Source organism: Triturus cristatus, chromosome 12, assembly GCF_964204655.1.
Source record: "Triturus cristatus chromosome 12, aTriCri1.1, whole genome shotgun sequence".
NCBI lineage: Eukaryota > Metazoa > Chordata > Amphibia > Caudata > Salamandridae > Triturus > Triturus cristatus.
The window spans coordinates 767,421,392-767,565,570 of record NC_140595.1 but is presented as its reverse complement, the minus strand read 5'-3'; the positions used below and the strand labels follow the sequence as shown (position 1 = coordinate 767,565,570).

General features: G+C 42.2%; 2 protein-coding genes across 2 annotated transcripts; both read left to right on the top strand.

Moving 5' to 3' along the window:
- Positions 1-71,144: 71,144 nt before the first annotated feature.
- LOC146782772 (extracellular calcium-sensing receptor-like) lies at positions 71,145-125,691 on the top strand. Its single transcript, XM_085637244.1, has 5 exons — positions 71,145-71,383; positions 77,681-77,972; positions 108,382-109,203; positions 115,999-116,223; positions 125,359-125,691. The coding sequence occupies exons 1-5, from the start codon at positions 71,145-71,147 to the stop codon at positions 125,689-125,691; spliced, it is 1,911 nt and encodes a 636-aa protein (XP_085493370.1).
- Positions 125,692-138,958: 13,267 nt separating this feature from the next.
- Positions 138,959-143,909, top strand: LOC146782771 (vomeronasal type-2 receptor 26-like). The gene is made up of 3 exons (XM_085637243.1): positions 138,959-139,162; positions 142,495-142,618; positions 142,966-143,909. Exons 1-3 carry the CDS (start codon positions 138,959-138,961, stop codon positions 143,907-143,909), a joined length of 1,272 nt encoding a protein of 423 aa, XP_085493369.1.
- The last annotated feature ends 270 nt before the right edge of the window (positions 143,910-144,179 follow it).

The following is a 144,179-nucleotide window of genomic DNA, read 5'->3' as shown; positions in this document are numbered from 1 at the left end:
GCTAGGTTTCCCTAGGTGCCGGCAGAGCTATGGTTACAAAACTACAGCTAGACACTTTGCAAAAAAAGGGTAATTTTTCATTGTGTGAAAATGTGGTGTGGTCACATTGCGTTTTGAGCTGTTTCCTGTTGTGGCACTACCCACACAAGTGAGGTACCATTTTTATCGGGAGGCTTAGGGTAATTCAGGTTTGTAAAGCAACTGTTATTACCTATTGACTTTTGATGCATTTCTGCCTTCCAAATGAAAGACAATGTGTAAAAAAGAAGTAATGTTGAAAAATGATCGATAATTCTCATGCTAATATTAGTATTCCCAATTTTCGAAATGTGCAAATATCTACTGTTTCTAAACTCTATATTTTGTTCCCATTTCAGAAATACATAGGTGTATTTCATTCCGATTTTTCCATGTACACATTTTTCCAAAATAACTGCTATATACCCGGTACATAATAAAAAACCATTGCAAGTCGCTGCTCAGTTGTTGGCTCTGGGTTCGTCGGGTTCTTGGTGAACCTACAAGTCCTATATATCCCCACAACCAGTAAAGTCTAGTGGATGTAACGGTAAATTGCTTTTAAAGAGCTGTCATAATTAGAAGAAGTTACAGGTGAAAATGCTGACACAAAATGCTGTTTTTTTTCAACTAATGTTCAATTTTTCCTATATTTAACTGTTAGTTTCTATAAAGAAACCTTGAAGGATCTACACAAATGACCCCTTGCTAAATTCAGAATTTTGTCTACTTTTTAAAAATGTATAGCATTCCGGGATCCATTATTACTTTCATATCCATGTCTACCATTAACTGGAAGGAGGTTGAAAGCACAAAAAATAGCAAAAATAGGCTATGTCCCAGAAAAATGCCAAAACTGTGCAAAAAAAATTGGTTTTCTGACAAGAGTCTGTCATTCCCTAAAAGATAGGAAAATGGTGATTCCAGCCCCACACACCCTTTTTTTTATACCATTTGTAGGGAAAAACCCAGACGCTTTCATATTCAGCACTTTTTTCCCCATTTGTTTCCAAAGAACACAAAATGTAGCTGTATTTTGGCTAATTCCTGAGTCCCTTCCAGGGGAATCCACAAATCCTAGGTACCTTTAGAATCCCCAGGATGTTGGAAGAAAAGGATGCAAATTTGGCGTGGATACCTTATGTGGTCAAAACGTTACATGGAGCCTAAGCGCGAACTCCCCAAATAGCCAAAAAAAGGCTTAGCACAAGGGGAGGAAAAGGCCTAGGAGCGAAGGGTTTAATTTTCAGTGAAGTTAGGCACACAGCTACACTGGAAAGTTATATGTGGAAAATTATATAAATAAGAGAAATGCAAGTGAAATAAATTTAAGTCTATAAATAAATAAGATTATGACAAATACCTCCTAATATTTTATATTTCATTCTTTAATCTATGTCTTCTTCTTTGACTTGCTGTTGGTTTGTGCAGTAATTCAAAGCTCCCTTTTCTTGAAGTGGGGATTTGATGTTTCAGACATTAAGTTTTATACTTGAAATATAAAAATACGAGTATGCATTTTAGTAGTTTTCATTAGAATTATTTTTTATTTTGGAGATTAATGATGTTTTGGTTATGGCGAGAGTTACTCAACTTTCATTTTTCCTACTTCATCCAGTTTTTGTCCCTATGTAGAATGCTTTAGTAGGTTGTTGGAGGGCTCCTGTTCGTTTAGAGTGATGGTCTCCTTTGCTTTAGGCTAGCTGTGCAGCAATTTGTTTATTTCTTATGCATTGTATTCATGCTCTTTTTAAAATAGTTGTTTTCTATTTGTTAACTGTATTGCCTTTAAATGTGATTTGCTAAATTTCTAGTTAGGAGGTATTTTTGTAGGTATTACCATATAAGGAAAACACAAATTGAAGTGTTCTTGTTTTACCAGATTTATTTGTTATATCATCTTGACAAATACACTGTTATTGATATGTTAATAATCTATATTTTTGTCATGCTGTTGCTGATTGTCTAAAGTTTTGAATGACAGTATTTTTCAAGTTGATATTTTTGGTATTTACATACAATACTTTTGTACTCTATATTGTGTCATACACTTTTCTGAATTAGCTGGAGGCTGTTGATTGACCAAACTGCGGGCCTAATTAGCATGCATTTGCATAATGGCACATAGACAGAATGCTAGCGGCACCCACATAATTAAAGCTGCTGTGGAAGAAAATAGCCTAATTAGTTTCTAGTGTTCCCAGCTTAATCCAGTTACCAACCACACCACTTTGTGATATGCAAATATGTATTATCTATCATATTAAATACTTAACCTCATTTCATAGCACATGTACAGACTCTCTAACCAACCATCCAGAAAACAATAATTTATATCTCTTCATAGAGCCAGCCAGCCAACATAATGTTGGCCATCCAACATAAAGATCACACCTAATGTGGTAAACATCACTCTGTCTCAGTTTTAGCATCTTACCTCTATGTGCTATTGGTGTACTTGATAGTTCCAGAAATTGATCTAAGCTCGCATGCAGCCATAGATGTAGCACAGGTGGGCAGTGCATGTTTACCACCACTTTTCCATGTTGATGCCTAAACTCTGCTTTGGAGTAGCCCCGCTAGCAAGTAAGGGTGATGTGTATACCCCATACTTACACAATCCCTAATAATGCCATGGAGAACCAAATCCATGGTGCTTGTGTTGAAGATGACAACATGCATCTGAAAATGACCTAATATCACGAGTGTACTATACACAGGACAACAATCAAACAGTAGATTGGAAGAGGTTTGATAATCCTCTTACCTATGCATGGTTTATGAAAGGAGGAAGAAAATATCGCAAACTCTTGGCTAAACTGATGAATGACCAACTTCCATCTTCTTGCTTGACGTACCAAGATGGCAGGAATGCATCATTACATATATGATTATTTGTGTTCAGAGCATTACTGTGCACAATTGCATTTCACATTTACATTTATAGTTTGTAATCTTACGTCTGACATCCAATCGGTGAGGGCTCCACTCTGAAGCTGATCTCGGGATATGACTCAGCATGGAGTGGAAATAGACCACCAATCAGGATATCTCCGTGTCTTGAGTACCCATTTGCCTGTGGTCTAGAGAGGTGGCATCCATCTGCTCTCTTCTGCTCAAAAGAAGCTGGCACCAGGCAGCTGATCAACAGACAGAAAACTGCTCTCTGGAAGAGCTGAGCTTGGTTCCACCTTCTTAGAATCATGTGTCTGGCAGGTTTATATACATCACAACTTTTACTGTTGTTCAGAAGTACTGATATTTCACTAAATCTCTGGTCTTCTAGACACATCATTGTCTGGTGCTCATAGCAATATTCTGTAATAAGATGATCATAAGATGAACATAGTTAGCAGTTAATGTTCATTTTTTGTACATCTATCCTCTGCTTTGCATGATATCTACGAATATCATTAGAGAATCTCATCATGACACAACATAGCACAATACCAACAGGTAGAAACACCATTCAGTGGCATGGAGATTGTGTACTTTTTTAGAGTTCACATATGATATATTAACAACAACTCGATAGCGCAATGACAGCATAATCCTAGCTTTTAGACATCTCCATGTTTGGAATCCAGCAGCCCAAAGACCTTTGTGAATACAAAACTCGATCTTTGTTAGAAAGGCTGAATCAGATGTATTGGGCACAGCGCAACAAGCATCACACAATGTTCTCGTGTGCACATACATGCCTTGGTGCCGCAGTCAGCCCATGGAGGTACTGGAATATTTCATAAATTACTTTTCAAAACAGTCTGTAAAACACATATTTTCCCCCAATATGTTTATAATATTGTGCTTTAAAATTAATAGTTTGGCCCCATTTAAATAATTAAGGGGCATATTTAACATACTTTCATGAAGTGCGACTCTGCAAGCCACCTTGCTGAGCTGCGTGAAAGGGCTGGAATGCTCCATATTTAACATTATACAGCGCATTCCTGTCATTTCCTTGTGCTTTTGCACTTCAGGCAGCCTGGCGCCAATGCTGGTAACCTTGCAGCATGGTGCAAGGTTGCCTGCATTACAAGAAAAATTGTTTTTGTGCAGGAAGGGCTACCTTTTTGCACAAAAACAATCTTACAAGGCATTTTCCTCTTTGTATGACTGCTTCAGATTGCAGGACAAGTAAAAAGAGGAAATAAAAGAGGAAATAATGAAAAGATTTCTCGTTGTCAACACCATACTCTGGGCGATGTAGATATTTCACACAATCCCAGGGTTACAAACCTTTGTAAATCTTGCATTGTGTTAAATCAAAGGGTGGATGTATCAGCACGCCCATGTTCCACCCGTGCAACGCCTCCCAGAATGAAATGCATTGCAGCTCAAGCCGCTACAATGCATTGCAATTGTTTTTTCACAAAGCCACGCAAGTAAGCACAAATTACACCTTGCATGGCTTTATAAATATCTACTGGTATTTTACATCATGGATGCGCCACAAAATTGGTGCAAGCATGACACAAAAGGATAGTAAATCTGGCTCTAAATTCTTGGAATTCAACCCTGCACCTGTAACTCTCCGACAGGATCAGTCACTCAGTACAATATTATGCAGGTACCTATCATTCGCAGACTGCTACTGGCTTCAGGCATGTATGTTTGGTACAGAGACCCACTAATCAGCCACAGTTTTCACCATAGGCCGTAAAATATGCTGCATTCTGTTGTCCCTGTACAATTACACAACAACTTTTACTTGCCTGGCTTGTAAAGTTGTTTGAGATGCCCATTGTTCTCTGATTTTACTTTAGATAGCAAGCATTCATGTCAAGAAATATGTAATGAGACATTGAATGTATTGCATCCAACCAGTAATCAGGCTGCCCAGCTCTACTCACTATACATTTAATGATTCAGGGCATTTTACAAAACAGTAGAGTTCCTCCTATTTTGCTATTGAAGAATTGTACTTTGGGTGTGGGTGATGTTCAAGGATTTGGACTATGAATGTAGGACCACAAATGGAAATGGTGAAGGTGAGGGCATTTCTTAAGTATTCCTTTTTATTTATTTAGTGTTGAAAAATGATTTAAAAATATTTTCAGTAGGAATGAGATGACAGACCTCTTCGATTAGCTCCATATAAAACCTTTTGTGATAAAGATGAATTCTCCCCCATTTTATACATATACATGTGAACTATTAGGCTAGAGTAAGCTCTTTGGCATAAGTGCCTGAACGAAACACAAGTTGGCTGTCTGTCTTAATGTATGGTATGTCAAAAATATCAAGAAAAAAATCAAATGAAAGTTTTTCTACAGCTCATAAAAATATTGCATCAAGAAACAATCAAGGAGTGTGCTTAATTTGCATTCCATTGAAGTCTATGCAGACCCTATGTGGGACAAAAAAAAGCCTGAGGAAACTATCATGGCACCTGTATAATAAAAACATAACAAGGTCCAGCAATAAGTGGACAAATTCATAAAGATTCTAGTAGCACAGTGAAGATTAGTCATCTTTTTTAGGATGTGGGGAAAAGGTGGTCTTGGAGTTCTCAATTTGAAGAGAATTCCATTGAATGATCACAAGCTGCCCAAAGACCTTTGTGAATACAAAACTCGAGCTTTGTTAGAAAGGCTGAATCAGATGTATTGGGCACAGCGCAACAAGCATCACACAATGGTCTCGTGTGCACATACATGCCTTGGTGCCATAGTCAGCCCATGGAGGTACTAGAATATTTCATAAATTACTATTCAAAACAGTCTGTAAAACACATTTTTCCCCCAATATGTTTGTAATATCGTGCTTTAAAATTAACAGTTTGGCCCCATTTAAATAATTAAGGGGCATATTTAACATACTTTCATGAAGTGCAACTCAGCAAGCCACCTTGCTGAGCTGCGTGAAAGGGCTGGAATGCTCAATATTTAACATTATACAGCGCATTCCTGTCCTTTCCTTGTGCTTTTGCACTTCAGGCAGCCTGACGCCAATGCTGGTAACCTTGCAGCATGGTGCAACGTTGCCTGCATTACAAGGAACATTGTTTTTGTGCAAGAAGGGCTACCTATTTGCACAAAAACAATCTTACAAGGCATTTTCCTCTTTGTATGACTGCTTCAGATTGCAGGACAAGTAAAAAGAGGAAATAAAAGAGTAAATAATGAAAAGAGTTCTCGTTGTCAACACCATACTCTGGGCGATGTAGATATTTCACACAATCCCAGGGTTACAAACCTTTGTAAATCTTGGATTGTGTTAAATCAAAGGGTGGATGTATCAGCACGCCCATGTTCCACCCGTGCAACGCCTCCCAGAATGAAATGCATTGCAGCTCAAGCCGCTACAATGCATTACATTTGTTTTTTACAAAGCCATGCATGGCAGCACAAGTTACCCCTTGCATGGCTTTATAAATATCTACTGTCATTTTGCATCATGGATGCGCCACAAAATTGGTGCAAGCATGACACAAAACGATAGTAAATCTGGCCCTAAATTCTTGGAATTCAACCCTGCACCTTTAACTCTCCTGGACAGGATCAGTCACTCAGTACAATATTATGCAGGTACCTATCATTCCCAGACTGCTACTGGCTTCAGGCATGTATATTTGGTACAGAGACCCACTAATCAGCCACAGTTTTCACCACAGGCCGTAAAATATGCTGCATTCTTGTGCAAGTACAATTACACAACAACTTTCCCTTGCCTGGCTTGTAAAGTTGTTTGAGATGCCCATTGTACTCTGATTTAATTTAGATAGCAAGCATTCATGTCAAGAAATACGTTAGGAGACATTGGATGGATCGCTTCCAACTAGTAATCAGGCTGCCAAGCTCTACACACTATACATGTAATGATTCAGGGCATTTTACAAAACAGTAGATTTCCTCCAATTCTGCTATTGAAGAATTGTACTTTGGGTGTGGGTGGTGGAGGAGGATTTGGACTATGAAAGTAAGACCTCAAATGGAAATGGTGAAGGTGAGGGCATTTCTTAAGTATTCCTTTTTATTTATTTAGTGTTGAAAAATGATTAAAAAATATTTTCAGTAGGAATGAGATGACAGACCTCTTCGATTAGCTCCATATAAAGCCTTTTGTGATAAAGATGAATTCTCCCCCATTTTATACATATAAATGTGAACAATTAGGCTAGAGTAAGCTATTTGGCATAAGTGCGTGAACGAAACACAAGTTGGCTGACTGTCTTAATGTATGGTATGTCAAAATTATCAAGAAAAAAATCAAATGAAAGTTTTTCTACAGGTCATAAAAATATTGTATCAAGAAACAATCAAGGAGTGTGCTTTATTTGCATTCCATTGAAGACTATGCAGACCCTATGTGGGAGGAAAAAAAGCCTGAGGAAACTATCATGGCACCTGTATAACAAAAACATAACAAGGTCCAGCAATAAGTGGACAAATTCTAGATTCTAGTAGCACAGTGAAGATTAGTCATCTTTTTTAGGATGTGGGGAAAAGGTGGTCTTGGAGTTCTCAATTTGAAGAGAATTCCATTGAATGATCACAAGGAATGGTTCAGGGCAGTGGTCAGGACACGGATATGTAAGAGCTGAACAGATATAAAATACTGACAAACAATGATAGCAGTACTTTCAGTGCATTACTCACTGTTCTTTAGTATGTCCAGGAGGGTTGGCAGAAGGCATTCTGTAGATTTTGGATTGGCACACTCCCCTACTTCCAAGGTGTACTGCAGATGTTCTGTGACATGGAGGCTGTAATCATCAGCAGTTGGCTGCTCCCGGAATATCTCCTGTCTGAAGTGCAACTGGTTTTATTTACATATTTTAAAACTGCCTCCCCAGCCTCCCTACACACCTAAGGTGTTCACCTTCATCAGTATTTATGGAGCCTGACCTCAGTCTATGTCAGCTCAATGGGATAAGCCAAAGCTTAGTCCTACTGCCTTCCGAGGTCAGGTAAACACTCTCTCATTGCAACCTGCTTTTTTATATGAACTTGTGTCTCACTGAAGATAGGGAGCAATAAGCAACTGTGTTAATTGCTTCAAAAAACAGGTGAAAGATTTCAAACCAATCTGGTGCAAATTGCCTCCACAAGGACCACATCCTACACACTAAGCACACCGATGACAGAGACAGAGATTAGGGAGGTGTCACCAGCTCCATTAACAATCTTATATAATTTCTTCCCAGAGGCAAAATCCGCCCCACAGAATGGTAAAGAGGAAATGTATTATTGAAGAAGGAAATACGCTGCCATTTTTAGCACTGAAAACTAAATTAAACTACTAATTGTCAATCCCATTACTACATTTCTGATGTTTGCCTTGCCTCACTTTTATACCTTTTGGAGGTTTTTAAAACTTAACCAGAAACCCATACAATTTCTCAGGCTCGTGCTTTCTGATCACCATTTACAAAGCTTTTTCGAGACTCATCACAGGCCATTTGGTAACACGTTTCTACTCATTGTTAAATTGCCGAACTGGATCCTTGAATGGTGTGATCTAATCTTGAAACCACCTCCTATTCAGTTTCACTTATTCATTTGCTGTTGTGAAGAAGCAATTGCACAGTCTGCCCAACTATACACTGACAATTTTGGATTAGTGCCATCTGAATCAAGTGAAATCTAGAGCATTGTACAATTCTTCAGACCCAATAGAAAGCCTGTGGCAAAATAGCATTGGGTTTCTGACACTCTCACACCAGATAGAGCTTGTGTTGATCTCAGATTGTTTCAAATTCGCTGAGATGGAAATTGAATGGAACCTGCTAAAAAACTAGTCAGAATGTCCTACGATTGCCTCCTGGCCTGTATTGTACAAACTAGTCCAGTATTTCTACCTCAAGAGTAGAAAAAAGGGAAAGTCTGTAAAATTCTGTATTTTTTCTCACTTGAAATAAGAACTTAGAACATCATCACTTGAAGAAATTGATTAAAAAAATAAATGAGAGTTACCTAAAGTATTTCATAATGATTCATAAACTGAACACAGGGATGATTACCATGCTAAAGATGAATTCTCAAGATTTTATACAAATTCTTATCTACCGACCAAGTTTTGCCCATTCACATATAGCTCAACATAAACAAGTCACTGTTTTTTTTTTCTGAGAAAGATGGCAACCATAGTGCCAAAACAGAGGTGACCTGCAATCAGCAGCAAGGTGAAGAAAATTATAAAAGTTAAAAAATTAACATCCAGTCTTTCTGAAGATATACTGGAAAAAATGTAGCATAAAGAAGTATTTTGAGAATAACTGAGCTCACACATTGATATGATGCAAGAATAAAATGCAAAAAAAACAGCATAACTGCCATGGTCAATCTTACTAACAAGAAAAGTTTCAAAAAACAATGTATGAACCGTGGAAAAACTTTTTCAGGTAATCGATTTAAACGCAAGTTATTCACCTTTTCAGTATTTTCCCCACATAGCTGCTTGAAGTACGCTTTTGCCCTAAAATACCTATAACTCAAGACCCAGCCATGTACAGTGGTGTCGTAAATGATTTAGTTTTAGAAGTTGCAGTCATGTCATCAATGTTGTTATAGAACATGTCATGCATGATGTAATATGGGAGCCTTAGGACTCTGAGCAACTTACCACTGCTAGCCAGTGCGAAAGTGCATGTGCCCTCTCCCCTAAACCTGGCAAAATTGGTTTACAACTGATTGGCATATCAGATTGGCTTATATGTCCCTTTTAGAGTGTCATACCATAAACACAGGGCTTGTTAATTAAATGCTATTAGTTGGCCTGCACCACTTATTGTGCCACCAACTTAAGTAGCCCCTTAAAACATGCCTCAGGTCTGCTATTGTAGCCTATATGCAGTTGTATACTGCCAATCCGACCTGACAATATCACCCCCTTGAAACCAAAATTAGTATGCAGTTCCTATGATGTGGCAGGTAATGGTAAGAAGACAAGTGGTAACAGGGCGTGGGTTGTAGGGTGAGCAGGAGAAGGAAATCCTCCTTATGGAAAGGAGACCCTCACACACCCAACAAGCGGGTGTCTTACTTCATCATCGGGTCTAGCTCCTTATCGGGTCGGTGGTGCAATACCCGATGCGGCGCCTGGGAAGGGGCCTTCTTAGCAGAGATCTTTTTTTCCAATGCCGTTGGGTGTAATGTGTGTGAGGGCCCTAATGGGCCGGAAGCTAGTTTTGGTCCGTCTTAGCACATACCCTCACAAACCTTAGAGTGAGAATGTGCATTTCACTATGGTTTTAATCAGGGTAGTGACCACAATTGATTAAAATTGTTCTGAGTGGATCACTATCTCCTGTTTTATCTCTCACATACCCCACACATCACTGTCACCTACACTAGTTTCCATCCCATTAAGGCCCTCACACACATTACACCCAACGGAATTGGAAAAAAATCCGCTAAGAAGGCCCCTTCCCGGGCGCCTGATCGGGAATTGCACCGCCGACCCGATAAGGAGCTAGACCCGATGATGAAGCAAGACACCCGCTTGTTGGGTGTTTGAGGGTCTCCTTTCCAAAAAGAGGATTTCCTTCTCCTACTCACCCTACAACTCATGCCCTGTTACCACTTGTCTTCTTACCATTACCTGCCACATCATAGGAACTGCATTTGGTTTCAATGTCTTTTGGGCATGTATGCAGGACCTTAATAATTGTTATTTAAAAGCCCACCTTTCCCCTACTTGCAGACCAATATTACCCCCTTGTCAAGCCTTAAACTCCCCTTTTATTGCATATAAATCACCCCTATGGTAGGTCATAGGTAGCCCATTGGGCATGGTGTATTGCAATTAAAAGATTAGACATGGATTTTTAAGCTTGACACTTCTTGGTAGTAAAAAACTCCTGATTTAGTTTTCTCTACTGTGAGGGCTCCTTGTCCCTTAGGATAACCTTGAGTTGCCTCATTACATATATTAAGTGCTAGCATTTGATTGGGGGGCAGATAAGCATTTCATGTTTGGTATCTATGAAATTGTAATAAAAAATCTTCTTTAATGGAAAAGTCAAATTTTAAATTGAAATTTTGAAAAAAAACACTTTTGGAAAATTGTCATTTTCCTGCCCCCTGCCATTTGGTGCCTGCAGCATGTCCTAGGTCACATGACTAGGAGTAATTGGCAGTTATACTTTGTTTGTTCCTTCCAGACAGTCACACAATATAGGGGTTAGATGAGCCGGAATGGGCCATCTGCTGGCAGGAAAGAGGGGGCGGATCTAAGCACAGCTTCACTTGCATCTGAATAGGATGTGCTCTGCCTTCACGCAAAGTGCTTGTCACCACTGCATTGTCTCTGCAGTCAACTTGGAGCCATGGCAGGGAAGTCAGTAAATTCTAAGCATTTCAAAGGAACACTTCCTACTTCAAAGAATTCACCAGGTATGAATATAAGGCCCCAGACCCACTCTTTAGTTCCCTTTTTAGACCTGCAGAAGGACTCTGCGAAGTCTACCTGCTGCTGTGGCCTTGCTGTGTACTCCTCAAGACTGCTTTGCAGCACCGGGAAGGAGATTTGCTGCCTGGTGCCTGCCTTGCACCCTGAGAGGACTGCTTTGCTGCTGGAGCCCTGCTTCTTCACCTGCACCCAGGACTACTGGAGTGACTTCATGGGCTACGTTGCTGGCCTCCTGTTCAGAGTCACAGGGACATAACAGGCTTTTGAACATGCACCTGTACCCGGTCTGAGTGAGTCCTAACCCCCCAAGTTGTACCACTGTAGTTCCGGACCCTTCATGGTGGTGTTAAATGTGCCCAGATAGTCAAAATCCAAAACATGGGACTTAGAATAGACCAGAACCAACCTGCTCAACTGTCTGCCCAAGGTGCATCATCGGTCGGCCTGACTTTTTGGTAGCTCCTGCTATGTTCTTCTCCACAGCTGCAGTCTTTAGTGGTTATTCACTAAAGGGGTATGCAGCACCCTGGAACTCACATCGGCTACAGCCTCTTCCCAAGTCCCACTGAAGTTTTTTGACTTCCAAACATTTACAAATCTTTACTGGGACTTCGTCTAGTGGGTCCCCGGCAATGACGCTACTTTCTTGGACACTGCCTGCAGCCTTGTCCCGCTAACTTTACCTTTTCAGAACATTTTCTTCCAAATGTATTCTAAGTCTGAAGGTAAGTGCTGACCGGGCAAAACAACTTCTTATATTCGATCCACACTCCACCGCGGTCAGCTATATTTTTCAACTTTGACCTGACCTTGTGAGACAAGATGTCCATGGTTGCTGCTTTGATCTTTTAGTCACTAGGATTAGTTTTGATTTTTGTCATTTTGGTGTCAAATTTACATTATTTTTATGAATTGGTGTGAATTTTTCTTGTAATGTGTTTGTACATTATTACTGTTTATGTGCTACATAAATACCTTACACGTTGACTCTAAGTCATGCCTGCCTGCCCAGGGTTAAGTACAGGTTAATGTAGTGACTTTTTGTGGTTCTACCTGCCAGGGATCATTGCTGTTGCTTGAACAGGTGCTACCTCCCAATTAACTCAATTAACACATGTGGAAAAAATCATAAAAAATAACAACTCACGGCACACACTGACAAAACATATACCTCTGGAAGAACATACATCAAACTTTGAGTATGTATCTTAAGATACAAACTCAGAATTTGATGTATTTTCTCCCAGGGGTACATATTTTGTCCTCAATTTATTATTTATGCCTCATTTTTTGTTTGTTTATGTTAGTTATACCATGTTTTTTGCATGCTTTTGGATACTGACGGTGATTTGTATTTGCTTTTGTTTGTTTTTTCTTCAATCAAGTGTATGGGGTAGTCCAGAGAGTTGTTATTTAGCCATTTTGAGCCACAGGGTTATCACTGGCGGAAAGCTTTACATTTTTATCAGTAACTGAGTACACATTTTGCGGTGCTGCCATGTGTTTAAGATACATGTTATTAGCAATCACACTTACCTTTTCAGGTGGATGTCAGGCCACTTGGCCTCACATTTCTGTATCTGTATTTATATTAGTGCCATTTGGATTTGATATTGATTGTTTTATCGCATGCATTGCTTTGCGCACCCGGCTACCTGAACGTTCTTCTTGCTACAATGTTACAAACACTTATGCAAAACTCTGTTTCTAATGTTGGAAACTGAAAGATGTACCATAATCACTTAGCCTCTCTCCCCCCTCATATATATGTTTTTCCTGTGCTTTAATTCTTTTTCAGCAATGTTTTTATATATGCCATGGCTGAACAGAAAAACCTTCTTTCACTTGCGTAAAATAGTATCAAATTAAAAGTCTGTTTTCACTTATAAGGCAGTTTTATGACTTTATGATTTTTGTTGAAGAGCACAAACAGGTGCATAAGTTTTCTATGTTTAGGTTATCTGTTGTAAGCTGTAACACACAGTTATGTGTTAGTCCTATAAGGGCAGAACAACTTTCACTGTGGTGGTGCTGTACTCTGTGGCAGAACCACGCTGCTGATATGGTTCAAATACTCCTTTCCAAAAAGAGATGAGTCACACTCTGAATTGGTCATCACAAATGTAATTATTTTGAAACCAGTAATCGTTTGCACCCGACACGTTTCGGTCTTGAAATACTTTGTTCACAGATGATATAGCAGTTCATCAACACTGTTGGCAGCACTAGTGAAATTTGCTTTGTAAATGAATTTGGACCTTGGATGTGTCACCCAATTGAGTTTACACTTATGCTGCATTCTGGGACTAGTGGCTATATATAGTCACTAAAACAAATAAAAGGTTACAGGAACGTTATAATTCGGACATAGAATTAAAAAATCTTTAAAAATTCACTGAAATAAAAAAGGTTACAGGGACGTTATAGTTAGGCTGACATTTCAGTCATACAAAACCAGGGAAATTCAGCAGCTACAGATAGCTGAGCTAAGTAAAACTCATGCACCTGCAATACACTGCTTATGACCTCACATATTACACCACGCATGCCATCTAAAATAATATCATTGATAACATCACTGTAGACTTCTGAAATGAGATCACCACTCTGCAAATGCTCCTCATGGTGCACCTTTGGTTAGGAGATTAAGTCTGCTGAGGGTCCTTGGGGCGAAGAGACCTCCTGTTACCTCCAGTAAATCTACACAGTGGGATTGCTGAGAGGTCTTCAGAGGCCATACCCTCTTTAGACACCACTCTGCAAACCTCTAGGTGCACTTTTTGTTGGGGGATGGAGTCCCCTTGCCTCCCGAGGGTCCTTGGGGGTCAGAAACCCCTTCTGTTATCTCCAGTAAGCCTAACACAGCAGGTTTGCTGAGAGGTGGTTGGAGGCCATACCACCTTTTTCCACCACTCTGCAAATGCACCTTCTGGCACCCTACTAGTTGGGGAAAAAAGTCCCTTTGAATGCTAAGGGTCATTTGGGGCTAACAAGCCCTCCTGTTACCTCCTGTAAGTCCAGAACAGCGGGATTGCTGAGAGGACTTATGAGGCCACACCTCCTTTCTCCACCACTCTGCAAATGGACCTCCTGGTACACTACAGGTTGGGGAATGAAGTTCCCTTAGCTCCAGAGGGTTCCTGGTGGCCAACTTCCTCTCCTATTACCTCCACCAAGTCCCACAGTGCAGGATTGTTGAAAGATCTTTGAGGGTCATGCCCCCTTTCTCCACCACTCTACAAACATGCCTCCTGGTGCACTGCTATTTGGGGGATGAAGTCCCCTTGGATGCTAAGGATCCTTGGAGGCCATGGACCCCTTCTGTCACCTTCAGTCCCAGACAGCAGGATAACTGAGAGCTGGTCAGAGGCCTGCCCCTTTTCTCCACCACTGTGCAAACACAACTACTAATTAAAAAAAACATCGCAATTCACAAAAAAAAACAAAGGTTAGTGGGACATTATTGTTAGGAAATGGAATATAAAAAACCTTGGAAATTCACTAAAAAACAAAGTTTACATGGACATTATAGTTAGGCTCATGTTTCACTCATACAACACCAGTGAAATTCAGCAGTTATAGTTAGCTGGGCTAGCTATAACTAGCTCCCCAGCAATGCACTGCTTATGACATCACATACTATATCATTGATGACATGGTCAGTGACATCACTGATGACATCACTTCACACATCTTCTCACTGACCCATACAGCCACTCATACACCTGTCACTCTCTAATACAGCCACTGACATATCCACTCCTGCACCCATAATGTTACTCACACACTGAGTCTGTCACCCATAGAGCTACTCACACACCTTGTCACTGAACCATATAGTTAATCACACATCCACTTACACACCCACACAGATAAACATACACACCCACTCACTTTCTCATACAGATACTAACACATACTCGCTCACCTATACAGTCACTGACATAGTATACTCTCATCTATTCAGCTACTCACTCACTCTCCTGTACAATCACTCATATACCCTATTACTTAACTTTTCTGCTTTTCATATACCCAGTTACACATCCATATACCACTGACACTTCTACTCACTCAACCACACAACCATACACACACTCACTAACCCATACAGCCCCTCACACATGCACTCACTAAATTATACAGCCATTGACTCACCCACTCACTCATCCATACAGTCAGTCACATACTGCCTCACCCACCCACACAGACATACAGACACCCATACAGGTACGCAGACAACCAATCAATCCCCATACAGACACTCAAGTACCCACTCACACATCCATGCAGCCACTTAGATACCAACTGATAGACTGATACAAACATTCACGCAACCGGCCATTCACTATACATTCACTGAGACACTTAATCACTCACTTATACAGTAAGTCACGCACTCACTTAACCATCCATACAGGTACTCATACACCCACTGATTCACCAACATTGGTATATATATTTAACGCTCATAAACCTTTTGAAAGCACTCGCAGTAACTGGATGATGTCATTTGAGATATCATCAGTGATGTCACTGACCAGGTCATGAGAGATGTAACATGTGAAGTCATATCAGTATATTACGGGCATGAGTTATATTTAGCTCAGCTAACTATAACTGATGAATTTCACTGGTTTTGTACAAGTGATACATGAGCCTAACTCTAACGTCCCTGTAACCTTTGCTTTTTCTAGTGAATTTCTAACTTTGTTTTGTTCCATTTCCTAACTTTAACGTCCCTATAACCTTTGTTTTTTTCATTGAATATAAGATATATAAATAGATGTATAGATATATAGAAAGATAAATATCATAGATTATAATTTGGACCTGGTTTCCATAGGAAGAGCGTTTTTTGTTTTGCCAATAACTTTGGTGTAATTTGGCAAATCCTCACAAAATGTTATAAACTAATACGATGCTTACTTCAGCTGCTATCTTGAAAGTTTTGTGGTGATCCATCTAGGGGGGCTGAGAAAAAGGGGGGTCTCAAAATGCATTTTCCCAATGTTAATTCCAATAGGACATTAGACTCAGCTACAGCCTGGACTGTTAAACAGAATTACACCAAAGATCTCCGCCAAAGAGCCCCGCATTGGGTGCCCGTCGGGTATTGCAGCGCCGACCCGACGAGGAGCAGGCCCAATGATGAAGCATGACACCTAGCTGGCTGGGTGTGTGAGGGCCCTAGTTCCAAACAAGGGAATTCCCCTATCCCCTTGTAATATCAGTTGGACTACTTCCGTAGTAATAGTCACTTTGGCTCTCTTACCTGCTCACGACTCTCTTTAGGAACTACATACTCTTTCTTGTTTTGATTCGTATGGGCATGTATGTAGGACCTTTTAAAGCCCACTTGTCCCCCCCTTTTTGTTAAGTAATATGCACGGGTTACCCCCGTGGGACTTCTTCAGGTTACCAAAGATGCAAATTGCCTCTTCTGGCCCATTGTTTTTATCTAATATATATAAAATGTATATGTATTTTTTATTCCTCTTTGATGTAGCATTCACCTTGTCTGCACACACATTGAGGGGTACTCTTTCTGAGTCCTGGTTTTAGTGGCCTTTGGATTCTTTACTCCTGATACAGCCATCGTTGTGTCCCTTTTCCACCTGACGCATTTAACATCCTCAGCGAATAGCAGTACACACCTACTATAGTGTATTCACCTTACAACCTTTTTTAACAGACCGTTAATTGATATTATCTTTTTTTGACAACTACGCAATCGCTTATTCCTTTGGTTGCCTGTTTTCTATTTTATTTTTGGGTTGGAACCCCATTCCATTCTTAGCTCCCTACCTAGGACACTGCAACACAGGTAATTTACTTGCCCCTACTGGGTTTAAACCATTTCAAGATGGCCGACACGGTTACCCCCGCGTATGAGCCTATGGTGTCCCTAGTTCTAGGCGAGATCACGTGCAGTTACCATTCCGGGGCTGGCCCCGCCTGCATTTCAGCGCCGGTGGCTATAGAGACACACACTCAAGCTGACTGTAGCCATCTCACTTCACCGGCGGTGGGGTAGGTCTCATAGTAGGATCCATTGCTGATCAGGTGAGCTCGTATTCATCCACGAGCGGTTCCGGCCTCCGTTGTTATATAACTGAGGTGCTGGCTTTGGGTGAGAGGCGGCAGAATCTAGCGATAAGCGAGTGCTTTTAACCATTAATTAACCACCGCCAGTATGAGCCACGACACAGGGACAAGATGCTCCCACCCCACTGCCTGTTTTGCATCATAGGTATTTTCCTTATCCCAGGTGTGCTTTTAACTAATTGGTGATTTCTTCACTATTCTGCCCCGATAGGACACTACATGATAGGTGTCCTATGACCCGCCGGCAACCGCTGAGGTATGACTCCTACAATTGTAGGTGAGTTCATTTGCCACTATCCTCTTGACGAGTTTGAGTCCTGTTTTTAAGTCTTTCATTATGATCTCACTGTAAGCCTTTCAAGAAACATTGACACTTACATTTGTAACAATGTGAAGCATGTTTTCTCTTACCAAGAGTCATTATTATCAACGTATATTTGCAGTGTTGAGAGAGTCGTTACTATTACTATGTCTACAACGATATATACAAATATGTTATTGTTGTTTTTCTTTAGGTCGTCCTCCATCATTGTGGTCACTTCTCCCACAGTTTGATTAGTTGGGAGGTAGGTGCTTCCACCTCTCCTTGATGTGCAGATGTATGTCACTTGGTCCTGATGAATTGCCATTCGATCCTCCTGACGAGCAAGGCAAGAAACATTTTGACCTGTACAAATACGAGTAGAGCGTAAATGATTTTATTTATCACAGCCATATATACGCCACTCGACCTTCATTTTAATGAGGCAGGGAACCTATCTGAATAAAGGTCTCTTATTGGATTCCCTTACCTTTTTTAATCACTGCACTCACCACATTTACTCACTTTGGGCCCCTCACCCCCACTACACCATACGGCGTGGAACAAAAGATCTCCGCCAAAGAGCCCCGCATTGGGTGCCCGTCGGGTATTGCAGCGCCGACCCGACGAGGAGCAGGCCCAATGATGAAGCATGACACCTAGCTGGCTGGGTGTGTGAGGGCCCTAGTTCCAAACAAGGGAATTCCCCTATCCCCTTGTAATATCAGTTGGACTACTTCCGTAGTAATAGTCACTTTGGCTCTCTTACCTGCTCACGACTCTCTTTAGGAACTACATACTCTTTCTTGTTTTGATTCGTATGGGCATGTATGTAGGACCTTTTAAAGCCCACTTGTCCCCCCCTTTTTGTTAAGTAATATGCACGGGTTACCCCCGTGGGACTTCTTCAGGTTACCAAAGATGCAAATTGCCTCTTCTGGCCCATTGTTTTTATCTAATATATATAAAATGTATATGTATTTTTTATTCCTCTTTGATGTAGCATTCACCTTGTCTGCACACACATTGAGGGGTACTCTTTCTGAGTCCTGGTTTTAGTGGCCTTTGGATTCTTTACTCCTGATACAGCCATCGGTGTGTCCCTTTTCCACCTGACGCATTTAACATCCTCAGCGAATAGCAGTACACACCTACTATAGTGTATTCACCTTACAACCTTTTTTAACAGACCGTTAATTGATATTATCTTTTTTTGACAACTACGCAATCGCTTATTCCTTTGGTTGCCTGTTTTCTATTTTATTTTTGGGTTGGAACCCCGTTCCATTCTTAGCTCCCTACCTAGGACACTGCAACACAGGTAATTTACTTGCCCCTACTGGGTTTAAACCATTTCAAGATGGCCGACACGGTTACCCCCGCGTATGAGCCTATGGTGTCCCTAGTTCTAGGCGAGATCACGTGCAGTTACCCTTCCGGGGCTGGCCCCGCCTGCATTTCAGCGCCGGTGGCTATAGAGACACACACTCAAGCTGACTGTAGCCATCTCGCTCCACCGGCGGTGGGGTAGGTCTCATAGTAGGATCCATTGCTGATCAGGTGAGCTCGTATTCATCCACGAGCGGTTCCGGCCTCCGTTGTTATATAACTGAGGTGCTGGCTTTGGGTGAGAGGCGGCAGAATCTAGCGATAAGCGAGTGCTTTTAACCATTAATTAACCACCGCCAGTATGAGCCGCGACACAGGGACAAGATGCTCCCACCCCACTGCCTGTTTTGCATCATAGGTATTTTCCTTATCCCAGGTGTGCTTTTAACTAATTGGTGATTTCTTCACTATTCTGCCCCGATAGGACACTACATGATAGGTATCCTATGACCCGCCGGCAACCGCTGAGGGATGACTCCTACAATTGTAGGTGAGTTCATTTGCCACTATCCTCTTGACGAGTTTGAGTCCTGTTTTTAAGTCTTCCATTATGATCTCACTGTAAGCCTTTCAAGAAACATTGACACTTACATTTGTAACAATGTGAAGCATGTTTTCTCTTACCAAGAGTCATTATTATCAACGTATAATTGCAGTGTTGAGAGAGTCGTTACTATTACTATGTCTACAACGATATATACAAATATGTTATTGTTGTTTTTCTTTAGGTCGTCCTCCATCATTGTGGTCACTTCTCCCACAGTTTGATTAGTTGGGAGGTAGGTGCTTCCACCTCTCCTTGATGTGCAGATGTATGTCACTTGGTCCTGATGAATTGCCATTCGATCCTCCTGACGAGCAAGGCAAGAAACATGTTGACCTGTACAAATACGAGTAGAGCGTAAATGATTTTATTTATCACAGCCATATATACGCCACTCGACCTTCATTTTAATGAGGCAGGGAACCTATCTGAATAAAGGTCACTTATTGGATTCCCTTACCTTTTTTAATCACTGCACTCACCACATTTACTCACTTTGGGCCCCTCACCCCCACTACACCATACGGCGTGGAACAAAAGATCTCCGCCAAAGAGCCCCGCATTGTGTGCCCGTCGGGTATTGCAGCGCCGACCCGACGAGGAGCAGGCCCAATGATGAAGCATGACACCTAGCTGGCTGGGTGTGTGAGGGCCCTAGTTCCAAACAAGGGAATTCCCCTATCCCCTTGTAATATCAGTTGGACTACTTCCGTAGTAATAGTCACTTTGGCTCTCTTACCTGCTCACGACTCTCTTTAGGAACTACATACTCTTTCTTGTTTTGATTCGTATGGGCATGTATGTAGGACCTTTTAAAGCCCACTTGTCCCCCCCTTTTTGTTAAGTAAACAGAATTACACCAAATTTCACAGAAATGTAGATACTGGTCCAAAGAAGTGCCTTTTTCTGATTTGGTGTAAATCCATTTAGTAATTTTAGTAATATTAACTGAAATCCAAATTTATATAGGGACGAGGATCCTCCTCGTATTCACAAATCCATGCGACAACAGCAGTGCTGGCCGCACTATGAGAGGAAAGTTGCAGCTGCCTTTTTGCTCATTAGGACTCAGTCTCAGTGAGTAAAATTATGTTAAAAAGTAATAGAAGGGATCAGGGTAGAGGGTAAGAAATTTCACAAAAACCTTTTTATTTTCCATGCCAGGAGTTGTGGATTCTGCCTGAAATCTTGATGGATTTGGGTGGATTTGGGGAGGATCTGGGCAGGATACGGGGATCCAGACCCCAATTAAAAAACATTCACTCACTAACAAATCCATACACCTACTCATGCACTTAGTCATTTACCCACTTATACAGCTACATAACCACCCACACACCCACTCACACATCCATATAGCCACTTACACACCAACTCACATACCCACAAAACCCCTCACACACCTGCTCCCAGACACACAGCTTCTCGAACACCAACTCAGACACTCACACAATTATTTATACACTCACTTACACCCCCATACAGCTATTCACACACCAACTCACACATCCATTCATATACCATGCAGCCAATCACACACCCACTCACAGACCACACAGCTTTCACACACCCACTTACATACCCATTCAACCACTCACATACTCATACAGTGACTCACACACCCACTCACAGACCCTCAAAAACACTCACAGACTGACATAGCTTTCACACAGCCACTCCCAAACCTACTTACACACCCATACATCAACTCACACTACCACTCACACACCAATACAGTCACACCCACCCACTCACACACCCACAATGTCACTCACAGACCCACACAGCCAGTCACATATGCACTCACACACCCACACACCTTCATACAGCCACTTGCACACCCACACAACCACTCACACACCCACTCACACAACCCCTCACATATCCAGGTTGCAGGGATGTTATAGTTAGAAATAGCATTAAAACATAGAAATTGACAGAAAAAAACAAAGGTTACAGGGATGTTATAGTTAGAAAATACCATTAAAAATACCATAGAAAGGTTACAGGGATGTTATAGTTAGGAAGTAAAATGTAAAAAACCATAAAAAAATCACTGAGAAAAACAAAGCTTACAGAGGCTTTATAGTTAGGCTCAGATTTCACACATACAAAACAATTGAAATTCAGCAGGTACAATTATCTCAAGTAACTATAACTTGTGCCCTAAAGTAACTATATAACTTGTGCACACATCATGCACTGCTAATTACCCCACATATTTCATCAGTCATGACATCTTCTATGACATCCTTGATAATATCATTGCAGCATTTGCTGTAAAATTATTGATGCGATGACTGTGCATGGCGGGGGCAGGAGTTTTAGTTACCTTAGAGCACAAGTTATATTTACTGCCTGAGTGCTACAGAACTTTGACTGCTTTGTGAACTGTCCTTAGCTACCTCTGCAGTAAATGTTTCTTCTTGCGAAATCTCATCACTTAACATTTACATATAATTTTGGAAGGCTTAACACTCAATACTGTCTTTCAGAGCATTAAATGAATCTTTATAGGAGTAATAGCCTTGAAGTAATTCTGATTCAGCACACCAAGTCTTGAACAGCTGTAGAAGTGCCAAATAGTAAAATTCTCTTTTCTCTGAAGTTTGGCAACTACGTTTTCTGTGGTCTACTAAGTTTCCTTTTGTGTGTCTCACTAAACAACAATTTGAAAGTACATCAAATTTGACCTCTCTTCTGTGTTTTCCGTTATATTGCTTTTGTACCTGTAGTGTTGAAGAACGTCATATAACCACACAATTTCTAGATGTACACTTCTTCTTGAAAAGTGTGTATCCATATGTTGGATTTTACAATATCAGTATTTTCTGGTTGAACTCCGTTAGATACTGAATTTCTGGAAAGGACTTTAACACTCTTTTACGTACACTTGCAGGGCTTAGACTAAAGAAACAATTCACCTACACTTTGAGAATAAACTGCACGAGCTCAGCCTGTCATAACATTCATAAGAGCCCATCTATATATGGGACAGCATTTTTAAACTAAAGCTATACAACTTTTTTATTTAACTATTTTCTTCAGAAATTTTCTCCCACATCCCTTTCATTTTAGTCTTCTCCGATTTTGGATTGTAGGAAGTGACATAACGAGCAACAACAATGGAGCTGTGCGCAACAAATTGAATGTCCATATTTGCATTTCATATTTTGAGAATTTCAGCATTATAATAAGTAATGAACTTGGAAGGCTCTGTCTTCTTAGGTTGTACGTATTTTTCATTGATTTCCATGGTACTGTATGTCTCACTCCAGACAAAAAGCTGTTGACTCTTGCTTGTGAAATAATTGGTAGTGGAAAGCCAAAACGACATCTAACTTTGCTTTTGTATTTTCAATGACAGTACTTTCAACATCAATGTGTTTGGAAACACAGAACGTGCTTTCTCAGGCATTTGTCAGTAGTATCTTTTGGGATGGCGCATTTCACACACTCTGCTATGAAAGATGACACACAGTCATTACTGTCTGTCCAAATTTTGAAGCATATTTTATCTATGACAGCATGTGAATATGATGAGCATTTCTTGCTTGGTACATGAAATCAGTTACTTTGCCATGAGGAGGATTACTTTTGTTGCAGATAAATGATAGCATGGCTTGGAACAAGTGGTTAAAATATCTGCAACTATTAGCAGGATTTAAAGAGCAACGTTCTCCTGCTGTTTTTACGTTGATGTCCTCAAAATGTACCTATCTTAAAATTTCAAGCAGGTCATCCCATGCATATGCACCACACCTAAGTGTACTAAACCAAGTTGACCCACCCAGGTTTCTCAGCATGCATTTGAGTTCTCCATGACAATGTTGACAATACTTGTTGGTGCTACTTTGGAATGTCATCAATTTAATTCAGATGTGTTTTAAGTTTTCATCTTTTTCTCAAACTTTATCAACAAAGTCCCTTGCAGAGAAATTTTGAAGATTAACACCTGTCTTCAGTATGTAACTAACAGCATATGAAAGTCCAGACAAGTCCGTCTCAAACAGAAGATGGAATAGGTACAGAATGCACTAACAACATCTTGAATCCTCTCAATATAGTAGTGTGAAATGGTATACAGCTGCTAGCATCTGTAAAGGATGGTCATCATAGCAGCCTACTGCTCCAGTGGGAAACATTTGGGGAAAACACTTAACCTTTTTTCCTATTCACTCAAAGGAGCTCTTTTTGCTTGTTTCATTTGAAACAGCTCAATAGCATCACCAATTATTTCTTTGGAATGCAGAGGATGGATGCTGTAGTGTTCACAGTTTTCTGATCTGGATTGATCAACTTTTTCAATCTGTCCCCTTGATACTAATGTCTCATCCTCTATACAAGTTACATATTTAGCAACATCTACATTTATATAATAAACATTATTTTTTTCTAAGTACAATACAATATTTTGACTTTAATAACATCTACTAACTCTAATGAACACTGTTTAAAATCTAAAGATAAATACAGAACTCTTTCTTGTAGTCCTTTCTGGAGCTCAGTTGAAGGTAATTTTCCTGTATTTGCCTCCATACAAACTATGGCTTGGAATGGATGCATACACTATTTTAGAATGGATTCATAAATATTCAGGGGCAGACTTACAAGAAACTGAGGCATCTGTAGACATGCGTCAGTTTCCCTGCGCCAGCCTGCGATACCCTTCCGCCACTATGGATGCGCCTTATTTACAATATTGTGCACCATGGCGCAAGGATTGACAGATGCGTCAGACATTATGACATACCTGTTGACCCAAAAGTAACACATTGCTGGAGTTGAGACGCAGGCACAACGCAAGTCCAGCAATGCACAGGGAGACCTATTCCCAATACACTGAGGCACTCCTTACATCTGCTCCAAGCAGGCATAGGTTGTGGACGCAGTGGTGTCCTAGAAGTGGTGCAGTGAATCTTGTAGATTTCACTGCATCACTTCTATGAGGATTTTTGGCGTGAGAACGCCCACCCTGCATACATTATACTTGACACAGGTATAATGTGACCAGGGCTTTAGAACATGACGAATCTCCTTAGATTTGTGACGTTGCAAATGGGACGCAACATGGCGCATTGTTTACGCTGCCGGTGCGTAACAAAAAGTGATGCAACTGAGGCACAAAAGTGTCACAAGGGCTTGTAAATCTACCACTTAGGGCCTTATTACGAGAGCAGGGGTCCATAGCACTGTCATTCTCGCGGTGGCGGTCCAACCACTGCCACACTGTGGGCCTGCCCGCAGTATTAGGAGTGAGGCAGTCAGACCATTACAGGGCCACTACATGCACCAAGGATTCAGAATGCTGCGACGGTGGGGCAGCAGTCAGGAGCACTGATATATGCTGGCGGTGCTGCAGCAGCACTGCCGAACATATTAGGAGTTGGCTGACCACAGCCATTTTCATGGTGGTGGGTCCACCATGAAAAGGGTGGTGGAAAAGCAACTAACATAGCCCTCTGCCACTCCTAGGCCTGGGGGTGCCTGCAGGGGGATGTACCCCCCTGGAATTGCACAACGTTCCTGCATGATGTGGCATGCACGACATGGCACATGCCCCACCGTGCTGGAAAGTTCAGTTGGCGCACTCACTCAGGCAGTCTGCATGTTAGGCTCTCCTATGAGCGTAACAGACCATCGCAACATAGCCCACTCGCAATGGATTGCAATCCAGCAGGCAGGTGCACCACAAGCTTGTTGGACATCCTGTCAGCAAAGCAGTGGCGGGGCAACAGGAAGACCACAAAACTTGTAATAAGGCCCTTAATAATTTAAGGTCTTGTGAAACAAACATCAATTATAACTTATTATATATGGCTCATGCTAGCATTTTATTATTTTCTAATTTATCAAAGTCATGCTTACATATAATCTGCTGTGTGGACAAATCAAATCTTTCCCCAACAAATTAATATGCACCAAATTATTGCCACTTATCATTGTTCTATTTTTCAGCTTACAAGAACACAACTACATTGGGAGTTTGCATTTTGTAGTGAGTGTGTTGACAACAAATACAAACATACTTTGGTTTCTCTGAGAAAACTGTGTTAAAATTAGTAATCTGTTGGGCAAAGTTGTCAGTACTAATTTCTGTGTCCTTTTCTTATACACCTCCAGTTACCAACTCTACATTTTCCCTAGACTCCTCTTCTGGACAAAACAACTGAAGCTGAATATCTTCACAAACTTTTTCTACCTATGATAGTGTACCATACAATAAAAGTCTATTTATCTCCCCTAAACATAAGGCAGAAGTTTTCATATAGTAAACTTCGTATTTTGGAGTGGTGAACAGCTAACATCCTGAAATGATGAAAGGTGCTCTTGCAAACTTACCTTGAAAGAGATGCCAATGGATGTCCCTGTAAACCAGTATATTTTCATACTTTGCATGGATCTAATCCTTGCAAAATTAAAATTTTCCATTTGAGACTTCTGGCTGGAAAGCCAAGTATACATTTTTAAAAATAAATCATTGACTATTGAGTAATACTGCAAATAGTACTACAGCTCCATTTGTATAATGGGGCCTGTGTATGCCTATTTGCACCTCTTCAGCTACCGCGTTCTCTACATTCCAAAAACCATCTTCTCTATTGCAACAGGAGTACCATGTTTTACTTCATAACAATGAAAAATTAAATCAATTGCATGTACAAGTGTTTTCTCTTGCAAAGAGCTTTGTTCATTAAAATAAAGTTCTGTACTAGAGGTATGCTTCAATTTACCTTTAAAAATAATGCAATAATTAGTGCTATTAATAAGCTGTTTTCTAACGTATTTTTTTCATACACAACTCTATTGTCTAGTGTCCTCATTCTATTCAATATTTATATAAATACTTTCTTCTTCAAAGCTAAATATTTCTCAACAACACTCTCAATGTGTTTATTTTGCTTAAATACAGCACTTCTCCTCTTATACTTTCTTCATCCTTTTCAGCAAATTCTGTATTACTCTTATCCAAAACATTTTAGCTCTCCTTAAACTGTTTCTTTCTCCATGACGAATTCCCTTATTTTTAGAGCACTTCCTACTTTCAGAAACATGTACACCTTCCTTTTTTCCACTTGATGGGTAAATTCAATTTTTAGATAAAGCTGTAGACACAATTTGCATTTTAAGACATCGTTTTTTTAAGAAACTGCTTAGCACTCTCATCATCTTATCTTTTTATTTTACTTCTATTCTACTCCATATTTTGTTTGTCTCCCTCAGTTTGTGATACTGTTTTCTCTGGTTTCTTTTGCATTTGTCTCTCGTAAGTCATTGTAAACCTTATTTCAAAAATAAAATCAGATGTCTGTACAAAATAATTAAATTAACATCTACAACAAATACATGTATTACATATTTACTAACTAGCTGGTTATTCTTTTGTCTAGTATTTATTATCAGTTATACAAGACATACTTTCCTTTTATTTTTGCTCCTCTTTGTACAGTACACAGTAACTCTCTATCCACCTACCTCTTTTAAATGTATGAATTTTAAATGGGCTAAGTATAACTGAGTGTGGCTCAGTGACTGTAGTAATTTGTCCTTGGGTGTGCCACTGTATGTATTACTCTCTCCCAGAATATCTCACTGTATTTATCAGAGAATATGTGACTAAGTCGATGACTGCATCTGTGTATCCAAGGATGTCTTAGTGTGTGTATCAGTGTGTCACAGAGTATCTCACTGTCTGTATAACTGAGTGTGTGATTGTCTTACTATAGCTATCACTATGTTCTGAAATCTAAGTATGTATATAAGTGAGTGTGTCACTATATCACTCAAGGCAACTCTGTGTTTATGAGTGTATCAGTGTATGTATTAATGTCTACAATAGTGTCTGAGTGTATGTGTCAGTGAGAACATGAGTAACTCAGTGAGTGCATCATGGTATGCATGGGTGTCTTAGTGAATATATCAAAATACGGAACTGTGTGTGTAATTGACTGTGTTAGTGAATCAGTGAATGCCTCGCTATGTGCATGGCTATCAGTGTATGCATGAATATGTCTCAGAGTGTGTAATTGTATATAAGTTAGAGTATAAATGAGTCAGTGAGAGTCAGTGAGTACATTCTTGTGTACTTGGGTGCCTCAGTATATTTATTAATGTGTCCCAGGGTCATCAAGTGTCTATATAGTGTTTGTGTCAATCACTGAGTGTAGAAATGTGTTCATGAGTGTATAACTATATGCATCAATGTCTCCCAGGGTGTCTAACTGTATTCATGATTCAGTGAGATACTGTGTTAGTGATTGCATCACTGTGCCCATAGCTTCTGTGCAGTTGTACTGTACAGTTTCTAAATAATTATGCAAAACATGCTGCTCATTTATTGTTTCCTCTGCTTTGTACCGTACCCACATATAACTTTCTATCCATCTACCTCTCTTATAGATAGGTACTACAGATACACTGATTGTATTGCTCTAAAGATTCATGTGTGCACAAGTGTATAACTACATACATTACTGTTTCTCTTAGTCTATTATTGTGTGTCTGAATATATATCTGGTCCTGTAAGTGCCACTATTTTTGCTTTGCTGGCTATCTTTCTAGGAATGTTACTATCTACTTTGTAGTCTGTTTCCCTGCATTACAGTGTTTGCTTAGGGTCACTCAGTACTTATTTATATGTCATACCTCTATTATTGTCCCATAAATTTGTGCCTCTGTCTATATCCGTGTTACTATGTATAATAATTCTGTACTTTAATTTTTCTCTGGGTACCTCAGCTTACATTTGAATATTTAGCTATTTATCTAACTGTATACATCAATATCTCTCGGAGTGACTTACGGTTTGATTACGAGTTTGGCGGTGAAGCGCCAGGTCCGCAGCACCTTAGCACCGCCAATCCCATGGCCGGGCCGCCCACCAGATTAGGAGTGTTTTGCGCGTCTGCCGGGCTTTTTTTGATGTTCCCATGGTGGTGGCACTACAATGGGAACGCCAAAAAAAGTTGCTGCACGGCCCCCCTGCATCAATCCCATGTCCTGGAGGCAAAAGGGGGCCCTGTAGGGCCCCCTTTGTTTCCTCTCCACCACAGTTTTCATGGAGTAGGATATGCTTAGTCGGACCACAGCAGTCCCACCAAGCATACTGAATTCTCAAGATGGCCCTAATTTTATGTCTGGCAGTCCGTGGTCTGACAGACAGACTCATAATCAAGCCCTTAGTTGACACATCAGCTTCCTCAGATATCACTGTATCCTTTGCTCTGTTACTGTATGCATAGCTACGTCATACTGTATGAAAAGTAAATATATTTAACTATACCTTGCTCTCTTACTAAAAGCATTAATGTGAACCAGGTCATCTTAATCTATATTACTGTGTATATGTAATTGCATATTTGTATACATAGCTACCTCAATATCTCAGTGCATACATTAGCATTTCACTCCTTGTGTCACTCTCTAGATTTTATTATAGCTGTGTTTTGATTTTCTTCACAACATTTTACGAATACTTCCTGATCAGTAGTTTTTACATGTTTTTTATTTTCAGCTCTCTTTTAACATTTCTATTTAGTTTTCTTAAATAGCCTGCTCACTATCATCCACCTTACTCAACTCTCTCCTTCAATTATTTTTTATACCAGAGCTTAATTCACATACCTGTTAAATGTAATTGGTGTGTTTTTCTTTCTCAGTATCGGGATGACAAACTTGTCTCAAGAAAGAACAGAAAAACTGAGCAGACGAATGGTAGCCCACTCTCATACAAGGCAACCATTAATGACACCCAATTCAACTTTGCTTTCAAGGGTACAGAGGCTGCAAACACATACAAATCCTGTTTTCATTTTCTTACCAATCATATATAGCTCTTCTGAATGGTCACATTTGTTAACTCTTTGTTTGACTACTCCAAATCTTCCTGATTTCAGGAAAAAAATAAAAACGTGGCTGTTCTAACAAAAAGAGTAACACGATCATCTTTTTTGGCAGATGGCAAGTTTTCCCCTAGGGTCAGCACCGGGTCACTCCTTGGAGTATATGCACACTATATAAATGTCAATTAAATTAAATTCAAATAGAGCTCAATTTGGTAGTGGTTTTGGATGGGATCCGCAGCTCCACAATCGGATCCACGGTGCTCAGCGTGGCCCTGTGTAAGCTTGCGATGGATCAGTGGATCAATGTGGCAAACCAAAATCTTTATTAGAAACTCATCCTAAACACTACTACTTACACACCACTTGATGCAAATCCTTAAATTAGACCCAAACAATCTTTATTCATTATTTCTTTCATGAACAATGTCGCCTCACTTTGACATTCTAGGCTTTTTTAGTTCCCTCCCCATACACCTGTAGCTCTATTACCATGGTAATCTAAATTGTAACATTCTCTGCTAACAGTAGGTCAAAAGTTCACAACAATCTCTACAGCAGCATGCTAACTCCTAAACTCAAGAAAGCAGGTGTGGTTGATTGTATGCAATTAGAAACATATCACACATAGCCAATCACACATGTACTTACTTTAAAGTTATACCACAACCTTGTTTTAAAAAGGTGCCATGATTACAGCTTCCGATCAAATGTGATCTTTTACATTTTACTTGCTGGGGTCTCTTTTAAATGACTTCATTTTAAAAACTGCCTCATTTAGCTTCACAGTCTTCTCAAGCTGTCTCCTGTGTTCTACTGCTCGGGGGAGTGGGATGGACGATGGGAAAAAAGACACCTCAGCCAATCAGAATGCTCTATTTTTTTTAAAGTTCTGCTCCCAGGACTCTTGAGCGAGTCCAGCAAAATCAATTGTCCAGATATATCATATTTTTCAACAGTAAATCAAAAAAACATTATTTTTGGAAAGATCTAGCTTCTTGGCCAAAACTGGTGTAATTCCATTTAGCTGTTTTGTTGTAGCACATTCCAAAACTTCCTATGGAAATTTCAAGGGAATTTTGAGTTTTGGAACCTCTTCCTTATTCCTGCCCCCCACTTGATGGATCACCTAGAAACTTTCCAGGAAACATCTGAGCAAAAAAGACCACTTTTAGGAAGTTTCATGAAGATTCATCAAATGGCTTCAAAGGTGCTTGCAAATCAAAAAAGCCATTTTGTACGTAAACTCCCTCCTAACTAGGAGGTAATGGCAACATCTGTAGGGACATCATTGATGACAAGACTGCGTGGCTGGGGCACAAGTTATAGTTACTTTAATAAATAATTTATAATAGTGGGTTAGCTTTATGTACGGCAAAAATTTTTTACTTTACATTTAAAGAATCATAAAAATTTACAGAAAAAAGCAAAGGTTAAAGTGACAGTATAGTTAGGTTCAGGTTTCACTTGTACAAAACCAGTGAAATTCAGTAGTTACAGTTAGCTGAGCCAACTATAACTCATGACCCTGCAATGCACAACTTACGACCCCAGATATTACATCACTGATGATATGGTCAGTGACATCACCAATGACATCTCTAATGACGTCACCGATTACATCTCCAATGACATCACTGATTAAATCAGTCAGTGATTGAGTGATTTAAAAAAAAAAAGTTTATGGGCCAAATGTATAAACAAATGTGTACTGGTGAATCAGTGGGTGACCCATATATATGCGCAAATCGACAGCGTGAGCGCAATATATGAAGGAACATGCAACAAAATGTAATTAATTGTCATCAATAGCCGAAATATCATCTCAGTTCTTACTGGGGCTGTGAATGGTATCGCCTGAACCCATCAATTGTGTATTTTTCAATGAATTTATAATTGAATTTTATATCAAACTTACGAGTCCCACAATGCCTCATTATGGGTGGAGTGGAGACTGAGTTTAAATAGTAAAAAGTAAGAAGGGACATGTTTACTACCGTGATCAAGACCGTGATGGTCGAAACGCATAGGAGGAGGCGAGAGATGGTCTGAATAAAGATTTGAAACATCCAAGGAGAGTGCCACATATGTTTTCAAATTGTTGGAAATATTATTGAGAGAACTAGTCCTGTTCTCGTCGTGAGCACCAGCTGGGTAGTGCGCCCCCAGCTAAGGACTCTTTGGTGGACTGTATTTACACACGGGGGAGCGCCGGCGCATCAAATTTGCCTTTTTTGAACATAGGAGTACATTGATTATCGTGTAACTAACTGGGACCGCTGAAACAACGGGCAGCGTGAGGAGACTTTTGAAAAAGCCGGTTAGGACACGACAACCAAAAGGCAGAGCTGAATACAAGGACTGAACCTTCAAAGCAACGACAGGTTGAGCGTTGGCGTGTGGGGTCGGAGGACGCTATTACGGCCGGGAGACTCCCAGGTAAGAGCGCAAAAGTGATATTGACAATAAGGTTACTGTTCATGTGCTGCAGCGAGTGTAATCACTTCATGCAGAATGACTGCTTGAGGTTGAGCCAGACGGAATAAGTTGTACACTACCTTGGGAAACTAATTAAGAATTTCAGTTGAATTAGATATTTTTCCATCTTCAAATGTAACTCTCTGTCTCCTGAAAGTGTAAGCAAGTCCTATATGAATATTCTGAGCAGGAGTGTCTCTGAATGGACAAATTGTATACAAGAAGATACATTGTTTACTGATACTTGATTGACATCATAATGGAAGAATGAGCTGCTAAACGTTTGCAAAAAGCTGAAACAATGTTTCAAATAGGAAACTCTTAGTGCCACAAGTAAATCCACTGAGGGAAAATCTGTATATACAGGCATGAAAAAAACGAAACAACTGTTTATTCAGTTAGAGAGACTCTTACACAAAGAGATATCCAAGAGTTGGGAAATCATAACTTTTGAAAGTGTGGCAGAGTACCAAGAGGACAGCACATCTTTACATTACTGAACCCCCGAGATACCAGGCCAGAGATGCTAGAGGAGTGGGGCAAAAACAACATGGAATGCTTACGCACAATGATGCTAATAATTATTAAATATGCCAAACAGGATGTTGAAGAATTGCATCTCAACATTGCTGAACTTGAATCACAAATTCAAGCATTAAACCAAGAGGGGGAAACCATAAAAAAACTGAGAGCAGATATGGACCGTAATCTTGACAAATATGAAAATTAAGTTGAAGAACTGAAACAGCAAAAATTTAGGAGGGATGAGTGTGACTACGAGTATGGAACGATATTGACATTTGAAAAATGGTTTGATGCTTTAAAACAGCAATTACAGGGAGGAGGAGCCTAGCGCTTGACCAAGATGGCCGCGTGAGCTCTGAGCTCCCGAGACCCTCGCGCCCTCCGTCGACTATCCTGTCTCTAATCCTGTCGGTATGCATGGCATCGTGTGGATGACCTGTCAGGGAGGCGATTGATGCTATCCGCGGTCGGATCGCCCACCGGGAACCGGACTTATGCCTGGCGGAAGATTGCGGCCTACCTCCGAGGGATGCCAGGAGCTAGAGTTGGCAGGATGCCCGACTTCTAGTTGAACAACAACGGCCAGGCGAGGCGTGAACTGTCGGACGGAGGTCCCCGTCCTTTCACTTTCGCTTTCTCTCCCTTTGTCAGCCCTGCCCCTGGAGAGCTCTTGGTGGCTTTATTACCCTATGTACGCTCTGCAGGCTACTCTGGTGGCCCACTGCAGAACTGATCACCCCTGATTCCTTCCATTGAGAGGGACCCGTCTTATCTGAACCGACCTGCTTGGTACCAACCATGTCGGGCAAAGCAGAGGTGGATCGGCTGAAGCCTAAGTCTACCAGGCGGGGAGCCTATACCCAAGTCAATAGTATGGACCGCTATGCTCTGCAGAAGGGATCACCGAGTGGGTCGAGCCAGTCGCCGGATACCCAGAAGGAGGCCTCGCCTTTGGCCCCGGAGCTCTCACTACAGGATGTCATGGGCGCGCTCGAAGGGATGCAGACCTCGATTGGGAGACAGTTTGATGCCCTGGCGCATAAGGTGGATGCCATCTTGGTGGATGTTAACCTGATCCGTGCGGACTTGGGCAAAACGAATGAACGGGTTAGGACCCTGGACCTCAAGACCACGGGCCTCACCGATGATGTTACGGAACTGCAGATCGAGGTTCGTAAGCTGAGGACCGAGAGTGATCTCGCCGCCCGCCGGCTGGAGGATTTTGAGAGCCGGGCCAGGCGCAACAACGTGCGCGTCATCGGGGTCCCGGAGTCCTCGGATGAGGCTTCGGTTGACCTGCTTGTCGAGGACTTGGTGCTTAATCATCTGAAGCCCAAAGGTCTTGGAAAGTTCTTTGCGGTTGAAAGGGCCCATAGAGTGCCGGGTGGGAGGCCCAAGGTGGGTGCCCCACCGAGGCCGATCGTCGCTCGGCTCTTTCATTTTCGAGATCGGGACGCTATCCTGCAAGCATCGAGGGTGACGGGCCCGGTCCCCTTCCAGAACGCGTCGGTGAATTTCTACCCGGACTTCACCCAGCAGGTGCAGAGGCAGAGACAGGGCTTTCTGGGGGTGAAGAGGCGGCTTCGGGAGAGGGATCTGAGTATGCCATGCTCTTCCCTGCCAGACTACGTGTGGTGCACGAAGATCGGACATTTTTCTTTGACTCTCCTGTTATGGCCGATGAATGGCTGGACGCTTTGCCCCGACGACGGACGGGGGAGGACATTGCCGAGGATGGGGACAGTGGCCGGGATGGGCAGGGCTGATTTTTCGGAGCCGGTCTGATTCGATTTGGCTATATTTGAAGACTTGAATAGAGTGCAGTCAATGCGGAGGGCGGCGGGAGGACGAGGGGTGCTCTTTTCCTCCCTTAGGGTACTTTTTGTAGATTTTTGGGGTTTTTGTAGGGCGACAGGCACACTGCAAGTTGGGGGGGCTTTGTAAGCTGCCGCAGGGGTGCAGGGTGGGGGGGGTTTCTGGGATTTTGGGTTTGTTGTTGGGGGGTTTATTTCTGCAAGGCATGATGATTCTTTCCAGGACTGTTCCATGGTGGCTCTTCGGGAGTGGGGTGGGCCTCTTTACGTTTGAGGATGGGGGTAGGGGTTTAAGTGTTATAAGCTGGAATGTTAATGGTTTGGGGGATCGCATTAAGCGTGGGATTGTTTTGCAATTCTTGAAACGGTCAATGCCGGATGTTGCCTTGCTGCAGGAGACGCACCTTATTGGTACTACGTGCTATGCTCTGAACAGGAAGGGGTATAAATTCATAGCACATTCGGGATTCTCCTCTGGGTCCAGGGGTGTGGGCATCCTAGTCAGAGCCTCGCTACCATTTGAGGTGGACTCCACCATTGTTGATGATAGGGGGAGGTTTGTGGCGGTGGCGGGGCGGTGGGAAGGCAAGAACTTTGGTTTTAGTTTCGGTTTATGTCCCGCCGGCCCTGCAGGCCTCCACGTTCACAGATCTGGGTAGGGCCCTGCTGGATCTCCCGGGGGGTATGCTTGTGGTGGGAGGTGATTTCAACGCTGTTGGCTCCGGCCTGCTGGATAGATACCCGCCCAGAGACACAGGGGGGGCTCAGAGGTGGCTCCCAGACTTCCTAAACACGCTTGGCCTGATAGACTGCTGGAGGCTCCGGCACCCAACACAGAGCCAATACACGTTCCACTCCGGGGCACATGGTAGTCTCTCCAGGATTGATTACCTACTCACTCTGGCTGCGCATGCCTCATTGGTCTCCGAGGCGAGGCACATGGCGCGTGGTATATCTGACCACTCGCCAGTTTGGATCCGGCTGGATCTGGGTCGGGAGGGAGGAGGAAGGGTGGCCCCTATCAACCCGTGGTATTTCCGAGACCCCAAGATGCGCAGCGCGCTGGTAAAGAAAGTAGATAATTTTTTCAAGGATAATCAGGGATCCGTGGACTCGGCAGTGTCGCTGTGGGAAGCATTTAAGACCGTGCTCCGAGGGGAAGCCCTCTCCCTAGTAGTAGCTGCCAAGCGGCGGAGAGATGGCGAGGTTCTGCAGGTTGAGGAGGAGATCGCGGCTCTGGAGGGAGCGCTGGAGGAGGAGGTTACAGAGTCCTCACTGCATGAGCTTTGCTTGAAGCAAGCTGAGTATAAGGACCTGGTGACGAACGCCGCTAAGACCCTCAGTAGGGAGCAGCAGGGCCGATTGTATGATGTTGGTGACAAGGCAGGGAAACTCCTGGCTTGGCTGGACAAAAAAGAACGGGTCAATAGAGTTGTGCCAGAGTTGACGGGAGAGAGGGGAGAGGCGATTGTGGAACCTGAGAGGATTGTACAGTGTTTCTCGGAATATTTCTGTAGGGTTTATGCCTCAGTGTCGGATAGGCCGCCCGAGGACTCGTCTGACCTCCTCCGTGATATCGAGTTGCCCTGTCTCTCCGACATAGATAGGGAAGATCTAGATGGTGACATAACGGTTGACGAGGTGGCGGGGGCTATCCGCGCGTTAAACTCGGGTAAGGCCTCGGGACCGAACGGTTTGCCGGTCGATTTGTACAAGCTATTTCCGGATAGGGTCGCCCCTCACCTGGGCGCCATGTTTATGGAGGCGCGGGGGAGTGGGACCCTCCCGGTGGACCAGCGACTGGCGACGATCGTGGTTATACACAAAGAGGGCAAACCCCGAGATAAGTGCGCCTCATATAGGCCTATCTCACTTCTTAACGCAGAGCCGAAAATTCTGGCTAAAATCCTGGCGACCCGATTAATTAGGGTACTCGGTGACTTGGTCCACCCGGATCAATCCGGCTTCATCCCGCACCGAAACACAGCGTTAAATCTTCGGCGCCTTCATGGTGTTATCGCCAGGGCGGACACACTGCGTGAACCAGCTATTGTGGCGTCTCTTGACGCCACGATGGCATTTGACACGGTGGAATGGGCATATTTGTGGGCCGTGCTGACCAAGTTCGGCTTTGGCCACGGTTTTGTGAGTTGGGTGAGGTTGCTGTATGAGGGGCCACTTGCGAGTGTGGTGGTGAATGGTCGGGCGTCGACTCCGTTTCAGCTTGGGAGGGGTACCAGGCAGGGTTGTCCCCTGTCGCCTTTGTTGTTCGCCCTCGCCCTTGAGCCGCTGGCTGCGTGGATACGTTGGAACCCGGATATACGGGGCCTTAGATGGTCGCCTGAACACGAGGACCGTATTTCGCTCTATGCCGATGATATCCTGCTGTATCTTGCCTCACCCAAGAAATCACTTATAGTGGTCTGTGACGTACTCACATCTTTTGGTAGGAACTCGGGTCTTGTTATCAACTGGGGTAAATCATATTTGTATGTTCTTAGTGGCGAGGTTCCCCCGATCCCTAGAACATGTTCGATACAGGTCGCTCAGCAGGGCTTCGTGTATTTGGGGATCTTTATCTCCATGGACTCTGCGGTGCGATATGAGAAGAACCTGCTCCCCCCCCTGGCACGCCTGAAGCGGGATGTTGAAGGCTGGCGGAGGCTGCCGCTCTCCCTCGTCGGGCGTGCGGCCCTGTTCAAAATGATGTCGCTTCCCCGCTTCCTCTACGCACTGCAGAATACTTTGGACTGGGTTCCGGCCAAATACTTTCGGGAGGTCGAAGGCCTCCAACGAACGTTGCTTTGGGATGGGCAGCCGCGAATAGCTATTGCAAAGTTGACGCTTCCATGGTACGACGGGGGCATTGCGCTCCCAGACATCCGACGGTACTATTGGGCCACCCAGCTGAGTGCGATTAACCATGGGTTTTATGGCCCTGCCCTCAGCCCTGAGTATGCCATGGACAGGTGGTTGCTGCGTGGTGGTAACTATTACAGGGCGTTGTATTCGCGGTCCTTGGACTCGTCCCTCACGGGGCCCACTGCTGTGGCGGTGCGAGTGTGGAAGATGGCAACTGACTCGCTGGGCTGGAAGGATAGGCTCACCCTCGCTACCCCGCTATTTGAATCTGAGAGAATGGGTAGGCTTTGGCACACAAAAGGCTTTGACAAATGGGACTTGATCGGCATCTCCAGGGTCGGAGATGTCCTGATTAAGGGGAGGGTGAAGTCCTTTGAAGAGTTGCAGAAGGAGTACGAGCTGGGGCCATCTGAGTTTTTCCGCTATATTCAGGTGCGTCACGCCCTCCGATCAGTCCTCATAGAGGGTGAGAAGGTGCCTGAGTCCTCTCCTTTGGAGGACCGGGTCCTTGATGGCCATATGCCCGAGAGCACGATCTCGCTCATCTATAAGAAACTGATCAACGTCCGGGCGGATATGCTTCTGGGGTTGAGGGACCAGTGGGCTAGGGATGGCCTCGAGTTGGATGACGAGGATTGGCAGTCTGCTGTTTCATCTCCTAAGGAGGTTGCGATCCCGTCGCGTCTGAGGCTGGTGCAGCTTAAAATACTGCATCGAGTGTATGTGACGGGGCCAAGGCTGGTTCACATGGGATTCTCGGAGGACGGCCTATGCAGGAGGGGTTGTGGTATGGTGGGTACTTTCCTGCATATCATTTGGGAATGTGGTGTCATCACGGAATTTTGGAGGAGAGTCTATGCAGTGATGGGGGAGGTGACGGGCATTGCTATGCAGCCGGAAGCGCGGTGTTGTCTACTGAATGTCTGGGGGCCCACTGATCATAATGCGGCGCAGACCCAATGGGTGACTCTGGGCAACATGGTTGCTAAGAGAGATATCGCGCGGTTGTGGGGCTCTGCGGGGCCCCCCACATTGACCGCGTGGAAAGAAAATATGGACTGGAGTATGTTAAGGGAAAAGACGGTCTATTGCGCTAGAGGCCGCCCCCGGAAGTGGCACGCCATATGGGGGCGGTGGAATCAATACAGGGGGGGAATATGTCTTGCCCCGGATCTGGATCCTCCCGAGGAACAGCTTTCCTCCTAACCTTCTTTCCAGCCCAGTATGGTTTATGGACTTTTTGGCCTCTACAGTCCCTCTTCTTCCTCTTTACTTTGTACTGTAACTGTTAGATGAGTGGGGTCCGGCCTCCCCTGGGGGGCTCATCATGGGCTTTCAGTGTTCTTGCCTTGCTGGGGTTTGTTGTGCGTTTTTGTGTTTAAATAAAATTGAACCTTTGCACTTCTCCTTTCATGGTACTGGGGACGCATCTCTGTTTCTATATATCGATGCTGCCGAACCTCCAGGTTGTCGGCTGAATAGCTGTGTCCTGACTTTTGAAAATAAAGGTTTTTAAAAAAAAAAAAAAAAAAAACAGCAATTACATGCAAAGAAACAACCTGTACAGGAATCTCCATATACCACACAAAGCGAATCCGAGTCAAATTTTAGCGAAGGAGAATTGAGAACAACAGCAATAGGGCACACGTCTTTTTTAGATGAAATTAAGTTGCTCTACCAAGACCAACAAAATCTGAAAACAAGGGGCAGAGGACGCGGAACTGGACGCTCCAGGGCAAGAGGAAGAGGAACAATGGGAAACAGAGAAGACGGTGCAAGACAAGGAGAGATTCAAGAAAGAACATAGGGATACCAGCTGCGCAAATGCACAGTACTGAAGAAGTAACCAACATTGTTCAGAAAGAAGACAAACCGGACCTGATCATTAACCTGTCTAAACATGCACTTACTGATTTGGAACGAAGCCTACTAAATAAAGGACTGACATTTTGTCCAGAGAGACATTATGACCATGTGGAAACCAAAATAGACTTGTATAAATATATACAGAAGCTGAAATTAAAAAAGTTTTTCAGCAAATCAATGCCAATTGTGGGGGCGGAAAATTCTGCTGGAGAAACAACAAGTACAGAGCAAGAGAACCAATACACGAAGTGCAAAGTCTAAGAACTGCATATGGACTAGCGAAGGAGATCAATGAGGCAGAATTATTGGATCCCCAGATTTTGAAAGAAATGGGCATCAACACAGGCAAACATCCACAAACCGGATTAAAAAATCAGTAAAAATGTTGCCCACCACTACACCCAGGCAATCGTGATGACACTTTTCATGATATAATGGTGGAAGAACAAGACATGATAGAAAATGTTAAAATTGGCAACAAAAGGGAGAATTTGTCCGCAATGGAACGTAAAGCTCTGAAATCACTGAAGGACAACACCATGATTGAAATATAGCCAGCAGAAAAAGTAGAAACATCGTCATTCTGGACAAGCAAAATGATATTGAAGAGGCGATGCGCCAATTGAATAACACAAAACATTATCAAGTGCTAAAAAAGAATCCCATCATCGATCTGACAATTGAATTGAGTAACAAAATACAACACTGGTGTGAGATGGGACTACTTAGTGAAGAAGAAAGAAAGTTCCTCATGATCGATAATCCAGTGATACCAAGCAAATATTTCCTGCCCAAGGTGCAGAAGACTTTAAATAGGCCTCCAGGTCGTCCAATAACATCCAGCTGTGGAGCACTATACGAGAATGTGGCATCATATGTGGACCACTTCATAGCGCTGATAGTGCCAAATTTTAATTCCTACATAAAGGACACAGGAGACTTTCTGCGAATACTGATGGGAACTAACTGGCAGCAAGATTATTTACTCGTGACTATCGACGTTGTCTCCCTCTACACCTCAATCGGTCATGATATTGGAATGAGAGCCGTCACCTATTTCCTCAAACAAAGACCAATAGGAGAACTACAGCATACCACAATGTTAATCGAAATGATGGAACTATGCCTTAAGAATAACATCTTTTTGTTCAATAAAAAATTGTATCCCCAAAGCTGATACCACTGATGACATCATCCACGTGAAAATCTGATGCACCTCCTCATACCTTAATAAAACCTTTGATACACCCACTCTAAAATACAGACAACCATTTTTGAAACAATAGAGACACCAATACCAGTCACTACGTATGCACGCACTGATTCCTAGGTCTACACAAACATCCACTCATTGACCCATACAGTCCTTTATACATGCAGTTCATTAAACCTATGGTTTTTTCAGTGATTTAAAATTATCATTCCATTCTCAACCTGGTGAAAACAGCCGATATTGTCAGTTTTCCAGCAATAGCTTCTACAAAAAAATTGCCACAAATGAGAGCAACAACTAACGCTAATAATAATAATAAAACAGTCGATAAGCTGCGTTAGCAGTAGGAATGTAACATCTGCCTTTTACTGGTGTAAAGTAGGACAACTACCTACAGTGTGAAAGGTAGCCGAGCCCAGAATCACTTCTGAAGACCAACTCATGTCATAGAACTACTGATCATGCACCTCCCACACCCAAGAAGGCCACAAAACCCACTGCCACCACCCTCAGGACCTCCCCCGGACCACCCCCCCTACTACCACTGAGGTAGCGCACAACAGGACAGTGGACCTTCCAAAAACGGCATGGCCCCTCAGCCACACAATAGCTGAATGTTGCGAGATGTGGCAACCAAACATGTGTGAAGGACGCAAGTCACCCACCAATAATAATGCACACAATACCAAGTGTAGTGGTGATGTGCTGAACAGACCTCTCCATGTGTACATATACTGCTGGTGCTTGTAGTGTTGTGGACAGTGGATGCAACCATGTTACCTCAGGCAGTGGGGAAGATCTCGGTCATGTACCTGTGTCGTCATCCCCTGTAAGCGGAAGTGCAGTGGGCTGGTCCAAGGTACGCTACTCCAGCGTAGAAGTGTCAATAAATAGGCCGGGGCTCTGGGCGTGGTTCACTTGTGTGAAGGCCAACACGTCTGCCAGAGCAGCAGCCCTCACCCTGCCACATGGCTGCCGCCATGACCGTGGGCCTCCTCGACACAGGCCTCTTGCGAACACAGCGGCACAGCACAGCAGAGTTACGTCTGTATACACTACTGCCTTTGATCTACACTGCGGACAGCAGGGCTCACAATTCAGATGGAGTCACGAATTCCAGATGATGCAGTCCAGTAGGCAAGACACATTGCTCCCAGTGTGACCCGTATGGACCACACATCATCGCAGGCTGCGCACACGCTGAGCGTCAGAGGTACCACTAACTCAGTGCACCACAAGTCACCTCCACGTGGCATTCCTGAGGCAGAATTAATTAGACAAAAGACATTGCTACCAATGCGGCCCGCCCGGACCACGCATCAACGCAGGGTGCGCACACGCTGAGTGCTTCAGGTACCACTAACTCACTGCACCACAAGTCATCGCCACGTTGCCTTATTAAGGCAGAATTTAGTAGGCAAAAGACATTGCTACCTGTGCGGCCCCCCCAGACTACGCATTATCGCAGTGTGCGTATACGCTGAGTGCTTCAGGTGCCACTAACTCACTGCACCACAAGTCATCGCCACTTAACCTTATTAAGGCAGAATTCATTAGACAAAAGACATTGCTACAAGTGCGGCCCGCCCGGACCACACATCATCGCAGGCTCCGCACATGCTGATTGCTTCAGGTGCCACTAAGTGTGCAGCTCAACTCAATGCCACGTGGCTGTGGGCCCTTGCTGACCGCTCCCTCCGGCCTACACTGCGGTCAGCAGTGCTCACAATTAAAATTGAGTGTTGATTCATTAATTACAGAGTCCAGTAGGCAACTAACTATAACGTCTTCGAAACCTAAATAATATCCTTTTAGTATCCTTGCTTCAATAACGTTTATTACATCAATTATAGTTTTACTACAATGACCAAATTCATCTTGCAAGTCCAAAGGAACACTGAATGGCAGTCTACACTGTGGACAGCAGAGCTCACAGTTCAAATTCAGTTTTGATTTATTTATTGCAGAGTGAACTGTACTTTATGTCATTGGATTTTCTCAAGAGGAAGTCACAAAAAGCATTCCTCTATGTCTGTGCTGACTACTGCCTTCGATCTACACTGTGGACAGCAGGGCTCACAATTCAGATGGAGTTGCGATTGCAGATGACGCAGTCCAGTAGAGATATTGCTCCCAGTGCTGCCTGCCCACACCACACATCATCGCTGGCTGCGCACACCTACCACTAACCCTATACAGCTCAAGTCAATGCCACGTGGCTGTGGGCCATTCCTGTCCACTGCCTCCGGTCTACACTGCGGTCAGCAGGGCTCACAATTCAAGATTAGTACCGATGCAAATTGCGTAAGAGACTATATTTGGTTCACAAAACCAAATGCCCCCAATCTGTGCAGCTAAAGTCAACACCACATGGCTATGGGCCTTTGCTGACCGCTGCCTCCGGCCTACACTGTGGTCAGCAAGGCTCCTGATTCAAATTCGGTCTTGATTCATTAATTTCAGAGTCCAGTAGGCAACCAACTATAACGTCCCCGAAACCTACACATTTCGACAATGTATTCCATACATATTTCATCTTTTGTTACCTACACTGCGGTCAGCAGAGCTCACAATTTACATTGAGACATGATTTATTAATTCCAGACAGAATTGTACTCTATGTCCTCAGATTTTGTCAGGCGGAAGTGATAAAAAGCATTCCTCGATGTATATGCTGACTACTTCCATCTACATTGCGGACTCTAGAGCTCACAATTCAGATTGAGTTGCGATTGCAGATGACGCAGTCCAGTAGGCAACAGACATTGCTACCACTGCGGTTCTCCCGGACCACTTATCATCGCTAGCTGTGCACACGCGGAATGCTTTTGATGCCCCTACCTCAGTGTACCCCAAATAATGGACCCTTTATGATAGAATCTTTTGTGAATTATTTCAAATCTGCTGCCCCTACCTCAGTGTACCACAAGTCATGAACCCTTTACGATAGAATCTTTTGTGTATTCTTTCACATCTGGTGTCCCTAACTTAGTGCAGCACAAATCATTGACCCTTTATGATTAAACTCTGTGTGTGATCCGATGATTACTGTTGTACTTGTTGCCAGCACCAACCATTCCGGGAGGACTGTCTTACACTCACCCCACACACATCCAGCACAGACGTTACTGGACATGTGACCCTGGTAATAAAAAGGAGTCGAGCGCACATGCCCGTACCCGGTTCCACTATCTATCTGTGTCCGTGTGTTCGTTATGTATGCAACATGCTGCCCCTGGGCCCTACCACATTACATTGTGCTCTGAACAGCATATGCAACTTACTTTGCCTCGGTGATTGTACAAGTATGTACATAGAGACTGGATGATTAGAGTACTGCAAGGAGAGTGTACTGTGAATTTATAAGTATGTGGGGATTGGCGGAGTGATTGTATAAGTACATATGTTGGCGCAGCCTAACTCCGACAACGAGTTTGTCTCTAATTGGCTGCCCTCCATGTCCCAAAAACTGAAATTTGGACTTTGCATGGCCTTGATTGCTACAGCTGCAATACTCCATTGAATGTGCAATAAACATTTACATCCACACAGATGTGACATGTCCACCATCTTTCTTGTGTGAAACTATTGATCAATGTAGGGTCAGTGATTCCCCGTACCTTCCATGTTGGCCATGTTGTGGGACTTGGCTCACAGAGTGACATTGACGATTGCGACCCGGGTGACGGCAGCATACAACAAGAACACCCGCATGCCAGTGTTGCCAGATTTTTTAAGCATTCTCTAACCCAAAGCCAACCATTCTTTTAATCTCTCCCCCCAATAATTCCCAGGAAATAAAGGAATGGACTAAAATGATCACTGCTCTGAACTGCACGCCAACGTTGGTGGACTCCACAATATCACTTGGAATCACACTGGATAAGAACCTTAACATGCAAGCTCACATCAACGTGATGGCTAAAAATGCCCGCTTTCACCTCAGCTACCTCAGAAAAATTAAGCCATTCATCGAGAAGCCAGTTCAGTCCTTAGTTATATCGAGGCTGGAATACGGATGTTCTACCCTCTCAGGGCTTCCCAAAATCTTTACCCCCCTCTAAAAACCTGTCTTAATGCCGCAGCAAGACTCATAACTGGATCTAGGAAATTTGACCACATATCGCCACACCTAAAGGCACTCAACTGGCTACCCTATGAAGTTCATATTCACCTATAGATGGCTTGCATCAATCACAAGGTGTTACACCACAACATCCCCCAGTACCTAGCCCAAAAAATGTACACTATCTGGAAGAAACAGACATTCTAGAAGCGCAGATAATCTACTCCTGAAACCCTCACATTTCAACAAGACTAAAACCTCCAACAGAGCTTTTTCTGGAGCGGCGCCAAGAATTTGGAACTCTCTTCCGCCATCCATCAGAAAAATCACCTCAACACCCCTCTTCAAAAAGGAAGTAAAATCATTCTTGATGAGCAAACTCCTCCCTTAAAATCCGCACAAACACCATGCCAGCTTACAACCTCAAACTTGTCTATATTCTCCGTCCACTGATATTTCGAAGCCAAAACGTGCACAATCTCAAACTGACTCTCTTTGCTCAGAACAGTTCTATACTCAGCTTTTACCTTCTGAACTCTGCTATGCTATGTTGTTACTTTGTATGCGTTGTTTTATTTTTCTATATGCTATGTTTTTACTAAATGTGCTACTCATACTTTGTTCACTATGTAAAGTGCTCTGTTACCCTACCTTGGGTCTGGTTCGCGCTATAGAAAACTCTAAATAAAATAAAATAAACCAAAAAGTAGCCCAAAGCAGCCCAATATTGCTCTTTAAGGAAGGAGGGGCAGGGACATCGTGAAGCAGGCGGTGAATGCATTGGAATTGATGCTGCAGCAGGCTGCCAAGTAAATATTTGTCTAATAAAGTGATTTAACATAGTAGTTTGCTGGAGTGCTGTATATATATTTATAATCTGGCAACTAGCACAAACCAAAATTTTATCGCACAACCGGAAAAAATATAGCCCAATTGTGCATGATCTAACCCAATCTGACAACAGTGCCACATTAGTTGATTCCTCATACAGCTGAAGATGGAGCCACGCCCATAGCTCAGGAGTCATTCTTCACAGCCTCACGCAGGACTGGCATATGCCAGGCCAGCCCACTCTGCTTGCGCTTATAGGGAAGGACAACAACGCTACATGGCCCAGATTTTCATTGTAGTGATCTGCTGGTCACAGGTCTAGTTGTCAGTATGCCACAGCCACTCCCTCATGGCTGGTATATACCCACACCACACCCATCCAGCAGAGACATCACAGGACACGTGACCCTACCAATAAAAAAGACTGGGCACACGTGCTCTACGCCATTTTAGAGTTGCTCCCAACGAATTCACTGTGATGGCCCATCCCCGGTGGTCCAGACAACTCATGTAGGCCTGAGCCATCCAACAGGGGGGCCTTCCGCCACGTGCGTGGCCTCACTGGTCACTGAGTTAGTGGCACCGCAAGGACTGAGCGGGTGGTCAACATGCGATGATGATAGGTGCACTAGTATGTCCTCTGCCATGGAAAAATCAAGGCACTGCCCCAAATGTAAGACTTGTAGGCTTGCGGTGTGCGGCTGCCCTGTCCGCGAAAAGGTGAGCAGTGAGGCCTGGGTACGCAGCGGTGGGCAAATACGACTGGGCGGCAGGAGTGGATGGGGTGCAGCAGCCTGTATGTACAAGAGCGGCACAGCGATTTAGGTGTACTCTGCCATTTCTAATTCTGTACTATGTTTCAGATGTGGGAGCTTGAGGACTCCACTAGGTCCCAACACGTGGTTGGAGACACAGCGGTGGTGTAAACGTGAGCTGTGAGGGGTTTGTCCACAGTATGGGCACTCACTGACCCTCTTCATCTCTTCCTTTGTCTCCTTCACACTCTTTCTCTCTCTCTTCCTCTCACACCGTTTCTCTCTTTCTCTTGCTCTCTCTTCCTCTTTCTCACACTCTTTCTCTCTCTCTTTGTCTCTCTCACTCTTTCTCTCTGTCTTCCTCTCACTCACTCTTTCATTCTTTTTCTCTTTTTCTTCCTCTCACTCTCACTGTTTCTCTCTTTCTCTCTTTATTCCTCTCACTCTTTCTTTTTCTCTCTGTCTTCCTCTCACTCTTTCTTTCTCTCTCTATCTCACTTTCTCTCTCCTTTGATGGACGCATGACTCACAATCTTATCTTGCTTTTTTTCTAGCAGGCCTGCGATGATGCGTGGCCATCTGCAATGAACACTCAACCTGAATTGTGAGCTCGGCTTCGCCGTATGTGCACAATGGGCGAGGAGTTTGCTTCGGCAGGTGGTGGACCCTCTTCGACACACGACGGTGGCGGAAGGTGAGCAGAGAGGCTTGTTTGAGCAGCGGTGGGCAGTCACCTCCGGGCAGTGGGAGTAGATGAGGTGCAGCAGCCTGGGTGTGCAGCAGCAGGCAGTCACCTCCGGGCAGTGGGAGTGTATGGGGTACAGCAGCCTGGGTGCGCAGCGGCTGTCATACTCCTCTGGGCAGTGGGAGTGGATGGGGTACAGCAGCCTAGGTGCACAGCGGCGGGCAAACATCTCTGGCCAGTGGGAGTGGATGTGGTGCAGCAGCCTGGGTGTACAGAAGCGGGTAGACTCCTCTGGACAGTGGAAGTGGATGGGGTACACTAGCCTGGATACACAAAGGTGGGACAGCAATTTAGGCATGCGCAGTTGTATGTACTCATCCATTACTGATTCCATACTATGTTTCAGATGACTAAGCTTGAGGGCTGCCCTATATCCCTACATGTGGTTGGAGATACACCGGTGGCAGAAAGGTGAGCTGTGAGGATTTTCTCCACAGTGTCAACACTCACTCTCCCTCTCCATCTCTTCCTTTCTGTCACTCACACTCTTTCTCTCTCTCTCATTCTCTATCTCATCCTTTCTCTCTCTCACACTATTTCTCCCTTTCTCTGTCTCTTCCTCTCTCTCTCTCATTCTTTCTTTCTCTCCTTTCTCTCTCTCACTCTTTCTCTCTTTCTCTGTCTGCCTCTCTCTCACTCGTTCTCTCTCTCTCTTCCTCACTCTCACTCTTTCTCTCTCTCTCTCTTCCTCACTCTCACTGGTTCTCTCTCTCTTCGTCTCTCTCACTGTTTCTCTCTATCTTCCTCTCACTCTTTCTTTTTTTTTCTCTCTGTCTTTCTCTCAATCTTTCGTTCTCTCTCTCTCTCTCTCTTTCTCTCTCCTTTGATGGATGCATGACAAACAATCGTATCTTGCTTTTTATCTAACAGGCTGTGATTCATGAATCAACATTTCCCCTCCAACACCACCACAGCTGAACACATGTAGAACCTGCGATGATGAGTGGCCATCCTGACAACGGCTGAGAAAGCTGCTTCGGCATGTGGTGCACCCTCTTACACACACGTTGGTGATGGAAGGTGAGCAGAGAGGCTTCTTTCTGCAGCAGCGGGCAGTCACCTCTGGGCAGTGAGAGTGGATAGTGTGCAGCAGCCTGGGTGCACAAGAGCGCACAGGCACCTCCGAGCAGTGGGAGTGGATGGGTTGCAGCAGCCTGAGGGTGCATTGTTGAAACAGAAAATTAGGCGTGTGCAGTTGTATGTACTCTGCAATCACTAATTCTATAATATCTTTCAGATGACTAAACTTGAGGGTGCACTATGTCCCGGCACGTGGTTGGAGACACACCGGTGGCACAAAGGAGAGCTGCAAAGATTTTCTCCAGTGTCAACACTCCCTCTCCATCTCTTCCTTTCTCTCTCTCACACTTTCTCTCTTTCTCTGTCTCTTCCTCTCTCTCATTCTTTCTTTCTCTTTCTTCCTCTCTCTGGCTCTTTCTCTCTCTCTCTTCCTCTCTCTCACACTTTTTCACTCTCTCTTTTTCCCTTGTATCTTACTCTTACCCTTTCTCTCACTTACTCTCTTTCTCTGTCTTCTTCGCTCTCTCACTATTTGTCTGTCTTCCTCTCCCTCACTCTTTCTCTCCTCTCTCTCACTCTTTCTGTCATTTTTCCTCTCTCTCAGTTGTATTTTTCTCTCTTCTACTCTCTCTCTCTCTTTCTCTCTCTCTCGTCCTCTCTCTCACACTGTTTCTCTCTTTCTCTCTTCCTGGTATCTCACTCTTTCTTTCTTTCTCTCTCTCACTTTTTCTTTCTTTGTCTTCCTCTCTCTCTCACTCTTTCTTTGTTTCTCTTTCTCCTTTGCTGGACGCATGACGCACCATCTTATTCTATCTTTTTGTCTTGCAGGCTCTGATTCACAAATGGCCCAGCGATGACACGACATGGCTGTACATAGTTTTATTTGTTGTTGTTTTGTTTTAATAAAATGTTTTATATATAAATACATTCATGACTAAGATTCTTATATGTCCAAACTCACAAGCATCTTCCTATTAATTATTTTAGAACATTACCCAATTTTTTACTTTCCAGATTCTGTAATGTGACTGTCACATTTGTTTGTGGGGGGTGGGGTGAGGGGAGATGGTGGACAAGGAACTACTGCTGGGGATGTCGGAGCAGTGTTGGGTGTCCGACCTGCACGATCGTTGCCTCCATTGCATCTGTTCTCAGAGACTTACGAGCTGGCGGGCTGGCTTGTAGATGAAGAACTGTGAGCCAACTGGCAGGCTCATAGAGGGAGAACCGCAGCCTGTCAGTTTGCCGAGGGAGAGGTGCGGGCCATCGGCTTCCAAAGGGATATCTGTGGAACAGTGATGTGGGGAGAGGGAGCGTGAGGAGCGTATCTCGCAGAGAGAGACCTGCGGTATATTTCCAGTCTTGGCTTCACAGATACAACCTTAGTCACAAATAAAGACCTCCCTTGGATCTACACACTTCACCAACCAATAATTCACACAGACCTCACAATAATAGGGTGAGAATGGACATCAAGAATGTAATCAAAGAAACAATGTGAGAAAAGATTACAAAAATGTATTCAAAATTCATGAATAGTCACATATATCACAAAATGTAAAATGTTACACAGATATTTAATTAAAAACTGACAATATACAGAAATTCTACAAAATAGATAAAATATTAATTAACAGTTTTCAGGGCCCAATGGCAAGTAAAATCAAAAATACATAAATGATCATACAGCACAATGCATTTGCAAATTGGGAACAAAAAAAAGGACACATTAATCCTATTAAAACAAGGAAATCACCAAATCAAAGATTCATCAGTTGTAACCACAATGAATGATGATTCAAATATATATGTCACAAAACCATAGTCATCACAGATTTTGTATGATTTCCTCTCATTAAAGCATCGACACGTTTCGTTGGGCACTAATACACAGCCATCACCTCCTTCAGGAATTTTTGCATAAGATCCCAATTCACATATATATATATGAAAAAAATACTTGGTATGTGAAAAATGGTCTCCTTATAAGTCTCGCCAGGATTTCTCTTATATGAACCCGAGCCGCTGCTTCATGTAAAATCAATAAAAAGCCTAGTACACGTCTCTTACAGGCTTATATCAACTGCCCAAAAGGGTCAACCATCTATTCAAGTGCGGTCTTCATGGGTATTTGCCTCACAAGAATCAGATGCTTTGAGTACGTACTAAGTGCAGGTATCTCTTGTATGTTTGGGCCGTCACTGTATTTTATTAATAATCTCCACAGGTGGTCAAAAGATCGATCTCTCAAGTATTTGTATTAAAGTTCTTCAGCAAGGATAATGGAAATAAGAACGTCCCAAAACTGGGATCTGTTCGGTCACTGCACTGTATGCCGCCTGATATAGTCCGCGGGGTAAATTCTTCTGATACGGTTCTATCGAATTAATGTGTCCTTTTTTTTGTTCCCAATTTGCAAATGCATTGTGTTGTATGATCATTTATGTATTTTTGATTTTACTTGCCATTGGGCCCTGAAAACTTTTAATTAATATTTTATCTATTTTGTATAAATTCTGGATATTGTCAGTTTTTTATTAAATATCTGTGTAACATTTTACATTTTGTAATATATGTGACTATTCATGAATTTTGAATACATTTTTGTAATCTTTTCTCACATTGTTTCTTTGATTACATTCTTGATGTCCATTCTCACCCTATTATTGTGAGGTCTGTGTGGATTATTGGTTGGTGAAGTGTGTAGATCCAAGGGAGGTCTTTTTTTGTGACTAAGGTCTTTTTTGGTGCCCCTCTCCTTTGGTCTAGGGGTCCCTCTCTCTTTGTTATAAACTATTCACAAATACAACTGCGGGCCCGAGAAGTCGCACCCGAAGAGCTGTGAGCAGACAAGTGGTTCACAGAGGGAGATTTGAGTGCCCAAGAATGTTGTTGGAGGTTTGCTGTTGATGGGGGAAAAGGGTGCGTTACCTGCTGATGTAGGGAGACGCAGCGTGAAAGGGGTATCTCGTACAGACAGAGATCCGGTATATTAAAATGCCCTCGGGACCTTTCTTTTATATTTTCACTCGATGCGAGGCACAAGATGGCTGCTAACACTTCCTGGTTTGTAGTGTTAGCAGCCAATCAGAGGCAAGCTCATGCTCTGGAGTTAGGCACCGTCCAGATATATATATCTTTTTTCCTTTAATATCTCAAAAAATACTAAACGGATTTACACCATTTCAACAAAAGCACGGAGCAATCTCAGAACCGTGGAAACAATAGGTAACAGTTTCACTCAGTCAATCGTGCATGCTTCGTTTCTACAGAGTTGCACAGAAATAGAGAGATGGGCGTTTCAATAAAAAGGGTTTATTGAACAGCCTTATTTCTCATGCAAGAGAAATGAACTGGTACAATTGTAAAACAGGCTGTGAAGTACAATATGTACAGAGTTAGCAGTAAGATTAAATAATACTGCAATAGCATGGTTTGTAGCTATGACATATATTAATTAAAATACATACATAAATAACACAGGCTAAAATGTGGATACTCATCTGATGCTTCTAAATAGTTCTACCCCAGTGTACCTAACCTAAGTGTAGTACGAGGTAAGAAGTAGGTGCTGTTTTCTAAAGTATAGCTAGCTATAGCTATAGATTTAGTTTTGCCAAGAGTTGCCAAAGTTTCTCTAAGTTCTAGTCTGCTCCATACCTTAGAATGTGTGAGGCTGGTATCTCTTTCCGGGACTCGATATCTAACACCCCGCAAGGGGAGTCAGAAACACTTTAGCTGGATTCTCTGCGAGGAGGATGACAGCGTCTGGTCAGTGCGTCAGGCTGGAGCTTGTTTTCCTTCCGAACTTGCCGTGGCGAACAGCAAGTAGGTAGTCGAGCTGGATCGTTCAGGAACCGTGGTTTGCCAGAGCAAGTGCAGGTATATTTATACCTTGAAGGTGTTTAGGAATGCCTGTATTGACGTAAAAGGCGGGCATCGGAACGTCATGAATGAACCCCTAAGGAATAGATGTTCATGCATAATAAATGAGTTCCTGGAGAAATCAATATCCAAGCAAGGGAAATTCCTAAAGGCTTAAAAGTCTCGTTTTTGATGTGGATGGATGGATGTAGGAGACCATGCCTGTATTTGCTTAGCATGGACAATGCCTAAATAAGGGCTGGATTTTCTATGCCTAAATAAGGGCAGTATGAATTGTACCTATATAAGGGCATAAATCAGGAAACCTCTATACGGAATCTAAATCTACACACAGCACCCACTCCAGTTTCGTATGAACGACATTACTATCTCCTAAAAATACTAAACATGTCTAAAAGAGAATATCGCATGATAATCGAAAACATGCTGAAACATATCTAAAACATATGTCCTAAAAATGCATTACAAACCCATTGCTATGCATAAGGTGCTGTACATAATAAAAGCAATGTTTCATTCTAAGTATATGCGTGCATTGCAAATACCAACAAGAATGAACCAGAAATATATACATATCATGAAATGGCTCGTTAATACAGAAGAAAAAGGCCCAAAACCATTTCATGCCAGGTTAACACAAATCAATTGTTGATGTGACAAGGTGGCATAATGTCCCTGGAAGATTTTCAAATAATTCTGTTCTCTATGAAAAGTTCTACTATAAGCAGATTACTTTGGCCCAAAAATGAAAAAAATACAAATTTGAAAAAAAAAAATTCATCATAGGAAAAAAGTTCCAAAGTTAGTCCATTTTCTGAAAAGAACGAAGGTCAAATTCAGAACACTGTGTGCCTGAATCAAAAGTCAGTGAGTGGATCTGGAGAAAACATGAAATCTTCTAATCCTGTAGACAAAAAGTCATCTACCGTTGTAGGTCAAAGTTGGAATACCTCGTTTAGACTATTAACTGCACATAGATGTGAACTATCACCTTCAGCATTGGTTGCATCAGCAATGTTTGACTCGGATGTTACCTGCATGCCTGTTGTTTCCTCCCGTACCTCAGCAGTAGCAATTTGCGTCTGTGAGATCTCAATGAATGCCGTCATCAGGATTGGTAGCCGCTGGGGACAACACAGAGCATGGGCTGTTACAGGATCCAGCAGAGTATCGATATCCGTAGGCATGACTGTTGGGAGTGTAAGACAGATGTCTAGCACACATTCTTCACCGCAGAGCAGGCAGCGTAGAACAGGTAAGATGCAATCTTGCCAGATTGGTCTGAATGACAGAAACCATGTGGTGTTTAATTCTCGTAGACGAGGTAAACCCAAAATGTGGACGATGCGCTCACGACACTTCATCTCCAATAGAGCTCTCTCTATGGTGCCTGGAGTGACGATGGTGATGAGGCTTGCCATATCGTAGCAGAAGGAGCAAAAATAGAATCCCTGCAGCGAGTGCTAAAAGGAGCAGCAGTCTGCCAAAAACAGAGTGCACAAAGTTTGGAAAAATTCTCAGGACTGCTTGAAAAGGTGCTAACAGTCCGGCACACACAATCTTAAATACATGCTTAATTCCGCTCGCATCAGACATGTTTAAGATCAGGCCTGGGCGAAAATGTCATTCCGCTCTCAGAAATTGCGATAATTTGACATTTTCGCATTCCGCGTAGAGCGCAAAATGTCAAAATTTCCGCAATCTGCATCTTACCGGAATTTTTGTTCTTGCTCACGCTGTAAAAAAATACATTCTCACATGCGTGCGATCGCCTTACCTGAATCCGTCGTGTTCTCCACGAGATGTTGGATTGTTGGCAGCCATTTGCACTGTCTCGCGACAGTTCACGCCCGCATTAACGTCATTTGTCACGCGATCACGTCTTTCTTCTCGCGATCATGCACCGCGAGAATACGAGATGATTGAGATCTCGAACACGTCATTCTCCACCGCGAGCGAGGGCGTGAAAATGCGGGCACGTCATATCGAACGAGAGACAAGTGAAAACAAGATGGCGGCGCCTGTGAGCAACCGCATGGGTAAATTGGTGAGCCGCGATCAGGCAGAAAATCCCGTGAACGGGCGGGAAAAACACTTCCGCGTCTTCGCGACATTTCCGCTTGTTTGCGGAGATTTTTAACATTTTCGCGATAGTTTGCGAAAGTGAATTTTGCAAATTCCGCCCACCCCTATTTAAGATACGACCTAACATTTCCGAGAAATGTACAGGGCAGTTTGTATATAAAAGGGTATGTATCTCCGCAGAATTCCTTGCGACTTGGAGATCATAGGTTTCTCTGGCCGAGGTCACTGGCACTGTTTTTGTAAAAGAATGGCTTTCATTCTGCTTAGAGTATCAATTCGTATAGAAGAGATGTTCAGTGAAGGCCACAAAGGCGACTCCTTGACTGTGTCTATTTGTGGAAACAAGACTTGCATACAGCAAGTGACCCTGGATGTAACCATAACTTGATATGGAATACCTGGCAACATGCCACAGCAGCTGTGATCATTCAACATAATGTAACTCTCATTAGAAAGTTGGCCAAAAATTAGATTAATCTCTGCAGCCGGTGAACCTTACAGGTGAAAGGAAAAGTTTGTAGTGGAACCATCACAGACCCCGTGTAAGTTAATACCCTGTCAAAGGAGAGAACTGCTTAGTGTGTGTTCACAATTTTCACAGCTAAGAAACACTTCACGTTCCCCACTCCAACATCTATGTCTGTAAGGTAAATCCCAGGATGTCTTGATGTATCCTTTACCCAACCTTTCATATTTGCCAACTGGTATATGTTTTAGGCAATATTGAAAATGGAAAGTTGGAACAACAGAGTAATTTTACCATGTATGATCCACTCAGTAGCTGGTTTTTCTGCCACCGTGAATAGTAACATTTCAGGTTTTTCATTGCTCAGCATAATGTAGTTGGCTCCCCTTTGTGCCAGTCTGATCTGTTTATCAGTAAGATTGATTCTGAAAACAGTGAAGTAGTATTGATTAAACGCCAAGGCACATAGCCTGCACGCAAGTTTTGTAGCATCCTGCCCAATAGCATGATAGAACATAGCTGAGACTGACCATGTTGCAACATGACCAAGTCTTGTTCCATGATGTCTATGACAGAAGACGCAATGCTGTCCAATGAATATATTCTGGACGACAGAGTCGTTAACCCAATCTCTACTACAGAGAGAGTTTTCTTTAAATTAATATGATCAATTTCTCGTATTCGTTCTGCAGCCTCTGCTTGGGTAACCTTCCATGCTTCATTATAAGCAGAGTAGATACCGGCATGTTTGAAACATTTTTGACGCGGTTTTCTTGGTCCTGGCAAGAATTCCCTAAGGTCTGCGCCTTCTTGAAGTAAAGTTAAGTGCTGTTTAACATCCTTCAGTGTAGCTTTCTGTAACCAATCAAGGCATAGTTTCCCTACACTGTATGTTGTTACTACCCTTGGATACTTTCTTTGAACATAGCGTGGTTCTGGCCTAATGGTAGTGAAACCCTGTGTTTTGTTCAGGAATCGATTTTGACAGTTCTTTGTGTCTGTGGGCCAGAGCAACCATTTTTTCCATTCTGGATCTGGTGTGATGCAAAATATTATGTACGTCGACCTCCCCCTGTGTAGTGCAATTGCTTGCAGGTATAGGTATGGTCGGTGTGTTCATGTCTTTGATTCTGGCTAATCCTAGGCAAGACGTTTGCTGGACAGTGTCATTCAGAAAAATAATTTGCTCAGGGATGAAACAGGCTCTAAATAAAGCTTCTACCCCCGTACTTGCCAATCTTTTGAAACCCAGACAGATTTTGTCTTAATGTTGTCTTTCCAAAAGTTGAAACCCTGTCTAGACAATTGGGCAATAAAGGCTGCAGAATAAATCTGTTTCATATTGGATAACATATTTTTCGCTCCTGTCTCGTTCATATTTTTAAAGTAAAACGTTTCTAGATTAGACAAATTGAACCCTGAAAAATATGGAAATTTCATTGCAAAAGTTTTTGAGTTACCCTTTGGAGGTGTAGGACAATGTTCCCATTGGTTATATATAAATACATTTCTAGGTGTTGCAGATTTATGCAAGAAATGATGACCATAGTGGTTATAACAATACATTTGTTCATAGTCTGATGAACCCTTTAAATATTAATGATTTGTGAATACAGTAGACATATCTAGATCAGACATCATGTTATTAACAGTCTCGAAGTCCTAATAATCAGAAAAGGTACTAGAGGTAATAAAGTTACTTAATGAAATCTTAAATAAATGTGGAATCTTCAAAAGCTCAGACGGGCCAAAAATGTCACATTCGGTTTGGTCCCAAACTATACCATCATGTATAGGAACGGCTGTGATGTTCACTGCTGACAAGTCCTTTGCTTCATGATGGGATGATTTGTGTGGCTGGAGAAGTAAGTTCACTCTTTTACTTGCTGTGTTCATTTGAATATATCTTCCATTTATCAGCATACCCAGAGTTAATACCAGAGCTAACCAAAGTAACAAGAAGAATATTCCCAAAACAATCCATAGTTCAATCCATGGCGAAACCAGATAAGTCTTTTTCAGGTGATGAAAAAAATCTGTTGCTTGTTCTTTGTAAGTTTTTTCCGCTGGCGTCGTTTCAGGTTCGCCTGGATCCTCAGAAAACATATGAAAGTTCATGAAATAGCCAGAGGCAGTTCTGTCAATGGTTGGAATTGCATCAGGATCTGTTGAATTTTCTGGAACCAGTTGATCACTTGTTACTTCGTTGCAGACAGGTGTATCAGGACGAACTGTTATTTGGGTATCAAGAGGGACAAGTTCCATAGCTTTGTTGCTTAGTCCTTTACGTCTCACTGCAGAATCTTCAAAGGTGATGAGTCTCTCAGTTTGAACTTCTTGGATTGTAGCTAGAGGAGTGCGTTTGCTACATTGGCGGAGTCCCCTTGGCCTACTGCTTAGTATCGGCCACATAGTGTAGTTTGATCAGGTCGATGGACACAAATCTTTTCTACCTTTTACCAGCAAGGGGCAGCAAAAGTACTGTTCTTGATCCGTGGATTGCTAGTACACGTACTGGTTGTCTGTAAGAAGGCCCAAATTCCTTCTTGTCCGCGATGTATTCTCTGACTAGATCACCAAGCTTTGGAATCCAGACAGGCCTTTCTGGGACGGCTGGTTTTTCCGCAGTGATGGTTGGCTTCAGGAGCACGTTGCTGTGTTTCATTCTTAGCTCATTTAAGTCCTGTAAAGCAGCCAAACGATCTTTGATATCAAACTTTTTATTTTCCATCACTGTGCCTTGCATATCAAGGTCCGGTACCAACATTCTAGTTCCAAATAGAACTTCATATGGAGTGACACCCCCTAGAGAACTTCTTGGCAAGTTATTAAGTGCGCGCTGGACCCCATAAAGGTATTTGACCCATCCATCACCCAAACCTAATACACTAGCTGTTATAGACTGTTTTATGTCCTGTTGTTTTCTTTCCACAACAGAATTTCCCTCAGGATGGAATGGAGAAGAATACCGCAATGCTACGCCCAATCTGGCCATGGCTTCTGTAAGCTCGAGAGCTAAACGCAGGACCCTGGTCATAATGTCGTGTGCCAATTGCGTTTGTGCCGATAAAGACTCACAAATCTTTTATAACAGTTCAAGCGTCAGCCGAGCGCTGCGGCCACATTCATAGGAACCTAGAACACGAATCCACTGCGACCATGATATATTTATAGTTACCATCCCTTTGTAAGGGACCGCAGTGGTCCAGGTAAACACACGCTAATGGTTTATCAGAAATTCACAGGGGCGTCTGCGCAGCACCTTTCACAACAGAGACTTTCATCTTCTGGCATATTTCACATTCCAAAACATAATTCCTGGTCTGTTTCCTAATGCCTTGGCCACCAGTATGTCTGTTTTAATAACGATACTGTGGCGGAAACACCTGCATGGGCAGAGGAGATCCCTTCATGTGCTGCTATGATTAGTCCTAATCTGTGTTCCATGTTTGGTATTACCCTATCCCCCCCTCCAGGGGTTCGAGCAAATGGAAGATTGTTAGCATCAATTATATAGGAGTATTTGAGTGGAAACTTTGTAGGTAATGCTGCACCGCTGCCTTTCCTTGAAGCACTGACAGCCAGCATTATTTCACTGTCTATTTTCGTTTTTGAATGAGTGATTGCAGCTACGGAAGCCGTTGTACAGCCCCTTTCACGGCTTCATCAGCCAATAAATTCTCTTCAACGTGAATACCATCACGTTGATGACTCAGTGTGTGTATCACGTGATTGTTTTGTAGTCCGTTTCGGAACTGAACTACTTGCTCCCAAAGCATTTTATGCTTGATTGTCCCACCTTTTGCATCCTTTAAACCATTTTGAAGCCAATTCTGTCAATATTCATTGTAAGATTGACCACAGTAAAAAGAATTGCACACTATGAGTCTGGGGAATTCGCGATCCATGTTCCATGTTTGCAAGTGCCATCTCGCTGAGCTGTCCAGTCTCATAGAGATTGCGTTTTTGTGACCACTGGTCTGAATTTGCCATCGTGCATACAACCTTTAACGATCGCGCAAGCTGCACTGTAAGCTTGTTTGCTCCCCATAGCGGGTTGTGCAGATCTGTCATTATAAATTATAAATTCGTACTCAAGAGGGAGAATTTCAGTAGGCAGAGGACATTCGTGTTCGTATTGCAGGAATGCTTGTGTTTTCAAATAAGGATCAAAAACATATTCAACATCAGTTGCAGCAAGAGAATTAACCGATTGTATCCAACTCGGATGTAAAGCTTTTGCATTCGGAATGCTAGCTTTAGTAACTGCCTTTAAGGCTGGTAGAGGAGTCACAACCTCTAGATGTTTCCCCTGTGCTAGGGCTCTTTCTTTTGCTACAGTGGTTTGAACTGCTGTCAGAATCTTTTCTGTAGAAGTGAATTTCATTTCTGCTTGTGTATACAAGTGTGATTTGTATGCAATTGGCACTTTTTCACCTTCGTTAAAAGTTAAGTAGGGGAATCCGCATTGACTCGGAATTATTCGGATCACTAAGTTACATACGTTTACGCGTGTTTGCAAGTGTTTAGTTGCTAACATGTCTGTTTGAAGTGAATGCAGAATTTCTGTGTGTCCTTGTGTCCAAGTTGTGGCTTTGAAATCAGGTTTGATTAATTCGTAGAGAGGTTTAACCCTCTCTGCGTAGTTTAGAATGTATGTTCTTCCAAAATTCAGGAAACCTAGAATCGACTGTAAGTTCTTCAGCATTTTTTGATGTTGGAGCAGCGCACACTTTTCTTAAAAGTTGGCTGCCAGGCTTTTCCTTCACTTGAAAGTTCATATCCTAGGAAAAGGACATTGAGATGGGCAATTCTGGACTTTTTAAAGTTGAATTTGTAACCCTCAGATGCGAAGCCCAATATAATGGTGTTCACTCTATTCAAGTGTCTGTCCAAGTCATCGTCTGTCAGATATATATCATCGACATATGACAATACCTCGTCATCATAGATTTGTAGTAACTCTGTTACTCTTGCTGAGAATAACCCTGGGCTGTTCTTGAACCCCTGTGGGAGTCGACAAAATTGACCCTGAGTGCCCAGTATTGAGAAATATCTACTTTCAGGTGCAATATTTTGACAAAAGAAACCATTTGAAATGTCTAATGTGGTTTTGTAATTTTTACGCACAATGTTATTCATTAATGCTGTACTGTGTGCATTTTGCACTGCAAATGTTTTACAACATGAGTTTAGGTGTCTGTAATCCAAAACTAGATGATATGTATTGTCTGGTTTGGAGACAGGAAACAAAGGATTGATCATTGATGAGGCGCATGTTTCAATCACCTCCTGGTATTCAAGTTGATCTAAGATCTCCCTGACTTGTTTTTTAGCTTCTTGCTTAACTGGGTACTGCCTTTGTGCAGTTGGTTGATTTTTTAACTGGATTTTGTGGTGAGGTGAGTCCTCATCCCATCCTACACTATTCTTGTACAATGTTGGGGCTTGGGCCACTGCCCATTTCCTGGCATAAGTATATTTTAAATGTACTGGAACATCGTTGGAAAAGTCTGGCATAATGATGTCTTCGCCATTTGGGCACTCCCTGACAAATTCTGGTGGCCAGTCTCGTTCTGCTAGAAGTATATCATAACCCCTTGAAAGATGCTCCCAAAAGAGTGCTTTCACTTTTCTTGGTATGTCTCCCTCCATCCGGAGTGTTATTTCATATAACCTATGCTAAGAACTAACCCTGGTGTCTGCAGTTTCAACTTGAATGTCCTCATTCATGTCCACTGTCTCCAGAAGCCCGTTCAGGTTCTGGTGAGCTACTGTAACTTCTGCTGCACTGTCCAACATTGTCTGAGCCCATTCTCCATTCTTGAGTTGGGTTCTCAGAATCCTTGGCATGTCTGATCTTCAGACCTGCTACCTTCTTCTTGGAGAATTTAGGTTTTTGTTTGTTTTTCTGAACGTGTTGATCGCCTTTGGACTTCACACGTTCTTCTTTGTTCTCTGACCATCCTCTTCTTTCAGATGTCTGTGATGATGTCTGAAAGGTACGAGAGGAACGTGTATCAGTATCTTGATATCTGTCAGGTTTTCTCAAATTATCCCTATTCCTGAGGTTGTACCTCCTTTCAGAGGGCTCCTTTTGATGACACCTACCTTGGGATTGAGAGCGCTTCTCTTTGGAATGCTGTTTGCTATTTTCCCACTTCTTTTTAGAAGAGGTAGGAGTGATTTTAGGAAAGACCTTATCAGGACTTTCAGACAATTGTGGTTTAACTGGTTTCCCCTCCAAACTGTCTCTGTCTAATTCTTCATAGGATTTTTCAATTATTCTGGCTAGTTCTTGTGGTTGTTCTGTTACATCAAATTCCCTTAATTTCTGGCAGATTGCCACTGACGCTGCTTCTCCTTTAATATTAGATAATATTATTGTTGAGACCTGGTCGACATTTTTCAGTAACTTCATACCTAAATTCAGAGCAGGCTCTGCCCCATATTCGTTTTGAATTTGTTTCAGGACATCAGGTATTACCGCCATGGATGGAACACCATGTGTTTATGTGTAGATTGCAGCAAAGACTGTGCCCCAAGTGGTGCAGTCTTCCAGATGTGGTGTCATCCCCATTGGTAAACAGATTGTTAGAATTCTGTGTTTCTCACAAGGGGTAGTATTAGGAAATACTGCTTTGATTTGAGTAATTTTTGGAGCTATCCAGAATGGAATTTGTTCACGTTTTGTGAGCATTTTACCCATGACTGCGTGTAAAGTCTGTGGAGTAATTTTTAGTGTATTCCCCTGATGAGGGGCTGGATTTTGAATTGTTAATGGTGGTTGGACTGTGAAACTCCGCATGATATATTGAACCAATTGTCTATACATTTTGATTAGCTCATTGAGTTGAGCTAGTAATTCCACATCTGACATTTCTTCAATGTCAGGATGAGGTGTGTAGCCGGCTAAAATCGGCCATATTGCTCCTGGTCTACCTAGTGGACCGAGCCTGGTAATGTGATTGTAATGTTTTAGAGCGCCTTTAAACCAGAGCTCATGCTCCTGGTATGTGAGTGGAATTTCAGTATCCTCAAAAGGAATATAATCCTCAGGTGGATCATCTTCTTTGTAGAACTGAAACAAGTATGTTACTGGATTTGATTCTGGGAATACTATCCATGAATAGAATACCTCTGTCTGGTGAGATTCATGTGCCTCTATCACAAAAATTGCTCTACCACCTCTTAGTGTTAGGCCATGTTTTATAAGTTTTAGAGTGATGGCTCTCCTTAAATTTGGATGGATGATTATAGCATCTTCGTCGGTTTCTTGAAAACCTGTACGATTAACAGCTGCTGTGACTTGGTCAGCCGCAGCTCCACCAGTATCGGTGTTTGCGCCATTTTCGGTCATTATTTAATGAAAGTTTCAGAGCAAGTTTCAAGGGAACAAAGATAAAGTGCACAATATTTTAGAACACTGTATCCTTCAACGTTGAACAAACCAAACAGCTGATACATAGGATTTTTGTCCTACTCAGCTATGGCGGATATTATCCCTACCCACTCCAGACGTCTTATGGAATATTATGAGTAGGGGTCTCTGAGAAAAGCACAACTGAGTTACTTCAGTATCTAGCGTTAAATTAGTGCCTTACCAAACATTGGGCGCCATGTAGTGTAGTTCCTATATCTCTGATAGGCTCTGTGTATTGGAATAATACACACTATAGATTTGACATAGGACTGAGGTCAGTATGTCTCTATCGAGTACATTAAACTTAATTACTTGTGTGTGCCAGCTAACTCTGAGGTCACTAGAAACTTCTGGAATATACAAGAAGGGATTAGTTTCTGACAGCCGCATAAACATGACAACTTTGTTTTCCTTAGAGTCGGAACAATCTCAGAACCGTGGAAACAATAGATAACATGCAGAGTTGCACAGAAATAGAGAGACGGGCATTTCAATGAAAAGGGTTTATTGAACAGTCTTATTTCTCATGCAAGAGATATGAACTGCTACAATCGTAAGACTGGCTGTGAAGTACAATATGTACAGAGTTATCAGTAAGATAAAATAATACTGCAATAGCATGGTTTGTAGCTATGACATATATTAATTAAAATACATGCATAAATAACACAGGCTAAAATGTGGATACTCATCTGATGCTTCTGAATAGTTCTACCCCAGTGTACCTAACCTAAGTGTAGTACAAGGTAAGAAGTAGGTGCTGTTTTCTAAAGTATAGCTAGATATAGCTATAGTTTTAGTTTGGCCAAGAGTTGCCAAAAGTTTCTCTAATTTCTAGTCTGCTCCATACCTTAGAATGTGTGGGGTTGGAATCTCTTTCCGGGACTCGATATCTAACACCCCGCAAGGGGAGTCAGAAACACTGGAGCTGGATTCTCTGCAAGGAGGATGACAATGTTTGGTCAGTGCGTCAGGCTGGAACTCGATTTCCTTCCGAACTTGCCGCGGCGAACCACAAGTAGGCAGTTGAGCTGGACCGTACCGGAACTGTGGGTTGCCAGGGCAAGTGCAGGTATATTTATACCTTGAAGGTGTTTAGGAATGCCTTTATTGACGTAAACGTCAGGCATCGGAACATCATGAATGAACCCCTAAGGAATAGATGTTCATGCATAATAAATGAGTTCCTGGAGAAATCAATATCCAAGCAAGGGAAATTCCTAAAGGCTTGATTGTCTGGTTTTCCAAGAACTCGTTGTGACGTGTATGGACGGATGTAGGAGACTATGCCTGTATTTGGTTAGCATGGACAATGCCTAAATAAGGGCTGGATTTTCTATGCCTAAATACGGGCAATATGAATTGTACCTATATAAGGGCATAAATCAGGAAACCTATATACGGAATCTAAATCTACACACAACAATACCTCATTAATCAGTGAACTAAAGTTAAAGGCTTTTCCCCTTCCATCGCTTCATCACTGTTCTCTACTCCGATATCAGTAACATAGCCAAAGCTTCCAATCTGCACCTCCACTTTTTTTAAAAGGATCATTCATTTACTCATCCGTTACCGCCCCTAAACTATAGCATAGACACTTTTCATTTCTCACCTCGATTTTGGTACTGCCCTTTTGAACCAGTCATTTCTCATCCCATTGAAAACAGATATCGACCCCACAGATAGACCACGGCTGCCTACAAAAACAACTTTGCCATACCATCTCACTACTAGCAAGGGTACTCATAGAAGCAGGAATGAAATTCAGGAACTTAATGCATGCTTTACAATAGCTATTCATTTAAAGAATCCTCCCTTCTTAACAAACCCACTCATAATATCAGGAGACCTTAGGGGAACCAGAAGCAAAGACTCACTTTTTTTAGAAGTCCAAGAGCCCAAACTTCACCCATCACCTCCAGGAAAAAATTAAAAAATCCCCTCTTCAGATTATTCATGAAATATTCTGGACATCCAAGTGAGCAAGAGCAAATGTACTAGACTCTGCTCCATAAACGATAACTCTTATGACTTTTTTATCTGCACTATTTTCTTGTGTAACATAAGCCCATCTTCTATGCAGAGCACTTTAAAACTGTTCTAGAGAAGCTGTGCTATATAACTCTGTTAAATAATGATGTACAGACAGATTTAAAATGCACCGTACATATATTTTAAATATTTCCCAGTATTTTCTTGCTTCCCACTGATCACCCTTGCCCTGTTTGGTATGATGCTTCATTTAAAAGTCTTTGAATTCCTTTTGAGGTATTTTATCATATGTTTCTGGGACCAGAAAAAGCACAATATGTAGCGCTAGAATGGTGTTGGCATGTGATACCATGACACACATGTATTGTCATTAATATGGCGCCTAGTATTGTCACCCACTGCACAATGTAGTTAATCAGAATGAATCATCCTGTTCACAGTTGTGGCACATGTGGTGCCCACCTGCATTCTCTTCATATTCTGGAGTGTTTTTTATCAAGCTGTGTCTTCCCCCAAACACACGAACATGCACACGTACTCATATACACACGTTTTACACACCCTCACATACAAAGATACCTGTACACTGTAAATTAAGTATGGAGCCAAACACTGAATTCTTGCATAGAGGCAATGGACGGATTGATTCATACAAAAATATTTGGCTTACTTAGGCACAAACAGATCATAAAGACGTAGAATAGTTTGCCCATACAGAGCAATTTTAGAGCATGGGCAGCGTGGACTATAACCAAGGACCTGCACCTTCTAAGAAGCTCAGAATGCCTAGCGAGCCAGAATTTCCTTCACCATTACTGTCCACATAAAGTTTTATTTTGCAATTTGGGAGCTAATCATGCTTGGCCTGCCTAATCTTATCGACGCCTTGCACTCATACACAGTTGCCAATTAAATTAAAAACAATCTTCATGTCTCATTTGTTACTTTACCTGACCTCTTCTACATTACCCCTCTCTTTTTGCCTCTCTACCTTTATCCCGATCCCTTTCCACCTATTTCCTCATATTTATCTTGCCTCTTTCTACCCCACATCTCTCTAAATGCACTTCTCTCTCATGACTGCTCTCTCTCCACTGTCTGACTTTTGGCATCACTCTTCATTTTTTCCTCACCACTCTCTCTTTAGGTAGCATTTTTCTATACTTCCTCCACTACCTCACCACATAACATGCCTACCTTACTTTGCCTTTACGTGCCTCTAACTCATCTCTCATTTTATCTTACCTCTTCTACCTTTATGGGCTTCTAACTCAAGTCTTTTTCTATCTTACCCCTACCACTCTCCCTCTTTCTACCTTCTCATCTCCCTATCTCCAACTCTCTCTAATCACTCTAATTTTCTCAATTTTCTCACTTCTTCATCTCTCACAATATTATTTCTTTATCTCTCCGCTTTACTCCTTTCTCCAGCCCCCCTCATTTTGCTGGCTCAGTAGAGTCAAAGGTCAATGTCTAGCAAGAGACTTGTAGATATAGGAAGAAAAGATGAGAGACAAGGCGGGGGAAAGGAACTGAGGTGGCAATTACCAGATTTTACATTATGGAATGTTGAAAATCCTCAGAGCAGTGCTATGATTATAACTGTTGCAATCAGAATGTCAGTTGGAAAAGGGGATTTATTTGTGATAATGAATATTCAGCAATTAAAGCTACTAATTCAAGTCATATGTCAGTATGGCCCACATGTATCAAATAAGCATTTTGCGGTTACCAAGTAGCAATTTTTACAGAATTGCTATTTGGTAATTGCAAAATGCTATGTATGTATGGAATCGCCAAAGATTTTGTGATTCCTTCATATTACCTTATAGCGATTAGGTAAATAGTAGGGGTGGGCGGAATTTGCGGAATCGCGTTACGCAAATCTCCGCGAAACGGTAAAAAATCTCCGCGAACATGCAGAAATATCGCGAACACGCGGAATTCCTTGTTCGCGATACATTTTCCCTGTTCGCGATCGCTGCTTGCGTGCTCGGGGTGAAATATCTCGCGAACACGCATATTGAGAACGCGAACAAGCAAAAAATTTCGCGAAGTTGCGGAATGCAGATTTTTGGGCAATTTCGCGTTCTCCGCGGAACGCGAAATTACCCAAATTCCGCAAATTCCGCGAACGGAACGGAATTTACCGCCCAGGCCTAGTAAATAGCAAATCACTAGTAGGTTATGTTACTCCAGTCATCTCTATGGCAAAAGGCCCGTAGGTGCAAATAGTTTTGCATTAGCTAATTTGCGATTACCTATTTGGTAATCGCAAATTAGGTTATAAAAAGTAAAGGGCGTCCGGGAGGCTAAGGCCCCCCTGAAGCACCCTAAAAAACATAAATATGCACATGTAAAGAGCACACTTGCCCTTGTGGCATGTGTGTGTGCTACATGGCACTTTGAAAAATGCAGTTTTGTGCATATTTCAAAGTTTGCACATGGTTACCATTGATTAGAAGTCAATGGTAATTGCATTTTGCTAAATGCACTGCTTGCATTTGGAAATTGCTTCATGCATGTGCTAAGGAAATCGCAGTTTGCGATTCCCTATTTGTAGTTGCAATTTTAGGTAATCACAATTTTTGTAATTACCTAAAATTGCGGCTAAAATGCCTTTCATTTATAATGAAAGGCTATTTTGCATTCGCAAATGGCCAATATTACTGAATCGCACTGATTGCGCATGCAAATATATTTCATACATGTGGCCCTATATCTTACTTTAATATAATGCCTTATTCACATAATGTCCATCAATTCACCCTTACTGTGACTTTACTATAATCTGAGGGACAAGTTGATTAGACGCTGAATTTTGCTTATCTAGAGTTTGTAAGACAAAATATACAGGTCCAACACAAAAATAGTCTTTGCCTATGTTTGTTTATGCCTTCATTTAGTACAATTTCACAAGCATCAGGGCAGATTAATTATAGAGTTATTTTTATGTGCCTTTAGTTTCGAAAAATGTAACATATAATTCAATATTATTTGACCTTAATGAGGGCTTGAATCAGCTGAAAATGGACAAAAACTTTCAGGATCGTTTGAACAGGTGACCCCAAAATATATCAGGGCCAGTGCCCAAAACATCGTAAAGATGGCACTGCTACCACAGTTTTTAAACTTTTCGTACATGCTTCTTTTATCAGCCACTGATCATCCTCAACATGATGCTGCATCTCAGATTCTTTTAACAGCTCATGAGTATGGAATTGGAGGAGGTGTAGGGTGTCCTGTGCACACTGCACTGATGTAGTAGTCATGGATGAGATGTATCCTGACTAACTGCCCCTCCCCCATGCAGAGTGTTTACTATGTGAAAGTTACTTTACCGAAAATGTAAAATAAAAAATCTCACTTCATGCAGTTTATGACAAGTTTATGCAAGGAATATTGCTGTTAGCTTATTATTTAAGTTACTAGGACAAATCTATTCCTGAGGCATGTCTGTGCCACCAAACCCAAGAAGGGATAGTTACTTCCTGTCAGTTTATCTTTATATACCAATATCAGTAATAAACCACAGATCCCTTTTATTTAAAAACAGAGCACTGAGGAACACAGTAACATTTTTCCAAATAACCTGTTTACCCTTGGTGTATACAGGTAACACCTACAAATCCTGGTTGAATATGTAAAAGACATGCGTCCCCCCCTGCAGGCCCGGAGACCGCTACCTCCTTGGGGCTAAATAAGAAATTAATGCGGAAGCATTGTTTGCCCCTGGTGGTTCCAGGTAACGCCTACACATCCTGGAAGAATATGTAAAAGACAGGAGTCTGTTTGCCAAACTGCACGCAGCCCTGGGGACCTCTACCTCCTACCCCACCTACCTCTAATAAAGGACAGGGGCTGTGCAGCCGCAGCAGCCACAACCTTCCTGGGGCTGTGTCATGCAAGGGAGGCCAATTTTAACCCTGGGGACCGCCACCCCCCATGGCCAGCTCCAGCAATGTCCCAGGGCTCCCACCAAGCCATAGCAAACAGTGCCCCGCTTTGAGCAAGCAGGAGCATTTTACTCTCACTTCCTCAAAGCATAGCACAATTAGCTTTTACACACAGGGAACTGCATGTTAGCAGCTTCCTATGTGTAAAAGCAATGCTGGTTCATGTGGAATGTGGGTAATTGGTAAAGGCAGGTGGTGCCCTGGGTGGGAACAAAGCACCCACCACAGGCAGGGCCCAGGGCCAGAATCAGCTTGAGAGGGGGGCCACTTGGCTCCCTCTCTATAAATGATATATAAAAAAGGAAAAAAAAGAAAAGGCTGGGCCATGGGGGATTGGGGTCCTGGGGCTGTAATCAGCCTGGGTCGGAGGGCCGTGCAGCCCCCCTCACCGATTGAAAATAGGCCTGGCCCTGGGGATGAGGTCCCTGGGGCTGAAAATGGGCCATGCATCTCCCTCCCTTTAAAAATTAGAAACAAAACGGGCCTCCTTGCGCAGTGGTGGTTGAGGGATGAAGTCCCTTTGGATGGTGGGGGTCCTTGGGGTCTTGGAGCCCCTTCTGTAACCGCCAGCAAGTCCCAGACAGCGGGATTGCTGAGAGGACTTGGAGGCCACACCCACTTTCTCTACCACTCTGCAAACGCACATCCTGTCATGCTCCTGGTTGGGGAATGAATTCCACTTTACTCCTAAGGGCCAAAAAGACTAAAGTGGTCTTCTTCCCCAACCAGTAGTGCACCATGAAGCATGTTTGCAGAGTGGTGGAGAAAGGGGACATGGCCTTTGATGACCTCTCAGCAAACCCTCTGTGTGGGACTTATTGGAGGTAACATGAGGGGTAGTTGGCCCCCTAGGACCCTCAATAGCCAAGGGGACTTCATCCTCCTACTAGTAGTATGCCAGGAGGACGTCCTTGGGGGCTAACTACTCCTCCTGTTACCTCCAGCAAGTCCCACACAGTGGGATTGCTAAGAGATCTTCGGAGGCCATGCCCCCTTTCTCCACCAGTCTGCAAATGTGCCCCCTGGTGCTCTGGTTGAGGGATGAAGTCTACTTTATTCCTGAGTGATCCTGGGGGCTAACAGACCCTGCTGGTACCTCTTATAAGTCCTATACAGCAGGATTCCTGAGAGCGGTGGGAGAAATGGCCCCCCTTCTCCACCACTCTGCAAGCATGACTACTACTTAAAAAGCCATAGAAATTAACTGAGAAAAATAAAGGTTACCGGGACGTTGTGGTTAGGAATTAGCATTTAAAAAACCTTAGAAATTCTCTGAAAAAACAAATGTTACAGGGATGTTATAACTAGGAAATGGAATTTTTAAAAAGCTTTAAAATGTACTGAAAAAAACAAAGGTTACAGAGACATTATAGTACTGCTCAGGTTAAACTCATACAAAACCAGTGAAATTTAGCAGTTACAGTTAGCTGCTTATGACCTCTCATTATACATTACTCATGAAATGGTCAGTGATATCCCTAGTGACATCGCTGATGACAGCTTAAATGACATCACTGATGACATCATGCAGAAAATGCTCCCACTCATACCCGATAGAACCATTCTTATACCCACTTCCACACAACCATTCAAAAACCCATTCACAGACTTGCACACCCACTCACTGATTCATAGATACACCCATACATCCACTCATTTACCTATACAGCAATTATTTATACCCACCCACTCACTAATAGCGCCACTGACATTTCTACTCATCCACTAATACAGCCACTCACACTCTGAGTCAGTCACCCATAGAGCTACTCACATAACTACTCACATAACTACTCACTCACCAATAGCACAGCCACTTACTCACTAATACAGTTACACACACATCCACTTACTTACGCATACAGATACTAATACATACTCAATCTCCTATACAGTTACTGCCACAAGCACACACTCACCCATACAGCCACTCTCACATTCAATCATTTACCCATACAGTCACTTGTATACCCCATCACTCACCTATACTTATACTGCCTTTCACATATTCAGTTACTCACCCATATACCAGTGACACATCCAATCACTCATGCATGCAACCATACACACACTAACCTATTCAGCCCCTCACATAAGCAATACCTAATCCATACTGCCACTGACTCCCCCACTCACTCATCTACACAGGCAGTCACACACCCCCACTCACCCACACAGATACTCAGACACCCATACAGGTAGTCAGACAACCAACCACTCACCCATACAGCCACTCACATACCCACTCACATATCTGTTTCATGTTTATTATTTAGATATGAAATATTTTAATCTATTTTGAATTTAGAGAATTAATGTGATAATACATGTTCTTTAAAATGATTACATTAATTTTAATCAACTCTATATATCAAGTTTAATATTTAATAATCCATATTAAAAAATATTTTATTTTTTAGGTAGAAATTTATTTTTTGATTTTAAACTTCAAAAACATATTTTAATTTAATATATTTCCATTAATTAACATTTGCATTAAAAATTAATTTAATAGTGCTGTAGCATTTTTTCTTGTTCTATGTTTAAACTAAATATATGAATTGAATTTACAGTAACAAAAAGTAGGTTTATTATTTATGTTTGACTTAATAAATGTTTTAAATGTTCTCTTATCCTTTACTAAAGGGAGTTTCCGCAGTTGAAGAGGAGATCTCTGACAGAAACATGGCTGACTAGGAAAGCAATGCCTCATCCCCGTTAACCCTGGCATTTTTTTACATTCAGTCTCAAAATCGGTTAAATAAATAATCACAGGTTAAGGAAGGTATGTGTGTGCAATATTGATAGAACCTATTACAGACTCTGGGGAGCTAATGCTGATTATCTGCTTCTCGTCTCCTAAGCCACCAGTCAATGTCACGACTCCAGTTTGTTCTGTGAACACATCCTCACTTGAGCTTTAACAACCATCCAAGATCTTGTGCTATTAACCACAATTACGACAATCCTCTGTGGACCCTCCAGTCCTTCCCTTGGCAGCACTAAAGGGTATTAAAGAGCGTACGGAAATTTTTTAAAGAAACAAAGTTCCACTGTGAGGCAGAACAGCTACACAGGTTTAGGAAAAAGATTTTTTAGACTGTAGACTTTTTTTAGTGTGTCAGTTTTGAATTTATTTTTTGCAACTTCTATTTGACAGCCCCTCCCTGAAGAAAATATCCTTTTCTGCAATTATTTGATAAACTCACTTGAACTCTCATATAAAGACACTAATGCTAACACACACAAGCGCATGCGTGCCCCCACACACACATACTCCCACACACACACACACACCCAAGCACACACACACACATGCAAAGACATTCTCTATCATACTTCCTATAGTTACATATATTTCTGTTCATTTGTACAGTACATTGCCTCTCTTTTGGTAATACAATTACATGAGAATCATCATGACATAAATTTGATGATGCAATATAGTAAAATGAGCAGACACATGATCATAGCAAGATGCGTAACCAGTACACTCACCTTTAATACCAAAAACGCACTTCAATTTAGCAGTGTTTTTAGATCACAAATTCATCAACACAATGGGCAAGACATTTCTTCCCACAAGCAGAGATATGACATCGATGGCCTTCATCAACAATCTTCTGGGCATTCGTGCAGTCATGTACGTCCTCTTGAGCTGCTTGATGCCAGTGTCTGTTGCCCACGGCACGGTGCCCGGGTGCCAGTTCAATAGAGGCAATGTGAGTGGATTTTCAAGAAATGGAGACATTTTGATCGCTGGGATTTTCCGGGTTCACTTTTCTGTGGTACAGAAAGAGATCACCTTCCAAGAAGAACCTGAGGAAGCCAGGTGCCAGACGTAAGTCCATAACGTCTCAATAATGTTTGCATACTTGTTTCAACTGAACACCAGAAGCCCTAAAGCCGTCAGTGTTCTAATGAATAACAACAGTGACAGCAGCAATGTGAGATGTGAGATGGTGGTGCATAGACCTGGTACTGTGTATGGTCAGCTGTCCTTGAATGTAAAACAGCACTATTGACGACTGACACAGGTTCTCAGCCACAATAGTCCCTAGTTACAAAGTCTGCTAATGTGAAAGTCACCTAGAACAGTGCATATATTAAATCTGCAATTAAACATGCATATTGATTCCTTGGTATTTTTTCTCATGTAATAGTTACTTCTTTATGTCAAGGTGTGATCCTCTATCATGTTGTATGTTGTTGCTATTTAAATATTCCACATTCTAAAATGTAATATTTCTTTTTCTCTAAAGCAACTTAAATAAAGCAAAGAAAACACCCATGTCCCAAGATGGTTTACTCCATTTTGTATTGTAAGGGTGTATATTCCATTACTGGTCAGTGCCATTACAACTTATGGCACTACTTCTTTGTTCATAAAACCCAATATATAGACTAGGAAACTCAGTGTTTTCCAAACACTGTGCTTGTGCAAAAATACTCAATCTGCTTTGGTCAGTATGTTTACAATTATGTGAAAACATATTTTTCCTGCAGGCAGTTAGCACAAAACTATGAGAATATCTGTTAAAGTCAGTAGCAGTGTTTACTCCCACATTGGTGCCTTCCTTCACATTGTCTCTTGTATGCTGGGTCACTATGCATTCGGCTGGAAAGCTGTAGAGACATGTGAAATCCATAAACTCTGGGGAAACCAGAGGTTATGTAGGTCTCCGTATTCAGTGTGCTTATATTAGCACCTAATCAACTAAACTGATAATAATTTAACTAGACAACATTGCTATCACCAGTGCGTGTAGGAGGGCGCCACAGCAAGCACGGATCCAACAATATGTATGGTTTGATTTCAGGTTGTTACCTTAATAAGTGCACTATTGTGTAAGAAAAGCAACACCAAAGCAAGAATGGCCAGTCATAACTTTATCATGCAGTCACGTATGCAAAATAGCGGCTTGCTTGAAGTTTAGTGGCTTGTGTTTAAAATAAAACAATTCTCTCCAAATGCTGGTTTTAATAGCAAAATAGACCTACTCGAAGCTCACTGAATAGTAAAAAGTTGGATTCTGCTCCAGACTCTTAGAGGGAAGTCATCAGGATGCAACTCTACAGCCTTTCTCCAGATGCTGTCAAACGTGCTTCCCACCATCCCTGCTGCAGGTGTCATTATTCTGTGACTGGGGCTGAGTGTCTGAAAAGTTTCAGTGCTCCCTCCATCATTTCCTTGTGTTTGTCATTATTCTCTAGACATAGCTAAAGAATAATGTTAATTATGATAGCCACTGTGAATTGCTGGGGGCACATAAAATAGAGAAAGTATTTTTTAATACTATCTTATCACCCTCTCAGAACTTCCTCGTCGCCATGTTGTATAGCATGCAGTGATTAAACTGCGAGGCGACCAGGGCACAGTGGAGAAGGAGATTACCAGTGAATGCCTTTTTTTGAATTGTAGGCTAATGGGCTTTTGTCATCCATGCTCCTGGCAAAATAGAAATATTAAATGCCTGAAATTGGCACCAGAGGCAGGAGCCTAATATTCACTCATGTGGAACCTACCAAAGAGGGCCAAACCCTGGTACTTTCAGAGAAACTTTTGTTCTCAGCTAAGCACAAGGGGCTGTTGAGTAGAACAAGAGAAACCAGATCTAAATAGGTCCGCAATAAATTAGCAAATTGTGTTGAAACATCAGGTGCCCTAAGTGGAAAGACTCATGAGACTTAATGGCATGGGTGAAAAATCTTTAGGTTTGTTTTGAGTAAAATTTGTTTTGTACTAACTGTACCTTTAAAGTTAATTGATGATTCAAATGCTCATAACCGTCACGCTAGAATGGAGAGCATAGGCCCTCGAAGTAGGGATGGGGGGGGTGAAGCACCCCCAAAGTAACCATGCTGAATTTCAAAAGGGGAATGAGGCCTTCACATTTGGTTTTTATCTTGTCACATCTGTTGTGTGTCAAATGTCAGTTCATGTCTTCTGAGAAATTTCCTTAGATTCTTTTAACTTAGAGATTCATTTTTAATTTTTCTTTTCTTTTCTTTCGCTGACTACAAAGTGGGAGGATTTTGTAAAGTGAACAATGTGACAACCTTGCTGGAGTAGTGGGAGTGTAAAAGGAAAATGTTCATTTTACAACAATATTTAAATAATTGTAAATGAACTGCACAAATATTTCCAAATAAATCAGCCATTAGGAAAGCACACATAAGGCACATTTTGTATGACTCTGAACTTGTGATGGAATCAAAGATATTAATAGGATCAGAATAAATCAAGACACTTTTTGGGGTGATGCAGAAATGATAATTATTTGTTGAGAACTTTATTCCCACATATTGTTTGTGCACTGTATAGCTTTATCAGTAAAACTGCAAGTCTGTGACAATATAGGGATCATTGCTATGACAAATGTGGTTTCCGTAAACAACAGTGCACACTATGCTTTAGTAATATATTTGCGATTCTGTGCTCCTAAATGCACTGCGAGCTACCCACTATATTCATACTACGAGCTACACACTATATTCGTATCACTCTCCTGCAGAATGGATGTGGCTCATTTGCTGCACTTATTCTTTGTGTGACGTTTGGACTTTTCACAATGCCCTAATGCTGCTCCAATTTAGAAAAGAGTTGAAGACACTCCTCTCTAAAGACACTTGATCACAATGCATTCACCATCCACAACAGAGCTACCTCTTGTATCACTCGTGATCTTATGTTAGTCTTTGACTCTGTTCAGTGCTTCCATATCTTTTTTCTAGGTGTGCACTATGGAAATACCTATACATAGAAACATAAATGCACACTTTCAGACAATATAATGCAGTAATATGAAAGAGTAATAGGGTCACGTTCTATCTAGTGTTTGTCATATTGTACAAACAACAATAGCATGTTTAAAATAGCACATATCTGGAGGCATACTGAACAGTGAGCTAAAGCATAGAGCACAAGAGCATTCTGGTAATTTAAGGCCTATAAAATAAGAGTTACAATCCGGGGAGAGTTGAGCACCAAAGGGGTAAATCTGAGTTGTGTGTGAAAATGATATATGTAGATGGGGATGATAGGATCACACCTGAAAATCTAATGTGATAAGATGCAGTTAACAGGTTGGATGCATGGCAGTTATTCAGATATATAACAGTAATCCTCTATGGGATTTAGATCTAATTGCAGCCAATTGGTGTCTCAGTCACCAATAATTGTCAGTATGCGGATGTCTATTGAGGTCTCCGACTTCTGTCTAAAGGTCTAGACTTTCAGCTTTCAATCAGCATAGTAGGTGTTAGACCTGACAGCCTTTGGTGTGGACTTCCACCACATCTTTTTCCTACTCCCCTCCTGTTGGCTGAAATTAGGTTTTGTTGGCTTTATGACTCTGGGCACTTTACCACTACTAACCAGTGTAAAGTGATTGTCCTCACTCTTTAAAACATGGTAAAATTAGCCAACTCCTGATTGGCACATTTAATGTACTTGTACATCCCTAGTAAAGTGGTACAACATGTAACCATGGCCGGTATGTTTAGTGCTACTAGTGGGACTGTAGCACATATTGTGCCATCCATTTAAGTAGCCCTTTGAAACATGTCTAAGGCATGCCATTGCAGTCTTTGATCAGTTTTAAAATGCCATTTCAACCTGGAAAAATACACCTTTTGCCAAGTCTAAACCTTCCTTATTAATACATAAGGACCATTAAGGTATGCCCTAAAGAGCCGATAGGGCAGTGTGCAGTGTTTTTAAACAGTAGAAAATGTACTTTTAAGTTTAACATATCCTGGTAGTGGAAAACTCTTAAATTTGCTTTTCACTATTGCAAGGCCTACCTTTCCCATAAAATAAATTAGGGTAACCTTTTAACATTTGATAAGAGCTAGTCTTTTATTGGGAACAGATAGATTTGTCATGTTTGATCTCAGAAGAGTTGTAATTTAAAATCTCCTTTAGTACTAAAGATGAATTTTAAGTCGCAATTCTGAAAATGTCACTTTTAGAAAGTTGTCCCACCCAGATGGGCGGAGCTGAGCTGTTCTATGCTCCACTTACATTTCAATGGGCTTTGTCTAACACACACACACAAAGGAAATTCATACCAACCCTTTGTCACCCCAGTCTTCTAGGAGCTTTGAAACGGGAAGGAAGGAACTTTCCAAATTCAGGTGCAAGGGTGGCCTAGAAGTATTCCCCACTTCACTGGGTGGTGCCAGGTATAAATATTGGACCCTCAGACCAACTCTTTAGTATGCTTCTGGACCCGCATAGGACCCCAGAAGAACTGCCTTGTACTTCAGAGGACAGCTCTGCAGCTTGAGTCCTACTTTGTACCTCAGACTACTGCCCTGCTGCTACCAGAGGAATCCCCTGCTGCTTGAAGCCTGCCTTGTACTCTCAGAGTACTGCCCTTCTGTTTTAGGTCTGCCATGCTACTTGAACCCAGGAATATCAGAGTGACTTCAAGGGCGAGTCTGCTGTCCTCTTCTGTGAGCTACAGGAACATAACAAGCTCCAGATACCTTGAACCCTGATGCTAAATGTGCTTCTCCTGCCAAAACATGTGACTTAAAAATATGTCACCAAAAAGTGGCCTCAGAACCGACAGGAGACCTGGACCTACCTGCTTGCCGATCTACCCAAAGGTGCATCCAGTGGGTCTGACTTTGTGGTAGCTCCCTCTACTTTCTTCTCTGCAGCGTCAAATCCTGTTCAGCTGAACCTCTTCACAAAGGTATCCCGCCTTGTGGATCCCTCATCTGCTACAGCCTGCAGCTGAGTCGTGATGGAGATTTATGACTTCCAGTAAAATGTGACAAAGTCTGAGTGCAGAAATCATCAACACAACTTCACAGAGTGGCTCCCTGAAGACAATGTATCCTCTATTGACACCAACAGCTGCCTTGCCCTGCTGAGCTTTACCTTCTTAGGAACTTCTCTTCAAAATGTATTTTAAGTCTGTAGGTGAGCAGAGATCGAGCCCAATCCACCATGTGTATCCAAACCTGCCTCCATTACAGTCGGCCATGACTTTTGACTTTGGCCCAGGTTTGCGTGACTAAATGCCAATGATTGGTGCTTTGATCTTTCATGTGCTTGTTTTTACTAAAAGCTTTAAAAACTCATAACTCCTGTTGCCCTGGTGGATTACATTTTTTGGGTGTCATTTTATTTATCATTTCTTTTTATATTTTCCTGAATTGGTTTAGGATTTTTATTGTGCTTTGTTTTTACTTTATCACTGTTTATGTGCTCCATAAATACTTAACGCAATGTCTTTCAGTTAAGCATGACTGCTTTTGTGCCAATCTATCACAAGGTTAGTTTAGTGAGTTTTGTGGTTCACCTTAAAAAGGATTTTGGTTGTTCCTTGAGTAGAGTTTCACCCCCCCAACCAATGTTTCTTACACCGGCCCACTTACATGCAAAACAGGCAGAGCCTGCCATGCTGCATAATTGTGCTCCAGGCTGGTCCTCTACATGTCATCAACTCGGGTCAGCTCATGCCACATGGATTCCTCAGGGTGTGGCCTTGAGGGAAGGCACCTTGATCAGTCACAATGGCAGTCAGTGAAAACAGCTATGGGAATCTCACCATCCAGGATACCTGTGCTGTGAGGCAGCACCCTGAAGCCAGCAATTTGGGAGCAGATGCTAAATATAATTATCAGATAAAAGGGAACTCTGGTACGGGAGCCCTCTGCTTACACGTCTGCTTGATGGTCTCCTTGGCCATTCCCAAATCTGCTTCAATAAAAAGAGGGCTCCAGAGGGTGCTACATTTTGTAGTAAGAAAAATGGCAAGAAGGCACCATGGCCCAAATGAAATAGAGAATTATGAATGAATCAGCACGACAAGCTAGCAATTAGAGTAATCAGTGAGAGCATGTTTTTTTTGGTTGGGAAAAGAAATCTGATAGCTCCATTTGCCTTCAATAAATAGAGTACATTTAAGAAAAATAGTGAGTGCATCTCTGTATGATGTTGAAGCAGAAGAAACTGTAAGCATCCTTACCAGCATGCTTTGCTCTATAATATATATTGATATTGTAGACATGGCTACGGAATTGGAGCTAGAAATTATTTAAACAATTTCCTTTTCTTTAGTATTTTGGCATTTCTTAACTGCTGAATATATAACATGCTAGTAAACTCTGCATATTCCAGGTTTGGACTCCAGAATTACCAGATGGTGCAGGCTATGTTGTTTGCCATTGAAGAGATTAACAACAACCCAAAGCTTTTGCCCAACATTTCCCTGGGATTCCAGATATATGACACTTGTACAATGCTCCAGCGATCACTGAAAGGGACTCTATGGATTTTATCGGGACACGAGGAGCCGATTCCAAACTTTCGTTGCCAGAGGAGTTTGCCACCAGCAGTTATCATTGGTGATTCTGGATCCACACACTCAATTAGTGTTGCACGCATACTGGGTCTATACAGATATCCACAGGTAAGACATTGACATTATTGCACATCATTTAACCTGATTCATTAAGAAGTGAGGTAATGTCATACCACTAAACAGTGCCTCTATGGAAAAGGAAAACCATTGTTCAAGATATGATAGTGTTAAACAACCATATTCTGAGGTCCAGGTGGCTCAAAGTTCCAAACCTGGTGGAGAAGTCGCTTGTGGAAGGGAATCAGCACACGGCCCCCGGCAGTAACACCACAGCGTTCCCTTGTCCTTTCACACTGCAATCTGCCAAACACATCTTGAACCCAGATGGCTCTTGATCACTGGCTTGCCTCAGAATAAGCAAAACAGCAAACTAATGCTATGTAGCCATATTTATTTCATAATTAGTCCCGCCCATGTGGGCGTTAACACATAGCATGCTGGTTATGGTAGTCCTTAGGATGATGGGACACTAATACCAAACCCTGGCGTAAATGTTACTGCCCTCGCTCGATGAAACACAAGTGGGATAATGTTAAAAAATTCAAATAGTTGGAAAGGACCGGTGATTCAGCTGTTCTGTCACCAATAGAACTCCGGGGGTCAGGCCCCCTCCACTCCAGAAAGTGCCCACAGTTGCGGGCACTGGAGACGCATCATATGCGGTTGGACTTCTCCTGCGGCCGGACCAGCCGCTGTACATTAAAAATAAAAGATTGCCCAGGTGGGGAAGTCGCTCGTGGAAGGGAATCAGCACACGGTCCCCGGCAGTAACACCACAGCGTTCCAATGTCCTTTCACACTGCAATCTGCCAAACGGGTTTCGAGCCCAGATGGCTCTTGATCACTGGCTTGCCTCAGAATAAGCGAAACAGCAACCTAATGCTATGTAGCCATGTTTATTTCGTGATTAGTCCAGCCCATATGGGCGTTAACACATAGCATGCTGGTTATGGTAGTCCTTATGATAACTAGGGGTGGGCGGAATTGGCGGAAGGCACTTCCGCCAATTCTCGCGAGAATGCAAGCAATTTCCGCGATCACGCGATATTTCCGTGATCGCGGAAATTGGTGCTTCCGGCCTGCCGCTGCCGCCCGCTACAGTTTGTGTACGTTGCCAGCCACGGCGCCGACGTCCCTGGGGTCCCTCGAGTCAGCTGTCCATCGTAGTGGGGGAAAGGGCGGAAGACGTTGCCCACCGCTGGTGTGTGGGGCTTCCATGCAGTTCACATGCCGTGGGCCAGAGACGCCGCGGGCCAGAGACCGATCAGAGCAGCTGGTGTCAGGAACTACACGGGGATTGCGCGACAGGTAAGGACCACAGCTAGTTTTTGACGGTAGATATGGGGAGAACAGCACACCTGCCCAGCCTCGACCTAGCTCCCGAATGTATTGTGCCGATGAATGCGTTACTGAATTTGAGCTTCAACTCGGGCACCTGCTTTATTTATATCTGTAAGTGCTTGGCCAGGCAACAATTTCCGTTCCCTCCCGGAAATTGCGACAATTCGGCATTTCCACGTTCCGGTCGGAACGCGGAAATGTCGAATTGTCGCAATTTCCGGGAGCGGAACGGAAATTGTCGCCCACCCCTAATGATAACGGGACCCTAATACCAAACCCTGGCATAAATGTTGCTGCCCTCGCTCGATGAAACCCAAGTGGGATAATGTTCAAAAATTCAAATAGTTGGAAATGACCGGTGATTCCACTGTTTCGTCACCAATAGAACTCCGGGATTTTTTGAAAAAAAAAATATATATTTTTTCACCCTTCGGGGTCCTTCAGGGACCCCCTGACAAAGGCTAGGGGGTCAGGAACTCTCTACCATGCCCCCTTTTTACGTTCTCCACCTTTATTTTTCACAGTCACACACACAACACACAAAATGGCGTCCGACACTTCCTGATTTCGACCGATTCGAATGTTGACTGAAAAGTAACCACCAATCAGAATTACGCTCGTGCACGTTATGGTGCGCGCACCGTGCGTGCACCGTGCGTGCCTATAGATATTTATGTACTTTTAACTGCAATTTTCTCAGGAACTACTGAAAAGATTGACACCATATATGCAAAAGGCACATGCCTGACATGAGGACTACCTCTTTGCCAAATTTCAAGTAATTCTGTTCAGCCGTTCGGGCTGTACCTTCGACTAAAGGTCCTATGGGAAAATGCATGGGGAAAACGCATTTTGGGACCCCCCTATTTTCTCAGCCCCCGCTTGACGAATCAACCCGAGACTTTCAGGGTAGGAGCTGAGCGGAGCGCCCCATTAGTTTTGAAAATTTCGCGATGATTCGTCAACCGGCGCCAAAGTATTCAAAATAGAATTTTCAGATTTCCTATGGAAACACGGTCCTAACTATAACTATCTACTGGCGACTGCCAGTAGATAATAGATATATATATATATATATATATATATATATATATATATATATCTATTATCTACTGGCGGTCGCCAGTAGATAGTTATAGTTAGGACCGTGTTTCCATAGGAAATCCGCAACATTCTATTTGGAATAACTTTGGTGCCGGTTGACGAATCCTCGCAAAATTTTCAAAATAGGTGGGGCGCTCCGCTCCGCTCCGACCCTGAAAGTCTCGGGGTGATTCGTCAAGCGGGGGCCGAGAAAAAAGGGGGTCCCAAAACGCGTTTTCCCCATGCATTTTTCCATAGGGACCTTTAGTCCAAGGTACAGCCCGAACGGCTGAACAGAATTACTTGAAATTTGGCAGAGAGGTAGTCCTCAGGTCAGGGAAGTGCCTTTTGCAGGTCTGGTGTCAATCTGTTCAGTAGTTCCTGAGAAAATCAAAAGTAAAATCATATATATATGTTGGCGGAACCTAACCACACATCTCATCCTGAGATCTGATTGGCTGTCAGCACTTCATCCAAGAAGTGTTGGCAGCCATCTTGGGACCAATATACATGATAGCACCTCATTAAAAAGCATTGCAGTTAATAGAAGGTTTTAAGACTTTAGTTACATTATAAATCATTTGTTGATGGTAGTCGGTACCATACTCATTTTAGGAATTGTGGTATGTTCTAAGGTGATTTCACCATGTGAAAAAGCCTTCTGCTGGGATATCATGATTGAGAGAAAAATATTTTCTCATGCTTTTCCCACAGAGGTTTGGAAGGTGATCTATAAGCTAAACTGAGAGCATATTTTCTGTAAATTCACATTATCTTTCTCAGTCATGTGAGAATGAAGTCTGACATTCTCAGTAACACATGTACATCCAACAAGGGCAGAGACTGTCAGTTGATTCCTTTGTGTTCTACTGCAGCTTCCCAGAGTATTCCAAAGAACAACTAGAGCGCTAACAGTCCTACTTATGATAAACGTATGGCACACCTGAAGCCATCTTGCTTGGATTAAAGTGGTAACTCTTAAAACATTTAATTTAAAATGGAACAAAATGAGGGGGTTCATTTTTCCATAAAAAGTATGATTAGTGCTGCGGAAAGAAAAATTAGGGCACATTTTGAGTGACTCCTCAAATCCTCTTCTATTTCATAAAAAAATTCTGACATGCAGACTGAAACATGCACTTTCAATACCAGCAGCAGTTTTCCCTGGTGAGCAGTAGCTTTACTACAGTGAGCTAATGAGCAAAAAGAGTGCTAACATTCTGAATTTATGGCAAATGTGTGACACATCTGAATGCCTTCTTGATGGAATCAAAGTAAAAAACTGAAAGTATTTCCTACTGAGAAGACTGCAGTAAATGAGGAAATTAGGAAAATTCATAACAAATAAGTCTCCCAAGATGGCCACCAGAGACAAAAGAGCCCAAATGTAGCCCAAATATCACCCAGATGTAGCCCAAGTATAGCCCAATGACAGAATGTGCCAGAGTGTTCTTAAAAACAACTAGAGCGCTTACTTTCTTCATTATGACAAAAGTATGGCACACCTGAAGCCATCTTGATTGGAATAAACTGGTAACACTTAAAACATTTAATTTAAAAAGGAACACAATGAGGGGGTTCATTTTGCCATAGAAATTATGATTAATGCTGAAGAAAGAAAATGAGGGCACATTTTGAGTGACTTCTCAAATCCTCTTCTATTTCATTAAACAATTCTGACATGCAGACTGAAACATGCACTTTTAATACCAGGAGCAGACTTCCATGGTGAACAGTAGTTTTACTACAGTGATCTAATGAGCAACTAGAGTGCTAACATTCAGAATTTATGGCAAATGTGTGACATATCTGAATACCTTCATGATGGAATCAAAGTAAAAAACTGAAAGCATTTCCTACTGAGGAGACTGCAGTACATGAGGAAATTAGGAAACTTAATAACAAATAAATCTCCCAAAATGGCCACCGGAGACAAAAGAGCCCAAATGTAGCCCAAAATCACCCAGATGTAGCCCAAATATAGCCCAATGACAGAAGTGTGCAAAACACTTATTATTTTGTGTTTTTGCACTGTTATATAGTGCAGACTTGTCAGGTATTGGAGTGCTTTACATGAGCATTGGTTACATCACACAAGAACAAATTCATTTTGGTTGTAGACATGGGGAGACTAAGTGATTTGACCAGAACCACAGAATGTCGAGCTGAAGCAGAAACTCCAACCTGTTTCCCAGTTGCAAAGTCTACAGTTCTGGAAGTAACACCACATCCTCTCCCCTAAGTGCAACATTTAATCAAGTGGTCAACTGGATAAAAAAACATAAAGATAACAAATAATTTAAAAGTGCTTTGTCGCTATTTGAAAACTCAGAAAATATGTCCTTATTTTAGTCTTTTAGAGTACTAACCATAATTTTGATGCCAATAAGACCCTCTCATATATGTAATTTCTTAAGGAAATACTCTAGGTATTACAGTTTTGACTACATCAAGATGACGTCAGGCGTTCCACACTTTTGTAATAAATATAGAATCTTAGCAATCTAGTTGTTCATTAGGATACTGTTGAGAGGCAGAGGCCAGGGGCACAGACTCTGAAAATTGAAGGCAGGTAGGAGGGTGCAAAGGCAACAATTTAACCACACTGAGCAGGCAGGAAGGGCCGTGGCAGCACAGCAGACTATGGAGGGCAGTGGAAAGGGAGGCAGGGGCAACAAACCAACAATACAGGTCTTGCAAGAGAGGCTGTGGCAATGTAATAGACCATTGTGGACAGAAGGAAGAGGCAATGGTAGTACAACCATACATGCCAACAGACCCGATTCAGCCAGGAAACGTCCAATGTTTTTAAGCTAAAATGGGCTTTATTTGTTCTGTCTCCTGTCTACAATCTCCTCTTTTTCAATGTAACTCAAAGGGGAAAATCAATACCCCAGTTTTTTTTCAAAATCTCCCTCTTACCAAGTTCAAAATGTTCGCAAGTATGGTACATTGGATCATGGAAGGAAATGGGGTAGGGACATGGACTTGGATAACAGAGGACAGGAGGGACATGGAGAGGTGCACCAAACTGACCCTGCAGGGCAGGCATCAGGGTTTGCAGCAGCACAATACACCACACAGGGCATGCGGGATGGGAGTGCAGCACAACAATCCATAGAAAGCAAGAGGGAGGGGGCAGGACCATGCACATGGACAACAGAGGGGCAAGAGGCAATGGTAGCTAGCTGACCATAATGGACAGACAGGAGAGAAAGCTGCAGCATAACAGACCATAAAGGGCAGAAGGGACGGATAAGGGGCATTACAATGGAACAGACAAGCCAGGAGGGAGGGAGTAGGGGTCTGCACATGTAAACAGAGGGCTGGGGGCAAGGGGGCAGGAGCAGCAAGATAGCCATGGAGGTCAGGCAGGATGGGCACTAGAAGCAAGACACACCATGAAGAGCAACAGTGAGACTGTGATGGCATACACACAGACCATGGAGGGAAGGTGGGAGGGGGTCAGGGGCAGCTAACTGACCACACAGGGAAGATGGGAGGGGCCATGGCAGCACAGAAGACCATGCTTAGCAAGTGGGAGGGTTAGTGGCAGCACAATGGCTATGATGGGCAAGAAGGAGGGTGCAGGGGCATGCACAAAGGACGATGGAGGATAGAAGGGAGGGTCAGGACCTGTGCACAGACAAGAAAGTTCAGGGGAAGGGGCCTCACTACAGACCGCACGGGGCAGGCAGAAGGAGCAGTTGCAGCACAACAGACCAGGGAGGGCAGAAGGGTGTGGCAGTACAATGGACCATGTAGGACAGGAGGAAGAGGATAGGGGCATGGCATGTGGACAGGCAGGTTGGAGGTGGCAGGGAGAGGTTACAGTCATCTGACAATGCTAGGCAGGTGGGAGGGGAGTGGCAGCTCAACAGAACACTCAGAGTAGATAGGAGTGGCAGGTCCATGGAACATGGTGGGCAAAAAGGATGGAGCAGGGGCATGAACAAAGACATCGGAGGGCAGGGGGAAGGAGAATAGTGGCAGCTAAATAAGCACAGAGGCTAAGCAGGAGGTCAATGATGTGCCATAGAATTGGGCAATGGAGGGCAGGAGGAGTGGACTGGTACATCATGCTAAATGGAGGGCAGTGGCAGCACATCAGACCATGCATGGCAGGAGGGAGGAGGCTAGTCCATGGATTCACACAACAGAGGATAGGGAGGAGGGGGATGGGGCAGCAAGCTAACTGTTCAGAGAAGGCGGGTGTTAGGAACTTTATTGTTTTTAAAACGTGTGTCTGTGCGAACTACTTAAAATATGAACAAGTATGCAGCATAATCTCACTTTTATTCAGGAAGAAGAGGACGTTTGTGACTGTGACTCCAGGCTCACTTGGCAGAAACACCCCCTGACCCTCCACCCCCTATCGCAAAATGTAATGCCCGTGAAAAGGGTAGGTGAACACAGTGTTATATAGAACATAGTCCTGAGAGCACGATTGAAAATGAAAACTGAATATAGTGTATGGTATAAACTATGCACCAAAAAGTGTGATATAAGATGAACCGGGCGTGAAATATAATATGCAATACATTGTGCGCAATGACAGATTCATTGGAGAGCGCGAGATAGCACAGGCACTAGCGCGTGCTATGCGATATGCGCCTTGGAGTGTAATATGCACAGGGCAGTGTTGTGTAACCTAACTAGTCTCTAAAGTTGTAATATAAAATATGTGCTGGGGAGTGTAACGTTGCATATGCAGTGTGACAAAGATATGGATCCCAGATTGTAACATGTATGGCATAGCACTGTGCGTTATAACATAGGCATCGAGGAAGGCACGTTAGATGGGGCAATATAACCCGTGCGAAGACAAGTTTGGCATGACATATTCACGGGGTGGTGTTACAGTGCACATGGGCTAGAGAGTGTCATAGCATATGCACTAGCTAGTGGAATACAACACAGAGGTGTGTGGCACTCAGCAGGCAATGGTGGGTGTAACACAGCATTGGGCTCTGCCAGGAGCGCGCTGTGACTCTCAAGTGATGTTCGTCCCCTTTCCAGAGAGTAAAATAAAAAGTATTACACATCCGGCAGTGGATGTGTGTTTTATTAACCGTGAGGTGGGTCTCTTGCATAGTTTTGGTCGAATTTTTGTCGAATCCCCTTTGAATTGCTTGGTGTGCATGTGTATTAAATGTGCCCATCAATAGCTACCCATGTTTGTATAAATAAACGACAAGGGTGTCTACGGGATTAGGCACGGTAGGGCATCAGACATGTCAGAGCTTCACTAGTGGTGTAAATACATTCCACATGGATTCATTGTATGCATAGTCGCCTTTTAATGAATATCACGCAAATCGTCATGGTGATAGGTACGTACGGTTTGTCCAGCATGTCCTAGGTGTGTCTATAAATATATATTTTTTAAAAATAATAAAAAACAGTGGCCGGCCCTGGGGATTGGGGTCAAAAAAATATAACTAGGAGACAGGCCCTGGGGGATGGGGTCATCAGGGCCAATAAATTAGAATAAGAAGGGGACCCACACAGCCCCCCTTCTTAAATTTAAAATAAATAAAAGACTGGCAACGTGCCGGAGGCCACGCCCCCTCCTTGCAGCACTCTGCAAATGCGCCCCCTGGCGAGTTGTAAGTTGGGGAATTAATTCCTCTTCAATACTGAGGGTCTCTGAGGGCCAACTAGCCCAACAGGCATCTCCAGTATGCACCAGGGAGCTGCGCTGCAGACAGGTGTTCTGAGGCCAAGCCCCTTTTTACACCTCTCTGCAACGCAGCTCTGTGGCGCTTACTGGAGGTACCTAGTGGTCTAGTTTGACCCTAGGGACCCTTAGGATTCAAGGGGACTTAATCTCTCAACTTAGAACAGCCACAGGGCGCGTTTACACAGTGGTGAAGGGAGGGGACGGGGCCTGAGGTGACGTGTGCAAACACGCACTATGGCACGTTTTTAAATTGGGGATATAGTTTTCCTTCAATTCTGAGGGCCCCTGGGGGCTAACTAGCCCACCAAGTGCTTCCAGTAAGCGCCACTGAGCTGCATTGCAGAGAGGTGGTCCAGGCCGTGCCACTTTTTACACCTCTCTGCAACGCAGCTCTGTGGCACTTACTGGAGGTACCTAGGGGGCTAGTTGGACCCTAGGGACCCTCAGGATTCAAATGAAATTAATCTCCCAACTAAAAATGGACACAGGGCGTGTTTCCACAGTGGTGAAGGGAGGGGCGCGGGGCCTGAGTTAACGTGTGCAAAAATGCCCTGTGGCCTGTTTTAAGAGGTAGTTTTAATCCCCCTACCCTATTATATACTAGGGGCTTACAGAGGAGGTCATGCTAATCACAGGGGGACCCCAACGCATAATGTTCCCTAGTGGATGTAGGTGTTTTCACTGTATTCTAAGTGTCTTTTAACATAGCACTGGCTCTAGGACTGGTTAGTCAGACTCATTTACCACCAGTATCCGTCTGAAAAAGTTGAGGGTACAGGATGATTTTGCAACAAGGCTTCTTTCTGCTCTTCTTTTTGTTCTTTCTGCACGTTATCCTTCTTCCTGCACTTTTCTTATATGTGACTATTGGTGTATATAAGTGAGTATATGTGAGAGTGAGAGATTGAAAGAATTCCTGTATGAATAAGTATGTGTTTCTATAAGTGATTGTTTAAAAGACTAAGTATGTGTAAGTTTCCATAGAAGTAAGTGTGGTGGTGTGTGTATAACTGTATTTGCAAGTAAATGTATGTTTGATTCTTATTAGCATGAGTGACTATGTGTGTGAGTAACTCTATGGATGAGTGGCATTGTGTAACAGGATGTATAGGTGTATGAGTACATATGATGAGTGAGTACATGTATGAGTGACTGTATATGACTGTTGGTGAATGAGTGGATGTGCATGTGGATCTTAGAATTACTGAAGAGGTTGTTGTAAATGGTATTGGTATGTCCATTGTTTTGAAAAATGTAGTCTCTATTTTTGAATGTGTGTATCAAAGGTTATATTAGGGTGAGAGGAGGTCTGCCACTCTATCACAAGGATGATGTCATCAGTGATGTCATTTGAGATGTCATCAGTGATGTCATGAGTGATGTCACTGACCATGTCATGAGTGATGTAATATATGACGTCATCAGCAGTGCATTGCGGGCGCGCGAGTTATAGTTAGTTGAACTAACTATAACGGGGGAATTTCAATGGTTTTGTACAAGTGAAAAGTCCAGCTAACTATAACACCCCTGAAACCTATGGTTTTTTCAGTGAATATATATATATATATATATATATATATATATATCCAAGTACCACTCTAAGGTGCTTTCCGGCACCGGAAAAGAGAGACGGACACCTTATTTTTTAGTTGAAACTGCAGCCGCAGTAACGTTTTTATTTAGTTCATCAGTTTGGTGCAAAAAATCGGGAATACGCGTTTCGGCCAACTGGGTGGCCTTGCACACATATATATATACTAACATTTAAAACCTACTGGCAGTTGCCAGTAGGTAGTTATAGTTAGGAAGCATATTTGACTTGCCTATAACTTTGGTGTCTTTTGACCTTTCTTCATGACTTTTTCCAAAAAGCTTGTTAAAGTAAGTTCTGTGTGTCATGGAAAGTTTGGGGTTGAACTGGGTTGTGGGGACTGAGAAATAGGGGTATGAAATAAGGGTGTGTTTGTAATGTTAATTCCCATAGGAATGCATTGTCAAATCTACAGCCCGAACCTCTGGACGGAATTATATCAAATTTGGTGGAAAACCATTCAGTAGTTTTTGTGAAATTAAATCCAAACAATATAGTGATGTCTCTGACTGTGGATATTTCAGGGCAGTTTTGCGGTGATCGTGGTGAAATCACGATGAGTTTGAGGTAAATCGTGAAAGCGCGCACCAGCAGGGATACTCTGATTGGCTGTACGCAACCATTCAGTAGTTTTTGTGAAATGAAATGTAACCAATATAGAAATATAGAAATTTTGCAGCGTTTTCACGGTGATCGCGGTTGAATCGCGATGTGTTCAATGAAAATCCTGAAAGCCAGCACTGTGATTGGCTGGACCCAACCTGAACAGAAATTTGCACCCTCCATTTTATCAATTGGGAATGGTTTCCGGGGCTGTCAAATCTAAGATAAGGAGTCAGGGTGGCGATACTCTCACCTCATGTTTGAGAAATGAGGTATTAGTGACACAAGTCATGTGTCCAAAATGTATTTTCTAATAACGCGCAATATTCGCAATAAATGATGAGATCACCAGCACTGCCTCGTGAACCATCGCGGGGACATCACGACTATCGCAGTGACATCGTGAATATCAGTGGAAATATAAAACAAAAAGTATCTATATCTATATACACACCCTCGCTGGTCACAGTCACAGACTCATGTATGTACTTACAAACTCATTCAGACTTATACACCCATTCATATACCCACTCACACACTTATACATTCAGTCAAATACCCACTTACATACTCATGCACCCACTCAAATACTCATTAAGCTACTTATGCACCCACTTAGTGTCACTCAAAGATTGACACACCCATATACAGGCCCACTCAGAGACTCACACACCTACTTAGAGACCCACTCAAAGACTTATGTGCACAGTTTAATACCTACTTAGAGATTTGCACCTACTCACAGACCCACCTGGGCTCACATGAATCCACTCACAGAAACACTCAGACACTCATACACCCATTTACAGACTTGCTCGGAGAGTCACACACCCATGTATTGACCCAGTCAGAGATTTAGGCCCCCATTTATAGACCCACACACACTCATGTATGTACTCACATGTACTCACAGACTCACAGAGATACTCACACACACACTGTGGACCAATTCAGACATGTATACACCCACTCACACACCCATTCATTTACTCAGTCACAGATCCTCTCAGGGAGTTATGCACTCAGTCTTTCACTCATACATTCAGAGACTCACACATCCACTCACAGACTCACTTAGAGTTACACACACCAACTCATTCACCCACTCAAAGACTCACACATCCACTCACAGACCCACCCAGGCAATCACCTTCCCATTCACAGACCCACTGAGATACTCATGCATGCCCCATTTACTCACCTACTCAGAGACTTATGCTCTCACTCACCGACCCATTCAGACACTCGTACACCCTCTCACAGATTCACTCAGACACTCATACACCCACTCACAGACCCACTCACACACCCATACAGTCACTCACACACCCACTCAGAGACGTATGCGCCCAGTCACTCATATACTCAGAGACTCATGCATCCACTCATAGTTGCACTCAGAGACCCATGCACCCACTCACAGAACCACTTAGACACTCACACTTCCAGTCATAGACCCACTGAGAGACTAATGCACTCAGTCACAGACCCATTCAGACACTCATGCACCCATTCATTAACCCACTGAGACATGTACTTAGACACTCATGTATCCACTCACAGATCCAGTCAAACAATTATCTACTTACTTACAAATGCACAAAGGCACTCATGCACCTACTCACAGATTGACTGAGGTATGCAATGAATCACAGATCCATTGAGACAGTGATGCAACCTCTCATAGATGCACTGAGACATTCACAAAGTTCAATACAGAACTATTGATTGACTGATGCTCCATCTCACAGGTCCACTGAAATACTTATGCAGTAATTGAGAGACTTACTGATACAGTGTGCATGCAGTCACAGATTCCATTGAAAGAGTTATACACTGTGTTATAGAGATATTAAAGGAGTTATACATGTTTTTATAGATTATTTTAGATAGTAATATGTTTAGTGTGTTGGTTATGATCTATTTTGCAGTTATACGTTTTGTTTGTGGTGGTGGCTACGGAATGTCTGCTTTTATTTTTTGTCATTTTGTTACGTATTCGCAGTGGTCGAAAAAAGGATTTTGGTTTTAAAGAAGGTTTCTTTACAAACCCCCTAGAAAATTATGATTTTAAACAGTACACTAATAAACCCGTAGTGTCTAAAATGCTGTTCGATGTGTGCCTATATGTGTTTTACACCTCTCAAAAAAGGCCCGATCACCGCACTTACCGACATCATTGTGATTCTTGGAGTACTCATGAACATGGAAAAACGGTTTAAACTTTGGGTTTTTCACAAACTGCCTTTAAAAATATGACTTTAAACAGTGCACTAATAAACCCTGAGAGTCTACAATACTGCAAAATGTGTGCCTATATGTGTTTTACACTTCATATTTAAGGCTCGATCATCTCTTTTACCGGAGTCATTGTGAAGACGGAAAGTAGGATACGCCGGAACGAGACGACACGTGTCAGACATTTGTATGCGGTATATTATGAGCAATGAAAGTGCTTTCGAATAAAGGGATGCGTGTTGAATAGACACCCTTTTGGCACAATGGACGCTGGTACGTGCGCTCTTGGCTCCCACTTGCCACTCTGCATACAAAAGTCAGTTGTCCAGTAAAGCAAATACTAACCTCGTGCCCTGAAAAAATTGCCACGACAACGCAGAGGCAATGAAACATGTTGGCCTACTTTGAAAAGGTTTGCAACATGCTGTGCTATTAATGTTGAGTACGCTCATGATTGTGAATAAAGAGGGCAAAGCCAAATGTGAGACTTGACTCAATTTTAATTCTGGGACACACTGTCCTGTATAGTTCACAGGGTTTTTGTTTTGGATACATTCCCTTCTAGTCTTTCACCTTTCTTGTCTCTTTACTGGACACAAATTATTTATTCTCAGTGAGAAAGCAACCAATGATGATAGATGTAGGCATGCTGGTGAGAACCTGCCAGTAGCACCTCTGGTGTAGCACACATGAGGTTCTTTCTCACTCTTTCACTTACTTTTGAAGTTTCTTATATTCACCTTTCTTTTTTAAGGGAATAAATGTAAATGTAAATGTGTTTGTACTTATACAGCGCACTTCTACCCAGGGGTCTCGTAGCGCTGTATTCATACCGCTGTGGAACCCTTCCTGGTTTTCCTGTGAGATGTCCACTCCTGGGCACCCCCAAGGTGAAGCCAGGCATCCTAGCGCTGTGGGGGCCATTGTGGAGATTAAGCAAGCTATTGCCCAGAGTTGCAGAGTGGGACCCATGATTAGAATAGGCACCGAGGTGAGAATTATCAGGTACGGGGAAATTGAATCCAAGAGCCTCCGAGGCGGGAATTGAACCCTGGTCCCGGGCCAGACCTCTGCATCAGGGTCTGCCGCTCTAACCATTGAGCCACACTTCTCCATATGTTTGTGGAGTGCTCTGACTTACATTGTATTTGAATATTTTGGGTACCTAGGATGGGTTTAGACTGAAAAAGTTATCAGTGGTTGGGTGGCGGTAGATACCCCCTTAACCCCTTGTCCTTTGTGTAAATGTAATGTTGCCCCTTCTCAAGCCAGGCCTTTGTTGATTAAATGTTATATTAGAGTACACCAAGACAGTGTGAGGAGAAAGCGACATCAGTTCTGCAAAGGTGTCATTCATTAGGATTTCCAGCCCATCCCGGTCAATGTGCCTAGGTCATCGCCACCACGGTGCACAATCATGAGATGAGGAGCTCGGCAATCCAGAATGGTTTTAACCAAGGCCAGCAACCGATGAAATTTAACCTCTTTGTCCAAACCAAGTAATCTCCACATTTGGGGAACCCAAGTCCCTGTCAATACCTCTCTTTTTTGCAGCCTCTTTAGCCCAGTAGACATACCTGTGGCTCACTTTTGTGAATTCAAGTGTGTTTGTGGAGGTGCTTGGACCACGGTCCTTTCTAACTGCTTTTAATGCCCTGTTGTTTTAGAATTTTAACTGCTCACTGTTTTCTGTTTGTTTGAAAACCTTCTTGCACAGTTATCCTGTCAGTGCTATTACCATCCTTTATTTTCGGCCTCTTCCGCCGTCGACATGATCCGCACTGATTGGATGGCCTTTCCCAATCAGATGGGAGGCAGAGAGGAGCCAGTTGTGCCCCCCGGCCTGTTTAGGACGGTCACAGCGTGGACGCGCAGCAGACGTGCCGCTGGCGCACCAAAGGTGCGCCTAAGGCAATCCTGTCTGCCCCTAGACGACGCTAAGCACCAGCCATGCTGCTCGTTTGGAGACTAATAGATTGGTGTATTCTTCTTTAGAACTCCTCCAACTAAGAACTACTTGGAACCCTTGCATTAATCAAGCTCGGACCCTGTTGATTGTATCCTTCTCTGTAACCATTGCCAGTACACTATCAGTGGTGATGGCCACGCTACTAAACCCCCCTCTCAGACTTAGTCTTAACTGCCGCTCTCTAGTCAAACAATACGCTGACATTTTGGACTTGCTCTGAGCAGAAGAACCTGACCTTCTCTTTCTCACAGAGACTTGGCTCACCTCCACCAGTGTGGCTGAACCATAGTTGGCACTTCCACAGGGGTATCTAATAAAAACACTAAACAGGGAAGATGGCTGAGGAGGAGGGATAGCAGTCATTCATAAAATCATCTACACCTTGAAAGCGGTCTATTTAAAATTTCTGTAAATCAAAACTTTTCCTTGTTGGGACTACTTATCTATTGCCCCGCTGGACCTTCTAGAATGTTTAGGAACTCTCTTGCTAATGTAATTTCTATCCTGGCCACTAAATCTGCCAATTTTAATATCATTGGAGATCTCAACCTCCATTTTGAGGACCACCATAACAGCGAGACTGCTGATTTTTTAGCAGATCTTGCTGCCTGCCAACTACTGCAGTTCGTCTCCAGCTCTACTCATTTGGCAGGTTATCTTCTTGACCCAGTATTTTCTAATATTCATACCCTCAGAGTCCTATCCTCCCTTCCCGTGGCTTGGACTGATCACTTTCTCATCTCCTTTGTAGTTCCCTATGAGAATCAACCATCCCATACTTACCCTGAGACTTTGCTAAAACGCCCTTGGCATAAGCTTAACAATAACTTGCTCATGGACACTTTAAGTTCCCAAACGCCCCAACTGCCTGAGGATGTTAAGGCAGCTGATAGATGTGTCCACAAATGGCTTCTGCAGGCTCCTGACAAACACATCCCTGCCAAACTTACATCACGGCGCAGAACCTGCACCAATCCCTGGTTTAACGAGAGACTGTCCCAGATGAAAAAAGACTGCAAGGTCCGTGAACGGGCCCTGGAGATGTAAATATGTCCCTTTCCTAAAAACTCAATATCGTTCTGCTGTCAAGACCTATCACAAATTGATCTGGAAATCATGTGCTGATTATATTGCTGAAACAATAAAGAGTAGCAATAACCTGGTCAAATGTATCTTCACTTTGCTTAATGACAGAAAGAATCCACCTTCAGCCAGGGTCTCAACCACTCTCTCCAACTTACAATGCAAGGTTTTAGCTACTTTCTTTGTTAATAAAGTTGAGGAGATCTATAAATCCTTCCCGCCCATTATTAATAGTAAAAAGCGTCCTGTTCCTATCAGCTGCCCTGGCACCTGTTTGTCTTCTTTCCAGCATTATCCTGCGAGGCACTAGGGACTTTGTGGCATAAAATCAAATCAGGATCTCCTGCGGATCCATTTAAACCCGATCAGTTTTTACAATTTCCACCCTTACTTCTACCCACGTTTTGTGAATTAAGAAATCTGTCCCTCACTTCCGCCATTCTTCCCACTTCATGAAAACACACCAAGGTCATCCCTTTGTTAAAGAAGCCAACATTAGATGCCTCTAAACCCGAAAGCTTTTGCCCGATCGCTTTACTTCCTTTTGCCACTAAAACCACAGAATCTTATATTAATTCCATCCTTACCAAATTTATAGAGGCTAACAACATCTTAGACCCAGACCAGAATGGTTTCAGGCCAGGCCACAGCACTGAATCAGTTTTATTGGCTGTGGCTGAATAACTGCAGGGCACTTTGGATGAGGGCCTGACCTCTGCTCTGATTCTTCTTGATCTTAGTGCCGCTTTTGACACGGTATTGTACAAAATGTTGCTGCAACACATTCAAGAGATCGGCCTAGGAGGTCTGGTTCTCAACTGGTTTGCGTTGTTCTTAGCTGACAGATCCTTTCAAGTCATCTCTCCTCCCCATGGCTCCCAGAAGCACTCTCTCTGCCATGGAGTTCCCCAGGGTTCAGCTCTGAGTCTGACATTGTTTAATATCTATGTCCATCCCCTGGTGGAAGTGGTCAAAATCAGACGCCTTTCTATGCTCTCTTACGCTGATGACACTCAGCTTGTCATCTCGATATCTAACACCTCTGTCACCAAGTTCCTTGATGACATGGTGGCCATCGCAGAATAGATGACGACCAATTGTTTGCAGCTTAATGCAGGTAAATCAGAGATCCTCATGGTGGGCAGGAATATTCACCTATGGAATGACCAATGGTGGCCCGCGGCCTTGGGAATCCCTCCTGCTCCTAAGGATACAGTAAAAGATATGTGTGTGTGGCGGGACAGCACACGTATCTTTCAGGCACAGACAAAACTAGTGGTGGGCAGCTGTTTTGGCCTCTTACGCTGCCTGAGGCCACGGCTCATGTTCTTTGACCTCCATACTCATCATCCAGTCCACTATCCTCTCCAGACTAGATTACTGCAACTCTCTGTATCTAGGTGCCAATAAGGTAGGCATTACTAGACTACAGAGGGTTCAAAATGCTGCTGCCCGCTCCATCTTTGCCCTCCTGCGGCCCTGCTCTGTGGCCAAATACATACATAAATTACACTAGCTCCCGGTGGAAAAAAGAATTAGGTTCAAATCTCTGTGCATCACTCACAGAATTTTTTACGGCCAGGCCACTTCCATTCTAACCAATTTTCTCACGCCCTATTTACCTGAACGTGCTCTCCGCTCATCACACCGACTTTTGCTGTGCACCCCCGTGTCAGAAGAGCCCGGGCAGGCGGTCGCTCCTTTTGGGCTCTGGCTGCATCTCATTGGAATGCTCTCCCGAGCACCATCAGGAACAAAAAAGACCATAGGGTTTTCAGGAAGGCAGTCAAGACCCGGCTCTTACCTATATTGCTCCCTGTATCTTGTCTCGTCTTTTGGTCTCCATCTCTGCTGGTTCAGCGCTGGGACTCCCCATTGCAAAACAATCCACACTCAAAGTATTTTGAAGTGAAGGAGCAATAGCAGTCAGGAGAAGACTGGAGCTGAATGAGGTAGTTTTCCAAATGACAAGCAGTTAAAATGGAGGTGTTTTCTTAAAAAAATAAAAAAGAGATATTTAATTGGGTGCTGCCAGCATGTAAGTGAATAAAATTAGGTAGCATGGTGGATGCATTAGCTAGAAGTCCTATTATTGGATGTTGTTTAAAAAACGAAATGTACTGTGAACGTCTGACCTACTGTTTCTACTGTGTTGCTAGGTACACTAAGCTAAGTGTATATTGGGGGAAGGGTGTTAAAGAGTGTGAATTGTTTTTTTTTGAGTTGTGGAGGTTGATGAAATTTCACTTCCAATTCTGGACTATGTAATAAAGTGCTCTGTATTAACATTTTTTTTAAAATGAAGCTAAATATATATGATTGAGAAAACATCGCAAACACACATAGACTGCAACCTTATTTTGGAAGAGAGGGAAAGGGTTAACATATGATAACCATTCACAAGTGGAAATAGAGTACTCTAAAATGAAGGATATGAATTCATTTGTTGTCTTTCTCATGATCATAGAGTGGAAAGTTGAAGAGGTTGCCATTTTATAGTTGTTTTGTATGAGAGTGATTTACCATTCTTGTGCTTTGTTTTTACAAATCTTAAGAGGGTCAAAACTATCCAGAAAGAGCTAAAACAACAATTTAATCTTTGAAATCAATTTACTGGTATGTACAGATCTTTTTAATTATTTAAAAAAATGTACATTTGAAATGAAGTAGTATATGGGAGTTAGATAAAAAAAAGTATGACAGTGATTTGAAACATATATCCGATGAACTGTGATTGGTACAGGGTATGTGTTTAAGATGTGAGTACTGTTAAGTTACAATCAGCAGTGCCTTTGTAATGACAGTGTTTTAATTATCTAAGCATCATGTGCTGAACAGACAGACCTATGTTATTTGCATTCTGGGAATTGTAGTACTTTTAGTCACATTATTAAATAGGAGTAATGTAGTCATGAATAAAAGATAAGAAAATGTGCTGTGCCTGTATATCAATTACAAAGTAGTAATACGTGTTTCGTCTGTATTAGGAAGTATTTGTCAATGTGGTGTTTAGCTTATATGACTGGTCTGCATATGTTTAGATGATGAGATATTGTTTTCTGGTTGCAGATAGTAATATGCACAATGATACTATTGGGTTTACTTAAATATACAAAGAACTATATATTGTTGGAAAGATGGCATGAAGGTGTATATCTATTATGAAATAGCATATATGTTTCAATGGTGATCTATGTTCTTTAAGGCTGTTCATGTGTGAGAATGTGGCCTGATATATGCTGCCACTAGTTATAGTGGGCACCTTGTATCAGTCCAAACAACCGCTTATGGTGATAGGTTAAAGACAACCTTTATTGAAAGCTATCCTAGTGGTAGCTATGGAGAGCAGCCTTCAGGCTAAGTCTTGAAGGAATGTAAAGCAGCTTGTTTTACCAGTCTATAATCTCTTGAATGATCAAATGAAAGGACAACCACACCAGAAATATATTCAAAATACATGTATTTAGGATAAAACACACCCCTCTAGTCTCTTTATGAGACTGGAATTCGAAGTACTTAATTTACAAGTTAGCAATCAACAGTAATAGCATAAATACACGTTTGGGCCCTAGGGGCGTACCAAATCATATACCAATAAAGTGGTATAAGAACCACAACTGAAATAGACACAAGGCCTAGAGCCTGTAGAATTGCTGGGACCCCAAGGAACCACCCAAGGTAGTGACACACGGGACCCACGGGGACTGTATGCTTTGTGTAAACACAAACACGGGTTCCCCTTAGCTTCTATGGGCAATGTCGCGGTTGGAAATTTAAAGATTAGGGACACTTAGAATCGAGTCAGGACCAAACACTTTTGGACTTAAGAAGTTCTAGGGCTAGCACCCACGGGAGCACCGGAGTACTCGAGTTACCTCACCCAGGGAAGCCGGGTGCATAGGTGTCTTTTGGTGTCGGGTCGCGTTGTCGATTACAATGGAAGCTGGTGAAGAACTGCTGCTGCCGTGAAGAGGAGAAGTGTCCGAAGAGATCCAAGCCTGGATCTGTGCTGGAAGGAACCTGAAAACAGAGGGGACAGAGTCTGGGTCACTAGCCAGTGACCGAGGGCAGGATGGACCAATGTCCACAGATGTTGGTGCTTCAGGTGAGTTGATGGGTGTCTTGACTCTTCAGCCACAAGGTCGAGGAGGTGCCGATGACAACCAGGAGCTGGATTTGAGCTGTCCCACAAAGTTTGTCGAGTGCTGCGGTGTCGGTGACCAGATTGGACCCAACAAGCCTTGGCAACGGCAAGTCACTGGAAATCGGAGAAAGGACTGCGGTGCAGACCAGCAAGGTCTGAGGGACTCACCCAGCAAGGGTAAGTCAGGGCACATCTGGAGCAACCAGGAAAGCCCAATTAGAAGAGGATTTGCCTTCATGGTGACCTACTAGCCAACGGGCTAGCGATCGCCAAGGAGCCTCAAGCGGTCGCACTTGAAACTGGCCCATGGGTCACTCGTGGAGTGGAGGCCAGCAATCTTCGGTGCAGGAGGTGCTCAAGGCTGGGGCTACTCAGAGCTCAAAGCACAACTTCAAGGAGGACAAGGAAGATAGTGTTGCTGCAAAAGTTCACGGTGTCCAGGGGTCACGGTTCCACGTCACCCACGCCATGGGCCTCAGCCTTGCTGTGGACTCAGGGTAGCCTCGGGGAAGTCTGGAATCTACCTCTGGTGATGCAAAGACTTTGGCGTCCGGATGGAGCTTCAGCGTTGCAGACTGGTCAGTTGCTTCTTTGGTGCCTGCCAAGTAGGGGAGTCACTCCTTGACCCCAAGGGAGATTTCTTCCATCTACTAGTCGAGATAGAAAGTTGAAGGTCCAGGATATGTGTTGCAGAGTTTCATCCAGGGTAATCTAAAGTCGCAAGGACTGGGCTCCCATACTTATACTAATTTGGGGGTTGGACATACTCTAGGGATCCACCTATGGAAGGGTTTGGAAAGAGGGGTGGTTACACCCATTTCCTTTGTCCAGTTTCACGCCAGAGCAGGGGCAGGTAGTGCAACCGGTTTGAACTGGACTATGCACAGGGACACCAAATGTGCCCCCAGTACAGGACTTCAAAGCACCAGAGAGTGCTCCCGCCCAGCCCCAATATACATCTGCCTGTCTGGGGAGGTGGTTACACCTCCCGGGGACAGGAAACCTACTGTCCAGGCTTCCCCTGCCAGAGTTTCAGTCAGCAGCAGGAGGCCAGACCCGTGTCTGTGGTAGAGGCATCCATTTTGTGATGCCAGGGCTCAAGAAAGTCCTACATGGTTAGACCAGTGTGAACATGTCTCTCCCTCTAGAAGGGTGGAATGCTACCCTCACCACCAGAACTGGTGGGGGGGTAGTATTCCAAAGCGTTTGACACCAAACACTACATGTTTCAGTGCAGCCATCCCAAAGTTAGCATATACTGCGAGGTTATGATGCACTTAAGAGTATATGGTCAGGCTGCACTACAAATATCATCAGAGGAGATACTCCGAATGCTGCAGAGGGGCTCTGCTCATGCAGGGGCACCCTCTCACATAAAAACCAATCACTCTGCCTTCAGGATTGTTAAGGCCTGCCATAGGAGTCACTTATAGGTTTCATATGTGTGTGCAATGATAGTGATATAGGTAGCCTATACCACTGTAAGGGGTGCAAGCATACCTTTGCACAGGCTGCAGTAGCAGACCTGTGGTACCATTTTGGAGTGCTTCCCAGGGGTGGCATAATACATGCTTCAGCCCCTGTTAGGCCTCTGAGGTACCTATGCCCTAGGTACATAGTATACCATATACTAGGGGCTTACAAGGCACTCCCGAATCCAATTAGATATGTACCTAATGTACATGCAAACCATTTTAGAGAGGAAGCAGCTAGGCTGTGGTCCTGATTAGCAGGGCCACAGCCAGACTAAGGTCGGAAAACAGTGAAACAACAGCAAAAAGTGGGGGTACCCATGTGAAGTAGATCCTACTCTCCTACATCAAGTATATGGTCATGGCAGAGCATTTTGTTGAACAAGCTCTGTTTAAAATTGAGGAGGGATTATAGTCTAGAATGTCTCTTGAGAGCTCTCGTGCTAGCTTCACTTGGGGTGTAACTTTTCTTTGAGAAATGCTGAATAAATGTTTTAAAGACACAAGCAATATTTTGGAATTGATGTAGGGATACCATTAAGAAAAGGATTTGTGCTTTGAAAAAGTGAGAATTGTTTTCAGTTGTAGAAAGCTAGTGATGCATATGCACTCTAAGTTACATAGCTATGTACATTCCTAGACAGCCATGTATGCAGTTACAATTATATATCAAGTGTGATATGTAGACTTCACTCACACATAGCTCAGTAGAAAAGGATAGATACACTAAAATAGTTTTATACTGACAGAATGACTTCAACAATGAGTCGCAGATAGAGGCAAAACTTTTATGTATCTAACAGCCATGGAGGTACTTTCACAGTGAGCCAGGTACTACTCCGGCACTCATCCAATCACCCAGCCATTACTCAGGAAATCATTGAATCACTCACACACTATCCATGTACTTATTTAATCACCCATGCACACACATGCCCTCTGAAATCACACAGGCACTAATTATGCAGTCACTAAACTATACAGGTACTACCCATGCATTCATCCAATCACCCAGGCACTAAGCATTCACTTACACAATCACCAAGGATGTACCTATACAGTCATTCAAACACCCAAGCACAACCCATGCACTCATCCAAACACCCACTCACAACCTATACACTCATCGAAATAATGAGGAACAACCCATGCACTCATCCAATTATGCAGGCAGCACCATTGCAGCAAACCTATCATCCACCTATTTCATTACTGAGGCAATACTGTTGCACTAATACAATCACCCCAGCAGTACACTTGATTTCATGCAATCAATCCAACTTTAACAATGGACTCATGCAATTATTCATACACTAGTAATGCACTCATCTAATCAGCCAGGCACTACTGATGCACTAATTCAATTTTTCAGGCACAACCCATGTTCTTATCTAAACACCCAGGCACTACCTGTTCACTCAACCAAAAACACATTGGCAGCAGCAATATGCTCATGCAATCACTGAAACACTACTCATGCACTCATCAAATCTGCCAGGTGCTATGTATGCACTAATACAATCATATATGTACTATCCATGCACTCTATAAATCACATATATACTATGCATGCAGTCCTGCAATCATTCAGGCATTAGAGTTGCACTTAATTAATCATCCAACCACTATCGACGCATGTATTGAATCATTGAAGCATTGGTCCAAATTTTGCATTGGATTCAGCTTTTATGACTATTTGTCGAATAAAGCTATTATGACTGACTGGCATTAGTGATGCACTTTTCTAATCATTCAGGCACCACTACTCATACGCTCATCCAAACACCTAGATAGTGGTGATGTACTCATGCAAACACACAGGCAGTAAATATTCATATGTGGAAATACCCGTGGCATTCTCACATACTCATGGAATCATCCAGGCACTACCTATATCCTTAGGGAGTCACCTAGGCACTACCTGTGCAATCATGCAGGCAGTATTTATGTATTCAACCATAAACACATGTCTATATAAATTTTAGTTGGGAGTATGTGGTCTTTTAGAACCATCTGGTGAAATATATATTGAACTTGTCACACACTCTTTGCATTTACTCATAATATTTAGTGAGCTATATGCTCTGATAGAGATTAATGTGCAGATTTTTATATGCACAGTTTCTCAAAATTTAAATGTGATACATTTAAGTAGAAAAGTACTTAGATACTAAATTCACCAGTGGCACAGTGGTAGAGAGGCACACAACTAGGTCTTATGTTGTGTTTTCGGATTTACAGTGTTGAGACACTGTATGTACATTTACACTTTGGGTGATGTTCATTTTAAAATTTACCACAGAAGGGATAAACTGGTCTTTCACCATGTATAAGTAACAACTGAGATATGGTGCACCTATGTTATAGAAAAGGGTGCTATAATGTTAAAAAGTAACTAATAAATAACGTTTCGTGTTTTGCTTTGGGTTGGTAAGTTGGCTAGAGTAAAAATAAAAATATACTTATTTCTTTTTACAGGACAATATATACATAAATACAGACAGTTAGAATGCCTACAAACGTTCAGAGGATCTCTGAAGAACTGACACAAAAAATGCAGAAAAAGTGGTGAAAGAAAAACCAGCTACTGTTAAGAGGACAAAGTCATTTCTTAAAAATATTTCTGGATACCTGCCAAAGGTTTGAAAATAATGTAAATAAAAACCAAACTATGGGAAACAATAAGAGTGGAAAAAAATATATTACAAGAAAAGAGAAAGCTGGATACACCTTAATCAGGAGACAGTACCAGTTTAAGGAAATCAGAGCCAAGATGTTTCAAAGTACAGTGGTTGTAAATGTAGAGAGAAATATGAAGAAGTATAGAAGAAGTACAGAGGCACTGATACAGAAATAACACGTTGAGGAAGTCATTGATAAGGCCTTTCTTCTAAAGAGAAAGCTTTTCATTTTGATTATAAATTGAATGAAGAGTCTTGACAAAATAGTGCTGTAGGTAAGGAGACAAAACCGGAAAAAAGGATTAGTCAATAGAAGTAACATTTCTACAGTTTTTAGTAGAGAATGGATACAAACTTCTACTACAGAGCCTCTCTTTAATCTAGAAAGCTATCTCCAAGATAACGCATTAGTTCATGCTATTGATGAAGGAGGACAATGTTATGAAATTAAGAATGGCACTCCTATAGCAAAAAAGGTGATGGTATCAGGAAATGTAGAACAAGTTATTGCAGAAGAGGTACACGGAAGGCGTAGTCAGGCCCTGTATATAAATGATGTCATACTAGTGTTTGTAGTTTTTGACAGTAATCCATTAATATACTAAGAAACCAAACCTCTACATATCTTTCTAAGGTGAAGTTTAAAACACTAAATAAGTACTTTACAAGGATTATATTCTTGCAAGGTTAGAAAAGCATACAAATTTGAAGGGACACTAAGTACATTATTTATTAAAGACAGTGTGACAAAGCACCGTTCATTATTTCAGAAAGTAAGCTGTACACCTCTCAACAATGTGAAGTTTAGTTGGGAGGTTGTACATTGTGAATTTGTATATATTTGCCATTTACTCATCCCGAATAATTATGCTTATTAATGATTGTACATCTTTAGGTTTTAAACTAATTAGTAGTACGGACCCTTATTGGAAATAGTTTTATGTCTTTTTTAACTAATATGAATTTTAGTATTCTCTTAACAGAATAATGTACGTTTTTTATTTATTTTATATCCAATCATGTTTGTCACCCTCAATTGGCTAGGTTGAGTGTTTTTATTTGCAAATGTATTTTATGATCATAAGTGATCGCAATAAATATTATATGATGACATTGTGAAAATGTGTGCTTTATATTGAGAGGAAATGGATGGAGTAATTTTCTATGGTATTGTGGCAGTAATAGAAAAGGTTTGTGATTATGTGCAGTTTAATTTATTTTGTCCAGAGCAGGATTCTATGGAAAATGAAATGTTGATAAGAGGAGGAGTTGCAGAACAGCACACAGGTATTATAGTTGATAGCTTTGAAGAATAGATTACAAAATTGAACACAGTGTGCTCTGAAAAACCAGTATATGTTTCTATATGTTGTCGACACACTGACTATAAGATTGAAACACTGACTGCTGAGTTTTATGTAAAAAGTGAAAATGAAAATAATGATAACTGGCAAATGTTTGCTGTGTGCTTATTTGTAGAGAAATGCTTTGCATTGTCTACACAGTAATTTATATGTATGTACTTTTACAATAAATTAAAGGATAATAAAATGTCAGCTAGAGCTGTGCATAACAAGTCAATATTGGTTCCTATTCCAGAACCAGTTCAAGGTATTAAATGCTTATGAGTCAATTCTTATCCAAAGTATCCACCCATTTCAGGCTATTCAGGCTATAGTCTGTATGAAGCCAAAGACAGGCAATATATAAGCTGACCCCTAGCACACACCAACATATATTGTCAAAAAGTAAACAAAGATTAACAGAAGTATTTTTTTTCTGATTCTTTGTTGAACCTCTGCCCAACTATATAACTCTTTAGCCTCAAAAACATGAGTTTCGTCGCTCTGGGTGAGTTATGCCACAACTTCCTCAGGGCTCAAATCCTCTCTCAAAGTTCCTTGCAGTCAATTGTAATTCCAGCCCATACCATCCTTACTATTGGTTTTGTGATAATCTTTCAATTATGCACATCCAAACCCTGATATGAGTTATCAAAGTCGTCTCTATATAATTTATAGAGTGCTCAATGAAATGAAAAAAATCTCCAAATTCGTACTCGTTCCGGTACATCGTCACAGTCTCAAATTCAAATCGCAGCAAGTCTGCAAGTTAACACCAACAGAGCTGCAGAAAGGTCAAAAAAGTAGATTACTGTCCTGGATTAGTAGTGTTTTCTCAAAATTGTTCAGCAGGAGGCTCAATAATTTGTAATGGTAATGCTAGGGTTATTAGAGGAAGAGGATGCAAATATCAATGAATTATTTGGTTTAAGATACAAATGGAACAGTAATTTTGAACATTGTGAATTCACCTGTAGCCTTGAAATTAATTTGGAGTGATTCCTCTATTTGATGTTACCAGATTGTACAGCTGAGGCCTTTGAAAATGTAACCAAAAACGCCCATCAAGATATGACCCATCCAAACTGCAGATTAGAACTTCGGTGAATGTTGTTATTACAAATATATGAGAAATATGTAATAGTCATTCTACAAGGATGCAGAGTGAATGGCAGTAAATTAGAAATTGAAATTACAAATTTCCATTTCAAAAAGATGTTTCACAACTATAAAAAACATATTTCATGAAGGAGTTAATATAACATCTACACACTGCACAATATATTAAAAATGTCAAACAGGATGGGGAGAATGTAATGACATAGAGATTCATTAAAATCAAGTCTATGCAAAAAGCTAACACATTTATATAAGTTCTTAAGATAATTCACAATATCAAAATGTGTTATTGTGTTGAAATGTATATGAATTTTGAGTTTCTGAGACATTTTTCAGCCTATTAGGGTTGTTGACTACAGCATGTAGCTAGAAATGAAAGGCTGTTTTTAACTGAAGGAAATTAATTTATAACACATTACAGTACTACATCCTGTTACTACAGATAAAAAACGACACATAAAAACTAAACAGTGGTACTATAATGCCAGCAGCCTTAAGTTGCCTCTAAGAAGTCACGTCTCCACTTCACCATTATATATTGTTTTGATTGCTTAATGTTCAAAATAAAATCCTAATAAATTTTTCTTTGTTTACATTTTTTCACAGTACTTGAACTGCTGCAATAAAAGAAGAATACAAATTAACAACAACGGTTTTTCACATTGTAAAAAATTACATCGATAGCTTTTTCAATGCTGTTATAGTTCATGCAGAAAGTAGCAAAACTCTTTAGTTCTGGTGACATTTCACTACATTGTCTCTCCACTTAAGCAGGAACTTTGTTTTTAGGAGCAGGGGCTCGATGTCAGAAGGGTGATGATCCGTCTCCTTTTTTTTCTCTGTACAATTTTAAGTTGCTTCTTGATATATATTATTCAATGGTGCAACATACTTGTACCACATGAAAATTTTTTTGCTGTGCCCTGAGAAACTGTCCTGTCACATATGCTGCACCTCACCAACTTAGGTGAAAAACTGTGTAAAGTTATGACAATGCCCTGATTCTAACTTCTGGATATACGGAGCGACTTACAGATTGTTCTAAGATGAGTCTGCGTTATAGGATAATGTCTCTGTCTGTGGTTTTCTGTGGGTAGGTGATCTGTTGAGGAGTGCTGAGAGGATTCTCACATTTAGACAACATGGTATAGTACCTGAGGGAGTATGCAACAAATGGATGGGTTGGAGTTACCTCTAACTATGAAAATAGACAAATGAGGGGCACCGACTTTAGTAGCCTTAATCTGGTAACTTTCATACATCAATGAAGAGGTTTCACATTTGTGTCACTTCTCTGTGTCATGTGACTCCCTCGGTTCAAGTGATTGTTCTTACGCAGACCATACTGTCCGTCTGGTATCTGTAACATATAATAAAATACATTAGTATACACAGGTGGTAAACCTAGGTGCTTTAGTCCCGTAGGATCCCAAGGGCATACATCATGGTTCAGAGTTCAACAACTACGGTCCAAAAGGTGGGGGAGTTTGGGGGAAAGTAGCCAGTATTAATGTATAATTTTCAAACAGATTTCATGATAGCAAACCACAATTAAGAACAAAAAAAATCAAAATGATCTGTGCATACATATAAGTTACCATACAGTTACAGAATCACTCAGAAGAAAGGGGGGCAGCCGGCCACCTGACTGTATGTGGGGGTGGAAAAGTAGGGGAGGGGGTAGGGGGAAGAAAGAGGGAAGAGAGGTCATCATTCTATTCATAAATGTGAGTAAAGTTCCTCATCATTGTTCATTCCAAATGGGATCAGACAGCCTGCTTGTAGTATAAACCTTGATTCAAGTCTTTGTAGGGCAGATAGTTTATTTTCTCCTCTTCCGTGTTTAAGGACTGTGTCAAGGCCAGAAAACTTGAATTAGGTCCAGTCACTTTGACGTGATTCTCAAAAATGTCTAGCTCTGCTATAGATTAAGTTGTTGTTTGTGATGGCCCTACAATGTTCAAGGATACTCTTTTGCAATGGAAAAGTGTTGGATCCAATGTACCACTTTTCACACGTGGATGTGTTTACAAATACCACAAAGTCTGTTTTACATGTTATGAGTCTCAGAATCCTCCAGTTTTTATTTATCCTCTCCAGCTTGACCTCTTGGTTGTTAGTGCTATGTCTACACACCTTGAAAGACCCATATCTCTTAAAACCTTTTATTTGTGTGAGCTAGTTGGTGTCTGTTGGTCTTAGATGGCTCTGTACTAACAGATCTTTCAGGGAAGTATTACGTTTAAAGGTGATGCTCGGTGTACTGCCTATTTTGGTTTTTAGGATGGCGTCTTGTGTTGAGATACCCTATCCATTTTTGTGTATACCCCTGAGCTTTCTGGCCTGATTGGTGTAAGGTGTAATCAACCACAAGGAATCATTGTTCTCTTTCTCTCTGTTGGGTGAGGAATGGAAAGGGATCTGTGCCCTATATATGCTGTCTGCTTTTTTGCTGGTCAACTTCAAAACCTTCGGTGGGTAATCCTTGGCTGAAATCATTCGGTCATTTCTGATTTGGTCTTCAAGTAGCTCATTTCTGAGCTACAGTTCCTCTTTGCTCTTAGATATTCACTATACAGGATACTCCATCGAAAACTAGAGGGATGGCAGCTGGCTGCCCTGCAGTGGATTTCCTGAATAGCTCAGTTTGAAAAGTGCACTCATGGGTATTTATTTGAGTGTCATGGAAATCAATGGTTTCCTGGCTATGTTGCATCTTAAACTTCAGATTGACATTATTCGAGTTTAGGTTTGATAGAAACACAGTCAGGTCTTTCTCGTTTCCTAATCATACAAAGAAAATATTATTGATGTTCCTTAACTATAATCTGATGATCTGTATCCATTCCAGCAGATCATTGCACCAGAGTACCTGCTCCTTCCACCAGCCCATGGCCAGGTTGACATAACTAAGGGTGAAGCAGGTACCCATCGCAGTTCCCTGTATTTGTTTGTACAAAGTTTTTTCAAAGAGGAAATCATTCTCTTGTAGGTATATCTCAATCATCTTATGTAACATATGGGTGTGTTCCAACATGCTGATATTTCCAGTCCATAAAAAATATTTACATGCCCTTAATCCATCTTGGTGCCTGATGCTCGAATAAAGTCTGTCCACATCTAGACATACTAGCCAACATTCCCTCCCCAAAGCATGTTTTGGATTTTTTACGGAAAGTCTTTGATATCTCGCACATACGAGTTTAGGTTTCTCACAGGGGGGAAAATACTGTTCTTAGAGTAAACAGTGGGTCTCTCTGGGGTTGATGGTGCTGTTATGTACTTTAGGCAGCAGGTATAAGGTGGATGTGGTTGGTGTGCTGTTTTTGAGAAAATATAAATCGTCCTAGGTTAGAATTTTGGTCTCATACCACCCCTGTAGTAAGTTATGGTACTTTGCTTGTAGGTCTGTAAGATAGTTACTCTCCACCCTGACATAACAATTGCGGTCGTTCAATTGCCATAGCGCTTCCCTTACATAGTCCGCTCTATTCATAAGGACTATACCTTTAAAGCAAAGCACTGGACCTGGCTCTGGTAAGCAGAACACAGGGCAAAATCAGAGTCAGTTACTACCAGTATCGATCAAACAATGGGGATGATCAGGGCCAAAAGATGGACTTTCTCACAGTATCTGTTTGTGATGAAACTTTAGGATGTAGTCCTATCTGGGTTTTCCATTGTATTGCAGTGCTGCACTATAGGTAGAATGTGTTATATAAATGTGTGAGACAAAATGGCTGCTGTAATGTTCTTTAGAGAAGCCAACTTAAACTGGTCAGATGGTATGTAACACTTTACACTATTGCACTATCAACAGTTTGTCATTTTTCTTTCCAACTGGCTTATGGTAACGTATTCAAAGTAAATGCATCAATTTGTCCCTAAACTGGAGCTCCTCCGCTGCTTTAATCAAGATGCCTCCCCACCTTTATTGATCTTACCACTTACAGTTCCTCTAAAATTATTGGTGTCAATGTTTCTTGTTTATGTGTTTTATATAAGGTATTTAATTCAACTATAGGTTTAGGATACAGCTCATTTTGGAGAATGTGTGCATTTGAAGTAACCTCGTGCTAAAAGGTGTCTTTTTCTATTTTGGGAAAGGTCAGTTATCTTTCAACAAGTCCACTACTAAGTGACCGGAACCAATTCCCTTCCTTTTTCCGCACCATCCCCAGTGATGACTTCCAATCCATAGGACTCGCCCAATTAGTAACACATTTTGGATGGACTTGGGTTGGCATTGTAGCCACAGATGACAGCTATGGACAACTGGGGAGTCAAATAGTGCAACAAGCAATAACCAAGAATGGGGCTTGTGTGGCCTTCACCGAGAGCATTCTTTTAAGCCGAGTGGACAAAAATGCTTTTCATATTGCTCAAGTTATCAAAAACTCAGAGGCCACAGCCATTGTTATCTTTTCCTCTATTGCATACCTGATTCCTCTCTTAGATGAGATGGTGAGGCAAAATGTAACTGGGAAGACCTGGATTGCCAGCGAAGGCTGGTCAACATCTTTCCTCTTCCCATTTGAGAAATACTCAGAAATCCTGGCCAGCACCATAGGATGTGCAATCTACGGTGGAGAGATGGTGGGCTTTCAAGAGTTCTTCATGAGAATCCACCCTTCTACAGCTCCAGAGGATATCTTTGTGAGAAGGTTCTGGGAAGAAGCCTTTGGCTGCAAGTGGTCAGATGAGGATGCACTCCTGATGAAGGACAATACAATCAAGAAATGCATTGGGGATGAGAAACTGAAAAGCCTTCCAATCAGCAGCACTATGGACTTTAGAACCACCTACAATATTTACAAAGCAGTGTATGCCACAGCACTGGCTTTAAAGGATCTGACAATGTGTATAGAGGGTGGCTGGCCTTTCATTCAAGAGATCTGTGCAAATATCTCAGACTTCCACCCATGGCAGGTATGTTTTCAGTATATTATAAGGATATATCATGTTTATGTGAGGACCAGAGGAGGGGAAGCACAGATAGTTCCAACACAGATATGCTCCCATGGTATTAGTTACAAATAAGAGAACTCAGTGCTTTATGTGTTTACTAACTATGGCCCCAATGAATGCTCATACATTCTGATCAAAGAGCAGCAGGTAACATCTCCACAATGACTTCGGAACATCAAGATAAAACCTTTGCACTCAACAGAAAGCTGTTGTAATCATCATCTAATTGCATCTTTTGGCACTTCATTGGCAGGTGCTAATTCAGAAGCTCAGCCACTGGAAATGATGGTGAGCTCAATTCACGTATATGGTAGTATGAGCTAAGAAAATTAACATTTTGAGGCTTTTTTGCCCAGTCCTGGACATTCTCATGACCATAAGATATCTTGTCACTATACCATATCACTGTAAACACACTGATAGTGTTTAGCTCTCTAACTGTTACACTGCTATGCAATTAGCAGAGGGTAACTCTGCTATTAGCAGTCCATGACTCCTGTCAAAGATGCTTATAGCCATATAGCTATTACCTGTGAAGTACACATGTGACTTGGTTAGTATGGTACCAGGCAACCAGAACTAGCATAGACCCCTAATAGTATAATTTTCTAATGCATTCAATTGGCTTTGCTTGTTTCAGATGGCATAGCCATCTCTCTTAGAACTCTGATGTGCGTGGCTTTTTACCTGAACTGGGTTAAAGACTCTATTTTCCTCAGCTTTGCAAATAACTTGAATGGTGATCGTCAGCACCAAATCCTTTTAAATGTCCCCAATATCAGCATAAATGGTCAATATAAAAGTTAGGATGTGTATGTCAAAGTACTGTGGATATAAATGTAACACTATAATAATGTGGTGGCCAAAATATCCACTACTAAAATATCATAAATGTAAGTATATGCAGAAAAGTATAGATTCACTATGATTAACTTGACATCTGCGTACCCTAATGATGTATATATCGTCAATGTACATGTCTGGAGCAGGTTATTAAATATAAGCAGTAGGGGATATCCTGGTGCTATCAAGTCCCTTTTAGTGTTTTTATAGGCTGGTTCATTTTAGGGTGCTGCGTAGGAGTCACATTCTCTGATTCTGTTTCTTATGATTAGTAGAGATATAAACTCTATGCAGCATGGTAACTCACAAGCCATTATTGCCATTGAATATGGGAAAGCCACAATATTCAGAATTTCCTACAGATTATATTAGAGGAGATCAGCATAATTCTGGGAAAACCACCTGTGATCGATGTATAATTTTGCCTAATATTTACCTGAAGACTAGTTCCTGCTTGCTGTGAGACCTAAACAAAAATGTACAGCAACTATTGGCTGCTAGTTGAACTGCTACACATTTTCCATGTCTGTGTCTCTTTTACCCAGAAAAAGCATACTCTATTTCAGGGGTAAGTAAACAACTGTTTGAAAAAAGATTAACATTTTTTGTACAAGCTTTTGACAGGAGAAAGATTTGTCATGCCTATGTCTATGTGAACTGAGAGGCAAGACTGTATTATGGGGTGAACTATCAAATTGTCTGAATATATAATTGGTACTACAATCAAAGCTGGCACCATCTAGATCTTCTCTGTTACCAATAAGATAAGAGCTGAAATGAGAAGTACTGTTGCTACTATGTTTAAAATGTAAAATATGCTGCAATTGGATCTTAAAACACAAGCGCAACAATTTGTTTGAAAAATTTAGACAGTGGCGCTGTTAAATTTGACAAGAGTATCTCTTTATTAGCATTATTATTTGGAAGAAACTATATGAATGTATGTGTGGGGATCTGTAAAGCACCCACCTGGCTGGAGAGCAAAGGAACACTGAACATGGATGTGAGCCAAAGGATACCATAAGGGTCCTTTACAAGGAGACAGAATATATGAGCGAAAATATTCCTATTTAGAGAGAGTGTGTTCTCGAAAAAATGCAGGCCTTCATATATATCCCGAGTTTGAAGCTCTCACTAATTTTGGGAATTCATACTGGTATCTGTTTTCATTACATAGATCTTTCCAATCTGTTCTTTTTAGTTTTACTCCTTTCTCTTTTAATATCTAAGTAATAGGTACAATATTCAGCGCAAGTATACCAAACTGCTGTTTTCTACATCCTAACCCTGGAATATTGTTTTATAAAAAAAGTGTGTGACTACCCTGTAAGAATTCAGCTTGGTAAAATTTGGGAAAGGAAGACATCATTCAAGTTACAATGGTTCCAGGATCTTGTCAAAGAGATCCTATGATTTGAAATTTTGACAGTTGGTTAAATAATTTATTTATTTATTCAAGATAATGTGTAGCATGTAATATAACAAAGGAAATGAAAAGAACTTCAAAGAGATTATGATTTATAAGCAAAAAGTATAAGAATGAGATAAGATACAAATAAATCTTAAAAAGTTCACAAAGTATTTACAACGTGAAGTAGAGTAGTGAAAGTTATGATGGGCATTGGTACATATGTCCATGGTTAAATGACAACTATCTTTTCAAGCAATTGTATTGTTTACAAAGTACATTTGGACCAATCAATCAATCAAAATATCTTTATTTAATCTTTAAGTAAAGATCATAAAAGAACAGAGTGCTAACTTCTCAACAAGTTACAATAATATGAAGTTAAATCATAGCATGCTTAAAAAATCATTTTAAAACATCCATGTAAAGGCAATAATAAACTTAATACATTGCAAAATATGCTGTCCATAAACTGCATTTTCAAAGTTCCTTCTTGCTCCTTACCCCTTCTTCATTTTGCTACTGCAGATTGACGTTTTAAGGGAGCAACAAATACCAAAACAGATGTGGCAGCTATTTAACAGCTGGAGGTGCACTTCTTAAACGCCAGTGATTTCACAATGTGTTTGAAGTTAACTTGAAAGAATTTATAATAGAGTTTGAAAAAAATATAAATATAATGCTCTGCCATCCAATCACAGGGACAAGGAGGCAAATTGCTTTTCCATGCTATCACCCACTCAGAAAAGCACATTAATCGCCACATTGTACCTGACATAAATCTGAAAAGGAGAGACTGCATTAGGACCATTATAGGGCATGATCGATTTGTGAAGGTAAGTCTAGTTCACAGGCATAGAAAATTTGTTAGCAAGTTTCATTTGCCAAAAGAGGCAATTCGTTAAGTAAGACATTATTGCTGGAATAGCAATTCTTTTCAGTTTGCTATTAAAGATTTAAAGAACGGGGTTGTCCTGTTAATGGGTGGAACTCAATTCTGTAGTTTTGGTGCCCACCAAGTGAAGGATTGGTTAAAGCTTATTTCTTTTTTTCAGAGAATGAATTCCAACAGAACAGTCTTTGCACTATGTAATTTTCATAGTCCTCCTGAGACAACAAGTTGGTTAGAGAAATAATTCAGTGTCTTAAAGGTGGAGAGATTTATGAATAATGCAGGCAAATTTCAAGATGGTTATCTGTCAGACTATCTAGGATAAAAATATAGTGTGGCCAAAATATCGGGAACAAGAATATCAAGAAGGTAAGCACAAATAGATACACATAGATGTTTCATTCTTAACTCCACATTTAAGCTTCTTGAAGATATATTTGTATATATCACCAAGTTATATATATCTGTAGTTAAGAATAGTAAAACTTTGCTTACTTATAGAAACATACCTTCACAGTATTCTTGCCCTTGATATTCTTATATACTTACTATGGTATTTTGGCCACGCAATATTTGATTTCAATAATTTGGTCAATCACCTTTCAAGATACTTCTTGCTTCAACTGTGAGCCAATTCAATGAGATATGGACATGTGTGATATGGCCAAATGTCCTGGTGCCTCAAACTAGTTCCACAGCTATATGAAGGGCAGATTTCAGTGTAGAAAGGTGAAGCCTTGGTATACTTGTTAACAAGGAATTATACGCGTCTAATCTAGAGAAGTCTAGGGATTGGACACATTGGTTAATATTTGGCTGGCAGGAAGGTTTTCATTCTGTGAGGAATTCTTATTTGGAAGTAGGCACCTTGCATTGGGATTGATGTGGGTATAAAGACTGCCATACTTGTCTAACTGGATGTCCAAGACATTTGCTCAGTGGATTATAAAGAACTGAAAGTCAGGATATTGAGGGCATTTAGCGAAGATTGCCCTAGTGTTGTGCAGTTATGTGGTGAAATCAGTAGGAGTTCAAGTTTTTGGAGGATTCAGTTTGAGTTGGTGGTTGTTTATCCAAGGATGTATTTTTGTGCATGTCTAAAGCAAGAAATCCAATCTTTTAGAGAGATACTCTCATAAATAGCTCTGTGTCATCTAAATTGCAAAGATAGGATACTTTTTTGCAGTTTTAGCAAGGTGTCACATGCTTCCATACTGTAAAGGTTATAGAACATTATAAGTTGAGTGTCCCAGAGAAGTTAAGGAGGGTGATAAGGTAGAAGTCACTTTGCAGAGGAGTACATCATTTACAGCTTTAAGCATTGCGATCTCAGAGCCTCAACCTGTCCTGAAACTTGGCTGGAAATCATCAAGAAGTTATTTATGAGCAATTAACAGATTTTGTTGTATTTTTTAACACAGTTTTCCGGGACCTTGGGCAGGAAAAGAAGGATTGCTACTGGTTAATTATTGTTCTACTGTTTGAGATCTACCATTGACATTTTCAGGAGTGTGACATCTTGACCAGCTTGTAGGCAATCTGGCCTGATGCCTTGTGATAGTGATGGATGAATTCAAAGTATCCAGCATGGTATTAAGGAGCTGCTAAACTCTTTGAAGTTGCAGGAAGTAACAGGGTCTGTGAGGAAGGTAGAAGGTTTCAGCTTTGCTGTTGTTTTGCACAGCTCAGGTTGTGTGTTTTCTCTGAATTCATACCAAATAGTTATGGTTTTATGGATCAATTTCATAAGTAAACATCATTTACCACGCATGCGATACAACACATGCTATTACAACAGGGTCATTACTACAACCGCATTGTTACATCGCATACCATTACAACGCAAGTCGGAACAACGGCTTGCTGTAGGGGGCAGAAGATATTGCATTTAAAATCCAACACCTTTCCTACTTTTGCACAGACTGGAGTTGGAATAGTAAATTATATTATTCCAAAATCCAGTGCCCCCTATAGCAAGCTGTTGAAATGACTTGCATTGTAATGGTATGCATTGTAACAATGTGGTTGTTGTAATGACCGCGTTGTAATGGCATGCGATGTAACATGGCCTATTCAATTTCAAAGTAACGGGAGATGTTGGTGTCAGTACAAGTTAACATTTGATTTTGATGATTTTTTCTTTGGAAAAGAGTGCATAGTTTTTGCAGTTCATTTCAGGACTAGTGTTTGGTAGAGGTTCTGGTATATGATTTGAAAACAATCTGAGGAGATCAGGAAGTTATTTAGGATAATTATCTCTCTGATCGAATATAAGATACGTTAGCATCAGATATGGTTTTTTTATACTTTTTTCCTCATCGTGTAAATTAATGATCCAAGTAAAGGCCTATAGGAATTATCCACTACTTTCTAATAACATTTTAAAGATAAGTAAGCTCATAAAAAAACCCTATTGCCATTATACAGACATAGGCCCTTGTTCCAAGTTGTGAGCAATATGGCGAGTTGTTTACTGCACCCTATAAATACCATTACCAGGGGATGAGGTATTTATTCGGTGTAGTCAATGGCTCTTATTCTGGGTTTTCAACTTAGAAATGAAGTATTACATGCAGAATTAATATTTATTTTAGACACCAAATTTGCATTTGTGCCTTTCTCCCTGGCTTTTTTCATCTATATATTTAGGTAGGTTTCACTTGCCAAACTCAGTAAGAATGTAATAATTATCACACAACTTAGAATTCAGGTCCATAGGCAAACTGCTGATTACACAGGGATCACAGTTTAAGTACCAGCATGTCATCAAGGCCATAAAGTAGTGGCTTTGGCGATTTCTTGTTCCTCCTGAAATTTTGAGTACATCTGACAGAGAGTAGATGTGCCATGTTTAGCTTTATGAGCAGCAGAAGTCACACAGTATGGTGGTGACATGGTCACATGTATTTGAGGACTGTAACAGTGGATTGTAGTACAACTTTAAGTAGGGAAGGTTTTGATTGGTAAAGCCTTGCAAGTAATGCATATCCAAAGTCAATCCTTAAAATGGTCAGTCATTCTTCAGAGAGTGTTGATGAAAGTCTGCAGCTATTGCCAGCTTAATTATAAGATGCTAGGGTGTTTGTGATGGATAAGGAAATACGCCTAATTATCTGCCATTTTGGGGTTTGGGTTCTTGAGATACCCTTAAATGTTAGCAATCCAAGAGGCTTAATTAGCATGTGATGAACTCTGCTACATTGTACCAGAGGTCTCTGTGTCTTCTGTGCCTACGCAGATGAAACTTTGCGGATCCCTCACTCTTCCCATGCTCACATGGCACATGGGAGCTACTGAATAACAGATCACCTGCATCCATATGCTAGAATCTGTGCTTGCTGCATCGCCTCCCCTGTGCTCACAAACAGTAGGCTCTAAGATTGCCACCAAACATATCGAAGCAGCATTTTTGTGAATCAGGACTTTGAGTTTCATATGTCTGACTTCCTTAATATTCCAATGTTGTAAAGCTATGCTATTCTTAAACATTCACATTTCTTATGAGAAATATCATCATAGAACTAGAAGAAGGGTGGTTCAAAAGTGAACCTTTAATATTGCAAGACTTGCAGAGAAATTGTTTAAACCCGCTTCCACCCTGCTTTATTCCTAGCTCCTTTACTACATCAAGAAGGTGAAGTTAAAACCTGAAGACACAGAAGCATTCTTTGATGAACATGGCAATCCCCCATCATGGTATGACATTGTAAACTGGCAGTGGGATCCCAAAGGGACCATCCAGCACATGAAGGTGGGCAGCTATGACTCCAGTGCACCCACAGGGAAAATATTTACGATCAACACCAGCACTGTTCAATGGAGAACAAGGAACAGACAGGTAGGAGTCAGCAAATTTCAGGTGGAAATTTGATACATCTGTTTACATTCTCTTATTTGTTAACACCTATATTTAGAGATCAAGAGCCAGAAGTATGACCCTTACAACTTGGAAGTCGCAAATTGCATTGTTTTGTGACTCGCAATTTGCGTCTCACAAAATGTCATTCACAACAGTGTCTCAGACACTCTTTCCGATTCCTAATGGGGTTGCAAATTGAATGCCTCATTAATATTCATGAGGCAGGTGCAATTTGCGACCCCGTTGGGAATGGATAGCACTCCCAGGGATGATGGCCTGCTGGGGTCAGCAGACCACCATGTCTGTGACTGCTTTTTAAATCAAGCAGCTTTTTTTTTTAATGCAGCCTGTTTTCCTTAAAGGAAAACGGTATGCATTTGAAAAAGAAACAAATGAAACATTTCTGTTTTATTTTTTAAGAGCAGGCAGTGATTTGAGGGACCACTGCCTGCTCTTAAAAATATTTTCACATCCATTCACAAAGGGGAAGGGGTCCCTTGGGGACCCCTTCCCGTTTGCGAGTGGCTTACCACCTACTTGAAATAGGTGGTAAACTGAGAGTGTTTTGCGACCACAATTGCGGTTGCAAAACAATTGTACATAGAAGTGCGTCTTGCTATTAGAAAGGGATGCCCTTGGCACACCCCTTCCTAATAGCGAGTCGCAAAACTTTCTTTGCGATTTGGTAATAGGTTACCAACTTGCAAAATAAGGTTTGTACATGGGGCAGACCAATTTTGAACCAATTTCCCATTTGCAACTGCAAAAAATGGTCGTACATCTGGCCCCCAAGATTCTACTTTCTCCCACTATGATGAAGCAGTCCTTGACAACACACACAGACAGAGGGAGGCAACCTAGAGTCTTCTGGTGGGCCCTACATAATCTCCACCTGCAGAGAAGATCATCCTCTGGTTGGTTCAGGTAGTGTACACCCAGAATAGTAAGCACAATCGTGGGTGTATGTTGGCCATAAGTTAAATCTGTAACACCAGATTTTGAGACATCCATTCAAGCATATACCAACTTGTTACATTTGTGCCTCAATTTCAAAGAAAAAAGCAAAATAAACGAGAACTAAAGGTGGTACATTGAATTTTGTTTAGCACCTGCAAGTTCAGTAAGACTATTTATATAGTTCAGACGTCAACCTAATTAGAATAGTACAGGCCATTGAGGGAATGCAGACATCAAAATGCATTGGTTGCTTCAACTGACAGAATATGTTAATTGGTCAGGTGGGGATTTACTTTTTGTGGAAAGAAGAGTGAAGAGAGAAGAGAGGATATATATAGTTGGAAACTAGAAGTGTGTGTGGGGATATCACAAGTTGAGCAGGAAAATTATTCAGGAATTTGCCGCTCAGTACCTTTTTTTTAGGAAAAAAGTTGGTTTGTGTGTGAGTGTCTAAGGGTGACCAAAGCAATTTTCAATTTTTCATGGTAGAAGTTTTGATTAAGGATAGTGTTGGCCACACTTCTGGGGAAGCATACCCAGGCCCACCATGTGTGGTAAGAAATAGATTTGAAGTGTTTCCAATTGAAAAGTATCATTCTGACACCCAATGTGAGAAGCAAATCAAATAGTAGGAGTTCTGTTGTATTGAGTGGTGGATAGTTGGGGAGGGAGATTAGCACTGGGTCCAGAGTTACTCTACAGAGAAGATATTGTTAAAGATATTGTTGGACTTCCAGTATGAGCGCAACAAAAGACAATAACAAATCACGTGTTTGAGTTCGCCAACCTCTGAAGAATAATTCCAGCTTTTTATTGAGTTTAATATGCCCAATTTGTACAGTTTAGCCGTGGTCTAAAAGGATCTGTGCAATAACTAATAGTTGCATTGAAGCATAACAGGTGAGATCTTGAGCTTAGTAGCATATTTCCAAATTAAGCAACCAATTGTCTTACGTTAGGTGAGACTAGCCTTCCCTAAGACAAGAGTCAGACCATTATTTTTGGGATTTATGCTTAGGGTTGGACACAAATTCCTGGAGAATATTGTAACTTTTTGAGGTTTTGTGGTCTTGGGAGGTGAGTAAGGCAAATTTCTTAAGTATGCTTGGGGTCTGTGGGTTCCGGAAGACATGGTTGCAATTAATTGCCACTTTTAGTTTTAGGAAGTTATAGAAATCCTAGTTGGGAATACAGGAGGACACTTGTAGAAGGGAAAACAGAATAGGGTTGGATCTGTCAAGTGAAGTACATCTTTAATGTATAGGATATTGTGAGTTTACCAGGAGTGCCAATGAAGGGTTTTACCCTCAATTTTTATTAGCAAGCTGTACCAAAGTGATGCATAAGAAGAGTGTTTGACTTTGATAATGCATTTCTTGTCTAAATGTTTCACTGCAATTATTATATCGCTAATTATATTTGTACACTTTGGGGGCTTGAAGTGGTTCATTCACATAGCGGCAAAGGGGGTGAATGGTAGAAAGAGGTCTTACTTAATGGCTGTCCAAATGGGCAGTGGGAGCAGGGGGTTGGGAAGGAACTGCTTGACCAGAAATGCCATTTGGAGTTCACTAAAGTTGGGAAGCCTTACTCCACCTTTCTCTTTATCTAGTGATAGGATCTTAGTAGCAATTCTAGGTTTTTACTTCGCCAAATTAATTGGGTAAGGGCCATAGTGAGGAGTTTAAAAATAGTTTGATAATTGAAGAGGGAACATACTGATTATAAAGTTCATCTGCTGAGCTATTGTTATTTTGGTGCATTGTAGTCTGCCCCACCAGGTTATGTGCTTGGGAGACCATATCTGGATGAAGTCCTGTTTTCAATGTGTGCATGAGATTCAGGCATTGACTTGCCTAGTTGTAGGCCCAGGTATTTAAGGTGGCACTTTTGTCATTTGAGATTGGTATTTCTGAGATTTGTGGGGGTACATATGGGGTTGAGAAGGAAGACCTCAGTTTTGCTCTTGTTTGGTTTGTAACTGGAGGCATTGGAGTAGGCATTAATCAGGTTAAGGATTTCCAGAATGGTTGATTCCGCATTCTCAGGGAGAAGATGAGGACATCGTCTGCATAAGCTGCTACCTTGTGTGTTGGAGAGCCAAAAGGGATGCCTTTGATGATGGAGCTATGATGACATAATTCAGAAAGAAGTGGTTCAATGGCTATAAGGAAGAATAATAGTGAGAGGGAGCAACCTTGCATCATACCTCAAGATAGATTGAGTTTTTCCATAGAGGGAGCTATTTACCTTTCCTTTGTCCAACAGATTATCCTATAGTAGAAATACCATCTGCTCAAAGCAGGTGCCACAGTCAAATGTACGCATTGCTGATCTTAAAAAAGGCCAAGAGACCTTGGATTAGTCCTTTTTGGCATCTAAGGCCGTGGCCAGTGCAGAGACGTGGAGGAAGGGAGCTTTTTCTAAAGTATGTACAAATATTCTGATTTTATCCCAGGCCAGTCTCCCTTTAATGAAGCCTGTTTGTGAGGGATGAATTATTGAATGGAGTAGTTTTTCCAACCTGGTGGCTAGAATTTTTGCATACATTTTGCAATCTACATTAAGCAATAAGATCGGTCTATAGTTTTGATGTCTAATGTGACTTTGTTGTCTTTGAGAAAGACTGTTATTATCACTTCTGTGAAGTTAGGGAGACTTTTGTTGTTGGAGGCTTAAAAGTCAAAGTGGAATTTTGCTTGTGGCATGAACAGAGGTTGAAAGGTTTTGTTAAAGAGGTTTATAAAGCCATGTGGCCCAGGAGCTTTCTTTGTTGTAGGTTTTTTGATCACCCTATCTCTCTCTTCTTGTGCAAATGGGTTATTAAGGGCAACTCGGTCTGCTGCTTTAAGAGAAGGGAGATTTATGTTTCTGAGGTAATTTTTGCAGTTTGTGATGTTAGGGTGCCAATCCAGATTATATAGTTATTTATATTATTGTGAAAAGCAGCTTGCTATTTTTTTAGTTTTAGTGTCAATTTTACTGAATTTGCTTTTGATTGCAATAATTGAGGAGCTCTGGATTTTCACGTTTTGGTAGTTCGCAAGGAATTCCAGGCCTTGTTAAATTAGCATCTTTTTTTGCTTCGTAAGTATATAGCCAGGTATCTTCTCTCTCACTTATCAGTTTATTAGATCAATATTTTAGTGTCTGGAGTTTGTTGATTGTTTCTAAAGAATGTTTTGAAATTAGGAGGCGCTCAAGCGGTTTGAGTTTAGATTTGCGTTCCTTCAAGTTTTTGTTGGAATGTTTATTTTTGTTGGTCATAATACTGATAATTTTGCTACTGAGTGTGGCTTTCATTGCTTCGCAGAGGGTTTCTCAAGATACACCTGCAGAGGCATTCACTAGGAAGTAGTTGACAATAGCAGAATATATTTCTTCTCTACAGGTGGGACCATTTAGTAGGGTGTCATTGAGGCCCCAATGTTTATCAGGATTTTGGAAGTTAGATAGCATGACATCTACAGGGATGCAAGCATAGTCAGAAATGAGGATTGGTTCAATCCTAGGGTTCAAACAGGAGAGAGTTAGTTTCTGATTGGTTAGTGTATAGTCAACCCTCGAGTGAAAATGATGTGGGTTTAAGTAGAAAATGAACTCGCTACCTGTTGGGGTAAAAAGCCTCCAAATGTCAGTAAGATTATTTGTAGTGGTTATCATTTTTATTTGTGTATGGGGTTAGTCTATCCAGTATTTAATCTATTGAAAGATTAGAATCCTCATCCAGTAGTGGTATACATGCTTAATTGTTTGATTAGTAAAAATCATTACAGTAGTGAACATTCGAACAAAAACATTTTTTGATGAACAATTCATTAGTTTATAAGTCTATACTGCATGTTTTCTTCACATTTTGTGAAAATCCTAAATATAGCCCTTAATCAATTAGTAAAATTACATTTAAATAGCAAATGATAATAGATTGAGATATTAAGCGATAGATAATTACATGAAACCAAGTCAGCACCCGTTACAATTTCATCGTTTTTCAGGCTACTTTTGGTTAAGACTTTATTTTGAAAGAGTTGCAGGATTAATTCTATTGTGAAAACGTGTTAAATTGGATCACAGTTGGGAGCAGTAATAGATTATTAAGTTTAAACTTTATTCTTAAAGTAGGGGACTGGGCTCTAATCATAAAAATCCTACTAGCAATTCCACTAGCTTTAGGGCTCTATTCATAAAAAAATAAATCCCTACAGAAGATGGCAAAAACTCTAAAATCCCAAGAAACACAGAGCCTTGAAAAGGGCATCCAGTGTACCAGACAGGGTCAGTATCAATTAGTGCAGTAAAATATGCCAATTGACTTCTTGTTGGATTCAAAGCAGCCAAATGCAGGATTGTAATTATGGACTTACTCGCTCTCCCACTGGGTAAGCCTTTTTGCCACTCTCAACCAGATATTGAGCAGTGGATTCTCTGGGCTCATGGATGCAAGGATGGCTTGTCAGCAGGAGTGAACACCAAGTTTGTTCCCCAAAACATCGTCCTTCGGTCATTAAGTAGTGCAGGACAAACACACACCACATGCTCGATCAATTCCCTGCAGCACCCGCACCCCCTAATATTGTCATTTATACAGCACCATCCAGGTAGGTGATGCAAAAAGGGCCATGCCCCCAACCTGAGGCCCAGAAATCTTTGTTTACAAACAACTTCACATAGCCATTGACTGACTTTAAGATAGATGCCATGCTACATTATTTACTCAAGGGGTCCACCATCTCAGGCACTAATAGTACCTGATTGGCGCTCATTGTTTAACCTCAGCCCTTATCTGCCATACAGCCTTGGGCTGTCTCTGACGGGATGGAACCGATGCGGGGGGCCAGATGCTATGGAGTTGCTGCAAGATTCATAAGTGGCCGTACTCTATCCCCCCATTTCCCTAAAGTATGTCACCTGGCCTCCTCATTTTAAGGATTTCCCCCCGGGACCCATCTCAATCAGTCTCAATAAGATACCAATATGATCCAGCACGGCGTTGGCACTGGACAAGTGACTATATAATCCCACCTGGGTTATGGACCCAATTACACTGACCTATTGGGCCCTCATGAGGTACTTTTCTTCCACTACCGGTCTACCAGAACTGATCTGCTTCCCAGCGCCCTGTTTCTACTCCCCTCCAATATTCCCTCTTTCCTCTATTGAGGATTTGTTCCTCTATGTTTAATTATGCAACTGTAACTAACTTAATTATGCAAAAAGGTTATTCTTGTTATTCCTGACCGCGGAAACCTGAGCAACATGACTGATGTGAGCTGTAGAGGAGATCGGCCCTGGTTCACACCCTCCCCGCTATGTCTCCTTTCTCCCCCTCCCTCCGACGAACTACTGTGACATTGTTTTTCTTTGTCCTGAGTGTTTACGTGCTCTTGTAACTGATGTAATTTGTAACTGGAAATGTAATGATCCTCATGTAAAGCGCTCTGATACCTCCGGGTCTAGCCAGCGCTATATAAAACTTGTCAAATAAATAAACTGCGTGGGTACTTGACAGGTATGATGCCACAGTCCCTGGCTTAAACCTCGATATAATCATCCAGGCATGTTTGCATTTTGCCAGTTGTGCTATCTGAGAGAAAAGATCAAGAACAAACACTATTTTTTATATAGTTTTTGAAGACCTGCTGAGATGGATTAGTGCCGCAGATTTCCTTTGCTTCCAAAAGTTGCAAGGAGTCTTCTAGGTGACGCTGATATTTTCATCCCAGCTGACTGATTGATGATATTTCCGGCCACAGCATAGCCTCCAAGCTTGCTTCTCTGGACATTGCATAGCTTAATGCACAGCTTGATAAATGCTCCGGCCCCAACCGCTCGGTGATATAGAAGGCCAAACTCAAGTTCTTTCTGGGCTGGGGATGAGGTTTTCAGTAGGCTCAGTACTTGCTTAAAAATTCTTGTTGGTATTTTGTTTACCAGACTGATATCTTCCCCTAAAGGGGGCTTCTTGGAAGATGCAGCTTTCAGAAAATACTGGGCACAAATAGCCTGGCACTGTAACTGGGACTGGATTATCTTGATTATCCAGACTGTGATCTGGTTTTCAGATGCAATACTGATTGAAATTATGGCCACTGAAAACTAGGGGTGGGCGGAATTTGCGGAATTAACCTTCGCAAATTATCGCGAGAATGTTTAAAATTATCGCAAACAAGCAGAAATATCGCAAAGATGCGGAAGTTTTTTTCCGGCATGTTCGCGAGATTTTCTGCATGGTTGCGGGTCGCCAACTTACCCATGTGGTTGCTTGCGGGCGCGGCCATCTTGTTTTGAGTTGTTCTCGCGGTGCATGATCGCGAGAAGAAAGACGTGATCGCGCGACGCATGACGTCACTGCGGGCGCGAACTGTCGCGAGACAGCGCAAATGGCTAAAAACAATACAACATCTCATGGAGAACGCGACCGGATCAAGAAAACTTGTCGGCGAACGCAGGGATTCAGGTAAGGCGATCGCGCGCGCGCGAGAATGTATCATTTTACAGCGCGAGCAAGAAACAAATTATCGCCAAGCTGCGGAAACCGGAATTTTTGACATTTTCGCGCTCTCCGCGGAACGCAAAAATGTCAAATTATCGCAATTTCCGCGAACGGAACGAAATTTTTGCCCAGGCCTACTGAAAACCATTTCAAAACAACATTGACCTCCTTCAAAAAAAAGTTGGACGAGTTAAACAAGGAAATGGTGGAGTACAAGGAAAACCTCACGCAATCTAAAATACAAAAATTTCAAAAGGATTAAAAAAGGTTTTCTCACAAGAAGACCTAGCCCTATGCGGACCCTGACTACAAACCAGTAAGATGACCAAACACGTCTGGAAGGTCTTCCGCCAATGACTCGTCAACTAACAGCGGGTCCAGTGGAGAAAGCTACTGAAGTAGACAATGCGAGAGAGGACAAACTGAAAGTTGGCCACAACCTTGGCCTCAATTTCCACCAGGAGGTCAGATGAGTTTTACAGGCCCGTTTGTCCAATCGAATCCGCACCTGATGTACGGGTGGAATCCACCTTTTGCCCAGCCACCACACCCTTTTGTGAACAACAATCCTAGGTACCTTTTTTTAGGGAGAGGCAGAAGAGGACACAGCAGGAAAAGAAGACAAAACCATTTCCACTGGAAAGAGGAACAGAATATGGGAGCCAACACACGAAGCAGAACCAGAGACCAGCAAGCGGGACCAAGCTCCCACAGAGTCTAGTGACCAACCTTTCCTTCCACTCTCTTACCCAAACAGAAGGGAACCTACTAAACAAAGGTTTAGGTTTTGTGCCATCCACTGTTATATGGGCGTTAGGGCCATTCTCGACATTGCTAAGTTAGCATGAGCTCTGCTGCTATGATGCTGCTTTTGCGCATGTTACTACATGACTTTATTTTGCAAGACTCTGTTTGTACCTTTCACATGAGAACTGTCTGCTTGATGCATTCCCTGCTGTTCCTGGAGTTTAGTCTGAACATGATGTGCAAGGTTGATAAACATGCCGCTTGTTATTCTGTTCTGGTTAGTCCCTAGCACCTATACAAAACATGCTAAACACAGCTGCACTGCTGGAGCCTCGTGCTTTGATATTATGGAGATGCATGTTGTTCACACACACTTGGAGAGAGACCTTTCCTTGGAGAAGAGCTATGCTGTTCCTATGATGTAAACCTTCCATCTAGGCTCTAAGATATGGGGTCTGCTGACAAAGTGCAGAGATCTTCCTTTATATAATAAACCTCAACTTACCAAGGGGAGGGTGGTTAGACCTTGTAATCCTTTTTCCACTGTCTGTATATGATTTCATCCCCCTTATTATTCTATGGTATTGTAACAATGCTAACTGTTTTGGGTTTATGCATTTTGCTGTTGGTCGTGGCTTGTATAATGCATTATAGAGCACGATGGGTAAAACAAAAATTTTGAACTATACAGTACGAGTGAGTGAGCGAAAGGGTATATCTTGGTAACGCGATTCCTGAGAGTCAGGAGTGTTGTGTTCTGGGTTGTCTAATCATTTGTAGCTTTGTGATTATGTAGGAGAACGAATGAGACACTATAGCTAGTCCGTGTGGGGATTTTGGGTACTAAGGTGGTAGGAAGGTACAGCCCCTATACACCAAGGTCCTGTTTTCCTGTGCATAGTTCTGTGTATGTGCAGAATCCCCGCAACACCGCAAGGTTGGACAAATTCAAATTACACTGCGAACTTGGAGAATTGTTTCGAAAACTTAAAATGAAGGCATTTTTCCAGAACCACCCACTGAGTGACAAATCAGAAGAAAAAGGCGATACCAATTTGAGATTGAAACCAACATTCACCCTCCCTCGCAGCACAATACCAGTCAAACTCATCACAATGGAACAGGTGGTCTTCAATGAAATCGAGAAGGCAACTGAAGCCAAACATTTCAAAAACACGAGCAGTGATGAATTCAAAGCACTCAAAACCTTGCAGAATAACGGTGATATCATCATCAAACCGGCTGATTAAGGGGGTGGGATAGTCCTCCAAAACAAAGACCAAATGCAGACGTCTACTCAAATGTTGGTGTTCCTTTCCTGGTTAAATCGATTACCTACTCTTGAGATTAACTGTCTCCTATGTTCATCTCTCTGCAGTGTATGGCTACAGGAGTTGGCCCCATCTGGGGTCATTATTAGCTGCCTAAATTATGTAACTTCTGTAATTCTATTCTCCCCTATATGTCACTTTTCTGTTGTCTTTTCTGCTGCCTACGCAAGTTTTAATCCGGGTTTTCTTTAATGCAGTAAAACCCCATTAGCCTTGACCATATAACAAAGGTCTAGCAGATTATTTGGATTAAACCAATCCCGCCCGCATGTTACCTCAAATTGAACACATGCCAAGGTATGCTATTATGGCTTCACCCACAGTTGTGGATTATAAGCCATCACATGTGTTTCCCTTCACTATGAGGCATGTTTGTGTGCACTATGCAATATTTCAGCCTACACTATGTGTATTTTTCATGTCCATGTGTGAAGTATGTTGCCTGAGAACCCAGGTGTCAAATAGACCGACTCAATTGCTGCACTGGTATACAGTTGATAGCACTCCTTCACATATTAGATGAAGTGGCTACAAAACCTGCCATCATTTCTATTTCAGTGTACTTGTTTTATATGACTTTTATGTTGTGCTTTGTTTTTCAGATTTTACACCTGACAGTGGGAACCATAAGTACAGCTACACCTTTGCACCCACAGCACACCTTACTGCGTGTGCTGAAAATTTCACGTGATCACTCATTTTTTGACGCACTTCACTAGTCTTGGTCCTGAAGAAAGCCTCAGTACCTCTGTTGAGGCTGAAACATGTTGATCATTTTATGGGGATAATGAAGATTAATTCTAGCTTCACGATATCCCCTCTTTGCTTTATATCGTGCCCCAGGACCTCAGGAATAAAGTAGCAATTGAGGATCATAGAGGTATATTTAAACCGCGCTTAAATCACTCCTTTCACACAAAAAACCAACCCGCCACGCTGTAACTCAGGCGCTGGAGCACAGCTGGGTTGCATTCGGCAGCCCAGCTGGGAACCCAGTGATGAAACATGCCACCAACTAGGTTGGTGGGTGAGGGTTCTTCTTCAAAACCTACTGGTTTTTCTCTTCATTCCTGTGTATGACATTGAGTCATCCTTGTATCTGGATTCCAATATCAGGTCGGTCCACTTTGTTGTTGATCTTTTGGATCTGGGGGTAAGGACGTACCCCCTTCTTCTTCTTTTTCCTCTCTCTCTCTTTGTTGTTCTTTTAATATCTTCCCCCAGCATAATCTCCTGACTGTAAGATAGATAGTTAGAGGTTTTAGTCTTCATAACAGTTATTAAAGGAGGCAGACTTGGACCGGATAGCCGCCTTGCAAGCTTTATATATGCTACCTAAATTGTCAGTGTTTTGGCTCTGACCTCATCCCTACATTTTGAGAAGGTTCACCTTGAGTCCATTTGAACCCCAAGGTATTTGTAGGAGGCAGCACTTTCCATGCTTTTACATTTTAACTGCCACCCGCCACCTTGATGTTTTCTTGTCCCATAGGTGTTTGAAAGCAACTGTTCGAGCAGCCTCTGCAAGCCAACCCTTGTATGAAGGAGCAGGACTGGGCTATCTGCATACAGCAAGTTACTGACACAGGTTCCACCAAGTATTAGAGGGTGGGAATTAATGTCTCTTTAAGTGACTGTGATAGATCCAACATAAAGAAGTTAAAGATGAGGGGCACCAACATGCAACCTTGTTTTACTCCACGTGATGTTTGTATTTTCCTTGTGATGTGAGATCCAATACCCAAATTTATACGGATCCATGTGTTTGTATGGAGTTGCATTATAACCTTTAAGAGGGTGGGTGGAATCCCCATTTCTGCAGTTTGGACCATAACTGTCCCCTAGGCACACAATCAAATGCTGTCTTGAAGTCAATAAAGTAGCAATGAATAAGCATTCTTGAGGCCGATGCTTTATCCATCAGTACTGATATCATACGCAGGTTTGTTACAGTTCCTGATTTTTCCATGAATCCTGTCTGATTAAAAGGTAGAAGATGGTTTTCTGTGGCCCACAATTACAAGTCTTTAAGCAGCAGTCTGGCGTAATATTTAGATTCAACATCTAAAAGAGCTATCATCCTAATGTTTTTGGGGTCAGGTCTCGTGCCACCTTTGTAGACTGTATGTATGATGGCTCCACGCCAGGACTCTGGAATAAGCTGACTAGACCAACAATAGACAAATAAGGGTGCCAGGTGTTCATCCCAACACTCAGTATCCTGCTTATATAGGGCCTGAGGGAGGGCATTTGGCCCAGGGGCCCTGTCTGAATGGCCTCTGGGTATGATTCTTGCCTTTCGGGTCGTCAGTCCTTCCAATGCCTTTAGTGCCTTTTGAGGAGACTCCTCTTGCTGGGCAGGTTAGCCATATCTAATAGTTGCTCAGTTGTCCCAGAACTCGTTGTGCCTAGGCGGGACTGAATTTGACTTAGATTGGTTGAGAGGACCGATGGCATAGGTTTAACAAATGGACCCTCTTCCATTTCAGACACTTTGAAGTGAGCCTTTAGAAATGATACCCATTGGTCTCCACAAATATTTGCACTGCTTTGTCGTCTTTGGCCATATATTCTCCCACTCACAAGGGACCAAAATGCCTTTGGATTAGGGTTTATGCTTGCATGGACTAATTTTGTCCAGAACTGGTCGGAACATTTTTGTTTCTCTAAGAATATTGCTTGCCTAAATGCTTTTTGAACTTGCTTGTAGATGTTATATAACCGTTCGTCCCCTGGGCACCTTTGTGCTTGTCTTAATGATGAATTACATAGATTTTTTAGTTTCTTAGTCTCTACAGATGTGATTGTTGAGTTGCCTCTTATGATTTTTTGTGGGCTGAATGAGAATTTTGTAAGCAGTTGGCTGGATAAAGTCTCCCATATTGTAGTGAGTAGAATGTTGTCAAGGTTCCTTGCACATAACAGAACTCTACATGTTGTCATTATTGTTGGTGTAGAGAAGTCTGTCCATTTGAACCTTTTAAGGTTCTCTGTGTAGATTCCGCTTGTTGTCGGGCTTGTCATAGCTTGCCGTGCTACACGGGAGGACAGGGTAATTGGGGTCCATGATCGCTGTCTCCCTGTGCCACAAAAGTATAATTTTCTATCAAAGAGAACATTTTCTTATTGCATATGTCGTGTAAGAAGGAATGAGTGTAACCATTTGCTGTTGTCCAATTTGGGGTTTTATCCATGGGAAAGCGACCATTCAGAGTTGTGTAGCACAAAAGGCTGAGCTGCAATACCGTGTATTCACCTAGTTTGCTGTATTTGTTGCTGATTGGCTTTATTTGTTCCGTGGTATATTGGTTTCTCCACATGCATGTTTCATCATGCTCATCTGGAGGATCTTGGAAGAGATTTGTGTTATAATCCCCTGAAATTAGACAGGCTATACTTCTATAATCACTTAGTAGGTTGCACATGATCCGGATCAGATGGTATAGATTGGTTCTTTTCTCCCTGGCATTCGGTAGAATATATATCCATTAATCAGAAGCATTTGTTCGATGGATTTGGAACTTCTGATTCTTATACCGGTAATCCAGTCTTCTTCAAATGATAGCTGGTCAATGTTTGTGTTTAGCTTGCTGGCAACATAGATCGAGAGTCCGCCCCTAAGTCTGCCGAACGTATGCGATCTTAGAGCGGGGTACCTATATTCCAAGTACCCTTCTATTGGGAGGCTTGCCTAGTACCATATTTCCTGAAGAAGTATGACTTCATGGTTTTTTAGGAACTTTATCACGTCCAATGACTGGGGATTCGTGATGATTCCATTGAAGAGTTGGGCGCTATTTCAATCATGGTTTCCCTCAGAAAGGGCCTCTGGCAACCAGGCCTAGTCATCCTTCATAGTATCTGACTTCTCTGTTGCTAATTGGTTAATTCCTGCAGGAGCTCAACTTTGATCAGATTTTAATATTGAAAAAGGTGGATTGCTGGAATTATCAATAGTAGCCGAAGGTATTGCAAATACTGACTGGTACCGCAGTTCAATTTGAGGAGTTATTTTGATACCCTAGCTGTTGAATTGGTCAGACCCTTGATATTACTAACTCCTTGATTGCTGCTGATGCCAGTGTAATTAAAGTTGGTTCAGTGGTTTGTTTACCTTGAATTCAATGGATATTATGTCATTGGTTTCACGGTTACGCAGTTCTGAAATAAATTTGAACAATTTAAGGATGTCTTTCTGTTCAAGATATTGTGCAGCCCTTGGGTAGAGTATTACAGGACAAATAGCAGTTTAGATGTTGGATTTATTGTGGTCGGAAGCCCTCCTGGGGCCATGTAGTTACTGTTGTCCTTTTTCTGTGATAGATCATTCCTCCTTTGATCGATGGTTACTCGTTGCATATGTCCCTCTTGTTCGCCGGGAGGGTGGAAGACCACCTTATTAGGAACATTTTTGCACATGTTTGCAACATCTGGGTTTTTTACGAGTGTTATCCGAAGGCTCGCCTTAACACCTAACTTTGATTCATCATTGTGCTGCTCAGTGACTATCTTTCTTTGTTTTGACTTGATCATGTTTGCCGTGTTCATGCGGGTTGTTGGGACTTCAATTCCAGTCACTAAAGAATTTGATGAAAAAACTGGCTCACAGTCCTTTTTTAACTGAACTTGGGTTGAGGTGGTGATTTCTTCGGTGGAGCTTCCCCCCCGATGCCTAGGAGTTTGCCCAAGTTCATTATAGTGGCATTGTGTGGATGTCACATTGCATGTCAGCACATCTGAAGGTTTTGGGGATGATTGTTGTGACAGAAAGGAGCTGCTATCGGTAAATGCAGTGCTTATCGAGCCAGATCGTGTATTGCCTTTATGTTTAGGAAAGGAATCGCAGAATTTGTGTTGTATTGCAGTACTCTGCTTATTGCTCTTTTTTGGCAGTCTTTTTGTCTCCCTTTTACTCAGCTGTTGTGTTTGTGGTGGTTTATTCATTATTCCATTTCCTGGACCAGTATCCCCGGAAATATAGGCATATGTTTTGTGGTCAGAGTATGTGTACATTAACTAAATAAACCACAATTTGGAGTTTGTGTGTATGATTCAACAAACATTGCCTATATGGCCGCTTAAGGTATGAAATAACATGCACAGTGAGACAGTTAAACAACAAATGGTTATGAAACCTTCAAAGCAACCTGTTCAAATCACATATCAGTTTGAATAATCACCTGAAGTGTACAATAAAAAAGGCAAGTCATCTTAAAAAACATGTAGGAAATGGCTGATGTTGTGTCGGCGTTGAGGATTGGAAGGAATGTTAGCTAAGGGTGACTATCTGCCTAGTCTATATTACTGCACTAGGACGGTGGAAGTTTTGCTCCTAACGTCAATGAAAGGTCAGATGTGTCTTGTCACATGTCAGCATGCAGGACCAGAAGTTATATTGTCCAAGTGTGCGTATGGTTAGGTATGGGAGTGGGTAAGTATGTAGTGATAGCATGGAAACAATGAGTCGTAAATGAGGACAAATAAATGTTGGTATGCGACTCTATTGGCATATGATGTTGCAAGAGAGACTTTTAAAAAGGACGGCAAAGTTGCCTGAGGCTGTGTTGTATGCTGGTGGTGATCGGTAGGAGTAAGCAAAGGCACACCCTGCTCTGAGAATAAGAATGTGAATGGCAGAACACGGTTTATTGAAGTAGTGCATGTGTGCATGTGAGGGAAAGTGAGAAGAGCTGACATGCTTACATGTAAGCTCAAATCCGTGGAGTCTTAGGGGTGTGTGTCTGTAGGCTGTAGTCTCTAGGTTGTATGGTTAGCATACATAACCTAGATATTATAGTGTCGGCAAGTTGAAACATAAACACCTTAATAGTGTCAGATACCTTAATAGAACAGAAACATCAGATGCATCATCTACAAAAACAATACATCAAAAAAGTGTAGAGAGATGTTGAGAGAATGTGCAGACTGAGGGCCTCATTGCTATGTCATTCAGATCGACCATCCAACCGGCATCATAATCAGGCCCCTCGTCTTATCTGAAGGAGTGGAGAGCATATCTGAACTGTCATCAAATGATCCTAGTGCAGGACCAGTCGGATGATTAATCAGGAGGACTTGGCTTGTTGCTGATTTTGGATGTAAGATTCAAGTTCAGTGGGGTAAGTAAAAATAAAAGTCTTCTCCATGTTGATGATTTTGAATCTGTCTGGGCTGATGAACAAGAGACTGATGTTCAAAGCACTGAGTGAGATCTGCAGGGCTAAGAAGACTTTCTTCCTGAAAACTGTCTCTTTTGCATAGTCCTGGGATATTCTGATCTTGCTGTCATTCAATATTGGAGATTTTGATTTCCTCATGTGTGATAGGATAGTCTCAGGGTGCTGCAGTCTAAGCGGTCTGAAGATGAGCAGGCATGGGGTTCTTGAGCCCGGGGTAGGCCTATTGGACACTCTGTGCGCCCTTTTGATTTCAAATGGCCTCACAAATTTGAAACCTAGGGTTGCGGGATCCATTGTTCTAGGAATTATATTCATGAGGACGCTTGGTTTTTGGTCCCTTCAGGTAGTAGAAAAACTCTTAGGTTTTCTCTTCTGTTCCTATTTTCATGGTTAGTAATGGTCCTTGAGAGGGCGCTAATCTGTTTGACTGTGTCATGGGTGATGTTTTTATCTTTGTGGTTTTTATCTTCAAGCATTTTTGATTCAGCCTCACCTGTATGTGTGTCTAGGGATTTGAGGTAATTTCACTTGGTGGCAATCTCAGTTTGTAAGAGATCAGTGTTTGCTTTGTTGCTTTGTGCTAGTTTTGAAGGGAGGAGAGTTTGCAAAGAATTAGGTTACTTTTATCCTTGACATCTAAGGGTTGTTTTGGCTTGACAGGCAATTCAATGACTGAAAATCTTGTTTACCCCTTTTGAGAGAAGCTTTCTGTTCTTTGCTGTCTTTGTGGTCCTTCACATCTCTATAGTACTTTTTGTCAGCCATTGTGGTGAGCCATTAGACCCATTTTGATTATTGTTTTAGCCTGTGTTCTGAGTTCATCGCAGGTAATAAAATGAAAGAAGGAGTCGAGATGTTCAAAGACGAGCAGATAGGCTAGTCATAGCGTGTTCCAACATAGTCTAGAGAAACTGAGTTATAGCTTAGACACAACAAGACAAAGTTTCACCCAGCCCCTGCAACATATGCTCAGTTAGTCTCAATATGCATCTCAATATGTGTGATCAAAGCGTGGTGGCTTAGGTCAAAATTGGGCAGGTCAGTGAGTCATTCACCATCAAGAGCACAGCAGTTAGTAGGGCCAGTTGAGCAACAGAAAACACAAAAATGGGGGAGGGTCCAAGGGAAAAAAGTTTATAGACCTGCAAGATAGTAATACCCCAATCAAGTTTACTACAAAACATAAATACCTATCTTGGGTCTAAGAGTGAACAATGATCACAAGTGACAGAGTTTAGTTACGGTAAACTCCCACTAGGAAAAATCCCTTTATAGGACTGGAACCCTCACTCACCTTAGGTGACATGCTTCATCATTGAGTTCTTTCTCCCGATATGTATATATATATACATATCGATTGATGGGACACTACATTATGTTAGCGGCTGCCCCTTTGAGCATGCTCAGTACGTAGAACCCCCGCCTCTCTACTGGGCATGCTCGGTTCATGGGACACTGCATTAGGTTAGTAGCTGCCTCTTTGAACATGCTCAGCACGTGGAACTACCGTTTTTCCAATCAGGCAAACTCGGAGGCACCTTCTGGCTCCACCACAGCTGCCGGCAGTCAACCTTGATCACAGGCACTATTTAACAGAGTGGGTTAGCCTCCAGTCGGTACCTCCGGTTCCAGCTCAACGACCGTCCGGGGTACCGACGGAGAGGTAAGGGCTTGCATGAGCAGAATAGGAACTTTGGTTCAGAAACTGTTTAGATTATGTCCCCTACTCTTTTTCTCTATTATTTTGTTACCCTCTGATTCTCTTTGATTTTGAAACTAGCATTACAAAGAGAGTGTGTTGGGAGAATGAGCTTGATCAGATATATTTTCACATACTGTCTGATTGGCATTCCCAAACCCCTTTTTTTGCTCAATAGTTGTATGTCACCAGACAACCTTACTTAAATTCCATCATTTATTTCTCTTTTGACTGAAGGCCAGTCTACCTAATATTCATACATAGTCTTAAAGTTGGTTTGTTTGCTGATGTGTCTCTCTGTGACACTTAAGAATATTTTGAGGAATAGACCAATTTGTCAGCAAGTAGGTTTCTCCACGGTCTGACAGAGGGATTTTGTATTCTTCTTAGAGCGGGGCCCCCCTTCCCTGAGTTGTTACCAGGTTGAGGTGAGGGTGTATATCCAACTATTTGGGTAAGTGCCTTGCCCACAGCACAGGCTTCCAGTTATTTCTAATTGGTTAATTAGTAGTAAATATATACTACAATAATGTTGTATGAACTTTTGACACTTTTCTGACAGAGTTTTTGTTTACGTTATTCTTTTAGATATACCCAGTAATACCGAAGACATACGAACTGATTACTGGTGTAGTATCAAAATTTATTGTTTGTTTGTCTAAGCACCAAATAGCAGCAGCGTATTGTTTACACACGGTCCTGAAGAAAGCCCGGATACTTCTCTACAGATCAATAGGGCTGAAACATGTTGACCTTTTACATCGAGCAGTTTAAACCTCTATACTGCTCTATTTGCACTGCTTTTTAACCCTGATGGTGAAACCTACAAAATAAAAATATTTTGGTTCTCACCACTCAGTTTTAACTTCACCACACTCTTTTTTCTAAATGAGCTTATTGTTTGCGCTGCTGTTTTCTCACTCCACTCACCACATAAGGGACTAAAAAGGATCTCCTTTGTATACAGCCTCATCTTTACATATAACATCCCTGGACTCCTCCCTCACAGTGAGGGGGTTGTAGCCCTCGGTGGAACTAGTTTTTCCATTGGGAACAAGGACTCAATGATGAAGCATGTCAACTAGGGTGAGTGAGGGTTCCGGTCCTATAAAGGGATTTTTCCTAGTGGGAGTTTACCGTAACTAAACTCTGTCACTTGTGATCATTGTTCACTCTTAGACCCAAGATAGTTCTTTGTGTTTTCCAGTTGAGCAATAGCCAACAATGTATTGATGCAAAAAAATAACACTAATATTTTAATATTCGTGAGACAGATCCTTCTTTAGATCATTACTGGAGGGCACAAGTGAGTACCATCCGTCAGATTTGTCCTTCTGCTTTGCTCCAAACGGCCCCTCCAAGCAATCATACACATTACATGAGGGAAAATCGAACCCATCTAATAAAACATATGCAAGATGATCAACATGTCCTAATCACATAGAAGTGGGCATCCAAAAGAAGGCGTGAGCTTGGCTCAAGCAATAGATTGCTCAGCACTGACACAGACCTTTTGTGTAGGAACAGCTACGCAAGATTTCAAAACAATACATTTATTTATGAAGTTTCATATAGTGTGAACATGATCCCGAAGGATATCAGAGGACTTTACAATTGGAGGGAAGGAAGGTAATAAATACAGTACCGGCATCAAATAAGCATACCAAACAGAACAGTTACAACACAAAAGGGGTCAATAGAGAGTAATACAGTAACTGGTACATAGCGAGCTAAGAGGGGAGCAAATGATAGGTTAAAGAAGAGTAGCACCCAGTGCAGGTCGTAAGGTTGTAAATCCAATGATTTAGAGCAGATGATCCAAACCCATTTAAGCTAAGAACTTTTTCATAAAGAATCTTTTAGCTTCAAATTTGAAAGCTACTGTGGCGGAGATTCTGCGTACTACCGGTGGAAGGGAGTTCCCAATCTTTGTGGCAGAGCCGGCGAAAGCTTGGTGACATGTTCTCTTTTTTTGAAAGATCTGTGGTTTCAGGAGGATGGAGTTAGCACTTCTTGAGGGTCTACCACCTCCGGATAATTCTAGCTTTTGTGCTAGATAACTGGGGGTTTTGATATGGAGGGCTTTGTGAGCCAGGCAGGCAATCTTTAGCTGAATTTGTGCTTCGAAGGGCAACCACTTAAGGGATTTTAGGACTGGGGATATGTGTGTATTTCTTTTGGTGCCTGTAACCAATCTGGCAGCAGCGTTCAATGATGCCCTTAGTGGGGCCAAGGTATATTTGGGGAGGTCACAGAGTGTAGCATTGCCATAGTCTAGTCTTGGCAAAACAAGCGCTTGGACCACCTGCTTGAAATCAGCATGTGGAAGGAATGGTTTGATATTCCTGAGTATCCTCATCAGGCGATTAGCTCCCTTGCACACATTGCTGATATGATTCTCCATGTTCGGATGCTTGTCCAGGGTGATTCCAAGAGATTTGGCTAAGTAAATAATGAGGGGGGAGCAGTTGGAGGCAGTGAGGTAGTCCATCCAAAGGTCTAACTTGGTGATGTGATTCAGGGGAGAAATGAGAAGGAATTCTGTTTTGGAGGTGTTGAGCAGGAGGTGGTTCTCGGTTAACCAGTTTTGAGTAGATGTTAGTGTAGTGTTGAGTGATATGAGATTATCTGAGGAGGAGATTTTCATATAAAGTTGCGTATCATCCGCATACATATGGAAGAGAATAATCTTGGAATTTAATGCATTAGCTAATGGTTCCAAGAACAAGTTGAAGAGTATCGGAGATAGGGCAGACCCCCATGGGTACTGGAGAGGGCTGGGAGAGAGAGTGGTTTGCCTTGACTTTTTGTGATCTGTGGTGGAACTATTGCAACACCTCACCAGAGAGGCCCATCTTGTTCTTCAAAATGAATAGGAGTTTGTTGTTATTGACATTGTCAAACACAGAGGAAAGGTCAAGGAGGATTAGGAGGCAAGATTCATTTTTGTCAAGCATTTTAAAAATGTTATCTATAACGTGAGTGAGAGCCAATTCAGTGCTGTGCCCACTCCGAAAGCCAGATTGATGCTAGTACAGGACGTGTAAATTCTCGATTAGAGCACAGAGTTGTGATTGGATGCATTTTTCTAGGAGTTTGGCTAGGGTGGGGATGTTAGAGATAGGGTGGAAGTTGTTAAAGTCAGCACTATCTGCATTAGTTTTATTTTAGTATAGGTGATACCTGAGCTGCTTTTAGGGAAACTGGGATCGTGCCTTGTGACAGTAAAGCATTGACAATCTTTGTCCAGATGGGGATGACGACATCCTTGATTTCTTTGAAGATGGAAGGTGGCAAGGGGTCGCTGAAGTGATTAGATGGGTGATACTCTGAAGATTCTTAGTGATGTCTCTGTCACTGAAGGGAGTGAAGGTGCCCCAGGATGCATTTTTTTTTGGTGCTCAGGCTGATTGGTTTGAGCTTCTCCAAGAGGGCAGGAGGTGGCGCGGGCCCATAGGATGGTAATAGAGCCTTCTTAGATGCAATTTCAATATCAATGAGTCTTGATTTCTCAGTAAAAAAAGCAGCCAGTTTGTCGCATGAGGGAGGGCTGACTCCAGAGTCAGAGTGGTTTGGAGCTTCCACCGATTCCTGCTTAACCAGTTCAAAAAGTTTCTTAGGGTGATATACAGCTTGTTCAAGTTCGGATCTGAAGTAGTCAGTCTTAGCGCTCTTGATTTGTTTTTTGTAGGAACTCCTACCATCTCTAAGGAGTTTTAGCTGATCTGAGGAAGGTTTGAACCTCTAAGATCGTTCAATTGCCCTAATGGTGTGGCGTTCCGATTTTAAATTGTCATTGAACCACGGTTTGAATATTTTTGTTGAGGCATTTTTTTGTTGGAGTGGTGCAATGGAATCCATGATGCTAGAGATAGTAGAGTTGTAGAAGTCAATGAGTACCTGAACCTCAGACATGTCAGCTTGGGAGTAGAGCGCATATTTACAGTGGGTTGCTAGTTTATCTGTATTGATAGATCTGAGGTCTCTTTTCCAGATCTTTGATTTCTTTGGTTGAGCCTTCCTCAGAGACACCTCCCTTTTAATATAAAAGAAGATCCTGTGATGGTCGGACCAATCACAAGGGGTAATGGTATCCAGTGTGATGGTGTGTCCTTTGGTGATGATGAGGTCTAGAATTTCTCCTTTATTATGGGTTGGCCGGTTACAATGTTGAATCAACTCTTGATCACTTAAGAAAGTTTTAAGGCATAGTACCGCAAGGTCATTGGGGTTAGACCAGTGAAGGTTGAAATCACCGAGGAAGATTTGGGACATTACGGAGTCAACATTGCCAGAGATGATTTCCGTTAATTGTTCGATGAAGGGGAGATTGTCCCCCGGGGGGGTGATAAAAAGTGTGAAGTTTGCACACCAGAAGGTTATTACTTGAAATGTTGGGACAAAGGTATTCTCAGGAGGATGGCGTGGAAGACTTCGATTGGGAAACCTAGACTGTGCTCCGATGTATGCAAGCTAGGCCACCACCCAGGTTCAAAGCTCGGTCTAGACAAATTATGTTGTGGGTAGGCGGGACTAAGAGGTCTAGGATAGGAGTGGAGTAGGGATTGAGCTAAGTTTCAGTGAGGATGGTGATGTCTAACTCATTGTGTTGGATGAGGTCGAAGATATCGGAGGCGTGTATACTGGCTGATCTGCAGTTGAGTAGCACCCATTTAAGTCATACCGGAGTAAGGGGGAAGGAGTCTGGATGATGTTCACTTTCATGAGGTTGTCATTATTAATGACTCTAAGATTGTGAGGGGGTTCTCTGTTCAGGCTAAAGTGGATAGCTTGTTTTTGCCCCGGAGGGATCGTGTTGTTGTATAGAGTAGGCGAGTATGAGTTGAATAGGTCATCAATATCATTAGACGCAAGATAGGCCTTCAATCTTCTAGGGTGAGAGGGGGCAATAGGTAGGGGTTTGGTTTTCAAGATAGAGGGGGGAAAATGGCCAAGGCAAACTCTATCACTAGGGGGGACTCTGGACATATTTACAGAGGAGAGGAAGGAGCTGATCAAGGGGAAATATTCAATTGAGAGGGCTTTCAAGTCATGTAGTTCAATGGTGAGAAGGTGCAACTGGAGAGATATATCGTCCAGGCGCGCCACCAAGTCTGACTGCTGGGTGAGGGGTAGATGGTGTGTTGGAAGAGGAGGAGCCTCACTGTATGCCCGGGGGCGTCTAAGGCGGTGATGCCGAGCTCAGGGGGGGAGTTGGTCATTACGGACTAGCGGTGTTCCAGAATGCTTGGATAGAGAGGTTGGTAAAAGAGAGAGGGTGGGAGGGCCATTGACCTGTGAGTCAGGGATGGTCCAGACAGTGTTGAATGGGTTTGGCCAATCATGGTCCATGGAGGGCAATTGCCCGGTCTCTGGCCTAGTGGGTGGCATGGAAAGAAGGATAAAGGAAGAGGGATCTTTCTTTGAGAGCAATGGCGGTAGGGTGCCAGGGAACCTCTCAGCTCAAGAATCAGTCAGTATCAGACTGGAGAGCTGCGAGCAGAGCAAACCCGTAGGTCCGCCCGCCTTCTGAGTCGGGGGTCTAGTTGGTTGGGCCAGTTCAACAGGGGACTGAGAGGATCTGAGATCATCTAAAGGGGAAGAATATTTTAGAGAGAGTGAGGACCTCCCGGCTGTGGTGGGGGGAGGACAGGTTAGGTCCTGAGTAATGGTAGGGATCATTGGATTTTGCCGAGACTGCATTCTGAAGTGTAGGGAAGATATTGATAATCTTAAATAGGTTGACATTGGAGGCTTGGATTCGGATGATACCATTGTTGTAGAGGGTGATAGTGGCATTAACATTGAGAGTGAGCGAGGCTGACGTCGTTAATTTGAGACCATGAGGTGTTTTCCTAGCACCTGATGTTCGAAGCATGGAGTAGAAAACATTCCGCCAGCATGCTCGTTTTCTGGTATAGTAGATGAGGTCATTAACTATACTACCCTTGTTTGCACAGAAGTAGATATCTGAGATTAAAGTTTCGGGTCTGGCCTTAAGTATGTGATGTTTGTGTTTTTGGGTGAGATTTTTGGAGAGGTTAGGCGGGTAATTGATAATTTAGGCGTTAGATCCTGTTGGATCGGGACTTATCTCCATTTTGATCATGCATCATGGAGAGTAAGGAGTTTATGGAGGTGAAGCTAGTTTTATTTATCAATTAAAGTAAAATAGGCCAATAGAAGACCAAGTGCGTAGTCAGAGTACGTTTGGAGTGGGTAGTTAAGTGCAATAATTTTAGACTTCAGAGTAGGTTAATTGGAGGAGGGAAACTACATATGCAAATTAGGGGAATTGGGACAGGAGTTGAGGAGAGAGAAAAAAAGCAGCAAGAAGAACTGTGGGTAAAGATGGAATTGAAAAAAAAGCACAGGTGAGTTGGCTGTGTGCCTGAGAAGCGAGAGACTTACTGCAGTATATCAGGGAAATGTTTAGTCAATTATTCAAGATGAGTGGGCTGAAAAAGATGACCGGCATTGTTAGAATGCACCAAGAAGGGAGTCCTACCTTTGTCTTTATTCCTCTGATTGAGAGAGGGGAGTTGTCCTACTACAGTTTCCCACCATCAAGATCTGGTATGAGTCGAGTTAAGGATGGCTAGTCCTACCTCCCTTTTAATAGATGCTCATGCTGAGGTAAAGGATCACTGTAGGACTTAGCCTTGGTTTGTGGGCCTAGGAACGGGCGCCATCTTGTAGAGATGATTCTTAGTAAAGAGGGGGTGGGACCATCTTATTTATAGGACAAAATAGATGACGGCCACTTGGAAGAACCGATGAAGGCGCCAACTTGAGGCAATGGATCAATAGCCAGATGCAGGACATTAAACAGTAAAACCTGGGATCCGAACCAGCACAAAACAGCTGCTCATCGGAGGGCAGAGCTCCGGCGAGAATGCCACGGAGGAGTGGATGAACCCTGCACTCCAGCCTTAGGAAAGAGATCAACCAAGCCGCCAGTTCACACAAGCGTGGACCTGCCCCATGGCATCCAAGCATGGACCTGCGCCAGAGCCGGCAGCAATCAAGATGTGAGGGTGCGGCAAGAAACAAAATCAGGCAGACTAGTGCAGGGGCCAGCCAGCTACTGTGGGAGGGAAGGCGCGGTGGTTCACGCACGAACCCAGAGGAGGGTGCCAATAGCACATAACTCACAGACCTGTGACATTGTTCCTGTCCTCTCCTCTCCGTGTGCTGCAGATTGGGGGGTAAGAGGTCCGCCGGTCAATCAAGGCGGGCAGCCAGAGAAAACCAACCAAGTGCGCGAGAGCATCAAGCCCATAACATACATCCGTATGGCCTCAATCTGATGGGGCGGCCACCACCGTCAGCTGCTCTGCTCGACAGCTGCCCAGGTGTGAGTCCTGCTCAGCGGCCTGTGGTTGGACCAGCTGGGACAAGAAGCGATGCCAGGAAGACTCCCTGGTCACCGCCGGTCATTTCCAGGCCACGGAGTTCCTCGTATCAGTCGGGGCACTCCAGACCCAGCCAGGAAGACCAAGAAGGGTCGCAATAACCTCGGGTCAACCGGCGGCGGTGCAGGAAGGTGGAGAGCACCTCAGCCACCTCAGGCACTCGCAGGAAGAGGGAGATCGCCCGTCTTGAGGCAGGCAAGTTGAGGTATTGGCTTCACGAAATTGCTGTTATAATTTAAAAGTTGAAGTTCTTGCAGTTTTTTTCCTTTCACTGTTAGTATAGCGATACCTTCAGAATCATCAAGTCATGCATGTAAGTAGAGATAGAATTGTTCAATGTATTCCGGAGCAATCCTTGTTGCAATGGTGGAGGATGGTGGGGCAAAGTAGGGATATTTGTAGATACAGGATTCCAAACCTTCTACTAAATGTCTTATATATGCCTCATATATGCCGGTAAATTAAGTTCAGTTAAGCAAAACCTTTTGCAAATGCAATGTGATATACTACTTGGCTCATTGTCTGTGTTATACTTTGTCCTACTGCATAACATTTGACATGGTCACCAGACAGTCACACTTTCACTCAGTTAGAAGAGTCAGACCTTTGGTTTAGTGCTACAGCAAACTGCACTGGATCATAGATGATTTCAATAGGTAGGTTTATTTGACGATAGTAGCCCTGAGGATAGCAGATTATCAATCATCGCTCCCGCTGCTGTCAAATGCCTCACTCTGTCAGCCAATCACCAAACCATCCTAATGGACCCGTTCAAGTTGACAGAGTGAGCTGCACACAGCACATAAACTAAGAACTGTGTTGTGTGAGCAGCCCGGCTGCCACGCGCCACAACACTTAGCTCTGCCTCACAATGCTCTGACCTGCCCACCTTTACCATCATGTTGAACTGCATGGTCTGTGACAGAAATACATTCTGACAGCTTTCACACATGCTTTAAGCTGCCACATGATCGATATAATATTTGTCACTTAACTGGGAAGGAAAATGCGTCAAAGAGGTTAGCAAGATGCATTTCCCTGTCTGTAGCCATGGATTTCAAAGCTGAATGCACTTTATAAGCTGGTCATGGTGGCCATCTTTAGACCCGTTGTAATTGGTTGTTTGTTATCAACTGTAACCGTTTCCTTCACTAGCCTGACAGTATCACCATCATTGTCACCTGTTGCAAAAGCCCATCAACCAGAGCCATTCGCAATATATTTGTTCTCATTATGAGAAGTGAAAATAAGTATATTTTACAGATGAATACTCAAGCCTCACATTGTGACTGGTGGGCTCATCTTTTGTAGCTTTGCTATATTTTGTCGAAACTCTTTTATCTCTGTTTTGATTCAATGCCAATGTTGATTACTGCTTCAGCCAATCATATTCATTATGGTTAAACATGGCCCTATTTTTTCCTTTCAGGTCCCTGTCTCTGTGTGCTCTCCCAGCTGTCAAAAAGGATTCCGAAAAGCAATCAGACCAGGATGGCCAATTTGTTGCTTTCAATGCTTTCCATGCAGATTAGGGGAGATATCAAATCAAACAGGTAGGACTCTCAGCACAAGAGTGACATTCTGTTAAAATATTGTGGGGCATATTATCAAGGACGGCGTTAATATTATCGCCGCCCTAGCGGCAGGAGACTGCCGCTAAAGCGGCGATAATGGGCTTGATAATATGCCGCAGAGAATTCCAATAGAAGCCTATGTCCACACCAGAACATGGGCTTCTATTGGAATTCTCTGCGGCATATTATCAAGCCCATTATTGCCGCTTTTAGCGTCAATTTTCTGCCGCTAAAGCGGCAATAATTTTAACGCCATCCTTGATAATATGCCCATGTATTTGTTAAGGAAAGAGCTCTTATGTATTTCTCCATGTTTCCTTTTCTAGATTCCATTGAATGCTTTAAATGCCCCTGGGATCAGTGGTCCAATGACGACAGAGATCGGTGCATTCCAAAAAACACCGACTTTCTTTCCTATGAGGAAACCTTTGGAGCTATTTTGGCAGCGAGCAGCATTTTATCTTCAGTGATTCCTATTATCATAATGGCACTCTTTTTTCACTACAGGAACACGCCCATCGTGAAAGCCAACAATACTAGCCTCAGCTTCCTCCTGCTCATGTCGCTCACATTGTGCTGTCTCTGCCCACTGACTTTAATTGGTTGCCCCACAGAAATGAAATGCCTCCTGAGGCAGTCGGCCTTTGGCACTACGTTTGCACTTTGTGTCTCTTGCATTTTGGCCAAAACCGTCATGGTGGTCATCGCCTTTAAAGCCACCAAACCCAACAGTAACTTGAGAAGATGGGTTGGCCCTCAACTGTCGTATACGATCATCATTGCCGGTACACTCATTCAGGTAGTTCTCTGTGTCCTTTGGTTGGTTTTTTCCCCCCCTTTCTTAGAATATAAAATTCACATTCATGCTGGGCTGATAATAGTTGAGTGCAATGAAGGATCTCCCATTGCTTTTTGGTGCATGCTGGGATATCTTGGTTCTCTGGCCACTATCAGTTTCATAATGGCATTCTTGGCTAGAAATCTGCCTGGAAGCTTCAACGAAGCCAGATTCATCACCTTCAGCATGCTCGCTTTCCTCAGCGTATGGCTATCATTTATTCCAGCCTATCTCAGCACTCGAGGCAAGTACATGGTGGCCATGGAGATTTTTGCTATCTTATCATCGAGCTCATCCTTGCTTTCCTGTTTATTCTTCCCCAAATGCTACATCATCTTGTTTAAATCAGAGATAAACACAAAGGAAAATCTGATGGGGCAGAATGCAGGCAAGAGCATGAAGGTGAAGAAGATGGAAAGTATTAAGCTTTAATGCTGACAATTGCTTCTCCCCGATTAAGGAATCGTTTAAAAAGTGATTGATCCAGGAAGGGTGACATGCACAAATAACACAACTGTGGTATGGGAAGTCTGGGTGGAAGATAAATCAGCTAAGCAAAAACACTGTTCCTCATCTTTGTTTCAGACAAGGCCCCCTCTGTAGCCACTGGCACCGTTTGGCTCTTGACTTCACAATCTCTTGTGAATGTGAATAGCCCAGACTCATTTGAACAGAACCAGCATCTAAAATAAAGCCTCCTTC

Bases quoted from the DNA above. Each gene is read 5' to 3' on its own strand.
- LOC146782771 (XM_085637243.1), top strand. From the start codon at position 138,959: ATGGTCCAGACAGTGTTGAATGGGTTTGGCCAATCATGGTCCATGGAG. The intron at 139,163-142,494 runs GTAGGTCCGCCC...TTTTCCTTTCAG, and splicing joins GCTGCGAGCAGAGCAAACCC to GTCCCTGTCTCTGTGTGCTC. The intron at 142,619-142,965 runs GTAGGACTCTCA...TTCCTTTTCTAG, and splicing joins GGAGATATCAAATCAAACAG to ATTCCATTGAATGCTTTAAA.
- LOC146782772 (XM_085637244.1), top strand. From the start codon at position 71,145: ATGGCCTTCATCAACAATCTTCTGGGCATTCGTGCAGTCATGTACGTC. The intron at 77,973-108,381 runs GTAAGACATTGA...ATTTTGGGAAAG, and splicing joins GTCTATACAGATATCCACAG to GTCAGTTATCTTTCAACAAG. The intron at 109,204-115,998 runs GTATGTTTTCAG...CTTTATTCCTAG, and splicing joins CAGACTTCCACCCATGGCAG to CTCCTTTACTACATCAAGAA.